Raw genomic sequence first — 144179 nt, forward strand, 5'->3', positions numbered from 1 at the left:
GCCAGTACAGGAGGAGTACATGAACAGGAAAGGCAATGACTCCTCTTTCTTTGTTGCTGTTGTTAGCCACAATGGTTTGAGGGTGGCTCTGCAAGAACGGCATGGGTGTTCGTTGTAATGTAGAATTTGAAACCATGCAAGACTTCTTCTCCTTAGGGAGGAGGAGAAAGCTACAGGCAGCTCTCCAGCAGGCAGGCACCCACAGCGAGATGATGGGCTGCCAGAAGCATTGGCTCTGCTATGGCCTGGGCATGGCTACATGTACCCATGGGCTGGAAAGCTGGGGCAGCATGGAGGATTCGGCCCTGAGAAGGGGTGAAGATTGCATCACTCAACAGTGGCTCAGTTACTGACACACCAGGTTAAAATAATTGCTCTCACTGGCTCACAAGAATTGAAGGCTGTACTGCTGACATATTTATCTCACAAATGCACAGAATTGTGAGCTTCCCAGGCTACCACTTGGCCTGATGGGGATGTGCTTCCATCTCTGCTGAATCCTCAGGACAACTTGTGACAGAGATGCCTTTTCTTTAGTGCACTATGATGAGCTGAACTGAGAGGTCCTCTCCTAGTTAGCTGTGGCATTAAAATAGAGATAGGCTTTTTCCTCAGAAAGTTAGTTTCTTTCTTCCTTTTTTTTTTTTTTTTTTTTTTTTTTCCCTTCTTTTTTCTCTTCTTCAGTAGCCACAGAAGATTAAATCACCTCGGGAGAAATGAGGCAGAGATCTGCTGCCACCTTCTGCTCGTATGGAAATCCTTCCCTGTCACCTGTACAGAAACAGCACTATGCCAGGGAAGGGGCTACACCTCACGGAAAGGTAAAATATCCCACTCTGATCTACTGCTGCACATGGTATTGGGAGGAAGAGCTTTAGGGTGAATCCGATATTGAGTGAAATATTCAGAAAAGAGGTCCCACTTCTGTACATACAGCATCTACAAAAGCATTGTGCACTAAACTCCAGTGAAGGCACAGTTACCAGTGAGCTCAGTCAGAAGTTGGAGTTAGAAGTCCAACTAGTTTTGTTTTCTAGTTTCTTACCCCAGAGTGGAAACTGCCATAGAAATCAGCTTTTTTTCTGAAGAATCACAGAAACTTTAAGGCTCTCGCTACCTTCATTTGTTGAGAACCTGTCAATTGTCTAGTTCCTAGTTAGCATGCCAGGAATAGCAAAGGACATAAGTGAATGGCAAAGTACAGCAGAAGGAGCTTTTAAAACACGTGGTTGGCTATCCCCTGACTTCTTATTCTTGATTGAAACCTTGAATAACTCTAGTATGTAAATACAGATAACAGCTAAATATAATAGAAAGTAGCCACATACACATGTATACCACAATCATCTGCTAGAATGTTTTTCTGGATCTTCAACACCAAAAACCTGACCTTTGTCACTTGAAACAGAGGCTCTTTTTGTCTCCAAGAAAGGTGAAGGCTGAACAGTAGTTCTGTCCAGCCACAATGATGATGGTATTAAGAATTCACTTCTCAGAGGCATCAATACTGCTAATGATTTCACTCTGACTCACATCTCCTGAAACCATTAGACGTGCCTTATGATTAGCAGAGCTTAAGACAACAGTAAAGTTGTAGTTCTTTCTCTCTCTTTTTTTTTTTTACTACTTTCATCTGCTTTTTGAATCTTTACAAATATGTGCTTTGTGCTTTTGTCAAATACCTTAGCAGAAGGTTTTCAGCAGAAACTCAGGTTTTCCTATGATTACCTGGCCTCATGACCCGGGTTTGGAGGGGAAGGAGGGAAGAATATATAACCTCACAAAACTGTAAGTATTGCATTTCTGTGAAATCAAAGAGTCAGTAAGCCGTTTGCAGTCCACACAAATTAGAAAATTATAGAGCCTCTAAGATGTCAGCTAGCACTGCTCTATTGTGGGGATGATAGCAGCCCTAGCTCACACTAACAGTTCAGGCTCACTTGTCATCCTGAACTGCCCACCTGAGAAGCAAGACACCACATGCAACGTCCCAAAGTCCCTTTCATCCCCCTGCTAAGCATCAAGCTCTGGCTCCCCTGACGTGAGAGGGCTCCCTGCTCTTTTGTGACCCTGGGTTTCAGAACTCACTCTCCTGGTGTACACTTGCCTGAATAGCACTCCTGTCTGGAAGGGAGTAGGGTAATGATGAGACCATTGCACACACATTAACAGTACTGGAGGAAAATAAGAAGGAACACATCTTCTTCTTCTTGAGAGCAATTCCAAGGTTCTCAAGAAGGAGGGTACAAACCTCTCCCTAAGACACAGTCCAGGGGTCTCTGGATTTTTATTGCACAGTGTAAAAGATCTTGACATTCAGAAAAAGCAGAGCAAATCAGGACTGTGATAATCCCTAAAAGCAGAGCTCTGACAGGATATCAGAAAAAGCAGAGCAAATCAGGACTGTGATGATCCCTAAAATCAGAGCTCTGACAGGATAAGTCTCTTCTGGGAAAAAATAAAAATAAAAAAATAAAAAATAAAAAATCTCAGCAGAAGTTTTTAATCAGGGTCAGCCTTGTAACGAATAGACAAGTAATGATTTCCTATAGTCTGTAAAATACTGATGAGGGTAAAGTAAACATTGCTATTACAGGGTTACAGAGTCTATTTCCTATCACTTTTCACTAGAACTATTGTAGGGAAACATTTGGGTAACCACATGTTGTGTTAAAAAAAAGAACCCTGAACACTAGCAACATTTCCTTTTTAGGAAAAGAGACTTGTGAATGATTTAAAGCCTGATTCTGTAAATTGGGCCCTACTTTGCTCTGAAAAGGAACGAGGAAGAAGGGGGGAGGGTGCCAAAACTATATTGCACATTACCAGATTTCCAGGATTCTGCATTTTCTTACTCATTAAACTTCACATTGAATATGCATCACTTCTCTGCGCTCAGTTCCAGCCCTAGGGATTGCACAGTCCAAATGTATTTTAATTACATTATTTATTATTTAAATTAATTTAATTACAAAAAATAACAGACTCTGCACATGTTTGAAAATGCCATGCTGTACAACTAAATCTTGAGTAATTGTTAAATTTCTTGCAGGCCTCCTGCTAGGAAGTACTGTTTTTCTTTAAAAGTGAGAACACTATTATATCCGTCAGTGGAAAGTTTACACATTGTATTTCTTCTTTCATATGCCGTTAAACATGAGGCTCTCTCATTTCCCCCTTTCTTCAGAAGGCAGGAGACCCATCTGGTAATATTCTGCAGATCAGCATTTCTTATGGAGAGTTTGATTTAAGTGGTGGTTTTGTTGAAGGCAACGAAAAAGAAACTTATGAACCTGGGTTACAGCACTACGTCTTGCGTTGTTATTAAAGTTTCTCCGTGCTTGTTCCATGCCAAAGAAAGAGCTGTCTTTACACTGTAAAGAATAAGTAAGAGGTATTCTCTTAGTTTCATTCCACTTTGCTTTGGACTTGTAGCAAAGAAAAAATATTCAGTGCTTTGATAGCTCTTACTTGACAGCTAATTTTGTTTTGAGAGTTGAAATCTGATGTGGATAAAATACAAGCATTGAAAACATTTGATCAAGTTTAAATAGAAAAGAAAAGGAAGGGAAGGGAAGGGAAGGGAAGGGAAGGGAAGGGAAGGGAAGGGGAAAAGATCAGGAAACTTCTCAGATGTTTTCTCTTGAAAAAAAAATTTCTATTGACTAGAAGTCAGGTTCATAAAGCATTCTCAGACTCTAACTGCCCACAATTATTCCATACTTCTGTCTCCTCTTCAGCAGGACTTTGATTCTGTGAAACAGAGCAATGCATGAAATCCACTGGAGAATTTTCTGCTGCTGTTGCAGGTGTTTTGTGTGGATTTTAGTCAATAGTGATAGAAAAAAATTGAAAGCTCTGTGTAGACATCAACCAGTGAAAGTACTGCACAGGCAATGCCAAGTCAAATTTGCAATCTATGTAACTCATGTTTTGATTCCAAGAAGGCTGGAGACAGATACTTCAGTCCTGGTCACTTAAGCAATTGTATTACCTGCAAATATATCCATTTCGGTGCACAGCATCAGACATAAATGACTAGCTTGTATGTGTTAAATGGTTTTACTCAAACACTTTGATGTTGAAAAATGATAAGGTATATGGTGATGAAAAATTGATTTAATTTAATTTAATTTAAGCCTGGATTCAGCTAACATACATTTAGAAAATTATCTAAGGCCCAAAAATTTAAGTATACTTTAGGCTGTCTTTGTAATTATTGTAGAGATGAAAACACTTCCAGAAAGAAAATACTTCCATATAAGTGTCCCATTCTATAAATAGTCTGACTTGGAACAGTCTACCTTTCTCTCTGAAAAACTATTCTCTTTGCAGTATCCACAGGCAAGTTAGGATTTTTTTTATTATCAGTCCGCACCATAAGGTAGCTTATTTGATGGATAGGTTTCCACTAGAGACTTCGGCGAAGACCTTCTGAAAGCCCAAAAAAGAGATTTTTATTTTTCGCATCTTTTCTCTTTCTTTGGTATATGGAGGAATAGCAGTGGATATTATCTCCTTCAACTCCAGTTAGGATTTGACTGACTCCCTTAATATCATCATATAGAAGCTGGTGAAATATGGACTGGATGATCACACTGTCAAGTTAATTGGAAACTGGCTAAACTACCAGGTCCAGAGAGTGGTGATTAGTAGCAAGTTTTAGTTTGAGGCCAGTAATGGACAGAGTATGTCAGGAGTGAATACTGAGACCAGTCCTGTTTAACAACATCATTAATATTGAGGGTAGTGAAGCAGAGTGTCTTCTCAGTATGTTTGTTGAGGACACAAAGCTGGGAGGAGTCCCTGAGTCACTTGAAGGACACGCTGCCATCCAGAGGGATCTCTGCAGGTTGGAAAAATCAGCCAACAGGATCCTTATGAAGACCAAAGCCCTACATCTCAGAAGGAACAACCCCAGGTACCAGGACATGTTGGAAGCCACTCAGCTAGGAAGAAGCCCTACAGAACAGGACCTGAGAGTGGCTGTAGCCACTAGCTAAGCTAGTGCTGATGCTGATGCTTAGTGCATCAGGCTAAGCTGAATGTGAGCCTACAGTGTTCCTTTTCTGTAAAGTAGGCTAACAATGTCATGGATCACAGTAGGCAAAGCATAGCCAGCAGATAGAGCCCTCTGCTTAGCTATGATGCAGACACACCTGGAGAGCCATGTTCAATTCTGGGTCACCAAGCACAATAGAGACAGGGAGCTACTGGGAAGAGTCAAGCAAACTGTCACAAAGATTATGAAGGGACTGGAGTATCTCTTCCATGAGAAGAAAAAAAAAAAAAAAAGAGAAGCCTAGGGAATGTTTAGTCTAGGAAAGAGAAGACATAAGGGAATCTCATCCATGTATACAGATAGATAGATATATACCTGAAGGGGAGGTGTAAAGATGATTAGCCCACCCAAACTAGTCCAATGCTATTGACAGATTGAGAAGCTACTTCATGTTTATACTGCTGATGGGCCCAAACACATTATTTGCTATCTGTGAAGGACTTGTACTTTCAATTTCACAACTTTTTCTTTGATCCCTCTTTTCTGTGATCTTTAAAAGTTTATATCTATCCTCTTTGGCTTCTTACCTTGTATAATCCTAGCTCAGTTATTCTTTTGTATTCACTATTAAGTATTTGTTATTTGAAAAGAGATTGACAGTATAAGACTGACATTAGCTTTCATCCAGTATTATATAGCTTCACACTCCATGTGTTCCATGCTGTCCAGGCATTTGTCAGCATTTGTGTTTCTGAAAGTTTCAACTTCACTCAAAAAAAAAAAAAAAAAGAACATATTGTACATAGCAAAGATCATGATTTGTAGGCATGAAAGTGAACTTTAAGACAGTTTGGATAGAAGCTTGAGACAAAGACCTGAAAATGTAACCTCTCTCATGAAAACACTTTGTGAGTTAGTGAGACTTTCCATCCCTGAACGCAAATGACATGTAAGAAATTCATCCCTCACCATTAGATTAAATATTCTCTCACATTTCCCATCCTTTCTATCTTTCAAAGCTGGAAGCATCATGAAAATAGGGATGAAACACTTCACAATCTGGATGTATACTTTGGGTACTTCTGAGACAAGTGTAAAATCCTAGCTGCGGTCCTTCATGCATCTCATGTACTCCTATTATAACCAATGTGATACCCTGTATATATGTGGATCTGTTGGAGAGAGTCCAGAGGAGTGCCACAGAGATGATCAGAGGTCTGGAGCATCTCTCCTATGAAGACAGGCTGAGGGAGCTGGGCTTGTTCAGCCTGGAGAAGAGAAGGCTGCAAGGAGATCTCATTGGAGACCTCCTTGAGGTCCTTTCCAGCCCAAGGCATTCTATGATTCTATGATTTTCTATAGATAGGATACAAGCAGATGTGATACTTGATACCTTTGGCTTCTAAGTACAGTGGCACTGCAGGAGTTACAATACATGATAATGGAGTCATCCTTTAAAAAGAGAAATACGTTTGACCATTCTCAGAAAGAAAAGGCTGCGGAAAGGGGAGGGAAGGATGAATAGAGGTAAAAAGTGATGACTCCACAAAAAAAATGACTGGGCTTTGCTGAAAATGAGGTGAGCCTTGGGGCAAAGCAATAATAGAATAGTAACTTAAATTGATAAAATACCTTTCAGCATAGTCTCAAAGCACTGCACAATTATTAAAACCTAATGCCAAATTTAGCACTACAATAAAAAGACAAAACAAAAGCAGTTCCACAATATGGTAGAATACATATGAAGTACCAAAAATAGAGTAACTCTAAACGCTGAACAATCTTATTTTCCCCCTAAATTTGAAAATATGAAGTGATTTTTAAGGCACTGAATACTGGGCTATGTTGTTTTACAAAGACAGCCATAAAGTAAGCAGGCAGTACATTTTTTTTGAGTAAGGAGAAAACTGTGGGCAGAAAGAAAACCTACTAATTCTGTCTTAGAAGCAGGAATAAATACTTACTATTGTGTATACACTTTAAGGTGGACTAAAAGTTTTACCCCACAGAGAGAGGTAAGCAGGGAAAAATGGACTCTGTCAGGCAGAGTGAAGGCACCTAAGAGATGGGGAAGAGTGGAAACAGGTCTCTGCTTGGCATCACAGGAAAATCCCCTCCCTTCCCTGCTCACCTTCCCAGTTGCCTGTACGCAATAGGTCTGAGGATCTGCAAACTTGAGGGACAGATAAGTGAGGATGGAGTAGAAAGTCCACCCAGGAGGTTGTCTAGGGCAATGTGGTCAACTGCATCTCAAGATTGCTTCCACCAAGATGAAAAGAAGGGTACTTGTAGGGGACTCTCTTCCGAGGGGAATGGAGGGCCCAATGTCTGCCAGATCATACCTGTAGGGAAATCTACTGCTTCCCTGCAGCCCCAGTCAAGGACATTACTAGGAGAAACCCCAGTCTGGTTTACCCCTCTGATTACTATCCCTTATTGATAGTTAAGGCTGGTGGTGAGGCCAATGGCTCAGCTGAAGTGCATCTTTGGCAATGCATGCAGCATGGACAATTAGCAGAAGGAAATGAAAGCCATTGTGTGACAGGCAAACTATGGCTTAGTTGCCATACTGAAACACAGTGGAATCACTCACACAACTGGACTGCTGCAAAGAGTCACTACAAACTCTTCACAAGGGATAGGCTAGGAAGGAAGCCTTCTTGCATCTATCTAGGGATATCTGAACTCTATTTCCCTAAAGTGCTGGTATACCAATGCACACAGGATGGGAAATAAACAGGAAGAACTTAGAGCTCTATGGGCAGTCACAGGACCATGATCTCATTGAGATCATGGAGACATGGTGAGACAGCTTGCTTGATTGGAATGATGTCATGGATGGCTCTTTAAGACAGTTCGGTGAGATGAGATGGTGGAGTTTCTCTTCATCTAAGAGAGCATCTAGAACGTATTGATCTCCACCTGAGGTTGAAACATGAACAAGTGGAGAACTTATGAGTGAAAATTAAGGGGCAAGCTAAAATGAATAACACCATTGTAGGTATGTACTACAGGCCACCTGATCAGGAGCAGGACCTTCTACAAACAGATGGAAGTAGCCTCATGATCCTGGGCACTGGCTCTTAAGGGGTACTCTCCCTCTCTCCTCTCCTCTCCTCTCCTCTCCTCTCCTCTCCTCTCCTCTCCTCTCCTCTCCTCTCCTCTCCTCTCCTCTCCTCTCCTCTCCTCTTCTTCCCTTTTCTTTTACAATACATCTTTGATGCAACATGCAGCAAGGCAGTTCTTGGGGAGAATTTAGAGCATCTCATAGCAGCTTTTCTAAATGGTGCAGAAATAGAAAGTTAGCACTTGTTTTTATCTTTCAGAAGCAGTTTAACTCACCATGTTTGAAAGCACAGCAAGATTTCATGCATCTTCTCACTCTTTCCCAATCAGCTTACGGTTCTGATGTTGACATCTGTATCCATGAGGACTTTCAACTCAATTTCTCTCACTGTAAATTAATAGGACCCATTTTAATCTCTCTTCTCTCTTGCATAACAGTTGTTTGTAGTGAGATCAGGGACACCATTCCAAGCCTAATAAACATTGGTAATACTGGAGCCTAATTTTTCCTGAACAGACCCCTTATTTAGTTAGATTCTTTTGTCACATCATTCATCACAACTATTGGTTTTAGCCTGTTTCCGTGATTTGATTACATTTAATTCAGAAGTTTAGCTAATTAAATGGTCTTGTACACAGCAAAAGTTTTGTCTTGCTAGTTGTTTGCCGAATTAAAATTTTATGAGTAAGCACCAATGACCATTGCTATACAGACTCCTGACAAGGAAGAAAATAGTCGCTTACACCATTTCACACTAGAAATAGAGATCATTCAAGAGAAATATGCCATAGAATTGCTGAATGATTTTCTTTATAGTGTGAAATTTATATACAGCAGAAGTACGTATTTTAAAGATATAAAACAATGACAAAAAGTAAGCTAAAATAAAAAAAAAAAAGTCCCCCTCCTGTATACTACATGGAATTTTGCTTTGGCACTAATTTACTTAATCAGAAAGGTCAATAAAGTAATGTTCATTTTATGCTGGAAAATCAGTGTGTCTGTCATTCCATGTTGCAACCTTTCCACATTTCAGCCAGCACTGGCCTTTGTCAGGCTCATATAGTATTGAATTTATTTTGACAAATTCTAATGTTGTCCAAACCACCAGGGGTACTTAACTTAGCTACTAATACCCAAAGTAATAAAGGCTGTTCTTCAGCATAGAGTATATATGATCTTTATTAAACTTGATGCCTAACCAATGTGTTACTTGGTGAAATGAAACTCTGTTATATATAATGCATATTCACACACATATATTCAAACATATATACATGCACACTTTTATTTGTAGATAACAGTATATTCATTTCTTCCCGAGGAAAAGTAGGAGTCATGACAGATTATTTTTCTAGAAATTGCTAAATTCAGCTCGCAGAGAAATTCTTTGCTTTTTCCTCAGTACTACAGATTACAAACTACTCCAAGCATGAGCAACTCCAGAAGGGCATACTTAGAAAGAATATTTTATCATCCAGTTTCTCAGTTGTTTAGGGTACTGGAAGGAGTGAGGTGACAAAGGACTTTCAGAAATGTTGAAGCAGCTTCACCCTCTAAGGAGTTTTTTTACACCCAGGAGGTGAGTACATTACCTGTAGATATTTACTCGTGACTATAAGTTTGTTTCCACCTCATTCTGGAGCTAATATAATGCAGACTTACTGTGGGGGGAAAACCTTAGAAATAATAAAGCAAACAAGTGACAGTAGTGATTTGCCTGCAGCATCTAGTGCTGAAATCCTACCATCCACTTGCACAAAGACCCTCTTGTGCTTTCTCATCTACCTGAAATTTTTTATTCATATAAGAAATAGAATGATGTCTCTGGCAATGTAATCTAACCCTTATTCAGAGGAAGATAAGATGACTTTCTGACCTTAGTCCTGTCTCTTCCAACTAGTAAATGGCCAGATGCCACCCAGACACTGATGCTAGAGAAAGGGCTGACAAGCTTCCTCAGACCTATGGTGGGTGGATCAGAGCCAACCGATGATATCTGCAGCGAGCCCAATGGCAATTTTTAGTGATTATAATGAGCTTTGAACTAACTTTAAGGCAGATTTTGAAATACAATTAGCGCAGTAGAGATGTAATCATAAGGAAGCTTGGCACAGCAATCAGCTACTGAGACATAGGCAGAATAGCCACATGTACTTGGGAGGCCTTGGATTTGCCTCATAGATGGTGTGCAATGTACCTCAAGGCTTTTGTGCTGTTTCACAGCAGTTTGTGTCTCAGGTGCAGCTGTCAGTAACACAATTGCAGGCTTCTACCACCTTATCTGGAAGCTTATATTTTCAGTGACTTTGAGGCCTGCTAGCATTTTTCTTGATGTGTGTTGTCCAGATTTTCACATCTCTTCAGTCAGAATTTTGGGCAAGTCTGATGAAGAGTCAGAGTAAAATTAATTGCTTTATTCAAATGATTGAAATGAAAATAAGAATATCTTTACTGCCTCTAGTCTATGAAAATGACTTGAAATTCTAAGGAGACTATTTTTATACAAACTGAGCTTCGAAGAATTCTCTACCTTCTTATTCCATAGAGGCTTCCATAGAGGCTCACAGAAGCTCTGTTCATTTTGCTCAGATTCTGAGAAATATAAAGATTTCTTGGATTCTACAGATCCATGCAATTCACATGGCTGACCTGTGCTTCATTTCATTCACAAAGCAGTCAGTACCAGTACAAGGAACGGCTTAATGTTCAAAGAAGGTCATAGCATTTTCAAAGGTGTCCAAATAGTCATCCTTTTGGTTCTCCCACATACTTAACAGATTATACTGGATAAAAAAATAAGGGAGCTCCATCATTTCTGAAGCTGGGACCTAGCAATTTCCCACCCATAGCACTCAGCAATTTATTCCATATTCTAAGCATACATTTAGCACCTGACAAGATACTTAGCAAAGAAATGCTAGGATTAGAAATTCACAATACAATGGGATATAGAAGAGAATTACAGGGCTCTTTGTGCATATATTATGATGCTGTCTTTAATTATACAGCCAAGTCCACTCCCAGGACCACTGACACATTCAGTGCACAAGACAGACTGTGCTCACAAAATGAGCAGTCATACAGTATTTCATTTTCTTCTCATCATTTAATATATGGCCCCATGCCTAATTTTCTGCACGCCATCCAAACCTTGCACTGAATACATAATTATTCATTTTCTAATGGGTTTTTCCCTGGTGTTTTTTTTTTTCACAGTATCCTAGTTATTAACAGAAATTAATGAATTTATCTTCATAATGTCCCTGTAGTATCATTCTCCCCATTTTACAGATAGGGAATTGTCAAAAGTGCCGGCTAATTTGGGGTAGTAATTTGAGATGCCTGAGGTCTGATTTTTCAGAATATGTAGCAGTATATGTGCTGAGAGTAGTGTTCGTATTTATCTTAGTGGCTGCAGTAAAAGCTCAGCGATTCTTCAAGACAGACTGCAGGATCTCAAAATATACATCCAAAATATGGGGAAACAGAGAATTTGTATGATTTTCCTAGAAAATCTCTGACAATGGAAGATGGATTCTGGTTTTGCAGATACAACTACTTCTATGACAATCCTTTTTAATTTTCCTCATGCAATGCACACTGCCAAAGGATCTAGTCATCTTCAGGCTTGACACAAACCTTATTCACTTCTATACTGTTAATCCTCTACTTCTAATGAAGTGAGAGTCTTGTGATCTTTCATTTCAGCCCTCAGACATTTTCATATATTAATTTAATTTAACAGTATTTGAACATTTTCTAACTTGAACAGAGCCCATAGGTGCACGTTTGCCCACACAAACAAACTCACTGAAGCAGAATTGAGGTTGGGGGGGCGTGCAGAGCAGGGGTTTTTTGGTTGCTTGTTTGTTTGTTTGTTTGTTTGTTGTTTTTTAATTTGAAGTACAGTGAAAAGTGGAATGAGGAAATTCTGTGTGAACCTCCCACTAGAGGGGGATGGAGGAACACATTTGACCAGTAACTTCGAAGTCATGTAACAGAGAAGATGTTGAGATTCAAAAATTAATTTATACAGGTGAAATAATAAGGAGATGTGGATGCATTGGAAAAACATCAGGAAAGCTGTGGCACTCTTATTTTCCTCCTTTTCTGTGACATGTAATACATATGCCTGATCAAAGTGCAGCTGTGCAGTAGCCTCATCTTTCCTTCACTGGATTTAACTGTACTCAGCTTTTCTCTACCCAAGGTCATAAGGGAAATGTGTCATAAAGGCTACAATATATTCTGTATTCCTGCTAATCCCTAGACCCAAGTCTTCCTTTCTTTATTTTTCTCTCCCCTCCCCAACTCTTGCTAATTATCACCTGCTTTCAAAGTTTCTTTTAACACTTCTACAATCTCTTCAGCATTCAGCTCTGGACACAGGCACAAACCGGGAGATGAGTGGCTGGAGTGCAGCTCAGCAGGAAGGGACCTGGGTGTGCGTAAGAGAGCAAACTGCATTGCTGAGTGCATTAAGCACAGAATAGCCTGGTCAAAAAGAGGTCAAAAGAAGTGATTCTCCATCTGTATTTAATACTGGTGTGGCCTCACCTCAAATATTGCCTGCAGTTCTGGGCTCTGCAATATGAAAAGGATATTACGGTTCTTGAAAGCACCCAGAGGAGGGCATCAAAGCTGGTAACAGGTCTGAAGGCATGTCTTGTGAGGAGAGGCTGAGGGCACTGAGCTGCCCAGTCTGGAGAGGAGGAGAACAAGAGGTGACCTCACTGCTCCCTAAAGCACCCTGAGGAGGGGAAGCAGAGGGAGGTGCCGGACTCTGCTCCTGGGAACCAATGGTGGGAGGAGAACTGCACACAGCTTTGCCAGGGGAGGGTCAGGCTGGCCATTAGGAGACATTTATTTACCACAAGGGTGGTCAAACACTGGAATAGACTTCCTAGAGAGGTAATTCATGCCTATGGCAGCCAGTGTTTAAGAGGCATTTAAATAATGCCATTAGTAATATGCTTTAACATTTTGTTAACCCTAAAGAGATCAGGAAGTAAGACTTGATGGTCTTATACATCCAGTCCAACTGATCTGTTATCTCTTAACTCTTGTCACCTTCTTTTTCACCACATCTTTCAAACACTCCTTCATCCCACCTTTCCACCCCTCTCCCCATTTACTACTCCACCTCCAAGTGCCAGTCTCCACCAGCATGCTGAAAGAGTGGGCTCAGAGTGGGTGCTCACAAGACCCATGGCAATCGCAGGCAGAACATGAAATTCTGGGCTTGTGATGAAGCTGCTGAAGGAGTGGCAGCCATGTGGGCAGGAAGGATATTATTTAATCATGAGACTTACAAAACTTTACAGAGCATATATGAGGTTTAGAGAGGTATGAGGTTTTTTAAAAAACATTTATAACTTTGGACTTGGACTGCACAGTGATTTGAATTTTAGCTAACATCAAAATTTTTGAATACCTACTGCACTATAAACCCTCTCTAAGCATTAGCAGAGCTCCAGTAGAAATTAGATAATAAAATTTGATCATACTTTGCGTAGTTAAAACAAGACATGAAAAACATTACTGACACTTGTTTCCTTATATAAGTACTCAGTGATTTCTCTATTGATGACATGCTCTTAATTCTTACGTTTGAAATTGGGTTTGGCAAAATGTTCTGTGCACCTATGCTTCCTTCACACTCTCAAATACTTGTAACCTCCACAAAAATATAGTAAACTGTTTGTAAATATGTTAATTAACACCATCAGCATGTGAATATGGCACTTACAACCAAGACATGCTTATTGTAAGAACAAGACCTAGCACTCAAGTTGCCGTGAATGCTTTATATGCTTATTAATCTTATTTTTGACCAGAATTTTTTTTTTAATATTTGAAAATTATTCCAGCTCTGAAGTCATGGACCTAGTTTTAGGTAGCCAAAAATGGATGCATACTCATAAAAGTAGATGTTGAGATTTTAAAATTTCTGAATAGTTATAAAAGCTTTGAAAGATAAAAAATACATTTTTTTAATAAACTAGAACAGTCCTGCCTCAAAAGAATACAAGTAGAAATAATATGGAATGTCTCAACCCACATTAAAAATATTCATATTTCGTATGCATTCATTTACTATTTTTTGTTTTCTTCTTTCAGAGAATTGTATTAAATTATAATAGTGTCTTATTTCTTGAGATCAAAATAATCTGCATTTAATATTTAACAGGGACAATTGTCTGTGTGGTCTTATATTATCTTCTTGGAACATCAAATCTTGTTTTAGATTTCTGCTAGTACACTTCTTGGTAGATTTTTCATGTTCACATGGAAAATACTGGTTGAGATGGGATGACTTTCATGTGGGGGAAGGATGAAAACACTCGTACCTATAAATGAACGACTAGGAGAATCTTTGAAGATGGGATAGAGGCAAAACATGCACTATGTATAAATGATAACTTAAGAAATTCTTCCATGTGGCTGAGGGGAAGCAGTTTGTTTCTAATGAACAGACCTGATGATAGACCAAGTCTGGCTGATAAAGTCAGTAGGCTCTGGAGGGCTATGCAACTCACATTGAAGTAAACATCTACATTGAGTCTCCTAAGTGCACTAAGTTGCTTACCCAGATATCCACTGACTGTACAAAGAACTAGGACACCTAATTCACATTTGAAATAAAACGCCAGATGTGCTTGAGAGGCATGCCATTTGAGATGCCTTCTGGCATCACAGACATCACAAATGGTAGTCAGATATGATCCAGGATATGTGGGAGAACAGTAAAATCTGGTCTGACAGCTTGTAAGAGATTATTCTTTTACATCATTTTCTCAAAGCTTGTTGGGGACACAGATGAACAAGTCCAAGCAAGTCCTGGGCGAGGGTTGAGAAATCCTTTGTCTGAGGGACACAGATGTACAGGGCCAGGAGCAACAAGAGAGATAAGCCTCAGCTTAATGGCCAGGAAGCAGTCTTTTGTGTGGGCTTATCTCGAGGAAGATGGCCATCTCAGGAGATGCTGCACATGACTCTTACCCAAGAGTCCAGGAATGCCACATTCGCAGAAGCAGAATGATAAAAAGGGGACCTACAACCTTTAACTTTAAGGTTTTCTGGCAACAGACTCCTCATGAAGAAGAAGGGGGTCTTCGGACATGAGAAGCTTCATGTCCTGCCCTTCTTCCTCCTGGACCTATTCTGTCACTGCACCTTCTTGTTGCCTAAGGACAGCCATGCTGCTGTTGCTCTCCCCCAAAAGTTTCTGACAAGATTTCCTCACAGCGTGATGCCTGCATACTAAAGAAGAACAAAGGATGTCTGCCATCAGATTCCTCAGTATGGAATGCCTGCATGCTGACAGACTTTCCTGGGCCTACTACCGGAGTCCTGCTGCTTCCTCCCAGATTTGCTCTGTGACTTCTTCCTGCTACCTGCTTGCTGCTCAAGGCCGGCCACTCTACTGCTGCCCTCTCCCTGCACTTTTGCCTTGGACCATTGGGATGACATGCAGCAGGACCGCTGCTGGATCCTGGTGGTGACTATCCCTACTTTACGCAATTTTTGCTTATTTCCTATCTTTTCTATCACCCTCCTTCCCTTCCCCATCACCCTAATTCGTAATAGTTACCTTCCTTTCCTTGCTCATCTCCCTGATTAGGATTTATAATAAACTGGTTGGACCAACATTTGAACCATTGTTTCTTAGTCTCGTGCCAGGTATGCAGATATCAAAGAACCTCCTCTCCCTCCTATAAATTGGAGCGAGACACAGCTAGAGACCAGGCAGTACACTGTGAGCATCTCCAGTGATGCCAAAAACCCACGTGGTCAATTGAAGCATTGAAGCCAGTCATAGAATCATAGAATCATAGAATCACAAGGTTGGAAACGACCAATAAGATCATCTAGTCCACCTGCCTTCTCATTACCATTGCTACCACAAGCTACTAAACCATATCTCGCAGCTCCTTGTTCAGACGCCTCTTGAACACTGCCAGGGATGGCGACTCCACGAACCCTCTGGGCAGGCCATTCCAGTGCCTGACCAGTTTTTCCTCATGTCTAACCTAAATTCCCTAAATTCAATGACTACATTTGGATACCTACAGTTTGAGGCTGAACCTGACCTGTTCCACCACCTGGCATTAGGAATAAATGTCCTTTGTCCATCATTTAATTGCTGATAATAGAAGAGTATAGATCCTTTCAAAGACCCAGGGTTCTCTGAGAAATAATTCAACATAATAAGGGGGCTTCAAGTAGCAGCGATCTTATCTAAGTTTACAGCATGCATGCTCACCTACTCACCTACTCACCTACTCACCACTTAATTTATTGTCCTGATTCTACATAATGTCATTTGAGAGAGGAAGATCTCTGGAGTACAATTCACCAGACCTACTTTCATTGTTTTCTTTAGATTGAAATAAACAGTTCTTTAAAAGGGCTGGTTTCTCTGTACTGACTCTAAAGGAGGGTGGAAAAATGACTGAGTGACTAAATGTAGAGTAATATCTGCATTTCAGATGGCCACAACTGAAAACATGAATGACACCTGCTCTGACCAGCACCCACTCTGCTGCGCTCTACAAAGGTTTTCTGAAACTGAGCCTACTTTACAGGGGCATCACTAGTCATGAGAGTAGAGAAGGAAATTTTACCAGAGCTGCATTCTTGTTGTAGCTAAAAGTCAACAGTATCAGCTCAGTAAAAAAGCAGAGATAATTGTATTTGCCCAGTTCCAGGGTGGGGAGGGGGGAGGAGGGAAGAGGGGACGGGAGGAAGAGGGAATGGAAGGGGGCAACTTCTTCGGGGATTCAATTTTAGGGTCTAATTCATGCACAGATTTACTTACATCAAACTTTGCAATTTGCAGTGTCAGTTCTGTTCAGTATGAATATTATCTTTCATCCTCAGCTGTCTAATATTTTTACATCCCTCCATGATATGACATGTATGCTCCTATCCTTTAGTCTATATGACCCTTCAAGGATTCTGACACTTACAAAATTAATCTACTGACGTAACCAACTGGAATTGTATGTGAAAGAACACAGGATGTTGTGATAATGATATTTTTCCAAAATACCCAAAGGCAGTTGATTCTACTGTCAACTTCAATGACAGAAACACATCTGATACCACTAAGATGTCTTCTGTGTCTTGTGTGGCCCGATAGCTTATCTGCATCTTAGAGGACATATTTCTATTAGATTTTCTAAATCATTTTGCCCTTCAGGATGACTTTGTTTACAAAGTTTCTTCTTTGTCTTCAAAGATGGAATTGTAAACTCCTCTACAAATGCTGACTGTGAGAGTATGTGAAAGGCATCAGTGTATTTGTATTCTCAACTCTTGCTTCTCTTAGAACTCTGAGAGTAAAATCACATCAAGACATCAGAAAATATTTTTTCTACTATTTGAGTTAGGTTTACTGTAGCTTGTGTACTGTCTGTATCTTGTCTCACCTACTTCCTTGCTTCTGTTTTAGTTCAGAATTTTGACTTCTGTAAAATATAATGCCTATAATTCTGTACCTCTCCATGGTCTTGATCACAACTGTGTCCCACACTTTGCTGTCTGCTAAATACTGTCTTAATAAACACGATAATAATAATTTATAATGTTCTTTTTATAGCAATAGGTTTTTATCAGCTGCCACTCTCTCCACAACGTACCATTTCTTGCATGTGTACATGTCAAAAGAATGGATGAAACACACATCTTGCATTTACAATGAAGGGATATCTGTGCAAAAATAATTAGTTTATACAAAAAATATACAAGACTTTGACAAGCTGAAGAAATGAAGCAGCAGAAACTCAAGAAGTTCAGCAAAAGGAACTGCAAAGTCCTGCACCTGGGGTGGAACAATCCCAGGAGCTAGCTTGCAGCCAACTGTGTAGAAAACAGCTTTGCAGGGAAGGCAGAGGTAGTGGACAAGGTATCGAGTATGAACTAGCAATTCACTCTTGCCTCAAAGAAATCCAGTAGTCCACTGGCCTGCAACAGGGACAGTTTTGCCAGCAGTTCAAGACAGATGATTTCTCCTCTCTGTTCAGCCCTGGTGAGAAACATCTGTAGTGCTCAGATTGGTGTAGGACTTCGCACTGCAAGACAGGCATGGACATACTGGAGACAGTGAGAGGTCACAAAGATGATCAAGGGACGGAAGAGCCTTTCAAACAGAGATAGACTGAGAGAGCTGGAACTGCTCAGCCTGAAGAGAAGAGTCAGGGGAATCTTGTCCTTGTGTATAAATACCTGAAGGGAAAGAGTAAAGAAGATGGAACTACACTGTGCTCATTGTAGCCCAGTGACAGGAAAAGAGGCAGTGATTACATATTGAAACACAGGAAATTCCATTTAAAACAATTCCATTGGGAATGTATCTATCATGGCAGGTGATCGAACACAGGAACACATTGCCTGGAGAAGCTGGGAGTGGAGTATCTTTTCTGGTGCTCAAAATCAGACAGGATCTGGACCTGGGCAATCGGTTGTTGATGACCCTGCCCTGGGTTGGATTAGATGACTTCCAGAGGTGCTTTCCTGGCTCAGTCACTCTATGACTTTGTATGGAACAGTGATTGTTCCTGCAGTTAAACAAGTCCGTAAGTCTGAAAACAAAATATTCTTTGCCTATTTGCTGAAGGAGATAGAAAGGAAGAGGAACTTAATCTTTGATAATTTTTTTCAGGTTTTGTTATTCTCTAGCAATGATTGCCTACATGTCCTGCCTAAACAACACCTGAAAGTCTATAATAAAATTAAAATTATGTCAGCTAATGGAAGATATCAGTATTGTATTGATTACAGATTTTCTGACTGTGGTACAGTTAATGTACTTGTGGTAGAAAAAAATCACAGAAGTTCATATAGGCAAGATTTTTAGTCATCATTTCTAAAAATTTCCTTTTAATCAGATTGCTTTTTCTTTTCTTAAAAGAGTCATTTCAAATATTTCTAAGAAATTCCCTGTAACTATATAAGCAGCATTGGAAGAAAAGGTCATGTCAGTTCTCTGCCTTTCAACCCCTTTGGTTTCACAGTTTGAAAGAGTCACAACAAAACATCTTGCAACAGAACAAATAACTGGATATTTTTTCAGCATTCAAAAGATATTACATTCTCAGATGAGTATGTGGAAATACTTCCAAATTCTCAGGTTCTTATTTGACATTCAAGAGACCCGAGTACTGAGGGAGCTTAGTGGTTGCAATATTTCTTTGCTTGCTTTTGCATCAAACCAAATGGTTCTGAAAGAGGTTGATACATAATATTTAAGGTAAAGCCTTATTATTTGAAACACATTGTTCTCTTCTCTGGGCTTTGTTTCTTCAAGATATAGTGCTTTAATATGCCCATTTTCTCTCCATTCCCTTGAATTCAGTGCTGATGACAGTCTTCCCACTACTTCCCTACTTCCCATTAGTCCCACACTAGCAAAAGCAGCATTGCAGTCAGGATGTAAGCTTCAAAAACAACTATGATTTGACTAGTTTCAACACAGGAGATGGTGTGACCACACAATTGTGAGTTTAATCAAAATTAAGAGGAATTGCAGAGTCTCTTTTGTCTGCCTCTATTACCTCTTGTTATCGATCTATATCAATTGATGGTGCTACCTGTTTTAGTCCAAGAGGGTGCAACTCTTTGAGACTTCTCTGATGTGGAGATCTTCTCCAGTACCTAGGTGTTCAAATCCTTCATGTTGTTGATTGTGATCTAACATCTTCTGCAAAATAGCAAAATAGCATGCAAGTGACATGAGACTTTGCACGCACCCTGATACCATGAGCGATAACTTTGTTCTCAGTCATCTTATAGACCTTTTGTTTACTGATGTTCTTTGTACTGAAGTTCAAATATTTTTGAATAAAGATTAATGGGGAAAAATTGCACGAGAAGGCCCCCATCTCAGCCTCAGTCCTTTTATGAACAACATCTGCAGAACATAATGCGAAACAAAAACATCTGTTTCCACTAGCTTTGCCATTCTGAGCTTTTCTAGAGTCTCATAAAAACCTGAAGTCAGGCTCTTTAGGAAGTTCTCTCCTCTTTTATTATATAGATAGCCCTGGGCTAACTCAATAAGCAGAGATAAGATACAGCAAAGTGGAAAAAGTAGAGGTAGACCGAACTATAGAAAAATGTTTTCATCTTCACTGCTCCTAGATGAAGAATTTTTGGGTTGAAATTAAGACTGAGGTCTTGGATACCTAATGAGGCAGAAATCACAAAAAATTTCAATTTCCAGTGGCAACACAAATTTTCATGCCAAAATTTGCTGGAAAGTCAGAGCAAACTTTTGAACGTATCTATTATTTTCATCTAGTCTATGGCAATGTAATATACTGGAGATATGATTATTTACCTAGCAGACCTATATACCAGTTCTAGCCTACTTTGTATTTCCCCCTAGAAAGCCATCAAATGCTGGGTAACATTTCTGAGCTGTGGCAAATAGCTGTGGTGTTCCAATGCCCCTCTGAATGCATTTAAGCACTGATAAAAAAAATATGTGAAAATTCGTCCTTTAAGAATTTCAGATTTAAAACATTGTTTTCTGTTACTCTTGACCAAACATTTCTTTAGTGTTTAGGCCTCTTGCACTGACAAAATTTCTCAGTGACTTCAACACATGAGCAACATCTGAGTTCATGATCAGGCAATAACAGTAACAGCAAAAAAGAGAGACTTTTGCATATTGGTGATGTGCTTCCCTTTGCTCAGATACAGAAGTCCTCACCCTGTGATTTGTATAATTGAAAGCTTTAAATCATTTTAGAGAACACTGTGCTTCACTGAGCACTTTTTACAGGGTTCTCAAGGCCTAAAGAATGCCCAGGTGAGAGAAAGGGGAGCTGATATCTTCCCATCATCAGAAATTAGGGATTGATTCTCCTCTACCTCACAGTTTAGCAGCTGAAGGACTCACAGGCTGCATAGAAGTCAGTTTCTTATTACTCTCTGTTTTAGTGAGAAGGACCTCTTACATTCATTAAGAACCACTGTGTTTTCATGCATGCTATCTTCACCCTTCTTTTGAAATTCAACCTTTTCACAAAAATAAAGTTCTTTCAGACTAGCTGACTCAAAGAAGGAGGAGGATATTTGGCTCTGCAGCCCACAGATGGCCTACAAAAATGAGGAATGATCCTTTTTCCATGCACTACATCACACTAAAGAGACACTGGATAAAACATCTGTCTACGCCAAGACAGAACAATGTAGATAATACATACGTCTGTCCATCTTACCATTGGCAAGTTTAAGCTCGTCCTGAGCTTTCTAAAGGAGTCATATGGGAGTCTAATGGCTTTTCTAAAGGAGTCATATGACTTATATGTATAACCAAGCTTATGTAATTGGCAGATATTAGGGATTCCTCACCTTATATGGGGATTGTGTTGAAATGCTTCCTTTGGAAGCTTCCTTAATTGCCTAATAATACAGACATTTAATGCTTGGATCAATCTCCATCTCTTTCTTCCTACAAGACCTGTTGCTCACAATTAATCAACCCACGTCATTTTCTTATTAAAGCTGAACATGACTATAGTCTTCCCTTTAACAACTATCCAAGAGCACAATCATAGGGACTACCTTTAAACAGATATCTTTCACAGAGCAGTATCAATCAGGAAACCATTTACCAAAAAAACTGTAGTCTTTGAACATATCGAGATAAGGAACAGTGGAGAACAAGAATGCAAGATATAACCATGAGAGAATAGTTGTCCCCCTCCTATTTTTAGAATTATTATATAATCCAGAAAGATAAATAAATATGCTCCATTAGTCTCTCTTGAGAAAACATTTTCAGGCTGCTTAGATATATACAGAGACATTCATTTAATATGTTGCATGTTATTTCTTTCTCTTGTTCACACTTCTCTAAGACTAGAAAACCAGAAGTTCAAGGGTCAAAGGAAAGGCAGGCACAAACCCTATCATTAATGCAAGGGATTTCAGTTTAAGAAGTCACGTCACTGCACTAGGAAGTGGATGCAGGCTCCTCAGCTGCAGCCCCTGATGGAGAAATGAGAGCACACTAGCGGGTTTTGGGGAGCTGGAGAGGAGTGGGTGGGTATGCTGGCTCTGCTGCTGCCTCCCACTGATCCTACTCCATGACTGCTGTGGTATCTGAATACTGTGGATGCTCAGTGGCTCTCTGTGTTTTTCGGTAGCACTTAAGGGGGAGATGTAGGCAGAGCCAGCTGCTCTGATACTCCTTCCCCTTTTGATGTTGGGTGAAGAGGAAAGTGGGCTCTGCCCAGCTGCTGCATTCAGATGAGGAGGAAAGAAACTCCAAACAGCTGCAGCTTCTCATCTTGCAAGTTTGGGTCTTCTAGGCGAGCTTGCTACATTGCAAGTGTGGATGCATGAAGGGACCACTTGTGCAGAGCAAGTGTACACCTGCTATTCTGATACACAAAACCTTATGCCAGGAGTTGACAGAAAGAAGTTATGTGGGAGGAAGGTGTACAGGTCACTGACCACGAATGGGCACTGAGAACTAGATTAGTTAGTGATGGATCTCTAGTTAGCAGTTCAGCGATAAAATGCCAGGGCCACACTTTCTTTTCCTACATGAAAATTGTCTGTTCTCAGTATTTGGACAAATATAGACCTGTATGGCTTTTCCAAAAAAAATTATTGCATCTAGCCCTCTCTTTCAAGAGCTCACTGTGACCCTCCCATCATTATCCTGTTGTTTTCAGGACAAGGGTGAAAATATAGAGTGTGTTTTCATGGTTGAGTTTAGTTGCTATAAAAAGATAAGCCATTAACAAAAAGCAAAGATGGTTTTGAAACGTGTTATGACAGTACTGCAAGAAACTTTTACATTCCTTGCAAAGGAAGCAAACATTTTTTGCTCGTAGTTGCACAAAGTGTATTTCCCAAAAGACTGATAAACATTAAAATGATAAAAATGAACAAAAAAAGGGGGAAATCATCAGAAGTTGCAAGATTGGTTTCAGTAAGTTCTGTTATTTGTTTTTTAAAAAAAATCAATGTGATTTCCTCTTACTCTTCCCCTCACTGAAAATCACACATCAAAAGCCAAACAGTATAGATGTTCAATGTAGCTCAGCACTGATATAGCAAGTACATAAATTAAATTAAATAATTTATAATTAAATATAAATATAAATATAAATATAAATATAATATAATTAAATAAATAAATTAAATTACAGGTATAAATATACATCCTTTTTATTTTGCTGTTGAAAAAATGCAAGTTAGTCTGGACTACCATATGATATGCTGTTTGTGCCTTTCTGTGGGATATAATTAAGAACAAACTGTAGCATCTGGGGGACTTGTGCTTTTGAAAAACATAACAAATTTGAATAAACCAAAAGGGAAGATTTTAAAGGTGCCATATACCCATCTTCTCACTGTGGGGAGTTGAACAGGCCTTTTCCCAGCTGTCTGGTTAAGTTGCTCTTTTGTAGGTTGGTTTTCACAAGTCCCTGCAAACCTGCTTTGAGATACAGTGCATGGCTGTGTAACCATCAGAGAACTGACAGTCAGGGTGAGGAGAGGAGTTTATTATTTTCAGTAATTCTTTATGTTGCTATGTCTCTATTTTATATATATATATATACACATACACATAATGTTTTTAAAATAAATGTTTAGATATTTGCAAGTTTTATATGTTTAATTTCTTATCTGTTATACGCTATGTAAATATGGGTTGCATACATATGCAAAAATAAACTTTATAACTGTAAAATATAATACAAGCTATCATTCACACTAAAATCATAGATGACTGTAAATTTTCATTTCAGGAACACAACTGAAAGAACACATTTCCACATCTGTCTTCTTTTTCTTCCGAAGTAAAATTTCAGTACAACAATATGAAACACTTTTAATTCAGATAGAAAAATATTTGTAAACAGAAAATGGTTAATGGTTAAATTAAGGCATCTACCTAGATCTTTAGACCATCAGATGTATGTATAGTTCAAAGATGAAGGAGCTAAGCAATACATTCCAAGCTTTCCTTCCTACTTTATTGCTTCAGTCATTACTGGAACATGTTCATATCAAGTGTAATTAGATTTAAGTTCTTTGATTCTCATGCAATAACACCAGTTTATATCATCTAAGAACACCTGAGCTAAGGTATATTCTGCTTATCAAATTATATAAAGCTTGTGTTTGTTTAAAATTCATTACATTCTAATACTATTTAAGTACTGCTTAATTATTTTTATTTTAAATAAAAAGATGTATGAAAGACCCCAAAAAACTTGTGTAATTCTGATTTAGATTCAAAAAAAAGGCAGAAAAATTGTCACGATTTCAGGAAATCCTCTGTTAGCTTGGTTTACTTGTTACTGTACAACTAAGTCTAAGGTAATGTCAAGATAAAATAGAGAAATGTGTCTTCCCAGTTAAGTTTTGCAGTTACTGGCATGCATTTTCTGGATTTGTCCTTGTATGGCAAACTGGGTCATCAGAAACCAATTCTGGAAATTAATATATCTACATTACTGTATACAATTCCCAAGGACATCTGGCATTAAAATGCTGAGCAAAAAATATTAATTTCTGTAATTTTATGATAGGTGTCATCTGCAAGTTACAGTATGAATTAGTTCATAAAAGTATGCAGTAGGCAAAATTTATTCAACTGATAAAATCATTAAACGACTGATTGATGTTCATGTAAATATCTGGAACTATTTCAACATATAATTACAATGTATCTACAAGACCTTACATATACATATAAAAGATGTTTTAGCATTTAACATTTTTACAAAATTTGTTTTCAGTGTAGCTTAGATGTTAGGGTAATTAACAGAATACCTCAGATTTTGTTTATGAGACCTAACTGTAGTATGTGGCATTTTAAGTAAAAAATTAAACATTCAAAAGTTGGTAAGCTTTAGAAAACAGTAGAACAGAGTTTGAAAATAAAGCTTTTATTTACAGTTTTAAATTCTACTTCATTGCATTACAAATAGTTTGAAATAAAAGAAATTTAGTTAAATATAAATATTGTAGAAAATGAACCTGATCTCTGCAAGAAGCTGAGGTAGTCACATCGAGACACAGTAAGATATCAAGGACCTGACTGCAGTCCATGAATCTTTGCTATTCTGGAGGAAACTGCCTGCACAGCAATATTTACATGATAAATTGTAACTCAACAGCGTACATCCTCCCTTTTCTGTTCATAGACACATGATTTATTCTTTCTCTTTTAAAAATTTTTGATGCATACCATGAAGAACAAAATTTCACAACTGGAGAAGCAGCTACAAAAGCAAGCACTTCTAATATAAGGAGATACAGTAAAGCAGTATATTATCACTATGAAAATGAACAGTATGCTGTCTGGCCTTTGTGAAACAAAGACCATTAGGAGACAAATATCTTAATTTTCTTTTCATTTGAGAATAGTAATGATGTAGTTTGCACTACAAAAGCGCAAGGACTGAATCTCAGCTGTTGAAATTGTGCCATGGAACAGCTCTTGTTCTCTCCCCTAACATGAAAATGGGACTTACTTAAATCCTACATATAAAAACCAACTATAATCCGAAATCTTAACTCCATAAATCATTAGACATTTACATCAAATATTTAGCCTGCTCATAAGATCATAAGTTCTTGGAAAGAACCTATCTGGAATCAGATAATACAGACTTGCATCTTTCTTCTTGCGTTTCTACTTGTGATAATATTTTCTATTCAGCCTCTGCACATACTCATCAGGATCTTACATATCATTTCCTCATACCTTCTGAATTATGCAGGTTTTATAACATCACATACATGTCATCATTCACTACATTCTGGGGGACAGCAAAAGAAACTGTATTATTGAATGTTGGCATCAGGCGGGCATTCTGAGTTGTTTTGGGACTATTATTTCCAGTTGCTCCTGAAAAGCTGAAGATTTTTTCCCTAGGTTCCTGATTGTCACTTTTCTTCTTGTCTGTTTGCTGGTTTTCTTCCTCGATGATGCATTCTAGCTCTTCATATTCCAATTTGGTTTGTACTACTGCATGATCAGTTTTATCTATCCATTCCTAGGAGAATGAAAAGGTTGATATTGGCAGGTTCTAAGTGGTCAATCAAAAGAAACCTGTCTGTATAGACCTGGATTTTCCTTTAAACAATGGCATCTTTCCAGGGATAGCCACAATGGAGAAGATGAAAAGGGAGTAACATACAGAAGCAGAAAACATAATGCAAGGAACCGAGAAAGACAAGAAGAAAGACTGTTTTCCGCAAGTAAATACAAGATCCTGTGACTTACAGAGAACACATTAAACCATAAAATCATAGAATCATAGGGTATGCTGAGTTAGAAATGACCCACAAAGATCACAGAATTATAGAACATAGAATTGCTTAAGATGGAAAGGGTGTTCATGGGTTCATGGATCCTTCCATGACGCAGATCCATGCCATTCCCTCAGGTTCTGTTGCTGTTGTCAGAGAACTCAGTGTCTTTGGAAAACCTGGGATGTGTAAAATACCCTATATTCTTTCCTTGGTGGACTCACACATTCTTTGACCCAAGTCCTCATCTACTCTAAATTCAGACTAAATTTATATGGAGAGTTATGCAATATAGTATTGTGGATTAAAGCTTCAGTATGGATTAAAGCTGTCATTAGAAGGAATGTATGCAAATGCCACTCTGGCATCTCCCCAGATATTGTGCCTCTGGACATCCTTAAATTTTCTTCTGAAATTTTTCTCTCACTTTCTGTAACAACTCCTCTTATGCAGTACCAAAGCAGTATTACAGTGCTGATCTGTTGATGCTGCATAGGGGGAAGGGCTTTTCTCTTGGGTCAGAGGACATCTGAAGCAACATCAACCCAAAACATGTGTTGGTAGCTGCTTTCAGATTACTCACAGCATTGCAAAGTTCATAGATTTGTTTGCTAGGAAGGAAATGTTTACCTGGAAGTTTCCACTATGATCATTGAAGAGATCAGTAAATATATATTTTGGATCTGGTATAGTAGGCATAACAGATTTTTGAAGTCTGCAAAGAGAAAAAAAAGGTGTTCTATTATGGTGTTGTCATTCGCACAAACATCTACTTCAACACATTGCTGAAGCCACAGATAAGATCTGCGTGTCAGTATCCTTGGCTTCTTGTAAATATGTGTCAACATCAAAAAATAGTATTGTTGCATTACTACAATAAAACAATCATCTGATGAGATTTATGCAGTATAACAGAATGATATGCCTAGTAAAATCTGGAATACACGCAAACTTGCAGCTGGGCAGCCAGCAGTGTTCTGCTCTATGTACTAGTCAAAGCTTTACTGTGTTGGCTGAGTTAGTAAATACAAATGTAAACACAGAGAAAAAAAAAAATTATAATCTGGAAAGGTAAATATTCTACAGTAGTAGTAAGCAGTGAAATTATACTTACCTCTGCCATTTACACAGAAGGATCAAGAGGATAAATATTATTAGAAGTACTGCCATCAAACAACTTAAAAGAATTACTGTGTTTGACTGGGTTTTCATTTCATCATCACATGAATCTAGGAATAAGCAGAAGAAAGCAAGTGAAAATTTTATTGTTTGCTCTAGCAGGAAATATTCCTAACCATGCTAGAACATTGACTTCTCCTATTAATAAAAAAAAAATAGAATAAAAATTTAGGAACAAATATAAAAAAAAATCAGTTCTTCTTTTGAAACTGAAAAGAAAAGCTATCTTTCCCCAAACTGTGCAACAAAATAAAATCATGTTTGTTTTTTTTTTTATTGACCTGTTACAGAACAAAGGAAGGTGCATATGTGCAAAGAGTAGAAGCATTCAGAATGATGATTTTTATGTTCTCTCACTGCACTAAGGGTGATACAGCAGTTCTCTGCTACGGTGTGTCTTACATAGACCTACCTACAGCCTCCAGAGCTGCAACTAATTTTACATGTAAACTAAACATCTTATTTCCTACGATAAAAAGCTGTAACTGGACTTTGCACATAGCCTAGATTTCCCAAAATAAAACAAACAAACAAAAAATGCCACCACCACATATACCAAAGAAGCGCACAAAATGCGAGTGCTAACAACCAGAAAGTAACTAGTGACAGGATTCAACAGGTATGTATCTGAACCAATGAGTTTTTGCAGCTTTTGGCATTCTCAGTGTTTTTCCTGCAGCTTTTGTAAAGGCACCACAAAACTGTCCTTCCTCATACTGAACTTCTGCTCTTCAGATAAATGCTACGGAAACTTAAGTTAATTAAGTTAATTATTAGGACCAATCTATAAATAGTACTCCATAGTCACTCCTTTTCCTATGGCAGCCTGTTCCACCTGCTCGCTTCGTTTAGCCTGTCAGAAAGTCACAAGAAAAGTTGTGAACATCCAGTGAGACATTCAGAGGCTGAATTTTCTTGAGAACAGCTTTTGTCATGTCTTCCTGTGATATGGAGGCAATCACTCCTTGAAGTCCTGAAGTGGAATGCTTGCTCCATTTAGGAGGCTGTGCCAAGGTCACTTATGATAGAGGGACACTCAAAACAACTATTTGTCTGTCTTTTCTTCACTTGCCATCCACATACATGCCTGCTGATAGCCTCTGGTCTAATGTTGTGGGTAGGGCTGCCATGTTCTCACTTCTCAAAGGTACACATTGTCCTCTGTGTTTCTGAAAGACATTGTCTGCCACAGCAGAGGACAGCAGGTTCACAATCTGCATGGTGCAATAAACTTCTCTGGAAGTCAGCACTGTTCCTACCACTGGTGCACAAGTAGTACATTCTTATGCTCCAGGATTTGAGCCTAGCTTTGTGTATACTGATTTTCTTTGGGTGAGTTAGTTGTATCATAGAAAACTCAGGTCTGGGTAGAATGGACATTTGGGTGTCTCATAATTCCAACAAAGCCTAGTGGGTGGAATTCTGTGGTTAGATGATATGAATCATAGAATTTTTAAGGTTGGAAAAGACCTCTGAGATAATCTAGTCCAGCCATCATCCCCATTCATGTCCAGTAACCATGTCCTCAAATGCCACATCTGCACATTTCTTGAGCACCTCTGGGAATGACAATTCCACCACCTCCCTGGGCAGCCTGTATTCCCTTGAGATAGTGTACATTCAGTTTTACAATAAATCTGTTTTTTGTTTTGATAACCAATAGAAGTAGTTTCCACCAAAAGTCTAATTGAAACCAATTACATACAGTTAAATGGGTCTTCCTGGTGGGAAAGCAATGTTGTTAATGACTTTGCTCCCATTTCATGTTTCCCCCATTTTCAGCAAATATGAACACCAGACAGTTATAACTCTGGTCTTATAGCACTACTAGATGTATTTTAAAGCAATCAGTCTTAAAAAATTGAGCGTAAAGGTTTTTCTTAGAGTTCAAGTTTGATGTTAATGTATCATCTGTCACCAGAGTGCCTGCGTATGTTTATGTTTTACATAAATATGTAAATCCACATATATTTGTGTATGTGTGTATATTAATATATACACACAAAATATATACACAGCATGCAGCACATCACTGTCACCGGGGAATCCTAGACGCTACTGTAACACAAATAATAAGGACATTTTTAACTTTGTAGATAAATGCATAAATTTGTAGTGTTATGAATCATCAGGAACAAAGTTTCTTTGATAACAGAAGATGGAACATAGTGAAATATAAAACTGATTGCACATTCTGAACTTTTTTTGCAGTCACCTCTTAACAGTTTGCACTTAGACAATATATGAATATAGCACAGCTGTTACCTAATAATGTGCTATTCATCCAAAATGTTTCTGCTTCCCAGTCACTGCTGAAATCAACTACGTTGCAAGAGGGTACTATCCTCTTCAGTCTGACCCGAAAAGAATAGCATTTCCTTGGATCAAAGCCTTGCTCTCCAACTCTGCAACACTTAGAAGTTCTGGACTGAGAAGGAAGGTGTATAATTGTTAATTCCAGCTTTCAAGGCAGAATGCTTGAACATAACTCCACTATGATCATGACTAGAACAAGGAGTAGACCAAAACCTCAGAAATAAAATTTTGTTTCTCTGAATTCTGAGGAATTCTTCTTCTTGACCTATTCTTTCCCATTCATCCCCATTGTTCATTATTTGACAGTGAGCTAAAGAGCCTAACAGTCAACATACAGAGTACTATGTTACAGTTTCTGCTTACAGTATAAAAAAAGAAACTTTAATTCACAAAATATTTACATGTTCTACAGGTGCCTCGGTAGATTTAAGTCTGTGAAATAATATGTAAATAACAGCTAGCCAGAATAAATAAAAATCCTGTATCATCTTTTTTCTTTCCTTTTATTTCATGCTGTTTCTCTGTTAACTCTATTCAGCTTTCTGCTTTTATCTTCCTTTGCTGTTCGGTATTTATGAACTTCCCTTTACCTTGTCCCCAGTTCTTTGTGTAGCAAGTAGATATAACTCAAAATGTAAATGACTTCTGTATGGTAGACTTCTATGATCTGTATGGGAATTGTTGAATCACAACCTGAACCTCTGATTGATCATCTTTGGCAAGCAATGAGTCAACTGCAGGAGCACATGTGAAGGCAATTCACCTGTATGACCAGAAGGGATGGAGCCTGGCTCCACCTCTTCTAAACCCCCATTTAAGGGCTGACTGCCACTGAGGAGATTTCAATCTCTACTTTCTGGAGATTGCTCCCTTTGGAGTTTTTCCTGTGAGCCTGATTATCCCTTGATTATCCCTTTCCACCATGATAATCCTTCTAGTTATATGACCTGTAAAATACCAAGCTAACCACGCCGCTCTGTTAATTGTATATTTTGTTCATTGTACAGATTAAAAAAAAAATCCAATGGGGTTCTCCTACTAACTATTTTGAATGTAAAGGTGAGGAGAACAATCAGTAAACAACCAGGCTTTATATTTTATGGAGATAATATTTCCAGCTCCTTCCAACATTGATTGAACGTGCCATGTTCAACTCACTTGCCATCCTTTGTCGTATTTGCTTTTGTACTGAAGCTCAAGTCTCAAGCACTTCACACCTCTTTCTGGTTTATTACATGTAACAGTAACAGTGTCATCCTTCCAATTGAAGGTCACATTTTCTGGTCGATTGGGCTTTACTAAGGAAAAGAGAAAAAAAAAAAAAAAAAACATGCAATAGCCTCTTAAAAATATTTATTCTTAAATTAATTCCTTCCATCCCTCCATGTTTCCCTGAGTAGCAAGGTAGATATTCCTCTTACATGATGCACTTCTGCAGCTAACTTCCTTACTAAATGTCAAAATGTACCTCTATGACATTACTCGCCATTAGAGGTGTCACGTTTAAAGGTAGATGTCCTCCCGATTCAGGAAAATCCTGAAACTACTTAAAAAAGGACTCTGATCTTCTTCTTTCAGTTCCTTTGGTTTGAGAGCAATGAAGATTCTTCTGTATTGGAAAGGGATTGACAAATTCAGTACCACTAAACTTAAAAGACATATATTCATATTCTGGAGGAAGTGTGGGATACGCTGAGATATATGGCAAAAACACTGGGTGCAACTGAATCTATCCCTTGCTATTTTCAGATGGTCTAAGAGAATGCAATGGTTTGACCTATGTAATTGTGTAGTCTTTAATAGTGGGAAATAGTGTTGAGAAGAGTGCTACTTGCTTTCTCAGTCCTTGATTCCTTTTCATGTTATGAAGAAGCCTTGCCTTCCTAATTGTAAAACTGATGTCAGACTTCCATTATTTCTGCCTTGTTATCTAATGCTTTTGAATTAATTTTGGTATCAGTGGGAGTTTAATAGCCAAAATTCGGGAACCAGGCTGCAATTTTTCATAGTTTACCAAATGAGATACAAAAAAGTATTCTCAAAGTTAAATATTTTAACAGGTTTTTAGATTTATCTTTTTTTCTAAAACATTCATAATAAGCTCTAAATGTATATTTGGATGATAATGGCTTTTCCAGATTCTTTCTTACTGCCTTATTTTCTGCTTGGTATTTATTAGGAGGAAAAAAAAATCCTTCACTTTAAGCACTGTATCTATGTGCAACACCAGAAAATGTAAAAACAGGAACATAAAATCTCTTATAATAAGACTTGAAATTAACAAGTTGTATTTGTTTTCAGACATGAATATTGAGTAGGTCTACAATATGCCAATATATCCATAAATTTTATTTTGATTCTAATCTTGAAACTACATTTTGGAACAAATCTTGCTGTTCAAAGTAATCCCACCTAGTTACAGCTGCACATGATCCTATGTAACTATCAATGACAGAAAGGTATGAAATCAGCATCCATAATTCCAAATACTGATAGATTGCTTATTGTATACACTAACAGCATTTTATACAGACAGATAAATGATTTCTTCTCAGATTAAGCACAAATAGAGAATGAATGGGGACACCAGGACTATCAAAATATATAGTTTTGATTTTACATACTTACTATAGAAATCAGATTTCAGTCTTTTAGAAAAAAGCTCTTCACTTCCATTGCTGTTCATGATTGAGAAAGCAAGGGTGTATCCTTCTGTCTTAAAAAGACATCCTGAATTATAACCTTGTGTCAATAGATATGTGGGACATATTTTCCAGTATTTCTGCTTGCCGTCTTCGAATCTGGAAATTAAAAAATATCAGTGAACAGAAATACTCCTATCAGGACATAAAAGCTAATTCTTTTTTGCAACTATATTTTTCTTTGTTTTGTTTTCAGTGGTCGTACAAAGACAAATCCACATACAGAACTTGAAGAAGGAAATTTCATTATGATTTGAGGCAATTCATTGGCATGACCTCATTGACTTTCCAGTCCTTGGATTTGGTGCAGTCTAAAACTAACAAGTTTCCTTTGTGTTAGTTGTGTTAGCTTGTTTTGTTTTTCCTCTAAAAAGAGAATAGCTTATTCAAACTAATGTTTTCATAAGCCTTTTTTCAAGATTGTGCTGTTAGTTCTTTCATGTATATCAACTAGAAAAAGAAGGGAATGTGAAGCTTTATGACTACCTTCAACCAAAACATTGAGTTTCTGTTGCGTAAATAACATCTCTTATGCATATACAAAATATACATACTTAATATACATAATATACATACTGAAATATGCAGGAAAAACACTTTCAACAGTGTAATTAACATCAACATTTAGCAGAAAAAAAAAAAAAAGAAGGTTTCGTATCTATTATCACGTATTTATTATCATCGTATCCAGCGGAATAGGACAAAGGGGAATGGCTCCAAACTAAAAGAGGGGAAATTTATGTTAGATGTTAGGAAAAAATTATTTACTCAGAGGGTGATGAGACAATAGCACAAGCTGCCCAGAAAAGCTGTGAATGTCCCATCCCTGGAGGTGTTCAAGGCCAGGTTGGATGGGGCCCTGAGCAGCCTGATCTGGTGGGGGACAGCCCAGCCCATGGCAGAGAGTTGTAATTCAATGATCCCCTCCAGTCCAAGCTGTTCTATGCTTTATTACAGCTGATTATTCATCAGGTTTACGGGTTTATACAACTTTGTAGCAAGATATGAATATAAACAAACTTCCTCTTGAATGATTACAAAAATGTTAAGAAAGTTTAATTTATAGTTCAAAGACGACTTAAATAATTTTGGTATTTTAGCTTCCCAAAGTAAATTATTTAGGGAGAGAAGCATATGCATTATCAATACTCACATATAATAAAATGACACATTCTTGCCAGGGAATAGTTTTCTTGTTGCCCACGTGATCTGCATTTTCTCATTATTGAAATTGATTATTGTGGTGCTGATGGCATCTTTCTGACCTGTCCAGTATATTTACAGAGAATATAAATTCAGCACTAAGTGTGAGAAACTCCGTATTTATAGGCAATCGGTATTTCAAAGATGTTTATGCCATAGGCTCAGATAATCATTAAATATATATGTAAGAATATAATAGTATACATATTTATGTAACACTTATACATAGCATATATGTGACACGAACATGCCCAGAATGCAAGGAGACAGAATATAATACTCTAGAGAAACTGAAACTAGAATTTCAAAAGAGCAAAATGAAACCATGTGCAGCAAAATCAGAAAGAATGCAATGGTTCCTGGCCCAAAAGAAGCAGACTGTGCATGATGCCTAAATAACAAAGCCAGCTTTACTCCATAGTACCTGGTAAGATTTTCCTGCTGAAGAGATCTCTTTGGGCACCAATGCAACATGGATTCTCTGTGTAAATTCTGATCTTTACCACAAGAAACAAGGGCTCACAGCATAGATTTACAGCAGATGGATAGGGTAGACACACACAGGATACCTGAATAGATAAGCAAAACTAGGTGAACTATGCATTTAGTCTGAGTGGTCTTGGCCCGTTCCAGCTTATAGGCTTTCTCAAAGCAAAATAATTTGATGTTCCCTGGCTGCACATGGTTGTTGTTTTTTTTTTTTTCTTCTCCTGGCCTCCTCTTTGTTATAGCTCCTTCTGGGGACACAGGTGTTTTAATTTTGTGTCCAACAGGATTCCACAATTAAATGCTGAAGATAACTCTGACCTTGGAAAATGAGAAGCCAGAAAGAGTAGAATACCACAATAGCAATCTTTCAAGAAGAAAGACAAATGTATTTATTTTGAGTTCTATAAGATGTGAAATTATATTTAAATGAATAAAAAAAAAAAGAAAAGGAAAACAAAGAAAATATCAGTATCTAAGGAGAGACTATAAGAAGGAATGGGATAGATTCTTTAGCAGGGTCTGTTGTGATAGGAAGAGGGGAAATGGTTTCATAGTAAAAGAAGTGAGACTTATACTGGACATAAAGAAGCAGCTTTTTATGATCAGAGTAGTGAGGCATTGGCACAGGCTGTCCAGTGAGGAATTGGATGTCTGGTCTCCAGAGACATGCAAAATCAGGCTGGACAGAGCTCTGAACAACCTGATGTAGCTGTAGGTGTCCCTGTTCATTGCAGGGGAGTTGAACTAGATGACCTTTAAGGTCCTTTCATACTCAAATGGTTCTATGATTCTTTGAAAATATATCATGAATATTACATACAAGATTCTGAGGGTAAAATTTGCAGGCTCTTGTCTCCAGGCATGAAATGTCTGCCACTAAAAACTTCTGCAGGAACATTCCTACCTAGAGGAGAATAGAGGATTGATCCCTGTTTAAACATTTCTGATGACCTGTGTATTACAGTTAATGATCCTGAATATTCATCATAATCAGGCTTACATATTTTCCAGTTTGCTATACTTTTGCTCTGTAATCAACACTAAGAATGTTAAAAAGCTGTGTGGAAACACTTGGGTTCAAATAATTGTAATGTCTAACTATTTTCAAGGCTGCATCTCTGCTTAATAATTTTGTGATTAAAGCTTATCAAGACATTTTTGCATAGATGTCATCGTGTTCTTACATCATTCTCTTAAAATCTCTCTTAAAACACATGTGACAGAAATCCAAGAGCAAATGTAGCTGCAGATCCCTGCTACACTATTCACAGAGCTCTAAGAAAAAGAGTGAGTATTCCTCTGCAAGAGAAATTCTTGAACAGAAGTCCTCTGTTTCCTAACTAGTGGCTGCAGACTTGTTCTACACTGTTTTCTCAAACCAAAACTGTTATGTTTTTCTGAAGAATGGAGAAGTAAAAGTACTGAAACAAAACAGAACTTAAAAATTTTGAAAGCTGTCATAACATGGATTTTATCCAGACAACTTTATCTCTGTACAAGAAACTAGCCGTTGTCTCCTTACTTTCCAAGCCCCTCAGCAAGTCTTAGAGATCATCTTGTCTTTAACTGAAGCCACCAATATGATGGCAAAATGCCTGACAGTGGATTATTAGTCTGCAAGTATACTAACAAGTTTTAATTTTTATGAACTAAATATTTGCATGTGTGTGCTATGTAGTATATACAGTGTTATGATTATATTATGATGATCCATGAATATTTGTATGCAGATTTTCTATAAAAATAGCAAAATGTATACTTAGCATATTTGAATATATAATTATATATTCTCCATTAAGCAAAATTAGTTCTATTTAAAAAAAAAAAAAGAAATATTAGTGTACGGAACTAATTTTTATATGGAACTGTAACTCTTGGGTTTCTCAATGCATGTTTTTGGATGACAGAGAAGAATATCGATATGACTCCGGTCTGGCAGTGATTTATGAACAAACTTTGCACTTTCTGAGTAGTCCACTTGACTTCCCCAGTATTACTCAGAGCACACTATCTTAACATTCCATATAAATCAGATCCTTTTTCTGTTCAAAAGAAATACAAAACCAAACTGAACAAAAGAAGTTACATTTTATGATTTGGAACTCCGAGATTTTAACATTTAAATATAAACTCCAGTACCTAAAATGGAAGGTAATACATTATTGAAGATCTTCACAATAAATATAATGATGTAGTAGAAATGGAACTCAGAATGTAATGAACACTTGGTGACACGTATTTTTCCTATGTTCTATCTCTAAATGACTTCATCAGAAGTCTTAACATAATTTATAACTTTGAAATGCATTCAGCTATATAATATAGAAAAGTTTTTGAAAAAAACTTGTTATTAATAGTTGTGCTTCCACATCTCCAGTTAGTGCAATTTTTATACTATGCTTTCTAATTTAATGGGATTTGTAGTCTTATTACTGTGGCACAAGATGCCTCTTGTGTCAGTGAACAAAAAAAATTTATGTGCATCTTTTCAAAACATAGCATGTATATGTTGCATTATTTATATTTCCTTGCTTTTTCAACTTGAAAAGATGCAAATCCTGATTAAAGTTTTTAAAGTTTGATTTAAGTTGACATCAAACACTGAGGATATGAATAGGTTATGTAAAATAATGTTTCTTACTGATGATCTTTCCTTTGCCTTTAACAGGAAAGGTTTTTAGCTTCTTTCTTTATTTCATTTTACTATCTTTATTTTATGTTATTTTTAATCACCTACACTTAAGGACGCAGAATCATTCCTATCTTTTGTTAGTGGGAAGAGATACAGAGAAAGAGAGGAGCGAGGACTGTTCATCTCTTTTCCTTGATGAATCCAACTGTAATAACCTGGATTGTTCTCAGCTAATGTGCCAGATCTTTCACAGTAACTGCAATATTTTAAATCATGTTCCTATGGAGTACAGTATCACATTTAATTACTTTTTGTGTTAAGGGAATGGTTAGATAAAAGGTCAAAAATATAGCGAAAGGAGGCCTAGGAAGGGATGGCAAAAACTTTCTGTTCAAGGGTGACCTGTCAGTTTGTCTAGGAGGATAGATAACAGTATGTTGCAGAGTATAGAATGTGTACCAGCACTCTTGAACATCAGTCAGAAGGAATAATCAAGGTCTAAATATTCAGTAAAATCAGAGAGAAAATGGTAGGGCTCTACGCTGGACTTAATCTCACATATGCTATTGGACACTTGGTCTTGTTGGGAAAGAGAAGAATGGAAGATCTTGCTATAGTGTGTACAGAAAGTACTATTACAGATGAAGAAAAAGGAAATTACCTTGAGCAATGCATTATAAGGATGCAACCATGAGCAAGAACATGAGCAATTATAATCCACCTCCAAACCACTTTTCAAACTTCATTGCTAAGAAAATTTGCTATTGAAGGGGAACTTTGTTAAAAGCCCAAATGTCATGGAACAGATCAAAAAGGAAAAGAAAAAAAAATAGAATGTCAATCTGCAAAGATAACAGTGGAATGTACATGTACAGGAACAGTTGAAACCTCATTGAAGGCAAACAAAAAAGAAAAATCACTTTTGATTTCCTCACACTGATGAAACCTGATAAGTAACCACATGTTGAACTTACACATAGTGCAGTAGTTCTGTGTATAGAAACAAATGGAGAGAAATACCCAAAACTGAGCCTACACTCTAATTACTCATATATGAGAACAGTTTCATTTCATTAACTGGAACACATGCAAGTGAAAGTGCAAACTCTTGCACACAAGGTTTCTGAAATGTGTGCTCAAGGCTGACTGAGTAGAAAATTTATTTTCAATAGAATTAATAGGACAGCAACAGAAGGTTTTTATAGACATTTTGGAGCAAAGCATACTCCTTAAGTATAATTCTCATAACTCATCAAATTGATTAGTGCAGGGATTTTCTGTTTGTTTGGGATTTGATGTTGTTGTTATTTGGTTGATTTTGTGGTTTGGGTTTTTGGCTTTTTTTATTTGTATGTTTGTTTTCAGAAGAAGCTTGACAAACTATAGACATCACTATATTTTGCATTAAATAAGAACCAGAATGCTGACTTTCAGCTTTTGTCCCACAAAGTCATAGCATCTCAAGGCAGAATCAAGTCCCCTCACAAAAAAGCCAACAACTCACAGGAGCAATTAACTTTGAAGAATTAAACAGTGTTGCATTGCTGAAAAAAGTACTTATCATACATACAGCAGAACACAGAGTTGATTTATAGGTTGATAAGAGGAAGGGATAGCTTTAGAGTTCTCGAATGATGGGGTCCTTGTGATAAAATAATGAATGAGTATTAAGTTATCAGACTATATTTTGGGATTTTTTAGTGATTTCTTCAAGATTCTATTTATCTTTAGTGAACTACAAGTAACGGCACTGCAGTCAAACACATGAAACAGAGATGTTCTTGCATGTAGACACACAATGAGTTTTTAAAGCTTTTGTTAATTTTGCTTTTTAAAATTATTTTTACCTTGTTGTTTTCACAGGAACAAAATATTGCTGAATATTTCCCAACTTTCATTCTTCCACAATAGTAAGTGATGAAATCTTACCTGGAATTCATTTTATCCAACTTTTTTCAGTGAGAAAACTGTAGTCTGTTTCAGATTCAGTCCACTCTATCAGAATCTATGCATTCCTTGTATGGAAAATATTCTTGCTTAAAGATTTGAATATTTCTCTCTTTAACAGTAGACATAATCTTACAGAGTTCTTTCGTTTTTTTATTTAGAAAATTGGGTATATTTCTCTTACTCTCATCATCACTCTTGTTGTTTGTTTGTTTTTTTCTAAGAATCCATATTTACCTCTTTTGAATCTCAATTTCTGTTTTGTTGATTCTTTTTGGCAAAAAAAAAAAAAAAAGAATACTGTAACATATAAAGTAGGTTATCCACAGAAATATTAGTAATTAATATATCAATTTCTTAAATAAACATAAATGGATTTGAACTTACCAAATGATTGCGATAGAGTACCCACCAGGTTGACCAGTGTGAAGATCACTGAACATTCTTGAAAGATGAGTCTCATGGTTTGAATGACACAACAGACTGTAAAGAGATGAATAATTAGAATCCTCGGTCTTTACTATTTGATCACTTTATACAAGAGACGGGAGGGAACTAGAGGAAATGACTACAGGAAATTAAAAAATGACTATCTCTAGCAACAAACAAATCAGAAGTGTAGAACTTCACTATGCATACTTTCTTTGCAGTATGTAATAATAATAATAATAATAGAATAAATTCTCAGAATAAGACTGTCAATCTTATCAATACTTGCTTTGCTTTATCTTATCACGATACTACAGGTGATGACAACCATGATCCAAACAAGGATTATGTAGTTGTGAGTAGCAGTGACCATACCATACACCTGAGCACGCTGATCTCAGCACGCCTGGGGACCATAGGGTAGGTGGGGACCAAGCAGCCTGCCTCCTCCCCACTTACTAATAAGACCTTCTCCTGTCATTCCACATGCTTGGTGCACTTCACATGGCATTAGCTACCTCTGTCCACAGATCAGAGGCAGAATTAGTGGGCCTTCTGCGTCAGGGAAAGGTGGGCTGCCGGGGGTAAGGAGGCTGTTACACAAGAGGTAGCACTACAATGTATTTCCTCCTGCATTACCTGGACATCTATATGCTGCTATAGTCTTATCAGTTTTGTAACATCAGCAAAATCCCCAGCCAGATGATGTGGTACCAGTTTTGATCTGTCTGTTCATTTTTCTTGGGTTGGCTTCTTTCACTTATTTATCCATTACACATGCCAGGAAGATCTATTCAAATTTCAGCAAATCTTGGAAGCTCCAGTCACACATGCATTACTCTTTTGCCTTTCTAGTCCCTGCTTTGACCAAGTTCCTCTAAGGAGGCATTAATTCCTGGAATGAAAATAACAAGAAACAGATAATTGAAATACTGAACTGGGTTCAGTTATTTTTGCAGCTGATGACAAACAGCAGATTTGGAACTCAATGGCCAAATCTAGCGAAGCCTGTGCACCTCAGAACTTACTCTCATGCCAGAAGAGTTGCCCAACCACTCGCTCAAACAGATTCTGCTTTCTTGAATAAATCTGTGATTATCTGGTGTGATTTTTCTCCAAATATGAGTAATCCCAATCCATGAACTGAAAAGTTGTCTGTGGGCCTAGGGTTCTGCTCTCCCTGAGTTTACATCTCTAAATGTGTAATTGATTAACTTGCCCACATCCCCAGGGTCACTGCTCCTGTGAGGACAAGGTCAGAGTGTAAAAAAGTGTGCGTTCTCCTAATGGCTCTTACACAATGCAGCACTGGCATGTTTGGCCTGCAAAAAATGCTAACACTGCAACTTCACTCAGCAACAGTGAAAGAAAGCAATGAGAGTGAGCTGATAATCTGCAGTCAGTGTTTGTGATTGTGACTGCCAATAGAGACAAATGCAAAGAAGATACTCTGAGAAGTATGGTGCTTTTTTATTTATGGCCTGACCTTGAACTTCTGCAAGCCAAACAAAAGAAGTGCTTTTGTCATCAATTTGGACTTTATATTAAACTGCACAAGTAGCCGTTGGCCCTCTGCTGAGTCCTCTACCCATGATAGCTGCCCTCAGATGTTCTTCCTTCCTTTTTATACCTTTTAGTTTTTCAGTTCTTTTGTCATCATCACTGTGAATCAAGTCTTTGATCAACATGTAGTTCAGCAAAGCAAATCGTCTCAAGTTTATTTCTTCCTTCACCTAGAACATAAACAAACAATATCCTGTGAGCAACTTTCATTCGATATTTACTCTTGGCCTTGATCCACAAGATGACACACTAAAAATACATAGATAATCCCATTCTTACAATGATGATGCTTTTGACTTTTAACACTAGGAGGAGATAATGCCAGTGTGCTTAGAGTATGTGAAATAAAGAACAGAGAATCCTATAATGCCATGGTAAATCAGGTCAGTACACAAGAGTCAGATCAGCCTTTTATTCTCATAGCAGAATCTACTTCTCTTTGGTAATCTGCTGCAAACTGAAGTGCATGTAGAGATCTCCACTGTGCATTTCGGTGCCCATCTTTCACCCATGGGAAGCTTAGAGAATTAAAAGTCAAAGGTCTCTGGCATTTTAAAAAATCATGCTCTTGTACAGCCACTTCAGAACCTAGCAATGATGCCATCATAGCAGCTGTGAAACAGTGGGTCACCTCTGCTGGTGAAAATTTCTATGACTGCAGCATGCAAGCTCTTGTTCATCGCTGATGAAAATGTATAGTTAATCATGGTGACTATGTCAACAAATAATGTTTTGCAGCTGAGAATTACTCTATCAAACAGTGTTATTGTGCTCTTCATATCTATTGTAGTTTCTGTGGAAGTAAATAGGAGGCATTACTTTCAAAGACACTTATATATCTTCGAGCGTAAAGATTTGGTAAAATACAGCCAGGAAAGATGATAGGGCCACTGATACTGCAAACCATTTCCAAATATATGAAATCATGTTCAACAATCCTGATAACATTCTACTGCAAGGTCAGTTAGGGGAAAGAAGTGGGCACTTACTTTAATAAGGCATTTTAAACTCTCTCTCATAACATCATCATTGAAAAATCGACAATACACAGGCTGGATCAAATTTAGGTGGATTGAACACTGGCTGAACTAGAAGGGCCATTGGGTTGTGATTAATGGCATGAAGTTCAGTGGGAGGTGAGAAACTAGTGGTGTACCACAGGAGTCAGTAGTGTGACCAATAAAGATTAACATCTTTATGACTTTGATGCTGGGACAGGGTGCATCCTCAGCAAGTATTCAGATCATGTAAAACTGGCAGAAGTGGCTGATAAACCAAATGGTGCAGCCATTATGAGGGACCTGAAGAAGCTGGAGAATTGGGCAGAGAACTTCATGAACCTCAGGAAAATTAAATACAAAGTCCTGCATCTGAGAATGCAGAACAGCGAGGATCAGTTCATGTTGAGGTCTGATGTCAGTCCTTCTTTAGGGAGTGAACCTGAGAGTACTGATGGACAAGAAGATGAAAATGAGCCAGTAATGCAAAGATTGATGATCTCCTATACTACACTAGGCAGAGTATTGCCAGTAGGTTGAGGAAGGTGATTCTTCTTATTGTCTCAGATCTGGTGATACACATCTGGAGTGATGGGTCCAGTTCTAAGTTCACCGATACAAGAAAGACATAAATTCAATGGATCACGTTCAGTGAAAGCTCACACATACGATCAAGGGACAGGAGTGTATTTCATGCAAGAAAAGGTTTAGATATGAGACTATTTAGTGTAGAGAGGGCTCAAGGAGGTCGTAGCCATGTGGATAAAATAACTGATGGAGGGAGTAAAGAAGATGGATCCAAACTTCTCAGTGGTGACCTGTGACAGAACAAGAGATAATGGATACAAACTGAAAAAAATTATGAAATTCAATCTGAAGAAAATACTTTGTACTGTGAAGATGGTAAAAAAAAACAGTAATTGCTGAAAAAAAATGGCTGAAAATTCAATTGGACACAGTCCTGGGCAACTGATCAATCCCACTTGTGCAGAGGGCTAGACTAAATGTTTTCAAGGGATTCATCTCCAACTTCAATCATTCCATGTTGGTGGGGGAAAAAAAAAACAGAAACAAAAACAAAAAACAGGCAGTATCTCACCTCTGGATTTGCATATCTGAAATTCTAAAGCAACTCCTAAGCATGTTGTACAGCTAGTACAAAGAAGAGAGAGAAGATCTACAAGGTAAAGCAGAGGTAGGGAGCAATATTTGTAAGAGGTAAAACTGAAGAGGCTGATGGTTTGCAACTTGGAGAAAAGGCAACTGGGTGGAGAATTGGTAAAGGTCTAGAAGTTCATTAATAACGAAAAGGGAGTGACTGTTTGCCTTTTCTCACTACCTGTGGTTTCCTAAAAAATGCAATTATGAGACACCAAGAATTATCAGGTAATACTATTCCTGAAAATATATCTTTAACCAACGGACTGTGCTCCAGAGGGAGCAAATTACAGTTTTGCAAATGGTACTATATTTTTGACAGATATAGGAATGTTGATACAGCTAACAGGAGCTAAACAGGAAACAAGAGCAGGTAGATGGTGAATGAAAGAGGAAGGAGAGAAAACTACTTTTTCAGTTCACAAAAATAAAACCTGATATGATCAAAAAAGGAATGATCAGGAATCTGAAGTTTTTATCATTATTGATAGGAAAGAAAAATGAACTGCACAAATTGTGTCCTAGAGATAGAATATCAGATTATGATCAAGTAATGGACCAGTAAATTTTACTTCATAAATCCCACGCTGACAGTGTGGCATATTCAATCACAAAAACTGAACTAACTTTTCCTTCTTTCTTTCTCTGGGCAGATATGCAATAGCTACATCCAAGAACTTTGTATAGGGAGTCAAACCCATTTCTCTTAGACTGTCAAGTTGATCTCTCTGTTGCAAGAATTCACTCTGAAGAAGGACAGGGAGATTATTCTAGATGAAGCAAAGATTGAGCTGAATGTGTGTGTATGTGAGAAAACTGTCTTTCTAACTTTAAATGCAAGCAAGCATAATTATAGATTCCATGCATGATTGTTCTGCAGAAATGCATCACTGAAAAGCACTGAAGGTTTCCTGCTGCTTTGCATTCATTTAAATGATATCACTACAATCTGCTGAACAGCACTTACCTTCTGAACTTACTGGAAACTTTAAGCTTTCATTCACTCTCATGCACTGTCTGTTGAGCTAGTTGTAGTCACAGTAGGCATGTAGTTAAAAGTTTGAACTTGCCAAAAACACTGCAGAGAGCCATGCATAAAAACAGTCATTTTTACCAGCGCCATTCTCATTCAGCACTGTCCTATGCATGTGTCTCGTATTTAATTTCTTCTGGTGACAATGCCTATATCAAGAGAAGTGTAACACTGAAAAAGTACATAGGTACTGTTGCAGTAGATGAAGTCATACCATAAAAATTATTACAGATCGTAGTTAGTTTTGAAAAGTGAAGTATCCCAAAGTTTTTTCTAACTAGTCAAATGAAGAGAGCTGCTTAAGTCGAACCCTTTATTCATCTCCTTTTCTGTGCATCTGCTAAAGAACTTGATCACAGAGATATGAGCCCAAAAGGCAGGAAAAAGCTGCTTTTGGAATGAATTACACTTGAATCCACATTTAAGACTTCATTTTATATGCTAAAGAACATAGAAGGTGTCCACAGAATGAATCTGAGTGGTATAGAATTAAGGAAGAGGGCACCTTGGTACACGCCATGTTTGGAAGTTCTTAATTTTAATAAGGCTTTTTACTGACTTAAATGGCCACCATAGCTGAAGATGAGCAGCTTCAAGAATAAATCAGACACAAACAATCACTTAACGTAAAAAAATACATATATAAAAATGACTTATCCAAGTTATAAGGTGGTGAAATGGTGTAAGTGTAAGCAAAATAAATAGGAAGTATTGAACAGTTAGCATCTTGGAGAGGGTTACTAGTTCAATTAAAAAAATAATTCATTTCATGAGTCTACTCAGTCACATATTTTAAACTTTTTACCATATCATTCTGTTACATTTCCTGTTTTGATATGTGTATCTTTAAAAATATATGTAGTAAGTATCACAGGTTTTTTTCTTGCTAATATGTTTCTATCTTCCAGGAAAGAGAAGGATGGAATTAAGAATTCAGAAGTTGCTTTTTGGGATTATCTTAGATTTTTGAAGTATTCTGCATCAAATATACATTTAACCATCAGTCCCTTTTTTTCTTTTCTTTGTTTTCTCTTACCTACTTATGTTAATGTCACATGCGGGATCCTTCAACTACACACTAAAATACTGTCCTAGTTCCACATCTAGAGTGTAAGGATGACAATGTGAGTTTTATCATATGGTCAATTAAAAATCTGTAGAATACGGCAGAGTAATTGTGTACCTTTATTTAATTTATAATTTATGTATTTAATTACGTATGACAATAAGCAGTCTAAAGCTAGCCACCAGGGTCTCCAGTGCAAAAAGAAGATCCAATACAAAACCAGTAATCTTAAACCACTGAAAAGCTATTTCATCCCATGTATCTGCATGATGGAGGCAGGAGACCACACCAGGATGAGTCAGAGCATTACGTTATTTTCCAAGGGCTGAACTATGCTGAGATACATCCAAAAATACTTGAAAGGCACAATGGTGAAACACCAGTTTGAAATCAGGATGAAATGAGAAGAGTTAAATGGCTGTTTCTAGATAAGTGAGGTCTTGCTAGTTCATAAGCTCTCCTGTTAGTCACTTGGTGGCTGGGGCTGAAGTACCAAAACCTGACTTGCCTATTAAGTTGTGACAGAAATAGCATCGGTTCTGAATATAAAATGTTCTGTCCCATGTATGTGGAAACTGCATCAGCGCACTTGAGGCAGAGATTGATAACTGTCACTGTCACATTTTCACCTTCTGTGAGGCCATACCTGGAGTACTGTGTTCAGTTTTGGACCACTCACTACAAAAAAGACATTGAGGCCCTGGAGTGTGTTAAGAGAAGGGCAATGAAGCTGTGAGGGGTCTTGAGCACAGGGCTTATGGAGAGCAGCTGAGGGAGCTGGAATTGTTCAGTGTGCAAAAGAGGAGGTTCAGGGAAGACCTTATTGCTCTCTACAACTACCTGAAAGGAGATTGTGGTGGGGTGGGGGTCGGCCTCTTCTCCCAGTTAACATTAATAGAGTGGGAGGTAATGGTCTCTGGTTGTGCCAGGGAGGTTCATAATGCATATTAGGAACAATTTCTTCTCAGAAAGAGTGGTGAGGCCCTGGAACAGGTTGCTCAGGGAGATGATTGAGTCACAATCCCTGAAAGTCTTCAAGAAATGTTTAGATGTGGTACTTAGGGACATAGTGGGCAATATCGGTGATAGGTGGACAGATGGACTAGATGATCTTAAAGGTCATTTCCAACCTTAATGATTTTATAATAATGATTTTCAGTTCTTATTTAGCTATGTGAGAAGGAATTTTAATGAAAGTTTTTAGCAAGGATTGGAGAGAGAAAGAATAAGGTTTGGTCTTGATTTGTTTCTGCATTTGTAGAGGACCCTCATCCCCAGAGGTGATAAGTGAGGGATGAACCTGCTAGAAAGCTGGGTTGGTAGTCAGGAATATTTTGCTTGCTAAATGCAGATTGCTGGTAAGGAGAAAGAAAACAGGCTTTGGGCAGGAGCTGGTTTCATGCTGGTGCTTTCATAAGGTACTGCAGGCTTCTGTGTGTTCTGGTACATCCACTGGGTCTGGGAAACTACAAGAAATGCATTCTGGAATTTTTAGCAGACTTCCCTCCCCCCTCCACTCCACTGCTACAGACACTGATAGAGATGAGATAAGGACACAGTTTAAGAGCTCTTCCGGAGAAGCATCTGCACATGCAGTTGTACAGGAGATACTGAAACAAAGATAAGAACTTTAAGAATGATTTTTTTCCATGCTACTTTCAACTTCTTGCGAATGCTGTTGCTTTCATACGTTACGATAAAATTTAGTTATTGGATTTTTCTTCTGCTGAATGCCAAAGCTAACATCCTGAGTCAAATTATGTTAATCGATCTGTTTTGTTATTTACAGTCTTTTGACCTTTTCTTTAAAAAAAGACTAAGTGATAGATGGTTTGTACTGCTTCTTATATGAATGCAATGGTGCAAGCTGAAGCAATAGCAAAATTAGTGCTTATACCCTTCCAGCTGGAAATTAACTTCATGAAAAGCAGAATGCTCCTTCTGCAACCTGCACTGAATCCCCATGGAGGAAAAGAAACAAACAGTCAAACAATCAAACAAATTAATAAAAGGAGATTTCACCTCCAAAATGATGTTGATGTTTTGGCAGCTTCCAAGTGGACGAGGTGTTAAAACAGGATAACTGCTTTCCACAATTTTTGTTCATGCAAAACTGTTAAGAGCAAATTCAATCACAGAAAGATTTGAAGCACCAGTACCTGAGATTCAGCTTGGTAAACTTGTTCTCTGAACTATTTATTGTAGTTATCGTAACTGTTTAAATATCTCATTAACTAACTGAACTTGCTGCTTCTGAAAACTCCCACATATCACCATTGCTTCTGACACTTTTTTAAAAGTATTCCATAATGCAATAGTAGTTTTAATGTACATGAGTTCTCTCAAGTTCAGATTTTGCAGAATATCTGATAACATCAAAGATATTTTGAACATCTTTTCTGTGGCCTTAAAGCCAAGTATTGTGTTCATTGAAAAGAAGTTTTAAATAAACAACAAATTTAGGTCATGCATAATATGTATTACATGAAATTACAGCAACTGCTGATGCAAAGTAGGCAATTGTGCATGCCAATTATTTATTACATGTCTGTTGTATTGTTTGAATAAGCAATTATTGAACTCATAGAGACCAGCATGTTAACTAGGAGTGTATATTAGGCACATAATTACCACCACTTAACTCAGAAAAATCAAGCAATGTAGAATTTAGCTGGGGGAATGGTTATGAATCTTGACATTTTTCCAAGGCATAAAATTCCTGGTTCATTATATGAATTTCTTGCATTTATACCAGCTTATGCCCCAAAGTGATTTAGAAAATGATACAAGCTCAGTAAATCAAGACGCGTGCCAGCTAAACATATGAATGGTCATTTGGATTTCTTTGTCGTTCTTCAAGATTTGTGTACAAATCCTGCAGAAACAGGGTTATCTGTGGACATTTCTTCATTTCCAACTGAAATTTAGTTGCCCCTCTGTCAGGGTATGCAGTCCCAAGTACTGCACTGCAGTGGAAGTAGTGAATGAAGCCATACTTGGATAAACTTCAGAAGGAAGTTGGTTAGAGTTAACACACTGAAACTTAAATTTTAGTCAGTGTGATGGCTGATGACTTCTAATTTCAGATGTTTGACATCCTCAGATTGCTAGACTGCATTTTTAATCCTGATATGAGAATTGCTGTCAGCTGGTGCCACAGAACCAGTGCTGTAGTGTAGTGATAACTCCTAGATCATTCAGGGTCCTTCAGAGTACTCTAACTGCACTGGGGACCTCATCAGAAATTTCTGAGTCTCAGAATGGCACAGGCATGTAAGATCTAAATTTGTTTATAGCCCTTGCTTTAAATGAAATCATAATGCACTTCGATTGCTTGAAAAACAAAAAGTTTGTAGCTAATTCTTCCTGGTGTTAGCTTTATCTGAAGTCCCAATGTTAATTAGGTGTCAGCAACTCTTACATAGTTGTCAATATTAAGAGAAGATCCAGGCAAATTTACTTTGTAACTATTTTAACTGATAAAAATAAGAATTCAGTACCGTCTAAAGAACTCTCAAATGAAGGCCACAGAATTTGCAACTCCACTCTTCCAGACTTGAAATTCTCCATTTTCTTTCCATTAATTTCAATGGAAACCACTTGCAATATAAGGCAATATAAGGCAATATGGACAAGGTAAGTCACATCTTTAGGAGATCTGAAGGTCCTCGTTACAATTTAAGAATTATTAGAAGTCTGTATTTTCTGTGTTGGTAAAAATAAGAGTACATGTTGGTAAGAAGTAACACACTCACATCCCATGGACAGAAGAGAACTGAAGCATATCATCTAGCTGTTCTCCACTTTTCCCCCTGGTATCGACAGCGTATGCTTCATCACGTCTGCACTTGAGAAATGAAAGTTGAAGCATTGTTTTCAAGTTGTTTAACTGTTTTTGGAACATTGGTGGGCTCCCAAAGGTATGGTAATAGTCTAGTTCTATATTTAAAAGCAAAACAAAGCAGTTGCCCCTTCAAAATACAACTTAGCTTTCCCTCTTTTTTCCTCCTTCCCTTCCCACTCCCCCAAGGAAAAGATGCTGGGTCTCATTATCTCAAATCCTGATTTCATCCATACGCAAATTAAAGGAAACAATGAGTCACCCTGCCTTACCATGCTTGCAGAACAGAACAGTCACATATTTTGAGCTCCTTCAATGGTCAATCTGTTTTATCTGTTGAAGAACACATTTGACATCAGTTTTCTTTATGGCAAGGCTAAAGATCTTATCGCTTCCTCCTGTGACACTTCTACTCTGTGTATGGACCACTTTTCACTGTAACTTTCTGATGAACATACTTCTTTAAAACCATAGCAATTATTCACAACATTTGCACACCTGTAGGATTGCTGTGTTCACTTCAGACTCACAAAAGATCTGTGTGCTTAAAAGTTTCTCTGTTGTTTTTTTTCCAGATACGTGAGCTGGTTTCATAAAAGATATTTCCTGACAAACTTTTCGCCACTTTACTAAGTACTATTAACAGTAAAATGTTCCTATTAAACATAGGATTGTGGTAGAATTTTTTCGCAGATAACTGCCATTTTGCTTGCTTTTTCTGTAGAAAAATAATGAAAATGAAAATGAAATAGGTTTTTTTCTTATTTTTTAAATAACTGACAGTGTATTTTTCAACAACAAAAAAAGAAGAATTTTTTAAATGTGAAAGTTCTGATTGCAGATAATTTTTATCAACTCTTGTAAAGTTCCACTTGCTACATCAATAATAGGTTTTTGGTTTTGTCATTCCAAATCTTTTCCAGATTTATTTATTTATTTATTTATTTTTAGAGAGAAGTTCACCCAACTGTGCTACTTTCATAATAACTTGCAAGGATTACACATAAACAGCAATCTGTAGTGTGCTGAAGAGTTTTGGTTAGTATTTCTATTTTATAGACACATAATTTATTTAGCTCTAAATTGTTTTAAAGTACTATTTGAAATGCTTATCAAAAGATGTTTTTCAGTGTCCTGAAGTTTGCAAACTACCTGCTGATAATAAATGTTTGTTGATTTACATTGGTCTAGTGATTTTTTACTTCTTTCATCTGTTCTCAAATGGACACATATATGCAAAAAATAATGAAAATAAAATTGCATGCAAAAAATTAACTTTACTCATTCAGTCTTCTGGTTTAAATTTTGAAAAGCAACAAAAGAGACTAATATTAACCTAGCAATTTGCTTGTTTGTTTAGTACACGAAAGCAAAGTTGAGATTTTTATAAGAAAAATGTGATAAAAATTCACTACCCAAATTCTATTCTATTCAATTTTCAATTCAAATTCAATTCTATTTGGACAAGTTAGCTCTCTGTATTTGATTCTTACTTGCTCAGAGAATGTATCACAGAATCACAGAATCACAGAATCACAGAATCACAGAATCACAGAACTGTAGGGGTTGCAAGGGACCTCCAGAGATCATCGTGTCCAACCCCCCTGCCAAAGCAGGTTCCCTACCGTAGGTCGCACAGGTAGGCATCCAGGCAGGTCTTGAACATCTCCAGAGAAGGAGACTCCACCACCTCCCTGGGCAGCCTGTTCCAGTGCTCCGTCACCTCACTGTAAAGAAGTTCTTGCGCACATTTGTGCGGAACTTCCTGTGCTGCAGTTTCCGGCCGTTTCCCCTTGTCCTGTCTCCACTCACCACTGAAAAGAGTCCGGCCTCGCCATTCTGCCCCCCACACCTTAGATATTTATAGACCTGGATCAGGTCCCCTCTCAGTCTCCTTTTCTCAAGACTGAACAGACCCAGATCACTCAGCCTTTCTTCATAGGAGAGATGCTCCAGGCCCTTCACCATCTTCGTGGCCCTCCGCTGGACTCTTTCCAAGAGATCCCTGTCTTTTTTGTACTGGGGAGCCCAGAACTGGACGCAGTACTCCAGATGAGGTCTTACCAGGGCAGAGTAGAGGGGGAGGATCACCTCCTTTGACCTGCTGGACACGCTCTTTTTAATGCACCCCAGGATGCCATTGGCCTTTTTGGCCACAAGGGCACACTGCTGGCTCATGGCCAACCTGTCATCCACCAGGACACCCAGGTCCCTTTCCGCAGAGCTCCCCTCCAGCAGCTCATCCCCCAACCTGTACTGGTGCATGGAATTATTCCTCCCCAGATGCAAGACTCTACACTTGCTTTTGTATCTGTATTCTTCCTAGGTTAGTTGTCATTGCTTCCATTATTTCTAGGCTTCTGTGTTTAATCTTGACTAGGAGCTCCTAATTCATTCATACAGGCTTGATGGTGTTTTTGCTTCCTTTTCTCTTTGCTGGGATGCATCGTACTTGAGTATGGGGAAAGTTATCCTTGAATATTAGCTAGCATTCTTGGGCCCATCTTCCCTCCAGGGTTTTATGCCATGGAACTCTACCAAGCAAACCCTTGAAAAGCCTGAAGTCTTCTCTCTTGAAGTCCAAGGCCGTGAGCTTGCTGTGTGCCCTCTTTGCTGCCCTAAGGATCTTGGACTCCACCATTTCATGGTCACTACATCCAAAGATGTCTTTGATGTTTATGTTCCCGATAAACCTCTCCTTGCTATCTTCTCTATCACTTTGAAATGGAATTTATCATCAACACATTCAAGGAACTTCCTGGATTACTTATGCCCTGCTGTGTTGTCCCTCTGGCAGATGTTGGAGTAGTCTAAGTTGCCTGTAAGGACCAGAGTTTGTGAACTTGAGGCTGCTCCTAACTATGTGTAAAGGATCTCATCTGTTTTGTTTCCTTGATCAAGTGACTTGTAGCAGACTCCCACTTAATGTCATCTAGACCTGTCTTCCATTTAATCCTATACCATAAGATCTCCATCAGTTCCTTATCCATCCCCAGGGGCTGTTCCACACACTCCAGTCAATAATCAACATAGAGAGTGTCATTCCCTCATTATCCACTTAGTTTATCCTTCCCAAACAGCCTGTTTCCTTCTACTGCAACACTCCAGCCAAAGAAGGCATCCTACCACAGCTCAATAAGATCACAGCAGTGCAGAAGTATGCATATCTCTAACACATCTGATTTTTACCCATACAACATGTGTAGGTGTTTAAAGGGTCAAGTTTTCTGTTCCTAGAAAGAGTTTTGGGTATTTCTTTGTACTGCTGTCTTGTAGGCATTGCTTTGCTAATCTGCAAGTGTTGGAAGTGGACCCTCCCTACTACATCACTCCACATCCCTTTCTCAGGAGCCCTATGTGTCACTCCTTGACAGAGCTGCTGGTTATCGTTTCCCTTTCCCTCCTTCCTAGCATAAAGCCCTGCTTATAATGTCTACCAACCTACTGGCAAAAATGTCTTTGCTCAACTTAATGAGGTACATTCCATCTCCTAAGCTGATCTTCAGACAATATCTCAAGGTGTTAGAATCCAAAACCCTGGTGCCAACTCCAGTTCTATTGCCAATCGATCTACAGTTAATACTGCTTTCGGGGGAAATTTCATCCAGGGTGCCTTCTTCCTTACAATCTAGCTGCAGTCATTACTGACTGCTGAGATGATCTTACAGTATAAAACTAATTGGTAACTAATTGGAAACAGACAATGCATTTAAATAGGAAAAAAAAATCTGTTTAATGTGTTTAAATGAAGAAGGGAGGAAAGCCAGTCAGTGAGACTGTCTTTTGCACCAACAAGAGTCTGATCTTTTTCTTGATAGTTCCTATTTTCTTTTCTCCTGTGAGTTGTTTTTAAAAGGAAACAGGGGCCCTTCTCAGAATTGTAGCAAATGTAATTGAATTTCAAATGTTGTTTTCAAACAAACAAACCATAGAAAAGTTGAGGATGGCGAATGTATGAAAGTATGTTTTCTAAAATGCAATCGTACAGGCAAACACATGTTTTCAGTTAAGCTAAGCTCATTTCTGGTAACAGTATTAACTTTGTGATGGCCATGACCAGCAGGTATCTGGGGAATGAAGGGTAGTAGCGCTTATCAAATTAGATCTAAAGGGGAAGAACATGTATTTAGGATCTTTTTTTTTTTTTTGTAGTGTTCTCCATAAAACAGTTTGGAAGAAGCAAGTAAAGGCTGGGAAGGCTCATGGAAAGATGGTAATACTTTTGAGTTGGAAAGGAGGACTCTGCATTTGTTAAACAAACATCTCGTCAAAATGTCCTTTTCTCCTTATTTCAATTTTAAATGTGTTACTGATATGAAAGGTCATGCAGAAAAACTGTATCTGGTTTTCCTGAAAATATTCTTCTTTAACAAAGTGTTTGGGTATGACAGAATGTAAGCAAAGTAGTTTTTATTCTACACTGATATTTCAAAGCCAGTTACATTCTGTGCTTTTTTTTTTTTCCTCTTTCCCCTCCATTAGTTTATACTGGTTGGCTTCTACAGGGAGAAATTTCTATTTTTAAATGATTAAGGAATAATAACCACAAGATTCCCAACTTCACTGCTCCCACTTCATACTGGCCCCCCGTACTCCCGTACAAACTCATTTATGTAATTTTAATTCCACAGCTCTTAGGGCAGAAGACTCCTTAGCTCACTTACTTGAGAAAAGAACCAAACCAGGACAGCATTACTCTCAGCTAAGAGAGGGTCAGCCTGAGTGCTGTGTGCCATGTAACATGGATTCACAGCTCTTCTGCTTGAATGTACAACAGCACTATAAGAGCGCTCATTATTCCCTGCTGCAAATTGGTGCCTTGATTTCATACATGTAATATAAAAGTTTTCAGACTTTTTCCCCACCTACCCTTTATCAACCATGAATTTGTGAAATGAGAGTTTTTCCTCTCACCTTTGCTGAGGGACAAACCCACCTCTTGGTAGAAAAAAGGCTGCAGGCTCACAGCTGTGCCAGCAGAGCCAACCCAGGCTGCAGCCCACTCATGTCATCTCTCTTGTCACGGGAAGCAAATTAAGCATTAGTCAAACTTGCACTCTTTTTAGCTCCGCACTGAAATTTATATTAGGAAAGAATGCATTCTGAACTGAGGGTGACAAACTGAACAAATGATAAGAAAACCTAGAAGCATATTCAGATTAAGCAGGATAAAAAAAATATAGTGGCACCTAAAACAGAGTACTAACAAGGAAAAAAAAAAATAGATCAAGATAGACCACTTTTTCCTTATTCTGTTATCTTCAGTTTTATTATCTCCCTCATCAAACAACAAAGCAGAGATAGTACAGCAAGTTAAACTGAGGAAGTTCAATTTTTTTCTTTGACTAAAATGGATAATCTCCATGTCCATGTTCAGGCAGCACATTTAAGTAAATATATTTCTTTGCAGTGGGGAGGTAAGGAGGGAAGGAGGTGGAGAAATGAGCCAAAATATGAAATACACCCATCAGTTATAGATGAAACACATTTGCATGGCATGTGTATTCATGTGGAGTTGTGAGCTTCTGTAGCTGGAGTGTGATTACACCTTCAACCCACATTAATAGCCCAGCCCCAGCAGTCATAAGCACCTGACCAAGGTCTTAGGGCTCATATTCAATAGCTTATTGTTACTGTATCTGCTTATATATTGTGAGCTTGTTCACCATTTTTAGAAAATTTCTAGAGGCCTTTAGTAAACAAGTTCCAGGAAAAAAGATAAGGACTATATCTCCTCATGCCCTTATCAATGGTGATCAGCTAATCTATACTTTGAAGACTTATTTTTTTCCCACTACCAAAAGGTGCACAAGAAATAAGATATGAGAGCTCAGCTCAAAATCTCCTCTGTATTCCCTCCAGGGGAGGGAAGGAGGGCATGGCATGGTCTTCCCCAAAGCCTGCTCCTCTCCACACAGAGAGGCAGACTCTCAGTAATCAGGAGTCCAGCCTGGAAGACTCCATGCCAAGGATGACATCCCAGAGCAGGTGAGGAGGGCACACTGCACCATCAAGACCACCAGCAAGTGGGCAAACACAGAAGGTAACCTTCCCTCATCTGGCTGTCTGTAGCTCAGGGTCTTCCTAAGTTAGAGAAGTGTGCTCAGTAGGCCTTGATGAACCCACAAATGTTGTGTGAGGTTTTTAAGTCACCTTTTGCAGTCATATTGACTGCAGCATCCATAATACATTTTGGCAAAGATTTTGCATTTCAGCAGTTTTGTTGGAAGAGGTCTATCTGATTTGTTACGTTTATAACCTACTATCATCATTTCTCCTAGCTATTTCTGTTCCAGCCTGAAGGACCCTAGTCGACCTCATTCCTTCTCAAATGCAAGCCATCATGCCTTCTGTCACTGTTGATTTTCTTTTTCTAGATGTATTATGTTCTTTTTTGATGGTAGAACTAGAATTTCATGTACAGACACTGAAACACACTGAATGTTTACAGTGCCTTTCCTATTTATTCCAAACATTCTTAAAATCAATCAAGAAATAGATAAAAAGTACACCCACACAATACACAGGAAAAAAATAGATAAACCATCAGTCTGTCTCGACAGGATGTTTGTGATATGATTCAACATATCAAGTTGCATCTTTACATCAAGTATCATGTAGCTTTGACAAAAATACGGAACAAAGGTTAAACAAAGCAAAACCCCAACCAACCAAACAGATAAACAAAAAATATATTTTGTTTTAATCTTCACTCCTATTGATGCTTACAACATCAAAAAAGGATTTCTTTCAGGGTCTTCAAATTTGTTTTGAAATATGTATTGCTTGCACTTTTATACTGGTTCTTTAAGCCAAGGAAAATATATCTTCATCTCGAGCTGACGCTCTGGTGTTGTTTACCTCTCCTTCTTTCTACAAATGATGATGAACTGCGAAATCAGACTCTGCCTTGCTGTGGTGAGCAGTCAGAATTTGTGCAGTAATTTCACATATTTCCCACTGTTTCAACAGAATTAAAAATCCATGTAGTCAGAATTTTGGTATTTTGGTATTAATTTCAATGGGAGTAAGATTACTGTGCCTACATGAAGTTTACACAATAACTTGACTTCCATTCACCACAAGTGTAAATATTATTTTTCAATGACTGAAAGAGCTGAACACATCTTTAGCACGTGTGTAACCACAAAAAAAAAAAAAAAAAAAGGGTTGTACGCTTTTGAAATCAGATATTTAATAACCCATATTATTTCCAAAGAGCTTGCTGTTATCTCACTTGGTTTCATTGACAGTTTCATCCTATAGCACTACAGAACAACTGTTTTTCAAACAACCCTTTTACTCAGTTTCACTTAAGAGAAGATCTTATTTTGCAGAGAAAAGAACTTCAGTATTTTGAGTCTATGAGTTCTTGTATTTTTATAATTTGACAGTTTGATTATTCAAAATAGTAGTGTGCCTTCAAGAATTTTGAGCACGATTTACTAGGAAAACAGGGTTTGGCTGATCATGCTCTGCATGTAATATGAAGCTATGTCTGTTGGTCACCTGTCTTTTCCTTTTAATTCTGTTAGCCAGCTTCAGAGTTTGACCAATGGTAAAAAAAATTATAAGTATTCTATTTTCACAGCCATTAAGGAAGGTGTCATCAAGGGACAAAGCAGAATTTGTCAGATCTGCTCATTCAAATTTTAGAGCCATCAAGGAATTTTCATAGGTGAAGAACATAGAGTTCTTCGTTTTGTTTGTTGCTCATTTGTTTTACTTTAGCCTTAAAACACCAAATTCAACTTCATCCAGTAAGTTTGCAACAAAAGACCTACATGATAATTTGGAACAGTAGTTTTTCTTCTGGCTATACATTACAGATCAAATCAACTTAGTATCACATGCTTCATGTTCTGAGCTCAGTTTGTAAGCAAGGCAAAGACAATAGTCATGACACCAGGTCAATCTTAGGTTTCAAGCAGATTAATCCAAAACCAATCCCACTTTTCTGAGCTGACTGTAGATGGAATTAGGAATGGATATTTCAAGCAGTTTGGAGAACATTTTCAATAATGGTTGAATCTTGAATCAGTTTTGCATCTTCTTGAAGGAAGAATTATAAAAATGACAGAAGTTTCAAAATACCCGATATGTATGTCCAAGATGGGCTATCTTCTGATGACAGGTCTGAGGAAACATTATATCTTAGAACCATTTTTTCATTCACCATTACACTACTTTCCTCTTTTTAACTACATTTCACATCTTTGATATCATTAATGTCTTTTCTTTATTTCACTTTAAACACTGAACTAGAGCATAGTGGTAAGATGATCCCTCTACAACCAAAGGAAAAAAGTAGAAGGAAACAGACATCCTCAGGTAGAATGAGCCATCTGTGCAAGATATCTGCCATTCTACATGGGCTGTAAAAGGGTTCTGTTTTTTTTTAGCAGACACCTCACTTAAACGGGTTGAATTCAGGTACAGTTACTGTTTCAGGTATTTCAGGTATTGTCCTACACAGTGCAGCCTATGTCCTGGTAAAAAGGCTTGGCATACAAATATGTCTTGCTTTTACTGGTTTAAGGAGGTATTACAGCCTTAATGATGATGTTCAGGTGCAAAACTATCCTGAAGTAAAGGGAAGAAGAGAGGATGGACAAGTGATCACAGCAGAGAGACAGGTTCAAAGATGAGGAACTAATTCATTGCTGTTTCTTCCCATTATCAGTAAAAAAATTACTGAAGTCCTGATGTGAGATCAAACAAACTAAATAATATTAAAAAGACCCAAATGCAGTGATCATCTGGAGATCAAAAGGACTGACTTTCCAGTTCCCTCACCTTCTGCAGTGAACTATGCTCAGGCAAGATGAGTGCAGAATGGGTGGAAATACAATTGTTTTCACAGAGAAGGCCTGCACATGGATGTATGCTGTCTCACAAAGTACAGAGCAGTGAAAAATCCAACTCTGTTATTTAGCTTGAAAGCTGTTACCTGCCAGCTCTGATGTTCTAGGAGGTTTTTCTTTCCATGAACTGACAAGTGGAGACATAGCATAGCACAGTTTAAAGAATCATAACCCCAGGATTCTGCAACCTTGCAGATAGGCTGAAAAAATTGGCTGCTTTGCAGTCAGTATGTAACATTTCTCCTCTGTCCTACAACTGAAATGCTGTAATTTGAAATATATATATAAAAGTGTAGAGATCAGAACTGTAGAATATGGTTTTTTTGTGCACTCTGCAGTAGGTTTCCATTCAGTATTCACATACACAGGTGGCACTGTCTTAAGAGTAGCTGAGTGTTCAAAATCATACATACATATTATATTCCATGACATAAAAGCAGTCTGAATGTGTTTCAAGAATGCATAAGCAATTTTTGGAGGCCTACAGAAATTACTGAATTAAAAGGCAGATACAGAGAATAACAAAACACTCTGTTATATAAAGTCAAGCTTAAGACACTGATTAGATGCCTCAGAGGATGCATGTGCCCCAACATCTACTGGAACAGTGAGCATTTGAATCAGGTCCATGATACAGTCTGAAAGGAAAACTAGGTGCCTGAGTCACCTGGCAGAGAGGCAACAGAATTCCACTGCACAAATTCTTTCTGAGAGATCAGTAGAGAACATAGCAGTTCAGGTCCAGTGGTGGTATATCTCTAGGCATACCAAAGTGCTTAAACCAACAGGTTCTTTTGTATATCATTATTCCCTGGGGACAGATTGAATTTCTTTGTATCTCTGGCGGTACCAAAGCACTAAGAGCCAGAGCCAGGAAACTGAAGACCCTCAGCACTGAGCTGTCCAAGAGATGTGACTTACAAAGTCCAGCGACACATGTGTCGCTGCCAGCTAAATGCACTGCTTCTCTTCTTGAGATCTGGCAAAAGATCTCTACTGTCAGTGCAAGCATTGCTTTGCATTTTGCTTAAGCAGTCCTCAGTTACCAAATCCATAACTGATGTAGCTTGACTGTAGACATAAGCTTTTGTATGCCAGTGCAGTTCTGTTGGCGAGCAACCTCCAAAGGTCAGAACAAGAGGGGCCCATAACTTTTTGAAATGCAGTTGTGTGATGTCTTGCCAGTGTCTTAAGTTAGCTAGCAGGAAATGCAGAAGAGAAGAATGCTTCTTGGTTCTCCAGTGTAGCTGATAAGTGCCCCTTCTTTTGAACCTTAAGTTTTGCAAATGCTCCAGAAGCTGAAGTAAAATGGGTGATTTACTCTGGTAATTTGTTTGTCATCTGTAGTTTTAGACGACAGATCAGTGAGGATTTCACGAAGACAGTATGAGTACTCAGTTCTGTGCGTGCAAACATTTTCTCCATGCTCCCTGTGTCTGGGATCTCAGTGGTTGTGGCTGCTAAACAGCCCTGTGGGATAATTGCTGTGACTGCATTTGGCCATTCTGCAATTATTATTGGATGTCTGATTGTAGTTAATACTCCCTGCAAATGTTCTTGTTGCCACAGATAAACACGCTGTGGCTTGAGAATTTGCTTTTGTGAGGTGACTGACTGACATCTAGTGTTTAAACATATTCACATGAAAAAAAAAAAAAAAAGTGTATACAAAAACAATCAAATAAACAAAAAAGGTATTTTTAGTGAGAAGAAAGAGCTCTCAGTAATTTCAAAATATCACCCCAATGGTAAGGTGCCCTACAAAAGCTGAATTTAAGGAGATAAACTGCATTATCAAAAAATAAGGCATGATAATCACCATAATTTTCCTAACTTCAGCTTCTGAAGAGAACTGTCTCTACCTCAGACCTTCCTGTATCATTAAGACTAAACTGTGGCAATAGAGCTGAAAACGAATTGACACACCACTCTTAGTGTGGTGTCTTTGGCCCTTCCATGCCCAGGAGATCCCCAGAGCACACGTAGGGCACAGTGCCCCAGTTCCCAATGTTGGTAAAGTGATTCTTCACACATTTAATATGAGGTATTCAGCAGGAGATGAACAACGTAATATCCCCAAGTAGGTTAATTTCAATTTAAGAAAAGCATCTTAATTCCAAATTATCAAGATCAACTGTCCACCAAGAATAGAAGCACCTTTCCCTTTAACATACAGTTTACTATCTAAAGGAATCCAGAATATATATTCTTCATATGGAACAGGTGTTCAGTTATTTTATTCTTTATTGGTTTTCATAAAGAAATAAATTGAGAAATGTAAGGATAATTTACAGTCTTTATATAGCTCTGAATACCTCATACTTCACAGACTCTTCAGTCAAGTAGGACAGCTTTACAATGCATCAAAGCTGACTTCATTCACAATATAATGAATATATGTTACTGTAAATTCTCCTCAGTCTGTTGAAAGTGAGCAAAATCTTGCTTGTATCCACTTCTTTCTATTGTTCCCAGATGTTGGAACAGTCCATTGTATATGCATCACTATTTATTTTTATTACATGTCCAGAATGGATTAGGGATAAAGCTTTTCCATGCAGTATATTTTAAATGAAATATTTTGTTCCATAAAGAACATCCTCTGGTTCAAGAAGCTACTGAAATTATGTATGTGGATAAATCCCTGTTCATACTATCACTGGAAGCCCAGGTTTGATAAAATTTCCTCACATTAACACAGTGAAGATTAACTGGGTGAGTTCATGAAATGTTTTCAAAGTTCCTTGTCATTATCTGAATATTATGGGGTTTAGATGTTAGCTGAATAGCACAAATTCCTGTTTTTCTGAACACAAAGTTCATACAGTCGGTTTCAACATCAATAGTGAAAACATTACTTGGTAAATACATACCTCAGCAGTTTCTCCAGCTGCTCTATAAATAATGATTGTAACAAATCAGTCCAAAGGCTGACATAGTCCAGTGGCCTACTTTGGCTCTAATAGTGGCAGTAACAGGTGATCAGCAAAGTCAGATTGTCCCTGTGCCTTGCAACTTATGCATAGAGGACCACATTAAACAGAATCATAGAATCACCAAGGTTGGAAAAGATCTCCAAGATCATCTAGACCAAATGCCCGTCTACCACCAGTAGTCCACTAAACCATATTCCTCAGTACAACATCTAAACTTTTCTTGATCACTTCCAGGGATGTTGACTCCACCATATACCTGGGTATCCCGTTCAAATGCCTCACCATTTTTTCAGAGAAGAAATTTTTCATAACATGCAATCTAAATCTTCCCTGGCTCAACTTGAGGATATTCTCTCTCATCCTATCTCTAGTTAGGTGGGAGAAGAGGCCAACCCCCACTGCACCACTACCTCCTTTCAGGTCATTATTGAGAGCAATAAGGTCTCCCTTGAGCCTCCTCTTCTCCATACTGAACAATCCCAGTTCCCTCAGCTGCTTCTCATAAGACTTGTGCTCCAGGCCTCTCACCGGCATTGCTGCCCTTCTGTGGATATGCTCCAGATCCTTGATGCCTTTCTTGTAGAGAGGGACCCAAAACTGAGTTGTCCTTGTATCTAATTGGCCTTTGCAAGATATTTTTTTAATCTACTGGTCCAGTACCCATGTACAATTTCAGCATCCTGTTGCAATCAGCCACATATCTTAAAATGTAGAAAAAGATTTCCCCATACAGTGGACTCCTGAACAAAATCAAGGATAAAAGAACTATCAGTTGGCTAGCATGGTCTAGAATATTTACAGAATGGAATGGAATGGAATGGAATGGAATGGAATGGAATGGAATAGAATAGAATAGAATAGAATAGAATAGAATAGAATAGAATAGAATAGAATAGAATAGAATAGAATATTTACATAATGACTGTATTTCTCATTTTCCCTACAGTTAAAAAAAAGAAATCCAGAAGTCAAAATAAGCTTTAAAATGCAATTATTTTCCATCTATATGAATGTAAAGTGGCAGTTTGCTAGATCCAAACTACTCTTTGTGAGCTACCGAACACATAAAAAATAGTGTTATATGTCATAGAATACAAACACTTTCCTTCTTTCTCTCTATTTCTATCTCTTCTTTCCTACTTTGTTAAAGTTTTGATTTGCTTATGTATTATACCTGTGCTTTTTAGCTTAGGTCTTTCTAATTTACCATAGTTAGATATGTATCACTGTGTTTTTTAGAAGCTTTTTGAAACCTTGAGGTTGGTAATAAGAATAATGTCATGGTAGAATCACAGATGTCCACTGATTCTCTGTGTCTATAAAACTAATTAATCTCCTGAACTAAATATCAAAAACATATTATCTAATTATTTGTCCAATGGTTGGAGTTTGTTAGTGATCACCTGCCAGGAGTCAGGAGATCCAGAAGCATGGATATAGGTTTTATAAGCAATTTGTACTCGAAACTGAATTTTTGACCTGGGTTATGTTGAGGAGATTAACAGAAATATGTTGGCATGACTAAATTCTGATAAGATGCAGTGATACCACTCTTAGTACACCCAATGCTGCATCAGGCACCGAAGCATTTTTATCTTCTCAATGTCATCTTTATCTTTAGATTTACTTATCTTGAAGATGCCCTCTGGTTCCTTCTGATATATCCAATTGATTCAGTTAGTTAGCACTGGCCATTCAAATGCCAGCAAGATAATGTGTACAGTAGGAATTGAGAAATAGAGGCAGTATGCTAGGAATACCATACACGCCATATTTTTGATCCAGATGAAATTGATGCCTTTTTCAAAACAGAGAGCATTTGCTTTGCTGTGTTTCTTTCATAAGTCGCCTACTACACATGCACACTCAATACATGCTCTTCTCAGAAAGAGTGGTCAGGTGCTGGAATGGGCTGCTGAGGGTAGTGGTGGAGTCACCATCCCTGGAGGGTTCAAGAAAACCTTAGATGTTGTACTGAGGGACATAGTTTAGTGCGGTAGATGAGTAGTTGGACTGGGTGATCTTGGAGGTCATTTCCAACCTTGGTGATTCTATGATTCCATGCACAATTTATCTAATCAATACATTGTACTTTGGTGAAACTTATAATAGGCTACTGTTATTTGTAAGTCAGATACTTTTGTCCTCAAACTTTTCCACTAGAAAGAGAGAAGAATAAAATGCAGACTTTGATTTGGCCCAAATTTAGCAGCCCAGTGATGTCTGCCTTTCATACTGATCAAAGCTGTTTCTGATCAAAATTACTGCATAATAATGATATCCTGAAAAATGCTTATACACAAACCGTGACTTCTTTAATTGTGCTGGAAAACCTTCCAAAGGTAAATCTGTCCCATCTGGCCAAGATGAGCTTTGGCCAAAGCTTTTCCTTTCATGTGGATAGAGAGAGAAAAAAGTAAAAAAATAAAATAAAAATAAAAATAAAAATAAAAATAAAAATAAAAAATGAAAAATAAAAATCAAAATTAAAAATTAAAAATAAATAAAAAATAAAAAATAAATGCACGTTTTGCTGATATAGGCATCTAATCTGAGTTTGACCATCTGGGTTCTAATAAGAAAGAGATAGGCATTTCCAAAGCAATTATTCGTCTTACTCTTGGGCACCTGTTTAAGGTTGGAATGAAGTGCTCCCTGGCGGAGTATCCCAGCTCCCTGGACCTAATATTTGGTTAGATGCTTTTAGATGCCTAAATTTGAGGAAGCTAAAATTAGGTGAGATGGATACTGTCTCTAATGAAAATGAAGTTTTCAGGATAAAGAGAGGATGACTTCATTGATAACAGTGTGGTTGAATCAGCAGACCTGCCCTGAGTTAAATTGGTTTGAAAACCAGGAATATTTCTCATTAAAAGCAGGATACGTGCACTGTAGACGGCAGCAGTGGACAACATGACCAGTCCTCATGCAAAGTCTCAGATCTGAAGGTTGCTTTGTTTATTCATCTTTCCCTCTTGTAATTATCTTTCTTCCAAAGCAAAGAGAAGAGGGTGTTGTGCTTCCAGAAGCTAAAAAAAAAAGAAATCTACAAAGTCACCAATATTCAAAAAGAAACATAAATGCATGGTAATATGTTTAGCTCCAAATCTCTGTGTGCTATATGCTCTTGGCTGAACTGAATACTTGGAGTGGAAAGCATAAAAATAGCCACTCATGATATAGCACATGGCTCTATAAGTCAAAATGGATAGACAGATAGATAGATAAATGAATAAATAAATATTTTCTCCAGATCCCTCTACATATGTAAAGTGGAGAGAAAGTGGAAAGTCCCTACATGCAGTGCACTTTCTGGTGTCTCATTAGGTAGCGCTACTTAAATACAGAATGTGCAATCTTATGAAGGTAACCAATTCATTCACAGAAGTAATCCAGCTGAATGAGAGTTTGTATATACTTTAGCATTCATCACCAGATTGTGCAAATATGCTTTGGCACATGTATGTAAGTGAATTACTTGTTTCGACCAAAACTGAGGTCTCCTGAAAGCACAGTAGTTTTTATTTTAAAGGATTATTCTGTTTTCAGGTAAAATGATCTTAATCTAGAGGTTCTCGATCTAAATTTAAATCCTGGCACTGACTGCTGGTTTCGAGCACCACAAATTAAGACTATATAAAATATTTGTATATAAAATGTATTTTAAGGAACAACACAATATTCACTATGCCCTGATTTCACCATAGAAAGTCTGGATTCCAGATATATTTGCTAAATACGTGGTACTTCTCCACTCCACTCAGTGAACATAGGTTCTGATTCTTTCCTTGTACCAGTTCTATATCGTCATCAATAAAGGAATCTGTAAGTTCATGTCAGTTGTTTTCTAAGTGACTCTTGAAATAACTTTTAGCTGAAGTAGTAGAACTTCCCACCTTTTTTCTGAAATAAGGTCTAGACCACATCTGATGAGATAAACTGCCTTGACTACTCACAGAGAAGATATTCAGTTGTCCAATAGAGAAAGAAATATGCTGATTAATGTTTTTCCTTTTGCACTCCAGGAAGAGGAGTTGTCATTATAGCAGTAGTTGTTACTGAAATTTGGTTCAGTACCTCAAATCTACCACTCATCTTCTCCCTGCTGATCGCCATAGTTATCTGTCTAAGATGTATCGGGGGAAGAGCACCAATGTTCATAGGTAAAGTGACCTTTCCCTTCTCTTACCAAAAAAACAAAAACAAAACAAAACAACAACAACAACAAAAAAAAATCCCCTTCCCTCAATAACCCCCCCACAAAACAAAACAAAACAAAACAAAACAAAACAAAACAAAACAAAACAAACGCCACTGAGACAGGTAAAGTAATGGTACCAAGTAAAGTTGATTGTTTTAATCCTGTAGTTATTAACTTGGTCTTACAGCAAACACTGTCAATAACAGTTCTTTTATTGTTCAGTCCATTCCAACTTGGACTCTTTGAGATCACAGAATCATAGAATGGTTTGAGTTGGAAGGGACCTTTAAGATTATTCCAAACTCCCTACTATGGGCAGGGACACCTCCCACTAGGTAATGCTGTTCAAAGGCATGGATTCTACCATTTTTAATAGGAAAGGAGAAAGAGTGCAGTATTTTGCAGTATTCTTCCTTGAAGAGAGAAACATCTTGCCAAAAAAAGGAATATTCAAGTGAACCAAAACTTATTTACTGAATGTTAAAAAAAAAAAATTTGCAAACAAAATTTCTGTTTTTCCCACAATAAAACAAAAGTTGATATTTCAGGTGGAATGAAATATTTTATTCAACTAAAATTATTTTGAACTTGAAGAAATTTTACCAGAAAGGAAACTGCGTTACACTGGTATGGAACACATTTTCTCAAATCAACATGAGACACCTAGTAACAATTTTGTGGACAGTTTTGCATTCAAAAGCATTCCTTTGGACAGAGCCAGAAGATATTTGCTTTTATATGGGAAGTTCCAAAGATGTTTTCTGGCTGAAGACTTGGCCTGGGAGCATATATTTTCAGCTTGGTACAAGAAGTTAGTAGATGATACCACTGTATCCTGTGAAGGAAAGATACAAGCTGGCATATCCTTGCTTTCTTTTACCTTTACTGATTTAAATTTGCAAGCCCTGGAAGACAGGAACAAAAGAGTTCCTGCTGAGAGCTGGGAAGCCAGAGGCTGTCACTCCAAAGAGCCCTCTGAACAGCTCTGGACTATAATTAAGACTGCATGTGTATTTATCATAGCCATCAACTGACCATCACACCTTAGACAACCCACCACTACTGAAGATCAGCATCCCTCAACAACAAAACATCACTGGATTGAGGAGTGGTGAACCATTTTTGCCTTGCTGTGTCTGTGTAGTTATATGTCTGTCCATCTGTCTCTCCTTCCCCATTTTCAACCTTTTCTCTTTATATTATTTTATTTTGCATTCTTTGTAGCAGCTGTTGTCTAATATTGTCTTAGAACTTTTAACATAGAGATAACTTCTCCACCAAAGTACTCTTACCTATATTGCTTACAAATTGTTATTAGCAAATTAGCTGATTTTAGCTCCAAGTAGAGTATTAGTTGTTATTAGTAAGCTCTCAATAAATTTATTTGTATTATTTCTCTGAGTCTTGGATGACTCTGTCATGATAGTGACCTCTGCTGATTAGGGAAGACACAACTCAGGAGACAGAAAAAGATTAATTTCCCTCGAAACACACTGAGTGGGATGAGATAGAAAAAGAGGATCTCTTAAGTCTCTCCCTAACCCTCTATAGAATTAAATCAGTCTTTAACTTGTATTGCTCTGCTATAGAAGAAATCTACTGAAATATATCTTCCTTTCAAAATCAAGGGTCTATATTCCTTCTTTTGTCTCAGCTAGCAGTTCAAATAGTCTACCCTGATTGCATAGATCAAAATAGAATCCTAGAACTGTTTGAATTGGAAGAGACAATTAAAATTCATCTAGTCCAAATCCCCTGCAATGAACAGGTATATCTACAGGTAGACCAGGTTGTGAAGAGACCTGTCAAGCCTGATCTTGAACATCTCCAATGACATGATGCCCACATTTCTGGGCAGCATGTTCCAGGAAGAATCCAATCTAAATCTCCCCTCCTTTAGTATGAAGCTTCTTGTCTCATCACAACAGATCTTGCTTAAGAGTCTGTTCCCTTTTTTCTCATAGCTCCCCTTTAGATATTGAAAGGTCACCCCAGAGCCTTCTGTTCTTCAGGCTGGACAGCCCCAGCTCTCTGTTTGTCCTTGTAGTGGAGGTGTTCCATCCCTTGGATTATTTCTGTGGCCCTCCTCTGGACATTCTCTAACAGGTCCACATCTCCCCTGTGTGGAGGACTCCATATTTGAATACTGTACTCCAGGTGGGGCCTCACCAAAGAGCAGAGGGGCAGGGTCACCTCCCTCGATCTGCTGGCCACACTTCTTTTGACGCAGCCCAGGATACAAGATGGCACATTGCTGGTTTGTGTCCAGCTTGCCATCCACCAGTAGCCCCACGTTCTTTTCAGCAGGGCTGTGCTCCAAACATTACATCTCCTCACTTATATTGAGAGCAGGGGTTGCCATGATGCAGGTACAAGACTTTGCACTTGAATTTACTGAAACATATGAAATGCACCTGGGCCCACTTCTCAAACCTGTCTAGGTTTCTGGCTGGTATCCCATCCCTGAGGCATGTAGACTTCGCCACACAGCTTCCTGTCATCTGTAAACTTGCTGAGGATGCACTTGATCCCTCTATCAATGTTGTTGATAAAGGTATTGGTCCCAGTACTGACTCCTGAGGGACACCACTTCTCAACAATTTCCATCCATACACTGAGCCATTGACCTTCACTCTGAGTACAGTCTTGCAACCAGTTTCTTGTTCAACAAACAGTCCGCCCATCAAATCCATATCTTTCCAGTTTGGAGAAAAGGATGTTATGGTGGACCGTGACCAAGGCCTTACCGAAGTCCAGATAAATTACATCAGTGGCTTTCTCCTTGTCCACCAATGCAGATACACTGACATCGAAGGCAGCTAGTTCATTCAGGCACGACTTGCCCTGGGTGAAGCCATGCTGGTTGTCTCCATATCACCTCCTTCTCTTCCATGTGCCTTAGCATAGGTTCCAAGAAGATCTGTTCCGTGATGTTCCCCACCACATAGATAAGGCTAACAGGACAGTATTTCCCTGGCTCATCTTTTCTACCCTATGAATGAACTTTTATGTATGAACTTGCATGGCTTGCTACTCCATGGAAAGAGAGGGGAAAATTTCTTCACTAAGATAGGAAAAATAAAGTAACAGTAGTTGTTCAGTTCAAAGCGATACCTTCTCTGAGCTATACTTATTTAAACAATTACAATAGGTTAAAAAAAAACTGTCTTTTTTACCTTATTTAACATTTTGTCCCTTCGCTAAATGCAAAAGGATAGGTATATCACATTAAGACATTGTTTTCACATGCAACTTGTTAATATCTACTTGCACAATGTATGATATTTTTTGAAGCTATAGAGAACCATTGTGAGCTTCTGCTGCAACTTCCAGAAATGATTGCTTCTTCCATTGCTTCTTATTTCTTTAATCAGATATTGAATAGGTACTGTGGTATTTGTATAAAGAGCCAATCTTAAAGTTATTGATCTATTGGACATTGTTTGGAAGCTAATGCAGCACTAACTCTAGTTCCTTCTTGACCCAAATAGATCAATTGTTCAGTCATATTGTCTGACCTGCTGTACTTTACTGGGCTGAAGATTAGTAGTTAGAGAAGGACTGCAGTATACTTTACCTTTTTGATCTGAAGTGCATTTTAAGAGTTGCAGAATATCACAACTCAAAACATTTCAAACCATTTGGATCAGACAAACTCCAGTATCAGCCTTTCTTGGATCAGTGAGAATCCAGCCAACTCTGAGAAAGTTAGCTTTTACATGAAGATAAAAAATAAAATAAAAAAAAAGCACATAAATCTCCTACAGGTCTTCAGATTTTTTCAAATATGTATGTTGTTTAATGTCCTCGTCTCCATTATCTTCTGATATTCTCAGTATGACCTCTGACTGCATCTCCATTTGCACTGAATTTTGTTTCTGTTTGGAAAAAAAATTGCATAATGTGCATCTACATTCGATATTCTGTCTGAATTTTATTAAAAGCATGCTATCTGTTTGATGTATCTGGGATTAGTACTGATTACTTCTTCCATAATGATAACTGTGATACAGAGATCACATTAGTTACTGTCTCCCTCTAAAAGGTGCTCATAAGCACATTTACTTCATTGTTATGAACCCTATTTTTTTTTTGGTTATTGCCCTGCAGGATATTGACCAAGAGTTTATGTCAAAGTAATAATCCAGCTTTCCAACATTATATTTATGTGCTGGATCATAGAATCATAGAATCATAGAATCATAGAATCACTAAGGTTGGAAAAGACCTAAAAGATCACCCAGTCCAACCGTTCACCTATTCCCAATAGCTCCTACTAAACCATGTCCCTCAACGCAACATCCAGTCTTTCCTTGAACACCCCCAGGGTCGGTGATTCCACCACCTCCCTGGGCAGTCCATTCCAGTGCCTGACCACCCTTTCTGAAAAGTAATACTTCCTCATGTCCAGCCTGAATCTCCTCTGCCGTAGCTTGAAACCATTCCCCCTGGTCCTATCACTAATGACACGAGAGAAGAGGCCGACCCCCAGCTCACTACAACCTCCCTTCAGGAAGTTATAGAGAGCAATAAGGTCTCCCCTGAGCCTCCTCTTCTCCAGGCTGAACATTCCCAGCTCCTTCAGCCTCTCCTCATATGGCCTGTGTTCCAGACCCCTCACCAGCTTTGTTGCCCTCCTTTGAACACGTTCCAGGGCCTCAATATCTTTCTTGCAGTGAGGGGCCCAAAACTGGACACAGTACTCCAGGTGCGGCCTCACTAGTGCTGAATATAGGGGAACAATCACCTCTCTGCTCCTGCTTGCAACACTGTTTCTGATGCAAGCCAGGATGCCATTGGCCTTCTTGGCCACCTGGGCACACTGTCGGCTCATGTTCAGCCGAGCATCAATCAATACCCCCAGGTCCATTTCCTCTACGCAGTCCTCCAGCCACACCACCCCAAGCCTGTAGCGTCGCCTGGGGTTGTTGTGGCCGAAGTGCAGGACCCGGCATTTGGCCTTGTTGAAACTCATCCCATTGGCTCCAGCCCAGCTCTCCAGCCTGTCCAGATCCCTCTGTAGGGCCTCGCTACCCCCAGGCAGATCCACACTTCCAGCCAATTTGGTGTCATCTGCGAATTTACTGAGGGTGCACCGATGCCCTCATCGAGGTCATCAATAAAGATATTGAAGAGGACAGGCCCCAGCACCGACCCCTGGGGAACACCACTCACGACCGGTCGCCAGCTGGATTTAACTCCATTCACCACCACTCTCTGTGCCCGGCCCTCCAGCCAGCTCCTTACCCAGCCAAGAGTGTACCCATCCAAGCCTCTGGCTGCCAGCTTCTGCAGGAGAATGCTGTGGATAAAACAGCTTATTGCAGCACCATTCTTCCCAATCTTCTTAACTCTTATGGTATGTCCAAAGCCAAAATCTCTGTGGTGTCAGCAATATTAGAGATACTAATCTATTCCATATGTTTCATTCAATTTCTCTTTCCTAGAAGTGTCATCAACAGTCATCTTAGTCACTTATAATAATCATCTAGACAATAATTACAGCTATGCTGAGGTTTTCCTGTCAGAGGTGTGAGTAGTGTTTTGTAATAGGGAACAGAACTGTCTTCTTCCTCTGTCAGTGACGTTTAAATATATATTTTTTGTGGTCATTGATTGCTGCAATTTTTGATCTATACAGGGAATAAAAATGGACACCTGAATAGTAATGAATGCCGTTGTAGATTGCTGGCAGATACAGAGTATGTGTTTAATGATGATTTTGTTTTTACATTCTAGTAGTCTGTAATCAACAGCCACAGGAGTAATTATCAATTACTTACTGGTGAAAAGGTACGAAAAGGTACTGGTGAACTGGTACCAAAGGATTTTTGCATAGAGGAGGCAGCAAATATGGCACCCTTAGGTCAAATTCAGTCAGATATTTTTGGACAGAAGTGTCACAGAAATTATCAAATCTTGAAAATAGAACATAACTTTAGTACAATTCTGGAGCTCTATTGGATTTTTCTTTCCTGAGAAGATGACTATAAAGTAAGAGGGGAACAGAACACTCCTTAGGAGCCATCCCAAAAATGAACTCCAGGTGAAAGTTCAAAACACATGCCATCAATCTCATCATTTTGTGATATCATTATGCAGCATATACACACTGGTTTCTCCATAAATTTGTCTGTAAGAAGGTAAAAGCAAACAAAACAAAAAAACTCACTCCCTTTGCCTCAAAATTCTAATTGTGATTCATGAAGTTTGATGGCCCATGGTTGCTGTCAGAGTTTGCAGCTACATACATGCATTTAGAAAAAAAACAATAAAACAATATTGAAAGGCACACTCTTATTCCCCTGGGAGTGGAGGTGTAGCTCTCATTGGCAACTGGCAGTCACAATAGTGAATGCACTTGCAGAAGAAGTTCAGATATTGTAGTGTAAGTAGAGTAACAGTGTTGAGTAAGGTAAAGAAAAGGGTATGAAACAAAGGCTCCTCAAAAAATGTTTTAAATACATAGGATGAAGAAAATCCTCATAACAGTTTTCTTTTTTATTTACATCTCTCTGGAAAACACTGTTCGGGCACACCTTCATCTTTTCATCATATGCTATAGTAGAACCAGGTAAGAAAATCTTGCTGTGTCTTCTGGAGAGCAGCTCATTGTGTAGCTTCACTGGATATGCAATAAGATAGACTACTGCCTGACGAGAACATTTTTTCTTCCAGCTCACACAATCACATGCAGCAAGAAGAAGCATTGAATATGCTAGCAATGGAGCTGTATTAAGTAAATCACACAAATATTGGAAACGTATTTTCTGTTTCATCCAGTCAATTTGTAACTTGCTAATTTGTAATTTGTTTTGTAACTTGCTAAGAGATAAGTCAGAATCTGAATTTCCTGTCACGTATCATATTTTTCAAAATAAGATTTCTGTAAATGATTTTATCTTGCAGCACAGGCACTGTTGTGGTAGCTTGCATTTCGTGTATTGCTGAGCTTCCTCTTATTTTCTCTAAATATGCGTGCTTACTACATAATAGCCAATGACTTGCACTTCTCCACAAAGAACTTCCCTTTCATGACTTTCCCACATTCTTATACCTGTAAGACCATAGAACTGATTATTCTGGAAGAAGTCATGACTGCTCCTTAAAAGAGTGGTCCACTGAGCGTGGAAATGCTGAAAGGCTTTCTGTCTGAGACACACTTAAGGTAGTAATCTCCTGAGGATATTATCCTTTCTGAGAAAATCGTTGTCCTGTAATCTCCACAAACACTCTGTTCTCTTTCAGCTTCAATACAAACATTCTACTTACCTTTTCCCCAGTTCTTCTTAAAACTGACCCACTGCTTCAAATGCAATGTTATGCTGCTCTGATTGCAGGTAATATTACACACATCATTGTAGCAAGAGAAGAAAGACACTCTACCTGGTGATGAGTCTCATCTGTAGCTAACCAAGTTGTAACTTTATCTGTAGGACCTGGAAAGGGCGTGGTTATAACTTCCAGGAGCCTATACCTACAAGAGAGTGATACAGACACACAACTCTAGAACATCTGCAAAACAAATTATTCAATAATACTTTGCAATAAATTCATCTGAAACAGACATCGGGTAGCAATTTAAATGAGTAAGAAACTTAAATATTGAGAGGAAAACATCCACTCAAATGGAGCACAGTCTCTGGTCTGAGTGAAAGATTCGGTGTGAATGTAACACATCTAAATTTAGGTGGTCAGGAGCTGCCTAATAGCCTCCAGAGATACTCCAGAGCTCTTTCCACTGACTAGAAAGGTGTCTTACACTTCAGTGAAGATTGTAGGTGCCAAAAAAATAACATGAATTAGATGTTAGCATTAGGCAGACATCTATTTCTAAAGATATTCTACTCCTTTTTTGATTCATCACAGACATTTTGCTCAGCATTTTTCCTAGCTCTTCTTTCACTTCACCAGTTTTAACTTGTTAAGTTTTAAAAGGATTGTAGTATGGATATGCACCTGCATTTGAATTTCAACAAAAACAAGAGACTATGGCATGCAACCATGCTTATAGCTGGAAAAATGCTCCTGTTTTCATAAGTAAAAATACTACCTATAAAATGTGATAATCAAAGGAAGAAACATAGAGAACAGGGGCAGGCATAGTGTCAGAAATGTGTTTTAATTCCTATACTGAAATCTAGCGCAATTCAAGTTGAGCAAGAGCGAGGTCTGCACAGAACCATGAAAACATTTTGCACTATAACAAAGGGTTATATGTTGGCTTTCAGTACTGTGTAAATTTACCACAAAAGAAATCTACCAGCTGAACTGATCTCTTGAGACCAGAAGCACTCATTATTTGACCAGAATACTGTTTTATGTTTAGATGCAGGTGGGTTTTAATTGCTTTCCTTGTGCCAGTGGAAGCATTTTGTACTGTATTTTAACAGTTTCATATCCAGAGTTCCTTGAGTTCTTGTTTGCTAAAATAAAGTTTATAGTAACTTCTTCTATCCTAACCAGGAACTTTATTTAGTTTTCAATTAATTAATTTATTTACTTCTAACACTGCTTCAATTTTTCCAAATACTAAGGCATCTTGAGTTATCAGCTTGTCCTGATTTATTCTTTTCCTAGTTCAAGAAAGCCTTTTCTGCTATACCAGTAGGAAATATAAGTAGCTGAGCAGAAAAGCAATGATGTGGAGTCTTTTGGTTGCATTAATTTATTGTGGGTGTAGGGACACTAATGGTACAGCAAAGCAAATTACTTCTGTCAGCCTGACTTTCATTTTTTTACTTATTTCTTGTAAGCTGTCTGAGTTAGAGGAAAGGAATGCTCTAGGCAATACCCATGAATTATGAAATGAAGTTGGGCAACATGGGAAATGCAATTCATCTTTGGTGTGATTAGTGTTGGTAGCTCAGAATGCAGAATCCATAAAACCATGGGGCAAAATCACACTGAGAAGAGCAGTCAGGCTACTGGCAGAGATACAGCTGAGAGCATCTTATGAGACTGGAGCTCCAGGGACAGTGATGGAATCTGTGAGGTGCTCAGTAACCGTGCACTACTGCATACCTCTGATAAAGCAATAGCTGTTACTGCACTATTAACTGCTTTTTGTAAGTAATAATTCATTTGTAAAGATCTCTTTTACAAAAAAAAAAAATTGTATTATCTGTCAGAAATGTGTATTACCTTCTACATGCACATATCAACAAACTTCCAAGGAAAATCAGAAGGCTGAACAATGTGAGGCTTAGCAATATGCTGTCCACAGTTTCTTCTTAAAAAGAAGAAATGATAATGTTAATAATATGGGAAAGGGTAGTTCATAAATTGATGAATTATATATTAATGACTCATAAATATTTCATCATTCGTGGGCTGCTACAGATTTAAAGAGTCTTTTCACCAAGCTTTTTAGGGGAAACTGAGCCTTCTGACTTCAGCACAGTTCTTTCCTTCTCCCTTTAGCCCTCAGCCTTGCTGCTACCTTGATCCCACACTTTCCTCATCTTCCCCTGCACCAGTGGATTCCATTTTCTCCTTTCCTTGGATTGCTGCTCTCTTATGCTGGGCATGGTCAGTCCTTTCACAGCATGCGTTCATCCAGCCTGGATATCATGCTCTTCTGTCTGTCTGTTGCTGACACTCTTGCTGCTGCCCAAGTTGCTTCTGGATTCTTGCTGTTGCCACCTCTCATCTCCACACACAACCAGCCCCCCACCACTGCCTGTTCACCCCTTCACAGCTGTAACTGGTTTAAGGCAAAATGAAAGCAAAATCTTTTTGTCAAAAAAAAAAAAAAAAAAAAAAAATTCTCTTTGAATCAAGAAGCAACATATTTTTTGCATTAGACTTACCTAAAGAAATGCAAGGAAACAATCTGAAAGACATATTTTAACCATTCAGAAAATATTACTGTTTTGTACTTTGTATTCCTTCCTCTAGAATAACCCAATCAAAAATGTTGTGGGTTTTTTTTTTTATTTTTTCAAAATTGTGTTTTTGTTTAATACCTGGCTTTAGAACCATGACTTCAAACTAAGTACTTTGAAGAAGAAAAACAGGAAGGAACAGTTCTTGAAATTTTAGTAGTCCTAGTTCAGAACAGTTTTATGGCCAATCCAGATAAAATTCAAACAAAATGGTTTGAACCCGTTTGGGGTTTAAACAAAAATATGAAATATCACAAAATTAATGTGAAAAGAAAAAAAGCTCTCAGACTTCTAAGCCTAGAAAAACCTTTATGTTCTACTAAAACACAAAGATATTCTCCATTCACTTTAAGCTGAAAAGGAAGTTTTTCCATTGTCTTTCAGGTTGAGTGCTCAGAAAATATGTTCTGAACAATTTCTGGACCATGAAGCATTAATACTTCATTTTGAGGTGATTGTTCTGTTGGTAATCCTTTCTGACTTACACACTCAAGACAAGGGAAAGCAGTGATCTCTGTGTCAGCCAAACCACAAAGAGGTTTGGTCCTCTTGCTTTCTTTCTTTGTTTCAGAAAGTTGGAAGACAAAAAGCATGCGTTCTTTCAGTTAGGTTATTTTATGCTTTGGAATTTTGTTTTGGGTGGGTTTTTTTGTTTGTTTGTTTTTCATATGCAAATGTTTAAACTCAGTCACATACAACAGTAAATTGAACCAAAACAATTGGCTAGGTCTGCAGAATTCAGAACACCTCTGAATTGCTATTAACATCAAAGTGATCTATGAATGCTCAGAAGCTCCAAAAATCAGACCAATTATTTCAAGTTTCTATATATGAATAAAGCTGATCAAACATTTCTCTTTTAGCAGAAAGTTTCTATACCGAACAGTTCAGTTTAAATTGTCTTATTTTTCAAGGGCATATGCTAATTCTGGTGGAAAATGAATATGTTTCCCATGAGAAAATTAACAAATTCTTTTCATGTCAAAGGAACATTTCAGAACAAATATTTTAGTTATGTTTTGAATTATGTTATTTCGTTTTGATGTATCAGCTTTTTAAAATGGAGAATGAAATGTCTCTGAAAAATGCATTCTTAAAGAAATGTATTTTTTAGATGAAACATCAGAGTGTCACGTGAAATAAAAAAAAAAAAAAAAAAAGCAGGTCAGTTCATGTTGCTTCAAGACTTTCAGCAGAAAAACTGACATATTCTGAAATAAAAATACCCAATGGAAGTTTTTTGTGGGTTTTTTTTTTTCACTTTTAGTTTACTACACAGAATGTCTCAATCTTTTATAATCACTGTGTCTAAAAAATTAGGTATGGGTCTACTACGAAATTACCATGAATTACACTACTAATGACAGACTTTTTAAAAACTCTAGGCAGTATTAAAGTACACTTCATAACATCCATTTATGATATATTTTCCCAGTTAAAAACAGCCAAAGTCATTTCAGCTGAATACAAAATAAAACAGACAGAAAACCCTCTCTAAGCATCAAAGGAGTTATTTAAAAAGTTGCCTGAGTCTGTGATCCCTCAATGTAATATACTCCGTAGATTCATATTACAAAAGCCACTGATCCTCTCCAAATACAGGAAGGAAGAAGGGAAATTGCTGTATTACATGAACTTGTGCAGAGTTACACGCTCCAGAGGCAAATCAACTTTCTGCACCAAACACATGGAGATATGACATATTATAAGCAATGGCAGTCCTGTCTACCACAGTTTTTCCTGAAGTAGAGAAAACAAGTTGTGATTGTTAACCTCAGCAACAGCTGTTGAGGAAGTTGGGAAAGCAGTGGTGTTGAAAACAGTTGAAGGACAGTTGCAGCTGCTGAAAGCAAGGTTTTGTAGAGTGGAATTAGGATGAGTGACTGCCCAGGTCCATTTCCTTCTTCTGATGAGGGGCTGGCAGAGAATGGGTAAATCTACATCTCCTCACAAGGAAAAGCCCTTCAAATTTCCCCTCCCTCCACTGTCTACATTTCAGTTCAAATGCACCCAGCCTCACACAAGGCCAGGCAGACATCTGCTGGCCACGCTACTGAGCAAGTCTCATTTTCTATTCAGTGAGAAGAAATAAGAATTTCTGATGAACAAATCTCTGATGGACAGAAGTGCATCCTCTCTTTCATCACAGTGAGCAGATGCAGCTTCTCTCTCCAAGCATTTCGGAAGTAAAGTCTTCTGAAAGGAAGTAAGTGAATTTAATTCAACAGAGATGTTTAGCTGAGAGGTGCCAACAGAAAAGTGGGATGTGGTGAGGTATCTGACGGCGTAGGCAGGCAATATCCTATAAACTCTATTACTGAATTTACATTCAATCCATTGCGAAAATAGCAATGCCTGCCATTGCATTTCCTGTCTCTTCAGATAAGCACGTACTTGAATCTTAACAGATCAGAAAGGCATATTCCAAAATGCATAGTCTGTTGCATTAAATATTTATATTGTATTGTTTTATTAGCGATAGCACTGAACATTTTTACATGCCGTCATTCAGGGAAGTCTATGCACCACTTTTTCTACCTAAATATTGAGTGTTATTCATCCCACTCTACTGCTTCCCTTTTACCCAACCTGACACCATGAAGCAACTGTACATGAAAGCATTTTTTTAACCATGGAAAGTACCAGTTTCCCTTGTTAGCATACAAATTAAAATCTAATCATAGGAGGTGAAGGAAAAAACATGGCTTTTGTTTAATTTATACTAAAGCAAATGATGGGAGTCAGAGCGCATATACTTGAATTAGAGCTTAACCACTTCTTATCTCTGTCAGGTAAGAAATTATTCACAGAATCACAGAATGTTAGGGATTAGACAGAACCTTGAAAGATCACCTAGTCCAATCCCCCTGACAGAGCAGGAACACCTAGATCAAGTCACGCAAGAATGCATACAGGCAGGTTTTGAATGTCTCCAGAGAAGGAGGCCCCACAGCTTCTCTGGGCAGCCCATTCCAGTGTTCTGTTACCCTCACCATGAAGAAGTTTTTTCTCATATTTATAGGGAACCTCCTGTTTTCCAGCTTGCACCCACTGTCCCTTATCCTACCACTGGATGTCACTGAGAAAAGACTGGCTCCATCCTCCTGACATCCTCATTCTTTACATATCTTTATAAACATTAATGAGGTCACCCTTCAGTCTCCTCCAAGCTAAGGAGACTCAGCTCCCTCAGTCTTTCTTCGTAAGGGAGGTGCTCCACTCCTTTAATCATCTTTGCAGCTCTGTGCTGGACTCTCTCAAGCAGTTCCCAATCCTTGAATTGAGAGACCCAGAACTGGACACAACATTCCAGATTGTATTCTCTTGATACAGTAATAAAAATGTTAGATTTAGTTCCTAAGAACTGTGATTTAATGAATATTATGACATTCATAAGTTTCCTGTCTTAAAACTCCAGCTGAAATCATTTCTAAAGATGTCCATTCCAAAAAAGACTGGAAGGTGCACCTTCTAGAAGCTGTCACGAGTCACATTAAGACATCTGCCCTGTGCTAAACTAAGGACCAAGGAAATACGACCCATTAATTCAAGGGCTCTGTTTCCCCACAACATGTAGAACTGTGAGAGCTGGTGCATGGCATGGACCTCTTTGTACTGCTACAGTACAGTGATGCAGTAAAGAGGAGACCCATGACTATAAAAAATTAAATATGCTGAGTGATACTAACATATATGGTTACAGAAGTTACAAATGGTAAATATATGATAACTTACCATCATAAATAGTCACCGGTTCACTCCAATCACTCCAAATCTTGTTCGTTATGCATACCTCTTTCTTGGCCCTCACTTGTGCGGTACATTTTTTTGCTGGTCTAAGAAGTAGATACTCATATTTCTCTTCACTGACATCTACAATCTATGAAGATAGTTTTCAGGGGTTATTTTTCTGTGATTTCATTTTGCAGTTAAAACAGATACAAGTCTAGGAATGCCAAATACTATTATTTATATCTCAAATCCAGTGGAAAAAGATTTTCAGAAAAAATGTTTATATTCAGGCACAATCTGTCTTTTTGATGGCATGTATTAAATCTTAGAAAATCAAGAAGAGGCTGAACTGATAAGATGGAAGAATGTATCAGCTTTGGTCAAATGGTAAGTATCTGAAATCACTGATTCCCCTTTAATTTTTTTTCTTACTCCAAGTGTAGGGTGAATACAATAACAATGAAACTATAAGTTCTAAGGTTTTTGTGGGGGGTAGTATGTTGCCTTTGGTTTTCTGGTAGAAAAAAACAGTTTTCAGCTGTCTAATGCTGTATTGTCTATAATGCTGTATCTGTCTAAAGTAATGTCTATTACTTTAGTGACTCTCTTGAAACATCTTTAACTGCGCTTACAAATCAAAGTATGCCATTTCAAAAGATAAAAAATACACAAGATGTGTTCATAACAGTTCAGACCATCTACAAAACCCTACAAAAACTGGAGCCATACTTAGTATCTAGAAGAATGAGTCAAAATCTACATCTTACATATGACATGCCTGTACACTTTAATAGCTTTTGACCTTTATGTAACAACATGGAATTACTGACTCAGTTTGTGGCTCACTGTAATCCACAGACCTTTTTTCTTCTGCATTTCTGCTTATGCATCAATTACTCATTTGGATTTTGCATATGTGACCTATACTTCCTAACAACAGTATTTTCCTTATTGCTGAATTTTGTCTTGTTGATTTCAGATTTCATCATTTCAAATTCAAATCTTGTTTTCTGTACTACTTGCTAACCCTTCCTAGCTTTCACATATCTGTAGACTTTACTCCCTACTTTTAAGCTTTGTCTCTTTGTATTACAGTATTATTAACATTATTCACAAAGTCACTTCCTTTGGTATTCATAATAAATACAGACCTGCATATTTTGATCTTCCTCTTAAGTGCCTGTCAACAAACATCTATAACCCTGCTTGTGGAAACCCTAATAACAATTAACACAGAACCTCAAACGTGCTCCATCCTCCTCCCTCCTATTCCTCCTGTAACATCACTGTGTTTTTTTCCTTACCTTTGTCTTCTCGTTTTGTATCCCTTGGCTACATAACTACTCTTTTAATTGTTACTAGCTTTGATGCTGATTCTCCTCAAAGCTCCCCTCATTCAGGTATGTTAGCAAAGATATAGGTGCTTCAAGGAAAACACAGATTAAAAGAGAGCTTGAACAAAAACACCAAAGGCTCAGAAAATTCACATTCAAATAACATCTTAACTCCTCAGTATCATATGTTCAGTTAAGTGCTTCCTACTCTTTGTGAGTGTAAATAAGAAGCTGTGTGGAAACATTTCAACTCTTACTACTCTATAATTTTAAACTGCCAGCTGGAACTGCCACCATACTTGCACCATGCTCCATAAACTAAGCTACAACACTGTCCTATTTTTTACTGTTAAAAGAAGCTGCTGATACATGATGAAAGATTATTAAATATATATAATATATGCAAATAACAGGAATGATTATTTTAGTTCTGTATGTAGATATAACAATATTGACATGTAAATTGTAACCACAATCCTGCAAGGATTCACATGCATTTCACATGAATTATTCACTGAATAAGGCATGAATTAAGTATGAGAGGAAATCTTTGCAAGGCTAAAGCCTGATTGCAAATTTCAGGAACAAATTAATATTGCAATCTAAATTAGCAAATATATTTTAGTTTTGAGGAGTACATTGAGAGCTGACATAGTTCTATTTCTATGGTAGAAAATCACATGATTTAATCAATACTGTCTTTCTACAATTTATTAATTTCCTACTAAAATGCAGGGTTATGCAGCTACATTTCAAATCAAGCTTTTTTAAAGTTTCTGTCTAGAAAAGAGAATGCTTTAATATATCTACAAGCATTTTTCTAACAAGCTGCTTTTACATGTTATCTCAAAATTCATGTGGGACATCAAGAAGGAAGAGATGCTATTCAGACAAAAATAGATTCAAAATGTTCTGTGCACGATAGAATCATATTTACATTCAACGTCAAATTTAAAATTAAAAAAAAAAAAAGAAAGAAAGAAAGAAAGAAAGAAGAATAAAAAAAAAAAAAGGAAAAGAAAAAAGTGTAATTTCAAAGAGTCATAGGATGGCTGAGGCAGGCAGGGCCCTGTGGGTCCCTCAGGCCCAGCCCCTGCTCCACCAGGGCCACCCAGAGCAGGGTGCCCTGAACCACGTCCAGGTGGCTCTGGAGATCCCCAAGGAGGAAACCCCACAGCCTCTGGGCAGCCTGTGCTGCCGCTCTGTCACCTGCACAGCACATTAGTGCTCCTGACATTCAGAGGGAGCTCCTGTGTGCCAGCTTGTATCCAATGGCTCTTGTCCTGGCACTGGGCATTACAGAGAACAGCCTGGCTGTGTCCTCTTTGCACCATTCCTTCAGGTATTTATATACCCTGATGAGACCTCCCTCAGCCTCCTCATCCCCAGGATGAAAAGTTCCAGCTCTCTGAGTTGTACCTCATAAGTTAGGTGCTCCAATCCATCCCTAATCACCATCTTCAATTCATGTAAATGTTTTTCTCTTTTTACTTTTAATGCCTTTTGGTTTCAATCAGTACATGCTAAGATTTAAAACTTTTTGTTTTGCTAGAATCATCTCAGGAAACACTTAGCAAAAGAAATATGTCCTTTAGTTGGAATAACTCCCTTCATCAAACAAATACTGCAGGTATAATAACATTTTAAAATCTTTAAAATTTAAAATTCAGAAGTTGTTCCTTCTGAACAACTCTGAAAATAGCTGAGCATATTTACATAAGGAAAAGCGTAAATAAATCTATATATTATTTCTGTAAAAAATAAGATAACTTCAATTCCAGATCAAACATGGTAAGCTGGCATCTGCCCAGTGTATATTGGCCAGCATCTTTCTGGCAAAACACATAGTATCTTTACAGTGCAACAGTAATGATCCATTTATTTCCTGAAGGGGAAAAAAAAATAATTAAATGTTAAAGTCCTATCTTAGGACAGAAATGATACAGAAAAAATGAACTCGAACACTTTTTAATAACATATTCTTCAGGTTGAATATTACCTCTCTAAAAAAAAAAAAAAAGGTTTCTACCGTTACTTTTATTTCTCAGTATTCACAAGTTAGCATCTTCTATTAAAAATAAAAGGTCAGAAATCTAAGTGGTGCTAATGTAACAATAAAATTAATGAAAAACAAAGCCAACAAAAAAGCCCACTTGAATGCAAGCATAAATCTGAAAAAGTTGTAAAATATGTTGTTTCTCTCTTTTGTTGAGAAAGACAAAAAATTTTGGATTATTTATGAAAGACCTTGGGATTTCTTCAAAGTTTGTTTGAATTTTAAATCCTTTAAACACAAGGGATGCCTATTTTTATAGAAATTATGCTATGTGGAATAAGTGTATTACCAAAAATATGATTACCTTACTGTCTGTTATTTTCACTTGATACTTAAAGCACTTTTTTTCTCTTGAACCAATGGTAGGTGGGGGTTTCCAGTGAATTTTAATACTTCTGTTTTCAAGGGAAACAGAGACGTTGATCGGTGGGTTCAGTTTCTCTGGAAATGAGTACAGAGAGGTTTGTGCACTTTGTGTTGTTTCTCATATTTATGTGCATCAGCCCTTGAAACAGACAATTGACTATTATGGAGTTACCACTTGCAAAGAAAACACTCAGTGAATGAGACATTTTCTTTAAAAGTGTCACTCACTGAATGACATTCATTTCTGCCTCAAAATAAAGGGAAAGATTTTTTTCTTCTCAGTATTTCCACCATGTCTCATGGGATACCCCAAGTCTGTCTACGATCCCAGTGATATAATTTGGAAAATAATGGAGTTAGAGCTCTCACTGATGGGATACTGAAGGGCTGGCAACTAGTGGCAGGTCTTATTCACACTGTCAGGTTTGTTACACATGCCTATAATATCTATTTCTTCTTGCAAATAAGCAGAAGAAAACTTGCTGTAGATAAATGTTTTTCCTTTGGAGCAATGCAAGCTTAGGAGATAAAAAAGCGACATGGACCTCTTGGAATGTGTCCAGAGGAGGACCACAGTAATGACCAAGGAATGGAACACTTCCCTTATGAAGACAGGCTGAGAGAGTTGGGGCTGTTCAGCCTGGAGAAAAAAAGGGTATGGGGAGACCTGAGAGTGGCCTTTCAGTATTTAAAGGGGGGCTATAAGAAAAAGGGACAGACTCTTTAGCAGGCTGTGTTGCGATGGGACAAGGAGAACGGTTTCAAACTAAAAGAGGAAAAAACGGTACTAGATATAAGGAAGAAGTTTATATAATAAGTGTGGTGAGGCACTGGCACAGGTTGCCAGGAGAGGTGGTGGATGCCCCACCCCTGGGGTCATTCAAGATTAGGCTGGATAGGGCTTTGAGTGTCCTGATGTAGCTGTTTCCCTGTTCATTACAGGATGGTTGGACTAGGTGACATTTAAGCATCCCTTCCAACTCAAACAATTCCACCACCACCACCGTGTTCCCATCACAAAGTGCAAGCTGCGCAGTAGCCATGAGTTTTTGTTTTTTTTTGGAGAAGGAAGGTGAACTGGTTTGGAAGCAAGAGACATTTTTGCATTTTTAGGTTTTAGCATTTGTTGTAGATAAGCAAGTCCACAGCCACTTTCTATCATGGAGTCCACTGAGGCACTGATCTGGGTACAGATGTGTGCAGGGTATTGAGGCAGCAGGAACCCTCGCAGCTGATGTTGCATTGCCACAAAGGGACGAACCACAGTTGCAGTTCTCTAATCAGCCCTACCAGCAGAGATGTGTTCACCACAAAGTTGTGGGACTGCGCTAGTTGCACGGCTGCAATGTGGTGCTCTGTTTTCCTGCAGCTGTGGCTACATGGCTTGCTCTACAGGAAGGTATGTCGTGCTGAGGTTCCCTTTTTGGCTTTTATTTTGCCTTTCCCATCTACAGGAGTCTCATTTTGGAGCAATGAGAGTGCTCCACAAAGTCAACAAAAGCATCTATACCAACCTCAGCCTTGTAAAGTTGTTCTGTTCTGCCTGCCCCCAAATCTGACCTTACTGGCAGTGACCAGAACTCACCTTAGCGGTCAAGGTGCACCACAAGCCATGAAAGGCGAGGAAGGTAAGCAACATCATCTTTGTGTTCAACCTCCAAAGTGAAAAAGACATATTTTTCACCTCTGAGATATTTTTCCCAGAGGATATCATCTTGTTGTGAGTGCACTGAGGTTTGGACAAGATGATCTGAGAGGTCTTTTCCAACTTTAAACACTCTATGATTCAGCCATTTAGACAGCTAGGACTAAGTTGCCCTAATAAGCTGAGGGTAAGTTTGCTGCATGCCATGAAACTTTTGCAATGTATTTTAGAAGTAAGATAGGTTTCTGCTTGGCACTGGGGCAGGAGGGGAAACTGCTGGCTTAACCATCAGCGAGCTCCTCCAAGTTGGCTATGAAACATAACACAGTGTTCCTGCAGATTAGTTCTTCCCTCCTTGATTTTTTTTTTTTTTTTTTCCTGAAAAAAAGACTTTCATGAAGATATTTTATTTTGCTAAAGCAGAACATACTGCTTTTAACTGCTTTTAACTGCAGTGTAAATACTAAGGTAAAGCCAATAATTCTAATGTATGAAAACACAGTAAATCAAATCTAGCTCGGAAGAGATTTTGATAAATTTGACTGAGTTTTTGCTTTCACCTGAATTATCCTGATTCCTATTTTACAAGTCTGGAATATGATCAATACATTCATTATTTGAAATGTATTTGATTCTGCAATCTGTGCTAAAGCTCAGGAGAATTTCTCACTAATGAGATTAATTCAAGCATCACAGAGAAGTTAGGAAAAATAAATATATCTGATCATTTGGCTGTCAGTAGTTAAAAATCACTATCAAAATATTTTTAACTGAAAATGGCTTCATAAATAAATAGAGATGTTTTTAATGATTCATAACACTCATATTCTCAAATACAGTTATTAATGATGGATGTGTGTTTAGACTCCACGTTAACTTGTTTTCCTCAGGACAATAAGAGAAAGAAATTACAGAAAAGAGAAAAACTGGAGGAAAGAATAGTATAATGCTTTTCAAATTACATGGAATTAAATCTTTAAAGCATTTTCTCACAATATCCTATTATTTTCTAAAGGGCAATTATAGGTAAACAGTGATATTACTTCAAAGAATAAAACTAAAGGCATTTGAGTCACAATCTCTTTCTCTCTCTTTTTTTTTAATCTTTGTGTAAAATTCCCAGGGATATAAATGTATAGCAAGTTGGAAATAATATTCTAGTTTTGTCACACTTCTCTCTTTTGTTTCCTTGATTCCAGATCAATGAAATAACCAATAAACAAGTTTTCATAATAGGCAGTAATAGATAATACTTACCTATTTTCTGAGGTGTAAAACCTTTATAATAAGACAGTCTTCTTGAATTATTTCTCAGATCTACTACAGATATGTTTGAAATTATTTTCTTTAGTGGTTGGAAAGATATATCTTTCATGTGGCATCCAATATTTTTATTCCTTGCATTTTTTATATATTGCTGGCATTCAAAATATTTTTCTATGTGTCTGTGGGAGGGAAATATGAGTCTTTCAGATCAAGGTATAATACAGATTAGACAAGGTATCACAGATTTGGTGTTTTAAAACAAACAAACAATAATTTCATACTAATTTACTAATTTTGCACAAGATCCTTACCTGTATGAAAAAAAATACTGGACATCTGCAGGATCTTCTGCTTTAATATGCCAGGTGCAATTGAAAAAAGAAACATTATATATGATGCATGAAAGATTCTGAATATATACTGCAACAAAGAAAGGAGAAAAAAAGAAAGTGTGCCATTTCTGTTACTTAGATTTTCTAGGAACACAATGGATGCCTTTAAGACCTGTCTTGTATCCTTATCTCTAGAGGGGCAGTTAAGTACTGGGTGAGAGCAAATTGATTTTTTGGGGCAATAATAACTGAGAAGCACTTCTGACAATACAACCAAAAGCCTTACTAATACAGTTAAAGAGAAAAAAAACCATCTGGATTCTTGCTGAAGAACTCTACTCTTCTAAGATTTTCTGAAACCAGATAATACAAAAGGCAGCCTCCAACAGAGTTAGGAGTTAGGGAAGATGGAGACTTGGAATAACATTCTGACATCTCACTCAGCTGAGGTGAACCTAAACATGTCTTAAATAATTACCAGTATTCCAAGATGCTATATGTCATTCTCTTAAATGAATATTTTAAAAATATGGTATAAGATAATAATTAGCTTTTAGAAACTATCCAAGTAAGACAGAACATTGCAAGGAATGCTTATGTGTCTTAATGACATGCAGGAAATAGCTGACCTGGAGGAGATCTGTATGTACATTCTGTCCAGCCGCTCTCCTTAATTAGGTCTTCTGTTTCTTTCATAAAAACTTGTGTTTTAACTTTAGCTTTAAAACCTGTATGTAGCTCAGTACGTATCCTTTTTTTCTTTTCCTGTAGTCTTTCCTAAAAAGAGGAAGAAGGAATTACATTAAGACAGACAGTAATAATGACTGAAAGGCAAATTATGCAAATTCATCTATCAAATGAAGTAATGTGTGATTTCAGTTAAACTACATGTAACCATTGAGCAACTTACTTTCCTTTCCTGAAATGTATCAAAGAATGTGTAACTCAGAATATACTTCACACTGTACTTCTCTGTCTCTTTTTTTGTCAGGTTGTTGTTCCAGTACAGAATAACTTGTGACTCTTTCTTGGTAACCTGCAGATCATTATGTAGCCGAAGTTCATCTGCAATTAGAATGACATTACTGAGAGAAAAATTGATCCCTTACTACATACACAAAGGATTTGTCTCCCAATAAGTCCTGCACACTCATCAGCTCCCCCTGGGAGCTCTGTTCTCATATAGAATAGGTGGTCAAATTCAAGAATATGAGTGACTTTAATAGTGAGATTCACGTTTACCCATCTACATCTCCCAATATGTTAGGTAATGCACTTTTACCTGTCTCGGACAATTTTCCTATTGGTTGTAGAAAGAGACTTGACGAGAAGATCTGATCAGATAACTGAGATGGCTAGCATGGGATGAAACATTACTTAACTTTTTACTTACCCACTACATCTGGTTGTCCTCTTGCCAAACCAGTAGAAAACAGTGTCTTATGTTGGAAAAAGCTTAGCATCAGCACAACAGGAACATATGTAACATGTGCCATATTAAGTGCTTAGGGTCATAGATTTGTAGAAACTGAGAATTTAGTTCCAAGTTTGGCTCACTTAGAACACGATGTTTTCTTTTTTCATCTGTGAAATAATATGACACCGTCACTTAACCACTGAAGTGATGTCAGAAGTCTAGGAAGTAAACATGAAATGAAACATGGTTAATGAGTCTTGTTGGTCACTGCCTACTGTTACCAGGATGCTTGTATTTAAACCTGCGCTTGGGCTGTTTACCATAGTCAAAGAGGATATTTATCATATTGAGCTGGTTTTGAATTGGGTCATTGCACTGATTGTATGGTAAGATCAATGAAATTACAATATTGATAGTGCCTGACAGCAGACAGTTTGAGTGGGAATCACCTGACATAAGTTTGGATAGATACAAAACCAGAAGCTCTATTTGTGTGAGTGACCTAGCCTCTAACAGCAGCAGGCCAACTGTCACTACTGGGTTGTAATTCATATTACCTGTTCCAAGCAACTGCAACTATCTGAGGAGAGATTAATTACGACATTCTTAAAAGTGAGTATTGGGAAGATTGCACCACCTTTGCTAACTTTGGGATACAGTAAGCAGATTGTGCGCTGGTTAAAGTTGGTTTTAGAAAGATATATAAATTGCTCAGACAGCTAAATATTTATTCAAAGGCAGATCTCTTGATGTAAGACGACTTTGCAGACAGTTCTCTACAGAATGAACAAGTCTCTATGATCAGAGTCTTTCATTCACCAACTAACTCATTTATCTTGAGTTTTACGTTTTTCAGTACTACAAACGTACAGCAGAAGGCCTTTTGGAGCAACTGTCTATCTTGATAAATTGACTAACAAGAGGCACAGGTTGTGCAGAGGAAAATGTGTGAATCTTTAGCACACTCCAAAAAAGTTTACGTGTTTACACAAAGTTACCTGGAAATGTATACATACACATATATACATACATATGCACATATAGGTACATTTATAATGCTATTTTGGTTCAATGCAGTAAACAACAGGTAATTTAATGAATTGTATTGTTCTCAGGTTCTCACTTTTGTTTACATCCAAACCCACACTAAAGCAATCAATAGTATTCCTACGAACATTTATGTACTTTCTACTCTCTAGAAAGTACATAAATGTTCTACTCTCTACTCTTTAGTCAGTAGAAAGAGAAAAATGGGGTGAAAAACACTAAAAATTTAAATATGAAACATTTGTAGTTGTGAGTACCATGACACTTGTGGAAAATGTAAGTGAAAAGACTTAAAATAGGAAAAGGAACAAAATAAATCTTAAAGAAGGAAATGTTGTCAGTGTTAGGAATGAAAATAGAAATAATCTGTGAGACAATATAACTGACTGAACTCAGAGAGATAGAGGAAACAGTGGTAGAGAAGGAAGGTTTCTAAGCTTGAATGATTATTTAAAAGGCAACCATCAGTTTGAGTCAAAAATGGGCATTTCAGGAAAAAGCACTGCTGTTTCCCAGAGGTAACTTGCTCCTAGGAGTACCTTTTGTACAACACTGAAGGCGCTGAAGGCAATCCTATGCTCAGAGCACAGTGAACTCTGGCAATCTGCTGCCATGGGAGGTGTCATGGAAGACAATATCAGCAGGCTGAGAACAAGGCAAAGTAAACTTGTGGAGAGCATGTCTGTGGAAAGGGACTAAAAGTTTGATAGGAAGAAATTCTGTAACATCTCTAATTCAGCAACTGTGGATGCAGGAGTTGGCCAAAGTTGTGGATTATTTAACCTCACAGGTCATATCTTATGTTTACACACAACCAAAGTATCATAGAATGATAAGTTTGAGAGGACCTTCAAGATCATCAAGCTCTGACCCCCTGCCATTGACAGGGTTGTCAACCAGCAGATCAAGTTTCACAGGATCTCAACCAATTTGGCCTTGAATGCCTCCAGAGATGAGGCATCCACTACCTCTCTGGACAACCTGTTCCAGTGCCTCACCACCCTCTAAGCAAAAAATTTCTTCCTAACATCCAATCTGAATTTCCCCGCTTTTAGTTTAAAACCATTCTTCCTTGTCCCATCACTATCAGACTGTGTAAGAAGTTGGTCCCCCTGGCTTGTAAGCTATCTTCATGTACCGGAAGGCCACAATGAGGTCTCATGGGAGCCTTCTCCAGGCTAAACAAGCCCAGTTCCCTAAACTTTTCTTCATAGAAGAGGTGCTCCAGCCCTTTGATCATCTCTTCATGGCCCTCATCTACACCTCCTTCAACAGCTCTGCATCCTTCCTGTACTTGCGGGTCCCAGGTTTGGACACATTATTCCAGATAGGACCTCACAAGGGCAGAATAGAAGGGAAAAATCCCCTCCCTCTCCCTGCTGGCTGATCTTTTGATGCACCCCAGGATATTGTTGGCCTTTCAGGCTGCAAGCACACAATGCTGGCTCATGTCCAGCTTTTTGTCCACCAAGATTCCCAAGTCCTCCACAGGGCTGCTTTCAATGAGTTCTTTCCCCAGTCTGTATTCATATCTGGGACTTCCTCAACCCAAGTGCAACACCTTGCAGTTGTCCTTGTTAAACCTCCTTATGTTCTTTTGTGCCCACTTCATGAGTATGTCCAGGTCCCTCTGGACAGTATTCCTCCCTTCTATTCTGTCAATTGCACCACTCAGTTTGCTGTCATCAGTAAACTTGCTGAGGTTGCACTCAATCCCACCATCTATGCTATTGATAAAGATATGTAAGAGCACTGGTCCCAAGACGAATCCCTGGGAGACACCACTCGCAACCAGCCCCCACTTGGACATAGTGCCATTGACCACAGTCTTCTAGCTGTGACCATCCAACCAATTCTTTGTCTAGTAGTCCAGCCTTCAAATTCATATGTCTTCGATTTAGAGATATGGATGAGGTGTACCATCACGTCAAAGGCTGTGCACAAGTAGAGGTAGATAATGTCCTTTGTCCACCAATACCATCACTCCATCATTGAAGGCCATCAGACAGATCTGGAACAATGTATACCCTTGGTAAAGACATATTAGCTGTTTCAGATCACCTCCACATCTCACACATGCCTTAACATCTCTTCCAGAAGAATTGGCTTCACAATCTTCCCAGGCAAAGAGGTGAGGCTCACAAGCCTGAGCTCCTTCCTCGGGCTTTCCTTTCTCCCTTCTTTGAATATGAGATTAATATTTCCTTTTTTTCCAGTCACCAGGAACTTTGCCTGACAGCCACAATTTTTCAAATACAATGGAGAGCAGCTTGGCAGCCAGTTCCTTCATGACCCTGGGATGCATGTTGTATGGTTCCATAGACCTATATGCACTCATTCTCATGAAATAGTCAATGAATTGGTCCCCAGAATACAGCAGAGGGAAAACACTACAGGTGATCAAAAGGGGATTAAAAGACATCCAAATATAAAAGGCTTTTAGATCCACTACTTGTCAAAGCAAGCAGATTTTCATTAATGTCCATTCAGATGAGCAGGATCACTGAGGATTTTTTCTCAAACATGAACAGAGAGAACAGTGTCCTAGTGTTGTTTTAATTACAAACAGCTTTATGTTGGCATATGGTGCCAAAATTCAGTCCATGAGATGCAAATTAAAATTCACAGCCTGACTTTTTGTGTTTTGAAGGCCTACTCTGGAGAAATAGATTCTAGGCAAATATAGTAACAGGCAGTTCAGCTGTTTTAATAGGATAGAAAATATGTGAATAATGTAAATTATATTAAAAAAATAACCAAAAATCAACAAAGTCAGATTGTTTTCTAAACAGTTATCTGTCAAAAAATCCCACAACAAATCTCTTTTATTATCACAGAATCATAGAATCACAAGGTTGAAAAGGACCTACAAGATCATCTGGTCCAACCATCCTCCCATCACCATTGCTACCACAAACTAAACCATATCTCACAGCTCCTCATCCAGACACCTCTTGAACACTGCCAGGGACAGTGACTCCACCACCTCCGTGGACAGCCATTCCAGTGCCTGACCACTCTCTGAGAGAAAAAGTTTTTCTTATATCTAATCTAAATCTCCTCTCATGCAGCTTGCGACTGTTTCCTCAGGTCCTGTTTGTTGCCTGGTAGATGAAAGTATTCTTAATAATTAAAAAAATACTATTCTTACAATTAGCACGTTTTGTTGTTACTGTCTTTTGCTTAACTCCTTGTTATTTTTTGGATTCCAGGTATAACCAATGCCAGATGGTTACTGCCAAGCAATGTCTTTGTTCCGCAATAGTGGGTTGCTAGAGTTATGTACAGGGAAGTAATGCATGGCAATCTGCCTGTCATGCACCAGAACAGCTGCAGAAACTGTAGAAAATGTGCAAAACACACCTGAATCTGTGAATCTGGAAAGTAGACAGGACAAGAAAATGAAAGTAACAAAACCCATCTGAGCAAAACTTAGACTAGCTACTACGGATGTGTAGAAAAATAGCTGTTTAATTTTAAAAGTTCAAGAGAATGGACAATTTCCCGAAGTATAGAGGTTTGCTCTGGCTATGCATTTGAAGAAATAAATTTTTGAAACACTTGTGGGTCTGATTATTTGAATACTTCTCAATACAAAAGATAAGATCTAAGTAAGAACATTTTTTTTAATTTTCTTTGAAAAAAATTGTTAAATCAACCAAAAAGGCAATCTTGGGTATTCCTGAAATATACATTGTACAGAATTTAGAGGACAAATTCAATCATTAAGCAATAAAATTTTCATTTTTAAGCTGAAATCAAATTAAAAAGCATCACGAGAACTAGCTGAATCATGAAGAAATATCTACAACTTACACATAATTTAAGGCTACAGATTCATATTTTTCTGAATTCCCCATATGTGATAGTACATAATGTTGGCATTGACTAAGGAATAATGAAATAAAAAACATAGGTCAAATAAATACATTTTAAATACAGTTAAAATCGCAGACTATTCACCTTTGTTTTTTCAAATCTTACCTTCCCTTTAATGCATGTTAATTGCATGCTGCATCACTTGGGCTGAGAAGGTATAGAGATAAGCACAGGAGAATGTCTCAAAGACTATAGCCAGAAATGATTCAGGAGACTTCCCTTTTTCTCAAGATACCATCTCAGGAAAGCACACTGCTGCTGTCACTTCCTCCTGTGGGAGGAAAACACACCATGAACATCAACTGGAACATTAGTCAAATTCTTCAAAACACCTTGAAAAGGGACACACCTTAATGATTGACCCAGTGGATGTGATGTTACTATTTTTTCTATTTACATATGGAGAAGAAAGATTTCCAAACATTTTACATACTGCAATGAGTTTTTATCTTTCAAGAAAAAGTCATATTTCAGAATAAATTAAACTATGTTGTGCAAGTGATAGACATGAAATTAAAATCCAAGAAAGATCATGCCCTCATTGCCACTGTTCTCCTGGTTTTCTGGTGATTAATATACATGCTTCAAGGTGGAATAAATCAAAATAAATTAATTACTTAGTAACAACTACAATGTCAGATTGGTAGACTTAAAAAATCTCATGAAGGTAAAAGAACAAACTCCTACTCTTTGAACAGGCATGGTTAGCTGTTTTACTCCCAGAAGCTTTGCCCAACTTAGCATCTAATTCATGGATTTATTATTAACATATCATTTTATTCATACAAGCTGATATTTTGTATTCTAGTTTTCCCTTAAAGCTGAATTTGATGGGAGAATTTTGGATAATTCACTCCTGTCTTCCTGGGAATATGGTTTGGAACTGGCACATCTCTTTGTTCCAGTTGAAAGCTATTTGCTGAGCATTTTAAACTTTCCAGGTTTTGGTGCAAAGACTCAAAATGTGTCTAATGTGTCAAGAATGTATTATTAAATGCCTTTTTAAAAAATCTCCAAATTGGACAAGCTCTTTATCTTCTTAAAAGCCTCATTTTACATGCAATGCCACAAGCAGTTGAACAAATCAAATAGTCTTTTTCCTGTTGTATGCTATGTACATACTGCTGTGCTCCACTCTAGAGCATAGAAACTGGCTCTTCTACTTCAGTTTTCCCCATCTTTAGCAACCAGACACAGTAGACAGATGCTAACAGAGGAAGGATTCCAGTCCTCTCCTTGCTTTAATTGCAAAATGTCTTTAATTCCGTTTCATGCAGAGGTTGTAAAAGGAAACAATGGAAATGTTTTTTATTCTTTATAATCCATATTAAAAATACAGAAGTTAAAATAAAATTAATACAAGCAAACGAACAAACAAGAAGAAATCTCATACAAAACCTCAATGAAGTGTTCCAAATTCTTACTACTGAAGCCTCCAAAACTGCTGATTTGTACCTTGGTTATGTCCAATATAGCTCAGTCTTTTAATAGTATGAGTGTTGTTTATTTCTGCTGTGATTTATGTGACTACTTTATACCTGTATTTCTCTGATTCACAGATTCAATAATCTTTTCAATATTGGTTTTAGACTGGAAAATAATGTATTTAGGAAAAAATGGAAAAATAATTTAGGAAAAATGGAAAATAATGTATTTAGACTGGAAAATAATGTATATAATGTACATGTAATTTTATTTTTAACACCAGAAAATGTAGTTATGCAAGGCATAAGGCCAAAAGAACATTTTTACCTCTTACTTTTCCTTTGTTTTGGTGTTTATCAGATTTAAGCTTAAAGGTGAGTGTATACAGGAAGTCTTACCTCTCTTGCTTAGATAATGGGGAGGCTTAGATAAAGGGAGGTGATTCTTAACAACTTCAACTAAGTTTATAGGTGTGTTCCATTTAAGTGAGAAGAATGTGACTTTAGGTCTGAAATCCAGTGGTAGTAGTAGCAAACCTGGCCACAGGCTCAGTACTTTATTTTTAATATATAAAAAGCTTATTTTCGTGTGCCTTCTGCTTTCTATCAAACTATTTTATCTGGTTTAAATGTTGTTTGTAGACTGAATTGATGAATGCATGTTAGCAATTGCAGCACATTTCTTCCTACACTAATGAAATACTGCCATTGATGACTTCAGAGAAAATCCATTCATTACCTAGTAGTACGTTATCTGAAGTTTTCTTATAATTTCAAGTAATTAAAGATGAAATGGAAGAAAACTACATTGTGGGGATTTTCATTTTTTTTAATACTCACACACATTTTTAACCTTATCAGAAAAGTACGAATGACAGTAGCTCAACATTTCTTTCCATCCATCATTAGTAGACTCTTACACCAGGCTAAGTGGTCTTCATTGCAACTGCATGTGAATTCAGGTTGATGAAAACAGCATGTTTTATAATTATAAATATCCATAAAAGCAGGGCACTTAGCATTACTTCACCCAAAGTTTATCTGTCTGTGAAAAGGAACTGCTGATAACTTTCCAGAAATCCAGTGACCTATGCAAAATTCAGAACTTAGCAATCATTTGTTTTGTGGTCATCTAAGCACTGTGCTAAAATACAGTTCCAGTGAAGACTCATGCATGTGGCTACGTGACATGGATTTTCCCTTCTCTCATTCCCCTGAATTGTTTTGTGCTGAGTTAGAGCAACTAATGTTTGTAACCACGTGCTGGTGGCATTTTGGTTGCTCTTTAATTCCACCTCTGTTTACGTCAACAGAGGAAGAAAAGAAGATCTCATTTTCTGCTCTGCAGTGCAGTAAAAACGGTATTTCAAAGATATTGGCCATGCTCACTGCAGAGGAATAGTGAGGCAAAACGAAAAGACATCAGTAAGGTAAAGGGAGTGACCTGAAATCATATGTTCTTGTTAGCAGAAAGGAATTCTGGCATCACAGTTTTCTACTGCAGTGACTAATCTACCACCACTTGGGTCTTCTAATTCTGTTTTGAAGCTGAACTTAACATTTCTGTTTCACAAAATTGTGATGGTAGCTGTCTACATGGCATTCTACTCTGAATCTACAGTCTCAAAGTGTAACATTTATTTTGTTATGGATAACATTGCTAGTGTTTTTCAAACTGGATAGATGCACATGTATGTATAGCAAAACAAGGTTAAGAGAAAGGCATTTCTTGGAGAGATGCTTTTTGTTGTTCTTTTCTTTCCAAAAATTGTCAACTACAGCAAAGAGACATCAGTTGACCATACAAGTTAACTTTGGAATGCTTTTGTTTCTCTGTTTTTCTAAATCTGCAGAAGTTAACATAAATTACACTCAAAACCTACTTATAAAGGTTCATCAAAGACCAGTGTGCAAGTTTGAGGAACAATCTATATGTAGGATAAAGTGACTGCACTTTCAATTTCCTTTGAGTGAGAATATAAAAACTCTAAAAGTCAGCAAACTGCATTCATCACTCATAATACTTCAGATGCTTTGAAGCAACCAAGCATACGTTTGGATGAACTATTCTATGTGCTCTTTGAAGCAATTCTATTCTCAGTCAAAAGAATGACCTATGGGCACTGAGATTTGCCATAATTTTATATATATACATATATATTTATATTTCTGATAAAAACTTAATATGTTAGACTTCCAACAAAACAGATAAATTCTAAATTTTTGAAGAATATGGAAGAAGAGCCTTCTAAAATCTACACATTTGCTTTGAAAACAATCATGATTTGTTTAGATGTTTATTTCATTGTAGGAATTTGTTTTGAGTCAGGTGGAGAAATGTCTGCAGTTTCCCAGTGGATAATACTTGCATACTTTATTTCTCAGATTAAAGTTTTTTACTCAGGTGTCTCTGAATAAAAAATTAATTAATTAATTAATTAATAAGGTTACAAGGAAAAGTTAGGTTGGAGGAAGGCTGCTCTAGCACAGTTCTGACTTATTCAATAGAGAAGAGAGCTTTGGCTTCCAGGAAGAATCTGAAAGAGAAGAATGATCCTTGCCTGAAGTTTTGAAAAGTAATGTTAGCCCTTACCTTTGGCAGACCTTCGTAGCTGTTGCAGTCCACACACAATTCACTCCTTCAGTCTTAGAATGAGGACACACAAGCTTCTAATAGAGAAGACAAAATGTATGGCTTTCTACAGCGCTATTTACAAGCTTTGGTAATTCCCCATTTAGCATGTCGGAGATTCCCAGTGAGACATGATTAAGTTTTTGCTTCTACATATTTGGTAAGGCTGTAGCTTCCACTGTCATAGAATCAAAGACCCATAGAATGGCTTGGGCTGGAAAGGACTACCACTGCCTGTACATGCCTCTCTTTTCCCTCAGTTAGATCAGCATGTCCTTGCTCAGTCAGTTTCCCACCTCCACTGCTTGATTTCTTCTGCTGGAGGATGGGATCTCTTGTGCTCTCAGAAAGGTGTCCTTAAGAGCTTACAGCTCTGCTCCATTCCTATCTCTCTAAGGACATTTATTTCATTATTTCCAAACTCTTTCCTGCACTCAGTCCAGTGTTAATTTCCCTCTCGCTACAGATCAGTTAATTTACTTCTCTTTGTGTGACCAGATAAGTTATCTCTTAAAAAAGAATCAGACACCTGTTCAGAACTGGATACTACTTCCTTTTTCAGCTCTTTCTATTGCACTTGATCATGCAAGCAGTACCAACCCTCTTGACTCAAGAAAACCCAGATGAGTCAGGGATGTCCTCTTAAACAACTCCCTGCTTTCAGCTGAGTCATATTCATCAGCTATTTCCATTTTCTTTATCCGACAGAAGTACATGGCTAAGCATTTTTCTTCCTTTTAAGCGGCTGTTCATTATTTTGACAGAAGTTACAATATCTGAAAAAAAAAAAAAAGTAAAAAATAAAAAATAAATTAGAGAAGATATAGAAAACACTGTGCAAACAAAATTGAATTAGATAATACTTGTAGCAGGTAACCACACCACTGAAACCGCCAGTACTGGTGTCAGATGAGGAGACATCTGTGGCACTGTGCAGAGATCTCCACGGAGAAATTGACCATTAATTAGTTGTCTATCTAAGATTCCAACGTCTGAGCTTGTAAGTAGGAAGAGGAAAGGCCTCTAATGTTTGCCTCTAATGTTTACCTTTTGTTTCTTACAACCCAGAAGTATTTTAATTGGCTATAAGTTAATTTTCACAGAATCACAGAATTGTAGGGATGGAAGGGGCCTCCAGAGATCATCGAGTCCAACCCCCCTGCCAAAGCAGGTTCCCTACACCAGGTCGCACAGGTAATTTTCCCAAAGTTGAGTCTCTTTTGTCCAAAATGGTAACTAGAAACTTTCAGCTCTGTTGTACAAGTATTATATTCAGATACAATTTCTGCAGTGACTCTTCTTCAGTAGAGGTCAGGATGGCTAGACTTGACAAAGGCAATCTAGGCTTTTTCAGTTTGTCTTTGAATGTGATTTGGGCTAAATAACTTTTATCATACAACACATCTGTATGGTAAGAGCTGGAAGCACAGGAGAGTCAAAGCAATTACCTCCTGAGAAGCAATAGAGGTTTCCAGGCGCTACCAGCTGTAGCATCATCAGCATGTCAACATGTATCATCTTAGAGATGATTATATATTACCAACAAAAAGAGGTCTCAACAGCTCTCCAAGTTGAAGTTCCATACAAACAAACAAGATCTCCTTCAAGTACTCACTATCTGCACCATAGCCATTTCTGCCTTACTGAAATAGCATGTCACTGCTGATACAGTAAAGTACATATAAGAGGGGCTGTGGCACTCTCACATCTCACAGGATCAACAGTTGTCAACAGTTTACGGGCTGGTTCAGCCTGGTTCTGTGACTAGTGGGACAGGGGAAACCATAGACCCATGCCCCAGGAAAGGGAAAAAAGGGGAAAGGGTAGGGAGATGGGCCTAAAAACAAAACAGCGGCAAAGATCTAAGGAGAAATAAATTAATTTACTAAATAAGATAACGGAATGCAATAAAACACACTATAATACACTATAGTACAATATAATTAGAATCGAAGGCAATAAATCAAATAAAATGAGAGTGTCTGAAAACACAAGGTCTTACTCTAGTGTGGAAGCAAGTGAGACATCTAGCAGGGCTGAGGAGAAGAGTAAAGAGGGGAGAACAGCTTGTGAGATGAGAACAATTTTATGTTTCCCTCTGAGCAGAAACGGTAACAGAACACTGAGCAGACCTCTGGGGGATGTAGTATGTAGTTCTCTTCTGGGACAGATACCTGGAACTGGAGCATTAACTCTTTAACTCTCAGTGCAATACATGATGTTATGATGTGGAACACCAACAACAGAAAATCATAAAACCATGACAGTGGTGCTTTACAGGTAAGAATAGAGTTGCTGAGAGACTACCTCTGCATAGGTGGAAAGAGTCCTAGTGAATATTTGGTATTTAGGGATTAAAAAGCGCTGCATCTTTTCTGAATATTGCTGGCAAAAACTGCACCATGTTGAAAATGAGAGTAAATAGTGGTTAAAAAGTCTTGACGAAAGAAAAGCAGGAATGGCTTGCATAGTAGAAGTCATGAACTTTAGCAATAGAACAACGAGTGAATGAACAAAAAATTCTGCTGTAATGAGAACCTCAGTAGAAAGTATTGATCAGAACACGATAAGCCCAAGTTTACTAAGAAACTCAGAAAGGCAGAGGTAGAAAGTTATCAGTTTACTTCTTCAATATCTTAAGTATTCAGAGAATCCTAGACTGGAGATGATCAAGGAACCTGGCCACAGCTGGCAGTACACAGGAAATAATTGAAAATCCTTACACTACTACTGTGTTACCACAACAGCAGACTGGTGTTTATAGCCTTGCCAGCAATATTCATGATTGTCACTGCAACATCAAAGACAAATTGAGTTTTAAATGACGAGACTTTTTTTTCATTGGAGATATATATATCTTTGCAAATCATGTCCTGTTACTGTTATTGCCAATGAAAAAACTACACTGGCATGAGAACTTTCCCCTCACCTGGTTCATTTTCATCCTGAAATTATCCAGAGGTATAACTAAGATGTGGATGACAACAATATGCAGCTTTAATCTATAATTCAGAAATTAATCCCTTTTATTGTCCTTTTTAACTTCCACTGTATGAATGAAGTTCAAAATGACTGTAATCAAAAGCATGGTTTTCTCTTGTCAGTCAGCCTGCCTGCAAATGCAGCATTAGTCTGCTCATCAGCTTTATATAAAATCTGCTAGAAGAACTTTTCTTTTTATTTATTTTTATTTAAAACCTCTAATTTTGCTAAAAATAAAATTATGTAACATATGAAGTAAAGAATGTAAAATAAATAACATCCAGTAACAGGAGTCAGCAATGTCTGTAGCTAATAATCTTCGTCTAAAATATATCCAATTTTCCACTTTTTAAGCAATTTGTATATAGTAAATATACATTTAATATAAATTTGTGTATAATATAACATATATGTAACATATATATGTGTATATATAACATATAATATAAATTTGTGTATAGTAAATACATATATATGGTGTATATGGGTAAAAAGAGATAAGGTAAATTAACCACATTAAACATTTAATTTGGGTTATTTCCTGAACAAGAGATTCAGCAAAGGGTCCTGGACAATTCTGCAACAAATATATTGAGAATATATATATTTTAAATAATAACTGCACTGTAACATGAAGAAGCATAAGTGCAATAAAACGGTTTGTATTTGATACAAGGTTCTGGTCCAAAATATAGGCTTGCACTGCACCACAAGAACTCTGTTCCTCTTATACCAGCAGCAAAGCAGCACCATTAGGTGTTTCTGTTGCTTTGCTTTGATTTACAGCCTGAAATAATAGGTCAGATGGCTGAACTTTGGAGCATTTTGGCTAGATTTCAGACCTACGGGCACATTTACATAGGGACGAAGCTCTGAGCATGATGTACATGAGCAGAAACGATCAACACAAATGAACCTAATGTTTCAGAGTTTAAGGGCTAGAGTGGCTCATAGCTGCTGTTTACAGGGGAAATTGCACCTTTGTCTTTTGGAATGAAGGTACAACCTGTTAATGTTTGGTGAGGGGAGACTTAGAGCAGAACAAAACATACACGAACCAGTAGGCAGAGTGGCTAAGAAATAATGGATTGCAATCAAGAAGCAAAACTAAGCCCTCTGAAAGCCACCTGCAGACTCGATCTTGCCCACAGGCAGCGCCTAGATGTTTTTCAGGCTGAGTAATCAGCCTTTGTTTATGTTACTCGGGAAGATTCCCAAAGTGGCCACACGATGGTAGCCTAGCATCAGAGACACGCAGGCATCAACCACTGCTGTCACATAAGGAAAGGAAGGAGGGTGAACAATTTTTTCGATTAAACAGAAATCAGAGGAAACTTCGGAACCTGTCGCTGCTACATGGGCATCTAAGCTCAGTTTTGGCTTCCAACTTGTGTAATTTGCACGATAGGGCTCTAGTGTACCTAGTGGTTAGCCTTACATCTAGATAACTGTACTATTACAGACAAATTCATACCCAGTCCTTACACTTCCCTTACACATGAGATCAGCATACCACCATACTGCAACCAACTGCAGTTTACTCTTTGAAAGTACAAAACAGGAGTAAAAAAGTTTAAACAAGCTCCTTGCTGCGCTCTCAGTATCTTGCTTACCTTGGGAATAGCTTTAGCTGTATATGTGGCACAAAGGAAAAAGAGGATTTTTTTTTTTTTGACAGAATCCCCTTTGAAGACTGGAGAGACCTAGCAGCATCTGCATATCTGAACTGAATTCAGGCAATAATTTAACATTTTTTAAAAGGTATGAACTTCTAAGCTTTTAAGATTTCAAGCTTAGATAGTTTGTGTAAAAAGATGAAGCCAATTTGTACTCAACAGCAAATTTCAGTGGCCCTGAAGCCTGACTGGGGATTGGGCAATTCTTCTGCACAGACATCTATATTTGTTTACGAAACTGAGTGATAATGATAACTAAGAAGTAAAAAAAAAATTAAGCTCAAGTTCTAAACCATACCCAAAGGTGTTGCACTTGAGCCGTGGCAATCCCAGGTATTTATATAGACGAGGGGAAGATCTCCTTGAAAGCAGCCCTACAGAAAAGGACCTGGGGGTCCTGGTGGATGAGAAGGTGGACATGAGCCAGCAGTGTATGCCTGCAGCCCAGAAGGCCAACTGTGTTCTGGGCTGCATTAAAGAAGGGGTGGCCAGCAGGGAGAGGGAGGTGATTGTCCCCCTCTACTCTGCTCTTGTGTGGCCCCATCTGGAGTACTGTGTCCAGGTCTGGGGCCCACAGCAGAAGAAAGGTGTGGATCTCTTGGAATGTGTCCAGAGGAGGGCCACTAAGATGATCAGGGGACTGGAGCACCTCTCCTATTTAGAAAGGTTGAGGAAACTGGGCTTGTTTAGCTTGGAGAAGAGAAGGCTCTGGGGAGACCTCATTGTGACCGTCCGGTACTCAATGGGAGCGTATGAACAGGAGAGGGTTTACGTGGGTGGACAGTGAGAGGGCAAGGGTGAATGGTTTAAAACTAAGACAGGGGAGATTCAGGTTAGATACTAGGAGGAAGTTTTTCACACAGAGGGTGGTGACGCACTGGAACAGGTTGCCCAAGGAGGCTGTGGATGCCCCATCCCTGGAGGCATCCAAGGCCAGGCTGGATGTGGCTCTGGGCAGCCTGGTCTGGTGGTTGGTGACTCTGCACATAACAGGGGGGTTGAAACTAGATGATTTTTGTAGTCCTTTTCAACTCGGGCCATTCTATGATTCTATGATTCTAACATTGTTTTCTTTCCATTTCTTGTACCTCCAATTTAAGGTAGAAAGTTTAAAATACATTCAGAAAGAAAAAAAAAACAAAAACAAAAAAACAGAAAGATTGTCTTTTGATTATCAACATCTTCCAGACAATAGCAGCAATGCTCTTTCTTATACATGTAATTCTTTAAATTAAGTTGTTATGTTTTAAATTAAAGTCATGTGAAGCCACTGCAATGGTTCTGATTTTTAGAATACATACTGACTCCTGGGAGTCTTTGGTATATCCTGCAGGACTAATAAGGTATGTTTATACACTATTCTGGCATGCAGCTCCCCTCCTTTCCATAAACAAATCAAATCATTCTCCAGGCTGACACAGCAGCTAAGGGGAAGTCCATTTTTAAGTTAAGTGATTGAACATGTCTATATGAACATGTCTAGCTCAAGCACTGACTATGAGGCTGCCAATGACAAAAGTGGGTTTCAAACACTCCACAGAGAGTTGACTTTGTGCATTCTGTGTCTTTCTGTCAAGTTAAACTTTCCAAATATCTATTTTAAATACCCATACTGACACTGATAAAGCAATGCTAACTCTAATTAATGAGGGTTTAAACTTTCCTAATCTATGATCACTTTTTTTCACAATTAAAGATGTTGACATGGTAATAAATAAAGGCTTTTGTACCAGCCCAATATCTTGTATCCTAATTTGCTGTAACTGCTACATCACATCACAACTTCCCCAGTACAGGAACTTGACCCTGTTTTTGACAGTCTGCAGGGCTTGGTTTCAAGAATTACAGAAGCTGAGTAGACACAAGAGTCACAGGACAGTCTTTACCCTATAGTAGGAGCCTTTCGGTTCCTCTACAGAGCAACAGTCAGATTCACTCAATTCTGAACAGATCAGTTACAGTTAGTTTTTTTCCTCTCTCATTTCCTTTTTCATAAGAACAGTAGTACCAAATAAACGTGCTGGCCCATAATTCACAAGAACTCCCAACCTTACATATGTTTCCACAGCAAAATTTTTCAAAACAAACTTCTGGTATAATTGTAGTCTTATATCTAGCATATCTCTATGGACATTCCTGATGCAAATATTCACGTGAGAACTGTAAGTATCTGCACAAGGTAGCCCCTCAGTTAAGCACCACTCACTGTTCCCCATGCTCTGGTATGTGTGTGCATCTGTCCCTCACTGCTTCAGGAATATGTTTCCCTTGCTGAGAAGACTTCAGCACTAAGTATGATCAGATTGGGAAGAATAAGCAAATTCTGTGTGTTTTTGCTGGCAACTCTTGGCTTCCTTATCCATGACCTGCCCAGTTTGCTCACACTAGGTTCTAAGAATCTTTTGATTTCTCTGTGAAACCACAAAAGGAAAAGTATGAAAATATGAGGCAATTATGTAATTGCTCTGTGACTGCATTACAATAGCCGCTGATTATACAATTTACTCTATATCCTTATATCCCTCTTTCTATTCTAAATGTTGTGGTCTGATTAGTCAACCAAGTGGCTTCTATACAGTGCAACTTTATAATGAATTTTCATCTTTATACTATTCACTATTGCAGTGAAAGCAATCCATCAAGGGCGAATTTACAATCAATGGACAACAGAAAAGTATATTTTAGAATATTTTCAGTCCTTGGAAGTGTGCCAAGGAAAGAATTCCACCATTGCATATGGAAATAATTGCAAATCTAGATGGAGCTGGAAAACTGGTTCTTTTCTGAGGTAAGCAAATAGCCTTATAGAATCACAGAATGTCAGGGATTGAAAGGGACCTCAATCCCCCTGACAGAGCAGGAACACCTAGATCAAGTCACGCAAGAATGCATCCAGGCAGGTTTTGGATGTTTCCAGAGAAGGAGGCCCCACAACCTCTTTGGGCAGCCCATTCCAGTGTTCTGTTACACTCACCGTGAAGAAGTTTTTTCTCATATTTATAGGGAAATTCCATTTTCCAGCTTGCACCCATTGTCCCTTATCCTACCACTGGATGTCACTGAGAAGAGCCTGGCTCCATCCTTCATACACTCACCCTTTACATATTTTTATAAACATTAATGGGGTCACCCCTCAGTCTCCTCCAAGTTAAGGAGACCCAGCTCCCTCAGTCTTTCTTTATAAGGGAGATGCTCCATTCCTTTAATCATCTTTGTGGCTCTGTGCTGGACTCTCTCCAGCAGTTCCCTGTCCTTCTTGAACTGAGGGGCCCAGAACTGGACAGAGTATTCCAGCTGCTGTCTCACCAGGGCAGAGTAGAGGGGGAGCAGAACCTCTCTCTACCTACTAATCACATCCTTTCTAACGCACCCCAGTATGCTACTGGCATTCTTGGCCACAAGGGCACAGCGCTGGCTCGTGGTCATCTTGCTGTCCACCAGAACCCCAGGTCCCTTTCCCCTATGCTTCTCTCCAACAGATCAGTCCTCTACCTATACTGGTACCCAGCCTTGTTATTGCCAGATGCCAGACTCTACACTTGCCCTTGTTATATTTCATAAAATTTCTCCCCACCCAACTCTTCTGCCTGTCTAGGTCTCTCTGAATGTCAGCACAGCCTTCTGGCATGTCAGAAGTTGTTCCATCACCTTTCCAGGGATGGAGGTGAGGCTTCTTCCCCTTTTTAAAGACTGGAGTGACATTTGCTTTCCTCCAGCCCCAGGTACCTCTCCCATTCCCCACAACTTACCAAAGATAATGGAGAGAGGCATAGCAATGATTTCCATCAGCTCCTTCAGCAACTGCATCCCATCAGGACCCATGGATTTATGGATGTCCACGTTTCTTAATTGGTCCTTAACCCAGCCTCATGAACTGAGGAAAACTCCTCCTTTAGCCTGACTTCCTCTGGGGCCTAAGGGGTATGGGGCTCCAGAGGACAGCCTCCAGCAGTACAGACAGAAGAAAAGAAGGCATTTAGTAACTCCACCTTCTCTGTATTTTCTGTCACCAGGGCACCACCTCATTCATTAATGGGCCTACATTGCCTCTAATGCTAGTTTTATCTGCAGTGTATTTGAAGAAGCCCTTTCTGTTGTCCTTGTCCTCCCTTGCAAGGTTTAATTCTTGCCTAGTTGTCTCCTTACATCCTTCGAAAACAGTCTTATATTCCTCCCACGTGGCCAGCCAAATGGCCCCTCCTTCCATGATCCATACCCTCTCCTCTTCCACTTGAGTTTGCCCAGCAGTTCGCTGTTTAACAATGCAGGCCTTCTGGCTCCCTTTCTTGACTTCCTATCTGTTGGGAAGCTCTTGATGTTGAACTTGGAAGAAGTGGTCCTTGAGCCAGCAATGTGCACTTGCAGCCCAGAAGGCAAACTGTATCCTGGGTTGCATCAAGAGATGTATGACCATCAAGTCGAGGGAGGTGATTCTGCCCCTCTATTCTACTCGCTACTGTGAGACCCACTTGGAGTGCTGCATCCAGTTCTGGGGTCCTCAACACAAGGAGAACACTGAGTGTTGGAGCAGGTCCAGATGAGAGCCACAAAGGTGGTCAGAGGGCTGAAGCACCTCCCCAGCGAGGGCAGACTGAGAGAACTGGGACTCTTCAGTCTGAAGAAGAGAAGGCTCCAAGGAGACCTTATAGCAGCCTTCCAGTACCTGAAGAGGGACTACAGGAAAGCTGGTGAGCAACTTTTTACAAGAGCAGGTAGTGACGGGATGAGGGGAAATGGTTTTAAACTGGATGAGGGCCGATTTAGACTAGATGTTGGGAAGAAATTCTTTCCTTTGAAAGTGGTGAGACACTCCTTTATTCTGAATTTGTGTGAAATCAGTAAATCCTGGAAAAAAGCAGCTTTCACATTCAAAAAGATTTGCACTCATAGTATGAGCAGCTTTAGTGGTTGAGACTAGTGTAATTTCACCAGATCTTGCTGCACATATAAGTCCCAAATCCTTGAAATTTTCATAGAATCCCAAATGTCAGAAGTCCCAAATGTCCAGCCATGAATCTTTCTAACATCTACCTGAAAATATACCTGAATCACTGCAAGGAGATTTATGGTGAGTAAACTCCTTACACTTATGCCAATAAATTACTCAGCATTATCTTAACAAAGATAATCTAAGTGATCCAGTGTCATCCCAAATGATTACATGATGTGGAAGCATCATGTACATGAGCAAGCATGTCCGTATCTCAAAGGTTACATAAATCTTCCCTTTAAAAAGTCACACATGCATTTATGAACTAAAGAATTACAGTAGTTTCCCATATCACAAAATAAATTTCCCAATGTGACAGCATAGAAGAACTGTAAATATTTTAGAAAACACAATTTAAATAAAAGACATGGAAGTATAGGAAGATTATCCATCCTCATTTACGTTTGTATATACAACCCTATTTCTTTTAGAATGTGTACCTATGTGTAGTGATACAGTTTTTAATTACATTAATTACATCCTTTCAACAGAAGTCCTGTTTCATGCTGCAAAATTTGCAGATAAGTATGAAAGTCAATTGTTCAGTTTCCCACCTTCCCAGCACTAATATCAGCTATCTGGACAGGTTATACATACCCTAGTGAAAATGAGATTTCAGGCTTGCTGATAAAAATTGATCCTGAAACCACACACACTCAAGTTTTAAAATGTGTGTACAAGAGAAAGTGAGAAAGAGAACAGAAGGTCTTACTTCTGCAGCTCCTGAAATGAAGTGCAGGCTACAGCCTATTGTCTGCTCTCTGATCTATGAATAAAATTGGGGAATTGAAACCTCAGGAAGATGAAACATCTTCTCAAGTAACTCCCAATTCCTCCTCTGATCAGGAGAAAAAAAGGAAAAAAAAAAAAAAAAAAAACCAACAAAGAAGGCTGATAGGAGAGAAGTGTTCAGTATACAAGAAAACAGTCAGGACAAATCTGAGATTATTTCCAATCTCTTCAGAGAAATCTAACAGATATGTGTAGCAAAACTGGTACATTCACTGAACATTGTAAGTCATGAGTGCTGTTTAATAACTTTATGTACAAGTAATTAAATGATAAGAAAGGTAGAGAGATCTGTAAACACACAGTCATAAAATCATGAAATAATGGTTTGTGTTGGAAGAGATCTTAAAGCCCATGCAATTCTGAGCCCCCCACTAGCTGAGGCAGCCCAGGGCTCCATCCAACCTGGCCTTGAGCACCTCCAGGGATGGGGCACCACAGTTTCTCTGGGCAGCTGTGCCAGTGCCTCACCACCCTCAGAGTAAACAATCTCTCTCTAATATCTAATCTAAATCTACCCTAATTCAGTTTAAATATATTACTCTTTGTCCCATATCACCTGATAAAGAGTCTCTCTCTGTCTTTCCTTTTAGCTCTCTTTAGATTCTGGAAAGCTGCTATAATATCTTCTCAGAAAGAAACTCCTCTTTTCTAAACTAAACAACTCCAACACTTGGCCTTTCTTCATAGGATAGGTGCTCCAGCCCTACTTATTTACTTTGTGGCCCTCCTCTGGATCTGCTCTAACAAATCCTTTTCTTTCTTGAGCTGGGAACCTCAGTGCTTAACGCATTTTTCCAGGTAGGGTCTCAAAAGAGCGGAGTAGAGAGGAGAATTATCTCCCTCATCCTGCTGTCCACTGTGTTTTTCATGCACTTTTTGTGCAGCTCAGGACACAATTGGCTTTCAGGGCTGCAAGTCACAGAATCACAGAATCACAAGGGTTGGAAGGGACCTCAAGAGATCACTGAGTCCAATCCTCCTGTCAAAGCAGGTTCCCTGCAATAGGTCACGCAGGTAGGCATCCAGATGGGTCTTGAATGTCTCTATAGAAAGACTCCATAGAAGGAGACTTAACAGCCACTCTGGGCAGCTCATTCCTGTGCTCCATCACCCCTACTGTAAAGAAGTTCAGACTTGCTGAGGGTGCATTCAATTCCATTGTCCATATCATTGACAAAGATGTTAAACAGCATCAGCCCCAGTACAGACTTGTGAAGGACACAACCCATTGCTAGTATCCGCCTGATACTGAGCAGTTTACTGCAACATTTTCAGTGCATGCATCCTGCCAATTCCTTGTCCACCATTAGTGCTCCATTTATCAAATCCAGATCTCTCCAATTTTGAGACAAAGATGTTGAGGGGGACAGCATCAAATGCAGTATACAAGTCCTGGTAGATTATGTCAGTTGTTCTTCCCCTATCCATGAACACTGCAACCGCATTGCAAGATTCCACCAAATTTGTCAGGCACAATTTGCCTTTAGAGAATCCATGATGATTGTCACTCTCAGTTTTCCATGTGTCCTACCATAGTTTCCAGGAGGATCTGTTCAATGATCTAGCCAGGCACAGATGGAGACTAACTGGCCTGTAGTTCTCCAGACCTCTTTTTTTCTCTTTTTAATATAGATATTTTTCCTTTAAAAGCAGAGGTTGTGTTTCCCTGTTTCCAGACACAGGGAAATTCAAGAGGCTGACAGACATCCATATATGATGGATCTCAATATGGTCCCATGGATTTGTGCACATTCAGATTCCTCAAATAGTCTCAAATGTGATCTCTCTGACAGAGGGAAGTTCTTCATTCTCCCAGTCCTTTGCATTCTGTGAATTGGACAGTGTGACTAGAATATTTTCCATTTCACTTATCAGGGACCATACCATTTCTTTATCTTCCTTTGTTGTTCTAGGCATTTTAATAAGTCCTTCTCGTTATTTTTTTCACCTCTAGCACACCTCAGGCCCAGCTTTGCCTTGAATTTCACAATTTCCTGGACCACATCCCTCAATTCCTAGAATTTGTATTCCTGCCTCCACTGCCTATGCATTTTGGTTTTGTGCCTTAGTTTGGCTAAGAGGTCTTGACTTAGGCAACCTAATTCCCTGGTTCATTTGCCTGGTCTTTTGCATGTCAGGTTTGAGAGCTCTTATGCCCAAATAAAAAAATTTTTAAATACCTTCCATCTCTCATTTGTTCTTGTACCTCTGAGGGCATTTTCCCAAGAAATCCAAAGCATTAGTGCCCTAAGCAGTCAAAAATGTGCCTTTCAGGTACTGTGCAGTACGTGGAAAGGCAGATGCTATGTTTCTCAGTTCACAGAAAGCTGCTTTGCTGGGTAAGTGTCTTCCAGGACCCAGGCCCATTCTTTGGTCTCAAAATCAGTCAAGGTAGCAAAAGGCCTTATGCTACTCACTTCAGAGCCTATTAACCTGGGCGGTTACTTGCCTCCACTCATGGGCAGTGTGTAATGGCTCATGTGTGCTCACATTACTGTATGCATTTAGAATGAGGACACTGAAGTTCATGCAAGTGATGCTGCACACCTCTGAGGACCAGTGCACTAACACAGGTGCCATAGTGTTGTTTTGGTACCCTCAGGGCTTTTAAATGCCAAAACAAACTTTACCTTGACTGTCCATTGAATGTACCCAGAAAAAAAGTATGTGCACAAGAAGGATACTGCCCTTGTCAAGTGGAAGATTGACAAAGGAGAAGTTATGGGAGCTGAAAACATTGGTTTGCTACTCTTTCATAGGAACTGCATTTGAGGTTGAATAGTGCAGAGCTGGAAACTGCTGTTACAAAGTCCACAGCATCAGGCATATTGCAGAGGTGACCCTCAGCAATAAGCAGAAAACAGTGGTGGTGGTTTGAAACAACAGTGCTGACCTATATCTAACCCAGAAATTTATCTCACATCTGCATCTGCCACTGAGGCTGTGTTCTATACAGAAGCCCATATGAAGCTCATGTAACAGGAAAAAGAAGAAAATTACATGAATGAAGTGGTGAAGAAGCTGTCACACCGTTTTTATTTTTGCCTCCCTACAGCAATACAGTGGCTCCTTTTGCCCGTTGCCTTAAGGAAGTGCGGTGTAGGGGAAATGAGTAAGACATAGGCGTAGGCGGGATTTTTACACCCTTTTACGTGAGGTTTAGAAAAACTCAATAATGAAATAACACTGTCAAAGCACACAAAAATATGCCACTGAGTTGCACTCACGGCTTCTGCTTTTTCTGTGCCTGACTGCTATAACTGCCACAGGGAAACAGGTTTGAAAGGACAAGGTACGTTTGCTTTTGACTTTATTTGTTGTACAGTTTTACCACAAAGAAGGTAGGCAAAGAAATACTGCATTTATGTCACTTGTGTTAATTTAAATGTTCTTAAAATAACTCTTCGAGGGATGGGTAGATACTATCTCCAAAATGCATGCTTTTGTCTCCAAAGACAGATGTAGCCAAAATTTTGATGGCATTTTAGTATATTTTTTCTATAGTTTATTTATCATATAAAATTATTTTAAAATGAAGAGTGACCATATTTCCAGTATTACTGGGCTCTACCAAATATGCTCTTGAAGAAAGCCTGGTCTGACTGGAAATGTTCAGATTTTTGCATTCATAGAGCAAAATCACTGTAACAGTGAGTTCCTTTTAGGAGTACTGCATTTAGGCACCAGTTAAATGAAACTATTTAAGTGTCTCTTCTCTTATTCCAATGTTAATAGTGAAGTAGAATATTCCATATATGCAGAGTTCTCTGAAAATGACAAAAGAACAGAGGCATAAATTGAATACGCCTAAAAGTAAGGCATATTTCAAAAATAAGCCTCATAGTAAGGAATAGAGTATATATATAAATTATATTACATATATATATATAAAAATTATGTATATATATATTTAAATATATATATGTATATATATATATCTTTCACTTTTTTGTTTTTTTCCAGTAACATCTTCCTTTCCTTTGTTTATAAAAGTCATTGTAGTATCTGACATAATACAGGCTCTGATAAGCTAAAATAAGCTACAGGGTCGGATGTTGCTTATAACCTGGATGTTATTAGGCTAATAATCTAATGAGAACTAATCAGTCTGAAGAATTGATAATGTAACAGGATTTCAACATAGCTGATATTTCCGAATTTCTAAAATGGACATCTCCTGTGGACATGTGTCAGGGCTGAGTATTTTCAGAGATGAAATGAAGGGTGGGTTGTTCTGCAACACAAAGCCTAGTTGTAACCCATTTTCACAGAAAGTTTATAAACAACAGTGCACAATGGATGCAGAATGGAAACAGCTTTGCATGGAAATGCTTCATGTTTATTTAAAATTTTGGTCAATAATCTGCACATCAATTGTGTGAGATGTAAAAGAAAGCGCTTCCCACCTCTGAGGAGAACAAGTACTGTTCTTCTAGTGTAACTGTTTTTCTAAAGAGAATATGTGAGACCACAGGTATAAGAAAGAGGAGGAAAAGATCATTTCAAAAATAAATTTGCAGATTTCACAGAAAAAGAAGATAGGAGGCATTTCTGTTCATTAACTACATGCAGGTTCCAGATGATGTAAGAGGCAGAATGAATTAAATCTCCTGTATTCAAGGCAGAAAATTTTGTTAAATAGAGATATGTCTGGGCTGATCACTCTGACTTACCTTTTCAGGCAGGAAACACAGAGAAGACTTCATTTATCTCATCCTAGACTAGTTTGAATTAACTGTGTCTTAAGTACTGTTTCTTTCCAGCCACTACAAAGGCAGCACAGAATTACTGCCTCCCTCGAGGGCACATTTACACAGCACCTGTATGCTGTTAAGACAAACTGCACCCCACGGTCTGATGCCGTCTTCAGAGTTAAATGTTAAATGTTGAAAGTAATTCATTTTTTTCATTTCCAAAAACAAATCATGTTCTTTTAATTCTAAAATATGCTATTTGCAACCTTCTACAAATTATCTGATCTACTGTGTCCAAGAGCTGAAAGATGTTTTTACATTTTCTATTCAAGAACTACTGAATAAAATATGAAATTGGTCTTGGCCCAGCAGTGAGATCCAGTCCTTCCTTGTTAGTAATCCCAATTACCACAAAGAACAGAAAACAAAATTTTATTATCTCCGATGATATTTTTTGCAGATAAAACATTTTTTTTCCCAGTACAGCTCAGAGGAAAGAATCATGGTAGTATGGTTCTACCTATTTTTAAGGAAATAATGATAAAGAAATGATGAATAAAGGGTTTTTAAAAGAGGAATTGTAGAGCAAGAAACCACTAAGAAAATTTGTCAAGCTCTCAAGTATAAACTGGAGGGAGAAAAATTTAAATATCTCATTGAAATAATGGAAGATAGTGGGAGAAATATCTAAGGAACTTAACTGTTATTAAAAATGAAGGTAAAATTGTAACACTATAGGGAATAGGATACACTCAAAAATAAACAGCTCCCTAAGGGAAAGGTAGTCAGAATTTTACACACCGTGGAAAGGTGGAAATTAAAAATAAATTCCCAGAGTTTGGAATGAAATTCCTATCCGTAAAGCGAACAAAGTGACTCGCACATAATTCTCCAGCTGATCATGGCTGTTTGTAGGCATAGTAACATCATGGCTGCAGAACACAGGCTCGTAAGTTTAAAGAACATTTGGGTGTTTCTATATGCTTCTCTTAGTTATAAAAAGCTGAAGTTACAACTGAAGAGGGCAAGGAACTGGTTTCATTTGCCTTTTCTTCGACCACAATGCCGCAATGCCACCTCAGGAGTTCCCTTTACCCTACTATGTCCTCAGTCAACCTAGCTGTTTGTTGGGCCATTCCTGAACCAGGTTGTTTTTGAATTTGACACCAAAATAACCCTTTTTCCTTTTGATTTACAGGATCACCAAAGGCTTTATAAAGCCTAACTTCTAAGATCCTCGCACAGTGCCTATGATCATACTTCAGCCTGTTGCACATTTTTGATGGGAAGAACACTTCCCTATTTCCAATCCAGAAGTATTTCCCTTGTGTAAATGGGGAAATGAAGTGCACAGATTTGATTGACCCTGGGTCATCAGGTGAATCTGTGAAATAACAGAGAAATGGTTGATGGTCTTGGTCATCTTAGTATCATGATTTACTCACTGGACTCTGAAGAGTGTACTGTAATATGTTTATATGAACACATATATAAGTCAGATATAAACAGCTCTATATTGAATGCTTACATGTCTCTAGCAACAGGAGTATTTTGTCATTTTTTTTTTTGTCTCTTGAATTACTCCTCTTTATTTTCAGATGTTTACAAAATCAGATAGTTGCTACTCTTGTGTCTCCATTGAAATATCTTGTCCCTAATAACAACTCCCCTAGTGCATCCTGATTACCAGTGTGCTAAGTGTGAAGAGGATGTTTCCCCCGAGGTTTTCTGAGTGATGGGAAGTTATTCATTTATATGTATTTGTAGCCAAGGTATATAGTGCTGTATTAGTTCTCCTAGATATCGGCCTTTGCCTCCAGAAATTTTGAGTCAGGCCATATGTATTTAGTTCTTAAATTCCTAATACGTTCAGATGAAATAAACTTTCTGTAAATAAGTTCCAAATACCTTCATACAGCAGAGCAACTGCCTGGAGCCACCAAAATATGTATATACATATTAGGTACAAGAATGCATTTAAGCTCCTTATATTCTAGAGAATTATTTTTTTCATACAGCACTGTTGAGGAGAGAAAAGAATTCAGAAGACAGTACACTTTTCTGCATTAATAACATGGATATTATCAAAGTTATGTGCAAACAGAATTCCACAAACCCTTGAATCCTTTATCAGTCTTGAATAGGTTAGCAATGGATCTAAATTAAAGATCCAAAATATGCTTTTCTCTCCTCAAAATCATGACAATTCTGTAGGTCATATCTTCAGAAAACAGAGTTACGGTTGGGTTGTAATCACCTAGTTTTAACACAGAAAAAAAAAGTAGTGGACAACTTATCTTAAATTCTAAAACCTTTGTAAGTCCATACTCATAAGTTTAGAGCACTTAACACGAATGCAGGATAGAAAACTTCCCTGGTTCATAGTTGCAGAATTTGTATTCCACTGTAGACTGGACCTTTGATAAACTGAAGATGTAAGCAAAGGACACATCACAGAATCACAGAATCAGAGAATCACAGAGGTTGGAAGGGTCCTGAAGAGAACAAGTCTAACTCCCCTGCTAAAGCAAGCACCCTACAATAGGTTGCACAGGTAGGCATCCAGCTGGATCTTGAGTATCTCCATAGAAGGAGGTTCTGCAACCTCTCTGGGCAGCCTGCTCCAGTGCTCCGTCACACTTAGCGTAAAGACATTTTTCCATGTGTTAGTACAGAACTTTCTCTGTTCAAGTTTTATGCTATTATTCCTTGTCCTATCGCTACACACCACCAAGAGCCTGGCCTCATCCATTTGACTCCCACCTCCCCTTAGATATTTATAAACATGTATCAGATCCAATGTTCATAGATATCTAAAGGGAGGTGGGAGTCACACCAGTGAGTGACTTTGTTAGTAACCTCCACTATGTAATTGTGCCTGAACAGATTAAATCACAGCCACATCTTCTGCATCTGTAACAATGGTAGACAATCTTCAGACTCAACACAGATAAAATGATTGCTATATTGATGCAAATGTGCAACTGAAAGACCCAAACAGTATGCAACTGTGTTTGCTAATCAGGTGTCTAAAAATGATTAAATGTGCATGCAAGTTCTACATGATTTAAGAAGTTCTACAGTCTTTAACAGAGGGGACATGAGATATTTTTCCTATGTTTGCAGGCATGAATGTCACAGCCATTGAAAATTTTGTCTGTGTGATATATAATATTTCCTTCATGAACTGTACTTGGCATGTGGACAGGAATGCTTCAAGAGATGCTCAGTATTTCTTGTACTGGAAGACCTCAAGGTGAGTAGGTCTTCTTGCCTTGGAAAATTTGAATTTTCATCTGACGTGCAACATTATCAATATTAAACTGAAGAAATTTGTCATATAAAGGAATGAAGATTTCGTCAGATGCCAGAATTACATCACAGATAATTGTGGAAGACACACAGGATGTAGATTCCAAAATGTGACAATAAAAGAGAATAGGAAAGCTTATTTCCTGGTGAATGAGTCTAGAAATGGACAAAATATTTTGCCCTACAGAGCGACAATTTATCTGTATGAAATTGGTAAGGACTATTATTATTTTTTATTTTATTTTATTTTCAGCAGTGTGCTAAAAGAATGAGGAATTCAATACTTCAATCCTAGGGGAAAAAAAAAAAAAAAGGATAAGTTTTTGAAATACTGTTCCTCAGACCTCTTATTCTTTTTTCCCAACCTTTGTGACTGAAAAGTCAAAATTATAAGAAAAAAAAATGGAATGCAGAGTCAACCTGAAATTATAGATTGGAGAATTTTGAACATTGGCATCACATATATATTCTATGAAAGAACAAAGTCATCTTTTGGGATTAAGTAGCTATGGATGCCTGAGTGGAAATATCTAGATGTTGGGTTTGTGTCTTTATCTCATGATTCTGAATTCTGTTGAAACAGAAAAAAAAGATCCTTAAAATACCAAATGTCTTAAAACAGTGAGCAAAAACTATAACAAAACAAAACAAATGCACAGATTACATTTCAGAATTCAGTAAAATATAGCAATGAGTTTGTTCTGTTTTGTTTTAGTTTAATCTACAGTAATGTCTGATACTCCAGACTCCTCAACTGAAATACTAAATCAGGAAGTCTTACTTCTGAATATGGGGTGAATCTGGTAATTCTCATCAAGATGCAGTTTTTTAATAACACAGAGCAAAGAGACTAGATTTTTAATCTGCCGTATTCCTATAATGATTGTATTTCTAATTAAATTATTTCAGAGAAGCTCACCCCTCCATTAAATGTCACTGTGAACTGTACAGGAGTTTCTCACAGTTGTGAAATTCAATGGCAACGACCTCATACAAGTCATGTGGACAGAGACATTTGTTTCAAATATGAAATTATCATAGAAAAGAAGGTAAGGAGAGTGAATTATAACTCCTAACATTATTTCATACACCTGCGTTTCAACCTGTGCTATCATACAACAAGTGCCCTGTTCTCTCTTTTCTCTTCTTGAGTTACCTCTCTGTTTTTCTATGTAGAATCCTTGCATGTGAGCTGAGAACAGCTGCCACTCACACAAAAATGCAGCCATTCGCAGGAATACTTTTAGTCCAACATATGGCTGATCATTAAAGGAACTGGTTGAGGACAGTTATTCTAGCACAAACATAGAACATAACTTTCCCCCTCACCACTGTCAACTCTTTCAAAAGATACATTAGTTTAGCCTTCTTCAGTTTGCTACATACGGAAGTTGACTGACTGAATAACAGTGAAAGTATTTTTGTTTCAGAATAAAGTTGGGCAGTAGCATGATTTGGGTTGTAAATTCATTGTATAACTGGAATTCTTGGATTGCTGTGAATGCTCAACATTGCCAGAAGGTTGAATTTCAATGTAGCTAGCTGGTTTAAGGACCAGAAATATATGAAGTTAAACTCATTTGTAGAGCACCAGAGGAAGTGAGTGATTCAAAGAAAAGTAGATGGCTTACACAGATAATGCAGACAACATCAATTAGCACACTCATAGCACTGTCTGTGCAAAGTACTTCCTAGTTTTTTTTTGTTGTTGTTTGTTTCTTTGTTCTGTGTTTCTAGTTTTGCTGTTAACTGGAGCTGTGTGTTTCTTTCGGATGCAGTTTTTGTATAAACAAACATCTCTGCCAGATTGCACTAACCATTTGATTGACCTTGAAGTTTGTATCTCATCCAATTCCGAGGCTTAGCTAAAGTAAGTCTGCACCTTATATACTGTCAGGATTGTGAACAGCACTGCAGATGTCGCGAACGTTTCTTTGTGGTAGCAACACACATCAATTCTTTGTATTGTTGCCTTTTTAAAATGTGCTTGGTTTTGTCTTTGTTTTCCTTAAGTTCGTTGTCCTTTCTTTTTAATTTCAATTGGAAATATTCAGCTATGTTTTTGAATAAAATGAAATATTCTATCATATCACTGAAACAGAATATCCAGGTTTTCCAGATCTTAACGTGAAATGATTGTTGTTTTGCATTTCATTAACTGCAACTATTTTGAAGATTTGGATGAATAAGGTCAGTAGTGTATTATCCATCAAGAATACTGCTTGAAATATTTGTGGAAGTAGTCATGAGTTCTTTGGTCCAACAGCAAATAAGTAAATAAATAAATAACTAAGGGAGACATAACGTAGCTGAATTAAATGACTATGAATGCAAAAGTTACACATACACAGTTTTAAGGGGAAAAAAATTTGTAACAGTTTGCTAGTATTTTCCAAGGCTTGTTTTAGTACAAGTAAGACATACATCTTTCACACATTTTTCCACACACATGTGGAAAAAGCTTCTTTTGTTATTGCTTTTCAGTTCTTTGATTCTCAGTTCTGCACTCCCATTTAAAGAGTTCATTATTTCAGAGCACAGGTGATGAGGAAAAATGTTTCTGTGGAAGAACAGCTTAATTTCACAGTGTATAAAGAAAAGCATTTAAAATATGAAATATACTCTTTAAAAAAAAAAAAAATCAACCGTTTATAAGGTAGGACATCTTATTAAATAGTAACAAAAGGAACAACCATAAAAATTGAAGTTCTTTGTTGTTGCTAGGCTGATCCTGAGGAAAGAATCAAAAACACATCTAAAAAGGTAAGTCTGTTACAACATTAATCTAAAGTTTATGTTGGGTTGAAAAGCCAACCATAAAAGAACATCCTGCAATCAAATCGCTTCCGCTTCAGGATACTAGTGTATAATATAGTATGTATGCTTATTATTAGCAAATTTCCTCAGTACAGTTTTATATTTTTGTTTATAAGACATGGCACAAACAATACTTGCATACATGGAAGTTACGTCTATGCAAGTCACGCATCCTCCATTTTACAGCTCATTGCACTTCCTAGCAAATTCATGCATATGTAGAAATATTATCATAATTTCACATTATGATTGGAGGCAGAAAATTCAGATAACTGTGAAGAATTTTACTTCATAAATGGTCTCAGGATGGGGGTTGGGATGAAGAAATCAGAAAAATACCACCTGAAAGATTAAGTCACTATAAAGGAGGAAGAAAAATATCATTCATCTGTCCACAGAATTATGTAAAAAAAATTTATTCTGTGATTATTTACATCATTAAATGAAGCAGATACCTGTGTTTACATCTGTACATCTAGTGAAAGCAAAGCTCTCAGTCTAGTTGTTTTATATTTAGGGAAGAATCATCACAGGAAATTCCTATATATTTGACAGCTTCAATGCAAATGAAAGGTACAGCGTCAAAATCAGAGCTACTAACAATGACTGCTTAGTGAGCGAAAACTGGGGGGAGTGGAGTACACCAGTAGAATTTGGTAAGAATGAAAATCATTTTCTTGACATAATTTTCTCTTAATTAGTATTTGTCTGCTTCGCTTATTACTTCCCAGGTGGAAACACTTTTAAATTTGCACATCCCTTCAATTTGCTAAGATGAAAAGGAGCAAAGAACTGGCATATCTCTCAATATGAGGGAGGCTTCCAATCGTTCTGCTGTGACAGTCAATACTTCTTGCAAGAAGATAGCAGATACAGCACATCTTTTTCAAGTCTCTGCTGCCATCTGTTTTCCTTCTGTTTTCACAGACCTATCATTTCACCTGTTCTCTGTCACCTTAGATTTTGAAATAATATGTAGACTCTGTTCCTCACAAAATGTTTGGTAAAGCATCAAGTTGCTGAAGACATACTGTCTGCCATCCCATTCCTTCTCATATTACAAGGCAATGAGAAGCTAGGCCAAGGAAGAAGTAATGGCACGATGTTGTGAAATGCCATCATGCATCAGAGAAGATGCTTTACATAGTGCAATAGGTGCATTCTTTCCTATTTTGTGATACTAAACACATTGATGATTATTGTCTTTCAGGAAGAGAACAACTGACATCTATTTCATCATACACATTACTTCTGATATCAGCAATAGCAGCAAGTCTCGTACTTTTCTTCTGCATCATGTAAGTCTTATTTCTTGTGCAAAACTTGTATTCTGGATTCTAATGTAAAATAACTCTTTTTCCCAGCAGAAATGTTCTGATATCTCTTAAGTAGAGAAGACAGGGGGAAAGGTGATACTAAATTATAGCAGGTATCATGACCTCCTGGCCATAGAGTATCAAGTGAGCTCTGTATTTCTGATTCCCAATGTTTTTTTATCTACTTGATCGATAAAGCACAACTCCTTCCAACAGAGATATGAGGTCTTAGGTCAATTCCTCTTTAGTTTCTGCCTTGGTTTAAGGATATTTCTGTTTCAGAGGATAAAGAAAAGCAACTTCCTGTAATTCTTTAACTAGTCATAAAATAAACTGCAAAAATCCAAGTTCTGAACAATGAACTGATGCCACTGGTTTTGACTCACAATTTTTTAGATACCTTTTCATTATTTTTGTCTCAGAGAAAGAAAATAAGGCCTCACTGTTACAATAATAGAATAACATTGTTATAAGTTTGTATATTGAGTCTTTTCTTCTCCACCTTTTTTTGACCCTGTAGAACCATTTATTTAAAAACAGTACCTGCTATTGTACTACAGCCAAAAGACCTATTCCACGATATCTCTCCAGTGAATTTCCAGGTATGTTTTCTTTCCATTTCTCTGATTTTTTTTGTAAAGAAGGATCCACTGCAGTCTCAAACATATGAACTAAGTGTCAGATAAGAGTATATAAGCACAAAATGTATTTCTTTCTTTTTCTTCTGTTGGGGTATCAAAAGATGAGCTCCGTATACAAGTAATTCTCCTGGTTCTCCTTTTCCATTCAAAGATATTTGGTATTGGCTAAATACACCATTTCACCCAGCTCTCCATAGCCTAAGCTTCTCAGCACAATAATAATGTAGATCCAGACGGCTGGTAGCTACGCAGAGAGAGACACAGAGAAATTTACTTCTGGTTAAAAATACTTCTCACATAGCAGATGTTGAGACCACATTAGTATTTGGCAATGCTGCTGAAGGAGAAGAATTTTCCAGGATATGACAAGCAAAAAAGTACAGCAGAATGCTGAGAGGTTTTGATCTGTGCAGAGTGCTTGAGAGACTTATGAGAACAAGGAAAATATCACAAGTAAAAATGAGAGAACTGCCAGTCTGGAAAGCATTGTGCAAAATGCTTTGTTGCCACAATTCAAACAGTATTTTAGTTGGCAATGAGCAGGTCTGGAAGCAAGAATATGCCTACAAGGACATACTGGAAGCTTCTATAAATCCTACTTTCATTTCCTTAGTCACATGAACTTTTCCTTGTTAGATCCAGAGTCACTTTTGTAAAACTTCTTTGGTTTTTTCTGGGGATCTCATCATGAAGGGAAGATATATACTCATCTACTCCAGTCCTCTCATTGCCAGAATCCCACATCTTCTATATAATACATAAATAATAACAATTTGAGTAATGAAGATTCAAAATTATAAACTAGTGATCAATCTCATGCATAAAATGTTAATGAAATATTTTTTTCTTTTAATAGACAGAGAATCAATTCATAAAGCATGAAACTGAAGAAATAATAACAATTACTGAAGAAGCATAATGGCATGCAAAAGAAGAGAATTTTCTTTTTTCATGCAAATGATTATATATGTACTTGTTGGCATTAATTTACAGGTTTTTGATATTCTCCCTCTTGTAAGCAGATGTAACAGCATTGCCTGATCAGGACAGTCTTCTATAATCTGTCATTAAAAAACTTTGTGTTATTTGCCTGGAAATAATATATAATTTCTGTAAGTATTTTGAGTTATATACTCCAACTAGTGGAATACTCTAACTAGTAAGGAGATGTCAAACAGAATCATTAATATGGATTTTAATCATACATTGCACTTCAATAGATGAATCATTTAGATTGGGAAAACCACGAGTTAGATGTCATGTATTACCATGGATTGCCCAGTGCCATGCCTACGTTCCATCTCTTATCTCCCCCATGCTTGTATACCTCATTGCCATATCCTGTGTCTCCCTTCCTGAAGACTTTGGCAGTCATCCAAGCTTATACTGCAATGGTACCTTGATAATAGCACACAAAGGTAAATGTAAATCCAAAAAGCTACAGATACTTGCTCAATGATCTGTTATTAGTAATGGAAATAGCATATTACTGAGCTACAGGGTTACAAGAGCTGAGCTACTTACATTTCTGTTATAAGTGATCTATTTTTTCTCATGTCAGCGTTACCTGAAGCCTCCCTCAAGAATAAATACTGAAGAACTTCTATGCCTACTAAGCAATTCTGTTCAATCCTGTTCCTGACTGGCTTTTCCAATGCCTTATTTGAAATTTCTAAAACAACTACTTGTGAAATGAATTTGATATGAAGAAGAAAAAAAAAAAAAAAAAGCAAGCATGCAAACAAACAAAAACACAACCATAAAATGAACCCTGGCACACTGGAATGTATTGTATGTCTCAAATATGTCTCAAATATGAATGTCTCAAATGACTTGCATGTTCAAATTGCATCCTTGTAAAACAGGAGAGGTGCTGATGAGGGAAAGAAAAAAATATGCCAGATTCTAAAAAATGCTCAATATGGATACATTTAACTGAAGAAGCATGAGTTTCTTTTCACTGAACTGGAGCTTCCAATGAGAATTTCACTTCTGCCCAGAGCATAACCCTGGCTGGAGAGAAACGTGCCCGGAGTCATGCCGTAATGTAAACCAAGTCCATCCGACAGGCACCAAGGCATCTTCTGCAGCATAGGAAATCCCCAGTGTCAGAAGGAAGCAATCGGGGCCACAGGTCACAGAGATCTGAGTCCATGAGTTATGAGAGGATGGCTCTGGCATAAAAGAATTTGTGTAGGGCAAAGGTAGCAGATGCCAAGAACTGTTAGAGAGGTTACTTGAGACTCAAAGGGAGGAACTGTAGTCTGTGTCATGACATCCAAAACATAGGAAGAGGACAAAGGATATATGGAAGATAAATCTAGGCTGCTGGCAGGCAAGCTAAACAATACTCTCATGACATCTCACATATATATAATGCTATTTGCCATCCCCTTTTTTCTTAGGATCTTAAAGTCTACCACATTGCGGTCCTTGCAGTCAGGATTGCAAATGACTGTCATATCCTTGACCAACTCTTCTTTGATGAGTTACAAATCCAACTGAGTACCTTCTGCATTTGGTCTGTCCAGCATCTGTGAATATGATTCCTGATGATCTAATTCTCCATACCCTGCCATGTTGCCCTTCCAGCAGATTTCAGGATGGTTAAAGTCATTTCAGGCAGCTGAAATCCCATCTTAATAGACAAAATTCAGTGATAGTGATAGTGATAAACATCTGCTAGCCCACATGATCAAGATGTTTCCTTTGAAGCCAGATTTTTTTGATTCCATGTTTATAAATAAGTTTTTATGGACAATTTCTTTTGGATAACTTTAAAAATAGAAGTTGAAAAGGAGCCTAGTCTTTAAATTATAACGTATTAACAGTAAGAAATTCTGCATCACAAATGTCCAACTAAAACCAAAACTTACCATGGAAGTCAAAACACATAAGGTCTACTGGATCCTTTCTGTTCTGTTTCACAATCATGACCATTAGTGAACTATTTACACTCTCTTGGCTTTCACTATGGAAGCTGTTGAGGCTGCAAAGCCCCTTCAGAAACCTGGAATTCACTTCTAATGTCCTGATGAGAACAACAGAAGTCCTATTCATGAGATAGAGGAGGTAGGAGTAGTTGGGATTACAGCATCTCTTTCCTGTTCTTGGGCAAAGACCCAAAGTAATAATCACTGGAAAAGGGTAGTCAGGATATGTAACCTTCCAACTATCTGATTCAGATGTTCACACAGACAGAAGTCTTGTATTCTGGTCCCCTCTTGCTATTCCTTTGTTCTGTGGAAAACATCATTTTCTGAAAAAAAGGAAGTAGTGCAAGTACCAAGAAGAATGTTGCAATCTATACAAGAACCGTATGTTGCCATAAAAAATGTTTAGACAGCTCTTGTGAGCACTCTTATTGCTGTTGGATGAATAAAATATTCTTCAAGCTTTAGGATTTTCTAGGAAAGTTGTGTTAATTCTGATCTGGCAGTGGCAGGATCATCATGGAACTCAAAAAACTGAGAAGCCGAATACACTCTCATTACCTCTGTAATTCTGAAAAGAGCCTATTTTTCACCTGCTGGGTTACAGTAAGGCCACTCCACACAGGATTCTTGGACTTCAAGGCTTTGATAATATCATCAACATGCAACAGTTTTGCTTAGTGATTTTTTTTTTTTTTTAATTTGTTTATATTTTTAAAAATCTCAGGAAGGATTTGCCCTAAATACAGACAAGCAAAGAAATCCCCTGGGTAACAGAGCTCCTTTGTGGTGGTAACAGTACTGTCCTTGTGGGTTGTTTGGCTTGTTCTTCTACAATACATTCTAGTTAAAAAAAAAAAAAAAAAAAAGAGTATTCGCACCCCAAAACGTCAAAACCCCTACTTCCTCAATGTGTTGCTTAGATGCATAATCTCAGAAAGTATCAGAGAGTGCTGCTCTTCTACTATTTGCTATAAGCCTGGGAGCTCTTCAGAGTGGGAACATAAGGCTCAAGTAACCATGTAGCGGAGTTGCACTGGAGAAAAGGAACCCAGCGCTGCATGGATCCATTTCTCTTTGTTCACTCATTCTAACATATGTAATTGGGAGGACTCGAAATCTGGAAGTTGACAGCACTTCCCAGAACCAAATTTAGGCACACAGAAAATGCAATTGTCCAGCATCCCACCGCATCTGCACCAGCGTGATGAGCAGCTGAGTCACATACAGGCACTGCATAGCCATCCAGCCACAGCCATATACGGGCTTGTGCTCTGACTGCTTCTCCCAGGAAATGTCTGTAGGCGTGTGGAAATACAGCCCCCTCAGAGCATCAGCTGACCTTAAACACCATCCTTAAAGTGGTGCAGGATCAACAAATGCAACTTTGGTGGAATTGATTCCAGCCTTCTTCCTTTCCACCTATCTCTGGGCTCACCTCAGCACCTTTCCGTCTCTTCTGCAGTGTGAGGTACCAGAGTGGGAGCAGAGCTCCTGCTTTGGAGGTATCTGCTGCAGGAATGGGGTGGGAGATTGCTTAACAATCTGGGAACTATGCTACTGGAAGAGGGAGACAAAGGATCTCTCTCAAGAAGAAAGGAGAGAGAGAGGCAGATGCACAGAAACTGTCTTCCTTCAATTTTCTAAACTCCGTTAGATTCTCTCTGGCATTTGCTATGGCTCTAATTTTATCGCTTTCCATTCTCCTTAAAATATCACCCTAGGGCCACCAGCCCCTGCCACAGTGAGACTGCATAGTGGCCAAGCTCCAGCTCACTACAGCCCTGCCCAACCCTGACATGGCCCCTGCTCAGCTGGGCCCACCATTGTGAGTGCCCCCACATCCCCAGCTGCCTGCTCCTGGTAGTGCTCTTGGATGGGACCTGGCCTTGAGGGCCTGTCCTCAAGCACCAGGGGCAGCATGCTTGGCCCATGGAACGATATGCTTTTTATTGAGTCACCTTTGTATGACTAATAACTATTTACAGACAGAGATAAATATCTCTGAGAGGAAATGTTTTTACATATTTATTGGATTCTGAAGTATTACCGGATTCTATACAACAAAAAAGAAAATTTAACAGCTAACTACTTGTTCATATTGCATGAAATGTGGGTTTTAAAATTGCTAAGACTCTTGATTTTGTAACAATCAGAAGGGAAGTGATGAGCATCACATCTTGCAACACTTCCGATAATATGAGTGTTCCCTAAAATGTAGAAGACAAGGAGGCAGCCCTATTTGTAGCTGTATAACCATTGCAATTGCGAGTCCTTCCATTTTCTCTGAGCCTCAAGACTATGATACAAAGATAAATGAGACAAAGAAGTTTTCAAATACAAGGTATGTCTATCTTTGTCTTTCTGTTTTGTTTATGGGAGCATTTGGTAATGTTCTGAGATAGATACAGGAAGCCATGGGCTGGAGGGCCGATGATCCAGGCATAATCTCAGAAGCTGGCAGAGAAATACATGGAGCTGAGTTGAATAAAGATTTTTGCAAGCAAGATATCTACTGCCTGCCAAGAAAGTTCCTTGGCCACATTTTTTTTATTTTCTTTCTGGTTTTGGCACTGAATTTGTAATAAACTTAGATGCTGCTCCTAGATCTACTTTTATGCATGTATACTAAAAAATACACTTGGAAGTACACTAGCTGAGCTAACACCCTCACCAAATTTAACATACTGATCACTGAGTATCTAGAGCTAATCGATTTTGCTGTGACAAATTCTGATATTTTCTATTTGCAGCTGTTTACCCACATGCTTGAGGTCTACTCATCCTGATAGATAATCTTTAGACCTCAAGATGGCAGTCATCAGGTGAATGTATGTAGAATTTCTAGAGTGGTTCCCAAATTAACAGCTTTAAAAATCATCACACAAATTATTTTGCTGCAGTGAAAAACAACTTTGTTGATCTTGTTACTATCCATTTTAAAGATTCCCTGGCTGCTTGAAACATCTATATAATCTTTTCTTGCACAAGAACTGAGATGGGCAGACAGTTTGGAAGCAGGTAGAATGAGCAGATATGACCAGACCAATTCAGAGGGCAGCGGTTTGCTCTGATATCTGTCATATTGGACAATTTTTGCTGCTTTCTGTCTCCAAGGAAGAAAAGATGCTTGCTTGTCTTGGACTCATCTTCATGACACAGTGGATGCTGCTGGTTGCCCAGATGTATGATGATTGGCAGTGCACAAACTGTGAGTAGAGCACTTCCTGCAGATATCCTCTTAGGTGAAGTGTAATATGCTTCTCTTTAGACATATTTGTCCCCCAGTTGCCTTTTGTCTTAGATCTGGTAAGTAGTAACCTCTATACCTCAAAAATCCGAACATAACCGATCCCTATTATGTGATAATTTCAGGGGAGATGTCAGATTCACCCATCCAAAATTTGATGCTGAATTGGTGGAAAACAGAACTGAGTTGGATCAGCACCATGAATTTCACTAAGTACAACTGTTCTATGACAGTATATAATAATGTGGTCGAAATACAGGTAAATTTTCTATGTAAAATATCAACAGAGATAAATCACTACACTTTATTCTTTTTCTTTCGTATTCTTGAATAACTGAAAAAAGATACTCTGTGTTTTAGCCATTCTTTTTAGTTTTTATTGAGGCCCATCTTGATACTGATATGTGTCTGTCCTCTGACAATTCTCGTGAAATTCTTGCCCTGTGAGGACTATTGTGGGACCAGGATCTTAATGAGACTGAAGCATAAGACTGCCCGTTTTTCTGGTTTCAAAGGAACTTCACTGAGAGGCATCTCATGCTGTATGGATGAGAATTTTCACGTATAGAGGAGAAATTGAGTTAGACACGTGCTCTGACTTACTTTAATAAGTGGTCAGTGGCACTGGAGCTGTAGTGTAGCTCAGAACTGGGACTCATGTGACACAGAAGTTCCATGTGAAGGAACAATTTTTCTGGAGTGGCTCCTGGGATCCAAGCTGGTTATTTCAAACATAGTAGGCACATTTGAATAGACAAACTGAACCAAAACCTGAACAAAAAAAAAGGGCCTGAGCAGCCAGCGGCTCTGTAGCTAGACATTCTTGAAAGGCATTCACTTTAGATCACTCTGCAGGACAGCATGTTCCAGATGCCGTTTTGCATCTTGTCCCAAGAGAGCAGGAAACCTATATGCATAGCTAAAAAAGAAAAATAAGATATATATATAGACATATATATATTTTTGGTTTTGGTTTTGGTTTTGTTTTAATACAGCTCCAACATTTTGATAGCTGACAGGAGACATGGAACTCAGAATGGATTACTTGGACAGTGTTCTGACGTTATGGAAAGATGATTTCTTTGTCAGGTTTAGTCTGTTTTCAGCTCTTATGCAGAGAAGATGGCAAGCTAAACCTTTCCCTGTTTTGTAATTATTACATGTATTAACCAGAATAGGTTTTCTTTTGAAGACTGCTATGTTCTTCAAAGCTAGTCATGAACTCATGGGAATATTTTTTTCCTGAATACATACATTACTCTAGTATTCACCAAATTCTCTTCCTCTAGACACCACAGCTGCAGTAATGTCACAGTCTATTTGGTCAATATCTCTTGTGCATCAGACTGACTTGATTACCTCTAAAGTTCAGGAACGGGAACTGTATCAGGAAATATTGGTTTTGACATCCTTTTTTGCACAAATAAAGAATAAGCATTTTATGCTATGCTGCTCTGTCATTATGCAAAATGTATACCACATTTACTGTTTCTGTAAGCAGTTTCCAGAAGTCTAACTTCTGGGGAATCTTTTAATACTCCATGTAGTTCTAGCATCTGCATCAATGATCACAGATTAGAATAGTCATGTCACCCTCATTTCAACTATCTAAGCATGGAAACCTTAGTCTTCAAAACTCTGATAAAAGCCACTAGTGAGATACAGGTCCTGCCTGGAGAAAATGTATCCCATGTATCTTAGATGCAAACACCTGTGTCCTTTACCACTAAATACAGAAGGCACTTATATGATTTGTTCAAATTGGCTGCTAACATTAAGAAATCTAATACTACTAGACATTAACCTCAAGCCAACTCCTTACCCAAGCAGTCGCTTGTGGGCTATCTCCTTCTGTCTTTGAAATGAGAATAAAGTACAGAAAAGCCATCTGTTGGTTTTTATGAAAGAACATATGCTTCATTTTGAGGAGGTTCAAAAGATTTTTTTATGCTGATGGATGAATAGAGAGGAGGAGTTCCTATTCTTCACACTACTCTGTCATGAGATTTTTTGATGGGAAGCATCAAAGTCTTCACCTTATGCTGATAAAGGCTCATTATCCAACATTTCTAGGAAGGGAGCTCTCTGTCTTAGGGAGATACAAGTACTTACTTCACTCTAACGGTGGACCCACTGTTACACAGAAAGGCTTTCTACAGGAGTAGAAAGGAAAGTAGAAAGTAGAAAGGAGTTGAAAAAGTTAAAAATTAACCAATTGAATGTAATTTTTCAGGAAAAGAATACAAATTGCATCTTTGGAAGAAATCTAGCATATCCTCTGCACAACGGGGCAAACTTTTCGGTTAAAGCAGAGAGTGCTAACAGTACATACTCAGTCACATGCAAGTATATTCCTCAAGGTAATGCACTAGACTTTGGGAAAGGATTTGCATACTTCTAATGGGCCTGAGTGTAAAAAAAAAAAAAAACAACCATGAAGTGCTTCCTTCTTTAGTTATTCTATTTCCTGGAAATGGATATCTCCTTGTTCATATCCTTATGACAATGTATGTTGGACAAGTGAACTGTTTTCCTACAACTTGTAGGAAACTCAGTAAATGTTTTGCCCTTGGTTAATGTCTTGCTTGGCAATATTTTCTTAATTGCAAATTCTCTTCTGAATGTTTTATTAGCTTCATTTTCCTGTATTATTCAAAATCAAGTTGAAATAGGTTTCTGGCTGTGGTTTTTAAATTTTTCCTCAAGAACTGTGTGATACCTTGAATTCTCATGGTGTCACTTTGTAGTGTCCAATCTATGATAACAAAAAGTCTGACAGAATCTGCCCTTTTTTATATGAGACGGATAACAGATATGAGAGTGTTAAGATAATGAGGTACAGTATTTGCTGATTTAAGTAACATATAATTGGAATATACACAATGATGCTACTTCCTGTCTCACCAAGCTCAAAGAAATTATTGTTTCCTTATACAAGGAGGCTAAGTCATCCTTTCTTTTAAAAATACATGTTTATTCTCCTTATTAGCTTCTGTTGGGGTTAGGAGTTAAAGAGTAATTTGTAGTGTTTGTGATCTGGTGATATTAATCTCAGAAATCAGAATAATTCAAGCAACAGAGGTGGCCACTTTAGGTGTCAGCCTGCATTATGGCAACCTAGTCTTCATGGAGCCTAATCCTGTCATATGCAACTTCAGTCATATCTTTGGAGGACATAGCTACATCAGATTCTTCACAAGATCTGTCAGTCTAAATATCTTCCAATACAGCTACATAAAATGATGTTTACCATTCCTAATCAAAACAATAATTGTCTAGAGTTGCAGATATTTGCTGTATCTAAGCATGTGCCAAGATCCTCCACGTTGGAGCAGTCCACGCATTTTTTCTTCATAATGGACATTGCTGTGTTTGCAGGCATTAATGGGTCAGCCATTGAGAACTTCTCCTGTGTGATTTATGACATTTCCCTCATGAACTGCACTTGGCAGGCAGGCAGGAATGCTCCAGGAGATACCCAATATTTTCTCTACTGGCAGAACTCGAGGTGAGTAGGTCTTCTTGAGTCTTGAATTCCCGCTTAACACATCACAGTACCCGTGTTTAACTAAAACTCCTTGATATATATATATATGTGTGTGTGTGTGTGTGTTATATTATCTATAGAGATGATGACGTAATGGAATGTGAGCTTTACATTGAAGACGAAAATGGTAGACATGTGGGATGTAGATTCAAAAACGTGAAGATAGAGAAATCCTATTTTTTGGTGAATGGGTCTAGCAAAAACTCCCTGATCCAGTTCTACGACACAGATATTGACCTATATACAATTGGTGAGTAAATTATTTATTTTGTTTTATTCCTACTATTGCATGAGGGTAATAGAGCATTTATCCCCAAGACAGAGCCTGCAGTCAGACAGAATTGTCTCCCCACATGACAGTTTTTCCTGTTTTCTGAAAATATTTGGTCTTATCATTGATGCTGGCAAAAATACAGTTCAGAAACGGACCACAAGAGGAAGTAGTAACATTCTGAAATAACTGTTATGAGAAGTCTGACCATCCTAACAATTCTTACGTTGAGAGTGAGGATTTTCTGGCTTGAGTGTCATTTATCTAAAAACCGTGCAGGCATTCAAATCCATTAGATGTTAATACCAGAGTTCCTAAATTCTCACTGAAATCTCTAGTTCTATCTTCACTTGTGCAGCTAAGGTGAAATGTGTTGCCCAGTCTGTCAACAAATTTAGCTGATTATTATCCTAAAGATGGTGAACACTGACTTTGTAATTGCTTTCACACTATTTTTAATTATGTTTAAAGCTGTTAAAAATTATCTTATTTCTGCGTTTAGTGTCTGGCTGCAGAATTTAGCTTCAGTTTAGGATTCTTCACAGCTGTAGCCCTTCTCAGCTATTTTCAGCAATCTACTTGAATTACATATACATCGATGGAATTTTGGAGATGGCATTTCACACCACTACCTTTTTCAGTGATGGCCAAAGACATTTCTACTAAAGAGCCAACAGATAGTGCCACCAAGAAGCATAGTTTCATTCTATAAAGAAAAGGAAGTAAGCTGTACTATTACTCAGAGAGATTAAATAAAACTGCTTCTTGACCAAACAGCCCATCACAAACAGACCAGTCTTGTCTGTAAAGACTGATGCAAGATAGTCTAACTGAAACCATTCCCCCTATTATTGTTTTATCACTCCTTTAGTCATCAGTGTCTGCTTGTCTTTTGCTGTTGCAATAGATATTAAGTCCTTGGGTATGATCAAAATACAAAAGTATCTGTACTTTTGCCCGTGTTTGTGAAAGAAGGGGAGATGTCTGAAGTTCTAAATTCTTAAAACTGAAGTGCCATTCTTAAACCCATATGGTTATTTTTGGAGGAGAAATAAGCTGCTTGGTTCATAACACCAAGCAAGCCATATGGTCATGTCACAGAAGAGTTAAATGAGAAAGCTTAAAGAATGAAATAACCTTCAGAATTCTTACATTAGGATTAACATCAGATTGCTCTCCCTAAACCACATTCCTACTTCTTTTCCTGGAGACAGAATATAGAGAACTCTGGTCTTCTAACATAGTGCTCAAGAAAAATAAATGTAAATAGATATATTTATTCACAGAAATGTTACTCACAATTCTTCATTTTTTTTAAATCAAATCAAAAACTATTAAGTGACTGTAAATATTTGAATTCTTGAATTTATCATTTCAGAAAAACTCATGCCTCCATCAAATGTCACTGTCAGTTGTGACGAAAACTCACGTTCTTGCACTATTCGATGGCAACAACCCCAAATAAATCACTCTAAAAAAGACAGATGTTTTAAATATGAAGTTGAAATAACATCCAAGGTAAGAGGAATCTCTAGACCTACATTAAACATCGATGCAAATTTTTACATTTTCTAATATGCATGGGTAAAAAGAAAACCTCTTGTATCATGTAGACTTCCTCATATGCAGCGTTATTTTTCACTGTCGTGCCTTTCTTGCACCTTGTGAAACTGCACCGAACCATTTTATCCCACTTTATGGCTAATCACAACTTGAACATATTACAGATTTGGCAGTGACAAAACTAGAAAAAGTACTTTCTTTTGCTGAGGTTCACTTCTTTCCAGTGGTGACTGCATCTGGGCTGCAGGTACGGGGTGAAGAAATGGTGATTTGGTTAAGCAGTATGAATGTATGGAAGAGGCTGAAATTTCTAATTCAAAATGTAACTAGCTTACCAGACACCATAGCAGCTGGAGATGTATAATATTAAGTAAAAGAAAACAAGTGAGAGAGAAAGCAGAAAGACAACTGGGGAGGAACAGCCTGCCTGTACTGCAGCCCCGCGGCCACTGGGCGGCTGGCGCCGTCCTTCTCTGGAGTTACTGTTCCAAGCTGAGTCTGGAGGCGGTTTGCTAATTCACGGATGATCCCAGATGATTGCTGCTATAAAACCTTACGGCTTCTTCCAATCTCTTTGCCTTTGTAGCAATTAAGTCCTTATACTGAGCTCTGTGTGGCTTTGACTTAAAGAGAAATCACAGTAAAGCAATACAGAATTCTTTATTTTTTAACATGATTAATATCAGGTTACAAAGAATATTCAATTCATATGGTGTCCAAATTGCCTCGTATTTCCATAAGAAATTATCAGCAGTTTTCATGTTACTAATTTCATCAAAGTCCACCAAATACTGCACTGCAAAATGTATTGCCTTCCAATTGCGAAGTATAAAGTGAGAGCAAGATTTTGCTTATATTGTTTTATAGAGAAATATTGCATTGCTAATATACTGCAACCAAAATATATTTGTGCTACAATCAACTTTTAAACTTTATTTTACAACTGGAAATTACTTGCATTGAGAGAAAACAAAAAGGATAACACAATGACCATGAACAGGCTGCCCTCAGGAGTTGTGGAGTCTCCTTCTCAGGAGATATTCAAAACCCACCTGGATGCCTGCCTGTGTGACCTGATGTAGGGAACCTGCTTAGCAGAGAGGTTGGACTGGATGGACTCCAAAGGTCTCTTCTCATCCCTATGGTTCTTTAATTCTGTTATCGTCTTTCTTTCTCGTATGTGACATCAGTAAAAACACTAAAGGGAGATTACATGATTCCATTTTCCCCCTCTGCTCAAGGTAGCTGCTTTAGGGATTCAAGGACCTGCTCTCTTGTACAGCAGCATGCTTTGCAACACATGCTCAGGTGCCACATGAGCACTATTATTTTCTGAAGAAATATTTGATCTGATTTCTTCTTGTTTTACAGTAGGAAAAAAAACAAGACTGAAAGTAATTAAAAACAAACAAAAAACCCCAAACCCACAGGATAGTGGAGATGTTAATTATTAGCCTGCCAATCGTTAGTTGTGTGTGGTCAATATGCTATATATTACTCATTATACCTACACAGAAGAGATATGGGATTTTATTTTCTATCAGAAATGTAGATGAAATATTTATGAATCCAAATCACTTCTGAATGATTTCATCTGAGGGAAAAGAAACATCATTTGCGTGGTATTTACAATTCAGCATAGTGTTTTTTGTTTTTATAAGATATAAATAATAGATTTAAAAAGAAAAGCTTATCTCATGAAGTTCAACAAGGTGAATTGCAAAGTCCTGCAACTGAGTTAGGGCAATCCCAAACACAGATACAGGCTGAGTGGAGAATGGCTTGAGAACAGTCCTGGGAGAAGGATTTCGCAGTGTCAGTTGATGAAAGATTTAATATGAACTGCCAATGTGCACTTGCAGCCCAGAAGGCCAATTTTATCTTGGGTTGCATCAAGAGAAGTGTGACCAGCAGGTCAAGGAGGTGATTCTGCCCCTCTACTCTGCTATTTTGAGACCCCACCTGAAGACTGCATCCAGTTCAGGGGCCCCCAAAACAAAGAGGACATGGAGCTGTTGGAGCAGGTCCAGAGGAGAGCCACAAAGATGAGGGCTGGAGCCCTTATGGGGAGAGGCTGAGAGAGCTGGGGCTTTTCAGCTCGGAGAAGATTCCAGGAGAACTTAAAGCAGCCTTCCGGTACTAGAAGGGGACCTGCAGGAAAGCTGGGGAAGGACTTTTTTTAAGAGCATGTAGCAATAGGGGAAATGGCTTTAAATTGGAAGAGGGTAGATTTAGACTAGTTATTAAGAAGAAATTATTTTCTGTGAAAATGGTGACACACTGGAACGGGTTGCCCAGTGAGGTTATGGATGCCCCCTCCTTGGAAACATTCAAGGCCAGGCTGCATGGGGCTTTGAGCAACTTGGCCTAGTGGCAGGTGTCCCTGCCTATAGTGGCAGTTTGGAAATAGATAATCTTAAGGGTACCTTCCAACTGAAACCATTCTTTGATTCTGTGATCTTAAAGGCTTTTTCTGATGTGTGTAAGAATAGAGTTACTGTTTGCATTCAGACCAGGGTGTTGGGTTTTTTTTGAGTGTGTTTCAGTTCAAGCATCAATCTGAAATACAATTTATTTCTCAGCTCCAATGGTAAGGAACACAAATACTTTTCCATAGAAGAAATAGTTACTATAAACTTGGCATTGCAGTTGAATCACATATCAGAAATAAAGTATTAGGTAAATTACTAGGTAAATTAGGTAAAATGTTCATCAAAACAAACTGTGAAGTATATAAGACAGTAATGCAGAGAAAGGTGATAGACAATTGATTAAAATGACTGTCTTAACAAAATAAAAAAAGCGATCATAAAAATAAAACTTTTCTCTCAATATACAGGGTAACTCTGCAGAGTGGACCAATCAAAGTTATACAAAAGTAAGTTTGATTTTTCTATTTATCAGCAGTGTATGTTCGTTTCATAGTCAATTGTGAAAAGCAAATAGCACACAATTGCATCTAGCATTAGTTCTACACTTTATGATATTCTTATTTATGGGCTTCTGAAATGTGTCTAGCTGCTAAATAATTATGATATTTGTGTCATTTGTCATACATTCAAAGAAATGTGGAAAAAAAAACAGAAAAGTTACTGTTCCATAACTATTTTTAACATAAATATTTCTTCCTCTCAAATGTTTGGGTCAGAATTTGAAAATACGCATTAGTGACAGAAGGGAAAGAAGTCATTGAGAAAACTTCTTCTAGGAATTTAATTCAACTTATGTATACCCAAAGACCAAAAAAAGCCCTTTGGAATAGTTCTGCAGGTATGCTGCACCTTCTTCTACTCAGTACAGCCTACACTTCCCACTCCAATTCTGAAAGTATCCAAAGAAAGAGTATGTTTTGGGAAGTTCTGGTATAGCTAAGTACTGCAGTCTTCTTATTTGACAATATTTTACAATTTTGGTTTGTCCTAAGGAGCCCTATTACAAAGACAGAAACATGAGCTACATGCAGATGGTTTATTCTTTGCATTATAGAATTTTAGCAGCACTAATATGAGATGATTCAAGATGCTTTTCTGCTTCTGTAAATGTAGCAAGGAAAATCATAAATAAATCGTAATTACTGATGATGTAATTTCATAAGAAATTACAGGTTAACGAATATAAGTTGAAAAGTTGAAAGTTCTAGACAGCAAAATTTATGGAGTGATAGACTATACTTGAAAGGATACACACATAGGTACATATATGCTACATACTTTAAAAGCAAGCATATATTTTTTGCTCCAAAGCAGCAGTCTGATCTAACAAGCAATTCCTCCATACCTCGAAAACTCTCACTGGTAAACGCAGCTTCTACATTGTCAACATCTAGGAATTCAGCAACGAAAAACTCAGTCTAGATGTGATTTTGTCTGTTTGCTTAGGAAATTATTACAAGCCACATAGTTCAAAATCCCAACATGAGAAAGAAGAACCTGGTGAAAATAAGAGCAGCTGGCCATACGTGTAGAGTGAGCAAAGACTGGGGGGAGTGGAGCGCAGCTGTTGAGTTTGGTAAGAATAAAAAATCTTTACCCTGACTTATCTTTCTCCCTGCTATGACCTAACTACTTCACACATGGATGTGCACTTACAAAGAAAAATATAAAGTATACGTAAGCATTGTGTTTCATTGCACATTACTGGGAAGGAGAGAGATGATTAGTTTATCTCCTAACATTCTAACTTTGGAAATCAATAAAAAAGTTGTATATTTGAAACTGTAGTCCATCATGCCTGCTTAGCGCTGAGGATTAACAAACAGGTTTGGTGTTAATCTCTCCTGGAAAAATGTACAGCTAAAACGCTAAAAGAAAAAAAGAGTTGCATTTTGTTCTAGGAGAAACCTTTTGGACTGACATTCGTTAGTCGGAGTACGTGCTTGACTGTGCATTTATTGCTTTTTATTAACAATAGTGATTCATGACTGTTGCTCTTTCAGGAAATGAAGAAATTTCTTCTTCAGTATGGATTTTACCCGTAGTGGCAGTTGCAACACTCTCAATACCTATCTTTACAATTTTATTCTGCAAAAGGTATATGGAATTTATACTTCTATTTTATTTTGTGTGAATGTTTGAAACATCTGCAGTTCTTAAACAAATAAATTATGCAGAGGTGCCTCTGAACACATTTTCACTCACAATCTAATAGAAGCCAAATTAAAAAGGTGTTCTCAAGGCAGACATTATGATTGTGATACCTAAAGTCTCTGGTTGACTCACATACATTTTTTCAAGAGTCTCTACTGTCAACATGGCAAGAAGGTTAATTATGTTTCATCATTTACCACAGAATCATAGAATTATTAAGGTTGAGAAAAGATCTCCAAGATCATCTAGTCCAGCTGTGCATCTACCATCAATATTTCTCCACTAAACCAAGTCCCTTAGTACCACATCGACATGTTTATTGAACATCTCCAAGGTCTGTGACTTAACCACCTCCCTGGGCAGCCTGTTTCAGCACCTCAACACTCTTTTGGAAAAGAAACCTAATTCCAACTCAACATCCCCTCACTCAACTTGAGGCCATTTCTTCTCATCCTGTTGCTGGTTACATGGCAGAAGAGGTCGACCCCCCACCCTACCACAACCTCCTTTCAGGAAGTTTTAGAGAGCAATAAGGTCTCCCCTGAGCTTCCTCTTCTCCAGACTGAACAATCCCAGCTCCCTTAGCTGTTCCTGCCAAGACTTGATCTCCAGACCCCTCAACAGCATTGTTGCTCTTCTCTGCACATGCTTCAGGGTTTCAATGTCTTTCCTGTAGTGAGAGGCCCGAAACTAAACACAACACTCAAGGTGTGGCTGAGTACAGAAGGATGATTGCTTCCCTGCTCCTGGTGGATTCAACTCCATCCAGCATCACTCTCTGGGCCTAGCCCTCCAGTTGGTTCTTTATCCAGTGAATTGTGTATCTGTCCAAGCCAGTGTCAAAGGCTTTGCTGAAGTCTAGGTAGACTATGTCAACAGCCTTTCCTTCATCCACCAGGCAGGTCACTCAGTCATAGAAAAAAATCAGGTTGGTCAAGCAGGACCTGCCTCTCATGAACCCATGCTGACTGGGCCTGATCTCCTAGTTGTCCTGCACATGTCCTGTGATCTCACTCAAGATGATCTGTTCTATAACAATCGGTTCCCAGGAGCAGACCATCGTACCTCCTTCTGCCTCCTCTCCTCAGAGTGCTGCGCAGAACAGTGAGGTCACCTCTTAGCCTTCCCTGCAAAAAAACCTAAGTTTCAACAGCCTCTCCTCATAACAGCTTTTTAAAGCCATTCTTACCGACATGTAGACTGTCTGCCAAAAGATGTGATTTCTTGAAATGTAGTTATTGCAAACACACAGGTTGATTGTACTTATCAGTACAGATCTTCTAACATTCTAACATTAGAATTGTCCTAGCAAGCTAAATTAATCTGAGAATGCATAAGAAATTTGCATTTCTTCCTGAAATAAACTATGCAAGAGAAATGGAAAGAAAAAGGATAGTCTACCTTATCATGCGCTTTGTATAGAAATATGCAGTAATTCAGAGAAGACTGTTCTTTCTACTTGTTTAAAAGTTTATGTTCACTTTATACTGGTTGCAGTGGCTTAAATATGATCATAGTAGTAAGTTCCTTCTTATTTCAAAGAAAAAAATAAATATTTTGAATCTAACCAAAAAGAAAATTACTACCATCTAAATTCTTAGTGTCTTCCTCATATGAATTCATTCTGTGACATGATGATGTACAATTTTCATTTCTTTTCTGAGGAAGATTTCTTCCCCTGGAGGAGGAAGATAAGAGCTTGTTCAAGGGTGCAGTGGTTTTGACACACGCTAGATACTTTATTTTTCTGTTTTGCTCTATCCCATTTGAATTCCAGGACTGGTTATTGGAAAGCAGTATTTCCACAAGTTCCAAAGCCAAAAAATCCATTTCATGGACAGCTTGATATAAATCCACAGGTAGGCTTTCTTTCCATTTTATATTAAATGCATGAAATGCAAAATAAGACTACACTGCAGGTTTAAAGGTAATGTTTAAATGATAAGGAACTTAAAGGAAAGAATAACTCTTTCCTTTGCCATATACTGAGGAACTATGAAAGAAAATCAGCAGGGAATTTGTTAAGGGAAGTCAAATGCAGTACTCTTCTCCCCCCAGGGGGTTTCTGCTGTTCCAGTTTGATGGGCACAGGGGTTAATGCTTTCACTGGTAGGTCTTATACCTATGGATGACTTACCAGCATCACACTGTCACCAACATAATTATAAACATAAATAACACAATGTCCCATAAGCAGAGCCACAAACAGCCCAGTCTGGCTGCTTCTCTCCAGCTAGGCAGGATGAACTTTGCCAGTGGGACATGTACACATCTGTACTCAAGGCCTGTTCAGTTAACTAAGCTTCAGGCCAAAGTGTACTCACCTGGTTATGTACCTTAATAAAGTTAATCCTTTTGTTCTAATTCTTTTAAAATTATCTGTGAACGGTGTGTTGGAGAAAAGCACACTTTCCCCCTAGCCATTTTCAAGCCAGGCTGAAAATCATGTTTCAGCACTACAGAGGTGTTGAAATTTCAGTATTTTGTCTTTCTAAGGAAAGCTTATCTGATAAGGAAAAAAAAAAAAATAAAAAGTGAAATATTTCCTTAAAATATGCAAAAAAAGTTGAAATATTCTCAGAATTACACATACATAAGTTAGTCACATGTATAAAACTAACAGAAATTTTAATTTTCCTTTCAGACGATGGAGTGCAAAATGCAGTCAGTAACTTCTGAAACTGAACAAATTATAGTAGTTGCTGAAGTAGTAAAATAGTAAAAACAAATGAGGAACCTGAAAGTGTACTTTTTAGTTCAGGCAGTTCAGCTCTGCAGAAAGTCAGGGACTAAAATGCATAGGTAGTATAGCCAAGAGATAAGATTATTTATGTGTAAGTTTTTGAAATGCCTTTGTCTTTTCTTTTAATTTCATCTTACTTTAGCTGTCTGGGTAACTGTCCTTACTGGGTATCTTCCATTCTGTGAATATGATTTAAATATTTCAGTCAAGAAGTTTCAGTTACAACTTGTTAAAGAAAAATAATAGTGTTTTTTTGTTGTTGTTGTTGTTTTTTTAATCATATTAAAAATACTAAGAGCCAACATACTGAGAGGGCAGGCCAGCTATTTAGAGGGACCTTGACATGCTGAAGAAATGGGTTGATGGAAACCTTACAAAGTTCAACAAGTGCAAATGCAAAGACCTGTACCTGGGACAAACTAAATCCATGTATCCTAGTGAGTGGGTGACAGACAGGTTTGTAGACAAGGCTTTGGTCCTGGTGGACAGGGTAGACAAAAATAACCAATGTGTCCTTATGTATGGTCAGGTGACAGGAGAGCACAGAGATCCCCCTTTCAGTTAAAACCTAATTCCATACAAAGCTCATTCTGGAGCTGGAGTTATATCAGAATAGTCCTGTCATCTGACTCCCTGGTTTGGATGGTTGGAAAGTAAGCCATCCACCTGTTCCTACCTGAGGATGTTATGCTGGAAGCTCACCATGACTTCTAAGTTGATGTTAATATTCAAACAAAAAATGGTCAAGCGTTTCACCCCTTAACAGAATTAACCTTTGAGTACTTTCATTCACAATAAAAAGAACTTTATCCTCTGAGGTAGTCTCATTGATTTTGACAGCTCACATATCTTTCTGCTTCTTTTGGCCTTGGAGATTCAGGTTTTAAGGATGTCATAATGTTCTTCATAAGTAAGTGAGGAAGCATGGCTAGAACAAACTTATGCTTTAGTGTAAAACTGCTTTTTATTTTGAGACAGAAACTTGGACTACAGTATCAGGCATCCAAATATAGTTATTTGATTATTAGACTATTTTTTTTTACAATGCTATATGCTTGATTATCAGATTAAATATTCCCAGGACAGTTTTCTTGCACCAGGACCAACTGCCATTACATACTAGCCCCAGTCTGAGATAATCCCTGGACTATGCCCAGGATTTGTTCAGGACATTGACATTGTTTGCAAGTCCTGGCCAAGTCAGTGCTGAGAACAGTTGTTTCTGGACTCTGTCCAGTGCCGAGGAGTCGTCCAACCACCAGCACTGGCAGGAGCTATTCCCCACACTGTCTAACTTCTACTCTAGATAGGTGCAAACAGCTCTTGGTACAACTACTGCATTTGAAAAAATTAATGATTGCCACTGGGTCAAAGACTCACCTGGGAAGATTTTTCCTTCAGATTACAAGAACAGGACCAATTTCTCAAGGAGAAGGAGCTGAACATATGTACAAATAGCATTTGCACATACTTCTCCCAATACGCAGCAATAGCCAGAATAGAAATGCTCACAGTCACAAGCAAAAAGAGTGATGACATTGTGCTAGGCCACACTAATTTGTACAGCTTTGGATGATATCATTCCTGTTGGGCAAAAATGCCAGGGAGGAGCATAGTTTGACTGTAATCCACCATAGCATAACCATGAACTAGGAAGCATTAATGGCTCGCTGTAGGGAATTGAATAGGAAAGTATAAGACAGTATCTCTTAGGAGATCGCATTACAGTCTGGTAGATACAAAAGAAACTCCTTATTTCCTGTTTTCTTTTGATAAGGAATAATACGTTAGCTTATTCAGGGAAGGAGCTCAGGAAAGGCTGGCAGGTCATTTAGAACTACATTCTCTATGCAGAACAGTGAGACATTGTAACACTTAGGGAAACAAGCAGACATATTAGGAGTCCAGCTTCCCAAACCAAAAGGGCGCAAGGAGGAAAGGAACAGATAACAGTGGATGTCCAAAGGAAGTAAATGTGGAAACTCAAATCTATGCAGTTCTCACAAGAATCGAACTTAAGGGTGATAAGACCTGGCCAGTCCATTCTGTATCATCTTCAAAAGGTTGTGGAGACCAAGGAGGTCTTTGTTGACTAGAGAAAGGCAAGTATTGCTCCCATCTTTAGAAAAAGTTCTGAAGATTATCCCAGGGCCTGACAGCTTGGAATGTCATGATGGGAGTCCTATTGGAGCACGTTTCTGAGCACATTTCTGAGATAAGGAGGTTACTGGGAGTAGTCAGTATGGTTTTTAAAAGAGTAAATACCCATGACAATTGGGGTACCAGAAGGTTCTGTCCTTAAGTCTATCCTGTTTGACATCTTTGTTGGTGAGATCATGTTTGTAGATAACACCAGATTGGGTGACCAATTCATTTGCTCAAAACAGAGGCCACACAGACTGAAGAAAAGGTGAAAAACCAAACAAAACCTGAATTCATCCATTAATGACTTTTAATTTAAGTTGCCCAGAAAAGGAAAATTAGTGTGTGTGGTCTTTTTTATTTTTTTTATTTTTTATTTTTTTTTTTTTGTAATATTATCTTTTTCAAAATAAGTGTTGTGAAAAAATTTCCTGTGCTTTTCTTAAAACTCTATGAATTACACTAGTCACTGTTAGTCTGTTACAAAAGAGTTTCATACAGCATTGGGCAACTTGTTGAATTATCCATCTGTGATCTAATCTTTTTTTAATGAAAGGCTGGTGAAATTTCTGAAACTTTTATCAGCCTAGTGTTTGTTTTTTGTTTGTTTGTTTGTTTTTCTCAGCAAATGCTAATGCTAAACCAAGATATTATTGTAATTGATCATCCAGACCATGTAGAGTGAATTTCTCTCTCTTATTTATGATAAGCTACTCATGAATTGGCTACTAATAGCTACACCAACACTGTGGAACACCACCTGCAAGAGTTCAGAAGACCACCTGTGGACCAAGAGTACTGGTTCTGGAAGAGATTGTCCTGGGGGAGCCGGAGAGGTCATGGTCCATGCCTCAGTGCTCCTGAGTCTCAACTGCTCACATTGACAAAGCACAGAATAGCACATTGCACAATACCAAAACCATTTCTGGTTTATTATAAACACAAAGATAAGCAGTTTGTCAGTTCAGAAACAGTTGATCTGATGGTTCCCAGGAGAAGGTGGGGCATGTTGAAGGGATACATAAAAGAGATCAGATGTCCTTAAAGGAAACTGGTTATCAATGGAGTCAGAGTCATGGTCTTGTCCACATAGATAAACCAGGGCACTGTGAGGGCCATGTGTCCTCCTGGGAGGTACACAGAACCTGAGGACAGCCATGGAGCCATCAGGCCATGATCTCTCTGGCCAGAACTATCCTAGAGCAGCCAGTGAGCGAGCACAGACAGCCATATCCTAAGGAGAGGGAAGAATAGTGCACACAGAGCCCCAGTGAATTCATCCAGACTGGAGATTTGAAACACATTAGTCAAGACTAATGTAGCTACTCTTTGAATAGTCTGAAAGTACTAATCAGATGAGACTGTTAGACAACCCTCAGTTTATTCACAAACATGCCACCACTACTGGATGCAAATCCTTTTAACAAAATTAATTATCTTTCCAGAAAAGCTTACAAGTTTAAAAGTATTTAAAATTATCTCTGAATTCTTAATTGGTCATTTGCGTATTTTCTTCACCTGAAATTACTTGTCTTACTTCTCTTAGGTTCTGTCCTTCAGACCTTCCTCTTCCTCAACCCTTTCCAGTGCTTGTTCCTCCTCTCCTGTTCCTAGGTGAAAGCCATCTATTGAGAGCATGCTCAGGCCCAAACCCTCCCCAGAGTCTCTCACAGGGCTGGTTCTCAACCAGCAGAAAACAGTACTGATATACTTGTCCTGAACATATCTTGGGAAGAAAGAAATTGAACAGCATTGAGCTATTTTAGCTCCCACTGTCAGAATAAACCCAGAAACAGACAGGATGAGAAGCAAGTCCAGAGAGGATGGAAAATGGAACATGCCAATCCTCTTCCCAAGGTGCTGAAAACATGACAAGGACTGAGTCAACACTAGGAATGTTGCTTGAGAGACCAGAATATTTAGCTGAAACACATACACTCTTCTCTCAGTATTCCTCACTTTATCTTTACATAGTTTTCTTTCAGTCATAAAATCAAGATTTTAAGAAAATATTAATATACCCTTTTGAGAAGTACCCTTGGCTGATGTTGAGCAAGACAGAGCAGTGTGGATTGAAAAACAAAGGCATTTAGAATTTGAAATATCTGTGAAGTAATTCAATATTGGTGGACCTCAACACATACACAAGAAAATAATAATAAAGTGAGAGATTTTGGTTCAAGGAAAGCAGGGTTAGAAATAATTTTTCCTCTAACAGACTAACTGCTAAGGACCCTTCCCCACTCCTAAGAAGCTCAGGGAATTCTCTTTTCTGTTCTTGTGCTTATATTAGGGGTGAAAGGTAAAGAGTAATTCAAATCATTCTGTCTGTGAATACTTGAAAACAAGAAATAAAAAGTCTTGCTGAAGAACAGCAAGCTACTTCTATGTATATCACATATCATGTAAAACAAAGTAGGAAGTGGCTAATACTCAGTGTGACCTAAAGCCACAGCTGAAGTTGCTGACAGCTAAAGCAAACATTATGATTTAGCTTTTCATATTTTTATGACTGCAAATCCTTTTAGAAACTCAACATTCCATATAGCCATTTGGGTCTTGATAAAATTAAATGGTCATGTTGTAAGAACTTCAAGCATTTACTAGTTGTATAAAACTGAAATCAGTGTAACGTAACTGCAATTATTCATTTCCAAAACATATTATTTATGAAAATGCCTTTATTTGTAAGAGGGGTACTTCTATAAATATGTTCATGACCACTGTGTGTTTATGCATTACTTTATAATGATTCTGCATACTGTGACTATTTAGTTTATACAGTATAGCAGGAAGGAAGAGTTAGTTGTGTGATCAGTTCATGTGAAATCATTAGCATCTGCAAATTAGGAAATTTAAGGAAGTTGAAAAGCTGTAGGGGAAATGATAATCTGAGTAACTTTCTGGTTTGCAGAATTTGCTATTAAGTAGTGGTGTACTGTAAAAAAAAAACTGACAGATCTAAACACTTGCAAGCTTAAGTGCCTTTGCTGCTCTGATCCAAAATCAAACAAAAAAGAGGAGGAGGGTTTTTCCAGGAGGAGGTATGTGTCTTTGTGTCATCTATTGCTTTTTTCTTTTGCCACAATATAAAAAATGTGAGAATATAAACATTTGCTAAGGATTAAGCTAGATCCACTTATACTAGAACATCTATGAAATCTGGATTAGCTTCCTGCTTTAGAAAGTCCAGGCAAAATACTTGTACTTTCTCCAGGATTCAAAGTTTATGAAATACCTATGATGTCTGTTGCTCTATTTGACTTTCATTATCTGACATTTATTTTGCAATAGCTGAAAATATATATATACATTTTCTGCATCCTAGGGGATATTCGGATTTCTATTTGTTGTAAAAAAAGTTAATCATAAGATCATGCATAGATGGAAGGCATCTATGGAAGCTGGTGAATCCCACTCCCTGTCCAGAACTGTCAGCTACAGGCAGGTTGCACAGGGCTGTGTCCTGTCAAGTTTGGAGTATCTCCAAGACTGAAGATTCCACAACCTCTCTTAGTAGTTGTGACAGTGTGTATCTACCTTTGAAGAAAAAAATGTTTTCTTATCTTTTAATGGAATGTCCTTTCTTTCAGTTTGTGCCCATTGCCTTTTGTCTGGTCACCGGGCACTACTGAGAAAAGTCTGGCTCCATCTTCCTTATTCCCCCCAAGTTACCTTATGCAAATGAATAAGGTTCCCTTGAGACTTCCTCTCTCCTAACTGAGCAGTTCCAATTCTCTCCACCTCTCCTTTTTATGAAAGCTGTTCTACTCCTTTAACTGTTTTTGTGATTGTTTGCTTGACTTCAGTGTATCTGTGTCTCTCTTGTACCGGAAATCCCACAGCTGTACACAGGACTCCAGGGGTGGCCTCACTAGTGCTGAGTGGAGGGGAATGATCACCTTTCTCAGTGTGCTGGCAATACTTTGCCTAATGCATCTCAGTTTACAATTAACCTTCTTTGTGGCAAGGGAACATAGCTGACCC

General features: G+C 38.0%; 4 protein-coding genes across 10 annotated transcripts in view; 2 read left to right on the forward strand and 2 right to left on the reverse strand.

Annotated features, from left to right (window-relative positions):
- Nucleotides 1–25048: 25048 nt before the first annotated feature.
- Nucleotides 25049–40410, reverse strand: CRLF2 (cytokine receptor like factor 2). Of its 2 annotated transcripts, XM_042867815.1 has the most exons (10): nucleotides 40289–40410; nucleotides 39900–40155; nucleotides 39219–39314; nucleotides 33714–33825; nucleotides 32487–32659; nucleotides 31017–31156; nucleotides 29808–29970; nucleotides 27478–27592; nucleotides 26994–27078; nucleotides 25049–26107 (listed from the first exon to the last, which is right to left on the reverse strand). In XM_042867815.1, the coding sequence occupies exons 3-10, from the start codon at nucleotides 39292–39294 to the stop codon at nucleotides 25835–25837; spliced, it is 1137 nt and encodes a 378-aa protein (XP_042723749.1). In that variant the 5' UTR covers nucleotides 39295–39314; nucleotides 39900–40155; nucleotides 40289–40410; the 3' UTR covers nucleotides 25049–25834. The 2 variants fall into 2 exon arrangements, with proteins under 2 accessions (XP_042723749.1, XP_042723750.1); XM_042867816.1 differs by lacking the exons at nucleotides 39219–39314; nucleotides 39900–40155; nucleotides 40289–40410 and adding an exon at nucleotides 38814–38834.
- A 394-nt stretch (nucleotides 40411–40804) lies between these two features.
- On the reverse strand, nucleotides 40805–87034 carry LOC122177412 (interleukin-5 receptor subunit alpha-like). Its single transcript, XM_042866789.1, has 12 exons — nucleotides 86932–87034; nucleotides 86449–86603; nucleotides 86168–86315; nucleotides 85518–85626; nucleotides 85198–85385; nucleotides 82234–82370; nucleotides 78543–78687; nucleotides 74065–74152; nucleotides 72307–72397; nucleotides 68686–68798; nucleotides 67354–67579; nucleotides 40805–40993 (listed from the first exon to the last, which is right to left on the reverse strand). The coding sequence occupies exons 1-12, from the start codon at nucleotides 87032–87034 to the stop codon at nucleotides 40805–40807; spliced, it is 1692 nt and encodes a 563-aa protein (XP_042722723.1).
- A 22535-nt stretch (nucleotides 87035–109569) lies between these two features.
- On the forward strand, nucleotides 109570–120759 carry LOC122177996 (granulocyte-macrophage colony-stimulating factor receptor subunit alpha-like). 2 transcript variants are annotated; one of them, XM_042867877.1, is made up of 9 exons: nucleotides 109570–109669; nucleotides 114198–114327; nucleotides 114418–114596; nucleotides 115293–115432; nucleotides 117108–117146; nucleotides 117718–117856; nucleotides 118411–118498; nucleotides 119037–119118; nucleotides 120014–120759. In XM_042867877.1, exons 2-9 carry the CDS (start codon nucleotides 114200–114202, stop codon nucleotides 120074–120076), a joined length of 858 nt encoding a protein of 285 aa, XP_042723811.1. In that variant the 5' UTR covers nucleotides 109570–109669; nucleotides 114198–114199; the 3' UTR covers nucleotides 120077–120759. The 2 variants fall into 2 exon arrangements, with proteins under 2 accessions (XP_042723811.1, XP_042723809.1); XM_042867875.1 differs by lacking the exon at nucleotides 109570–109669 and adding an exon at nucleotides 113599–113625.
- A 3546-nt stretch (nucleotides 120760–124305) lies between these two features.
- Nucleotides 124306–144179, forward strand: part of LOC122177532 — a 39325-nt gene continuing 19451 nt past the window's right edge. For all 5 annotated transcript variants that reach the window (XM_042867003.1, XM_042867004.1, XM_042867007.1 and 2 more), the window contains exons 1-11: nucleotides 124306–124434; nucleotides 125208–125301; nucleotides 125466–125599; nucleotides 127574–127700; nucleotides 128719–128848; nucleotides 128968–129137; nucleotides 130537–130676; nucleotides 133561–133599; nucleotides 134600–134729; nucleotides 135157–135250; nucleotides 137085–137166. In XM_042867003.1, the coding sequence (XP_042722937.1) occupies nucleotides 125217–125301; nucleotides 125466–125599; nucleotides 127574–127700; nucleotides 128719–128848; nucleotides 128968–129137; nucleotides 130537–130676; nucleotides 133561–133599; nucleotides 134600–134729; nucleotides 135157–135250; nucleotides 137085–137166 (1131 nt within the window). In that variant the 5' untranslated portion in view covers nucleotides 124306–124434; nucleotides 125208–125216. The remainder of the gene's footprint in view (nucleotides 124435–125207; nucleotides 125302–125465; nucleotides 125600–127573; nucleotides 127701–128718; nucleotides 128849–128967; nucleotides 129138–130536; nucleotides 130677–133560; nucleotides 133600–134599; nucleotides 134730–135156; nucleotides 135251–137084; nucleotides 137167–144179) is intronic.

The sequence above is a fragment of the Lagopus leucura genome, unplaced genomic scaffold (genome assembly GCF_019238085.1).
Source record: "Lagopus leucura isolate 7727_CA_CO unplaced genomic scaffold, USGS_WTPT01 Super-Scaffold_100001, whole genome shotgun sequence".
Lineage (NCBI taxonomy): Eukaryota > Metazoa > Chordata > Aves > Galliformes > Phasianidae > Lagopus > Lagopus leucura.

Coding starts and splice junctions, on each gene's coding strand:
- LOC122177412 (XM_042866789.1), bottom strand. CDS start 87,034: ATGGCACATGTTACATATGTTCCTGTTGTGCTGATGCTAAGCTTTTTC. Junction 85,386..85,517: donor CAGTATTTTTTTTCATACAG/GTAAGGATCTTG, acceptor TCCCTCCCACAG/ACACATAGAAAAATATTTTG. Junction 82,371..85,197: donor TTTTACACCTCAGAAAATAG/GTAAGTATTATC, acceptor ACTCATTTCCAG/AGAAACTGAACCCACCGATC.
- CRLF2 (XM_042867815.1), bottom strand. CDS start 39,294: ATGAGACTCATCTTTCAAGAATGTTCAGTGATCTTCACACTGGTCAAC. Junction 31,157..32,486: donor ACTGAAATCTGATTTCTATA/GTAAGTATGTAA, acceptor TCTTTTCCTTAG/TAAAGCCCAATCGACCAGAA. Junction 27,593..29,807: donor GATGAATAGCACATTATTAG/GTAACAGCTGTG, acceptor GCTTATTCCTAG/ATTCATGTGATGATGAAATG.
- LOC122177996 (XM_042867877.1), top strand. CDS start 114,200: ATGAATGTCACAGCCATTGAAAATTTTGTCTGTGTGATATATAATATT. Junction 114,328..114,417: donor TTGTACTGGAAGACCTCAAG/GTGAGTAGGTCT, acceptor TGTCATATAAAG/GAATGAAGATTTCGTCAGAT. Junction 117,857..118,410: donor GAGTACACCAGTAGAATTTG/GTAAGAATGAAA, acceptor ATTGTCTTTCAG/GAAGAGAACAACTGACATCT.